This window comes from Trachypithecus francoisi, unplaced genomic scaffold (assembly GCF_009764315.1).
Source record: "Trachypithecus francoisi isolate TF-2019V2 unplaced genomic scaffold, Tfra_2.0 Lachesis_group6, whole genome shotgun sequence".
Taxonomy (NCBI): Eukaryota; Metazoa; Chordata; class Mammalia; order Primates; family Cercopithecidae; genus Trachypithecus; species Trachypithecus francoisi.
In genome coordinates, this window is record NW_022681471.1 from 98,913,631 (window position 1) to 99,057,809 (window position 144,179).

General features: G+C 42.4%; 1 long non-coding RNA gene across 1 annotated transcript; it reads right to left on the bottom strand.

Moving 5' to 3' along the window:
- Window positions 1-32,613: 32,613 nt before the first annotated feature.
- Window positions 32,614-102,142, bottom strand: LOC117077545. The gene is made up of 3 exons (XR_004434797.1): window positions 102,076-102,142; window positions 79,126-79,191; window positions 32,614-32,755 (listed from the first exon to the last, which is right to left on the bottom strand). It is a non-coding gene; the product is annotated as an uncharacterized LOC117077545 (long non-coding RNA).
- Window positions 102,143-144,179: the final 42,037 nt, after the last annotated feature.

Below are 144,179 nucleotides of genomic sequence, written 5' to 3' on the forward strand. Positions count from 1 at the left end.
CTGTCTAGTGCTGTCAGTGGAGTATTGAAGTCCCCCACTACTATTGTGTTGCTGTCTGTCTCATTTTTTAGGTCCATTAGTAATTGTTTTATAAATTTGGGAGCTCCAGTGTTAGGTACATATATGTTTAGGATTGTGATATTTTCCTGTTGGACAAGACCTTTTACCATTATATAATGTTCCTCTTTGTCCCTTTTAACTGCCGTTGCTTTAAAGTTTGTTTTGTCTGATACAAGAATAACTACCCCTGCTTGCTTTTGGTGTCTATTTGCATGAAATCCCTTTTTCCACCCCTTACTTTAAGTTTATGTGAGTTCTTATGTGTTGGGTGAGTCTCCTGAAGGCAGCAGATAGTTGGTTGATGAGTTCTTATCCATTCTGCAGTTCTGTATCCTTTAAGTGGAGCATTTAGGCCATTTACATTCAATGTTAGTATTGAAATGTGAAGTACCATTACATTCATCATGCTCTTCGTTGCCTGTGTACCTTGGTGGGTTTTTTTGTTTGTTTGTCTTTTGTTGTTCTGTTTTGTTTTTGCTTTTTAACTTGTATTTTTGTTTTGTAGATACTGTGTGATTTATGCTTTAAAGAGGTTCTGTTTTGATGTGTTTCAAGGATTTGTTTCAAGATTTAGAGCTCCTTTTAGCAGTTCTTGTAGTGGTAGCTTGGTAATGGTGAATTCTCTCAGTATTTGTTTGTCTGAAAACGACTGTATCTTTCTTTCATTTATGATGCTTAGTTTTGCTGGATACAAAATTCTTGGCTAGTAATTGTTTTGTTTCAGGAGGCTGAAGGAGGGCCCCAATCCCGTCTAGTTTGCTGAGGCTGCTGCTAAGAAGTGTGTTGTTAATCTCATAGGTTTTCCTTTATAGGCTACCTAGTGCTTCTGTCTCATAGCTCTTAAAATTCTTTCCTTCATCTTAACTTTGGATAACCTGATGACAATGTGCCTAGATGAAGATCTTTTTGTAATGAATTTCCCAGATGTTCTTTGTGCTTCTTGTATTTGGATGTCTAGGTCTCTAGCAAGGCTGGGAAAGTTTTCCTCTACTACTCCTCCAAATACGTTTTCCAAGCCTTTAGAATTCTCTTCTTCTTCAGGAATACTGATTATTCTTAGATTTGGTCATTTAATGTAATCGCAGACTTCTTGGAGGCTTCGTTCATATTTTCTTACTCTTTTTCTTTGCCTTCTTTGGGTTGGGTTAATTTGAAGACCTTGTCTTCAAGCTCTGAATTTCTTTCTTCTACTTGTTCAATTCTATTGCTGAGACTTTACAGAGCATTTCACATTTTTAAAAGTGAGTCCGAAGTTTCCTAAATTTTTTATTGTTTTTTCTTTAAACTGTCTATTTCCTTGAATATTTCTCTGATCACTTCTTATATCATTTTTTGGATTTCCTTGCATTAGGCTTTGCCTTTCTCTGGTCCCTGCCTGATTAGCTTAATAACTAACCTCCTGAATTATTTTTCAGGTAATTGGGAATTTCTTCTTGGTTTGGATCCATTGCTGGTGAACTAGTGTGTTTTATTTTTGATGGGGGGCGGAGCTGTTGAAGAGTCTTCTTTTGTCATATTACCAAGGTTGGTTTTCTGGTTCCTTCTCATTTGTGTGGGCTCTGTCAGAGGGAATGTCTAGAGCTGAAGGCTGTTGTTCAGATTCTTTTGTCCCACGGGGTGTTCCTTTGATGTAGTACTCTCCTCCTTTTCCTATGGATGTGACTTCCCATGAGACAAACTGCAGTGGTTGTTGTCTCTCTTCTGGGTCTAGACACTCAGTGAGTCTTCTTGGCTCTGGGCTGGTACTGGGGGTTGTCTGCACAGAGCCCTGTGATGTGAACCGTCTATGGGTCTCTCAGCTGTGGATACCAACACCTGTTCTGTTGGAGGTAGCAGAGGGTGCAATGGATTCCGTGAGGGTCCTTAGCTTTGGTGGCTTAATGCTTTACTTTTGTGCTGGTTGGCCTCCTGCTAGGAGGTGGCACTTTCCAGAAATCATCAGCTATAATAGTGTGGAGAGGTATCACGATGGGTGGGGCCCTGGAACTCCCAAGATTATAAGCCTTTTTTCTTCTGCTACTAGGATGGATAGGGAAGGAGCATCAGGTGGGAGTGGGGCTAGGCATGTCTGAGCTCAGACTCTCCTTGAGAGGGTCTTGTTGAGGCTGCGGTGGGGAATGGGGGTGAGATTCCCAGATCACTGGAGTTGTGTACCTAGAAGGATTATGGCTGCCTCTGCTGAGTTGTGCAGGTTGTCAGGGAAGTGAGGGAATGCCGGCAGTCACAGGCCTCACCCAGCTCCCATGCAAACTGATGGGCCAGTCTCACTCCCACTGTGTCCGCACCAACAGCCCTGAGTCTGTTTCCAGGTGGAGGGTGAGAGGGGCTTGAAAACTTGCCTGAGGCTATCTGCCTCCCAGCCAAAGAGGAGGGCTTTAGTTCTTTCTCACCTGTGAAATCTGCATGCTGTATTAGTGCCCTACCCTGAGTTCTGGCCAGGAGGCTTCTCACCAGGTTCAAATTGTTACCAAGTTCAGCTAGAGAATTCCTTCTCCCTGTGGAATTTTATCCCCTGCTCCTCTTGTCATCCTCCCAATGGATCCCTATGGTGCCAAGCAGGACTGGGCTGCTTGGGGGCCCAGCAAGCTCCCAGGGCCTTTCTGCTGCTTCCACTACCCCTGTATTTTGCTTGGCTCTCTAACTTGACTCAGCTCTAGGTAAAGTTAGAAACTTCTCTTGCAAACAGACTTTCAGCTTCTCCAGTGGGGGTGTGTGTTTGGGAGAGTAGGGTCTCCCTTTCCCACTTCTGCAGTTGGGGCACTCACGGTATTTGGGGGTCTCCTGGGTCCTGCGGGAGCAGTCTGCTTCCTTCAGAAGGTCTTTGGGTCCTCTTGGGATTGGTGGTTTGTTCTTGCAGTCAATCTGGAGCTAAAATTCACAATGCAAGCCTCCCACATACTGCTCTCCGGAGCTGCAATCTAGTCCTGCCTCCTGTCTGCCATGATCCCAGGAGCTACCCGACCTTGATACTTTCTTGAGAATTTGGCTCTAGTCTATTTATTACCCAAGAGCCAGGGGCAAGCAAAAGAAGCTCTGAGGCCAGGAACACTGAGATGTAATCCAAGTTCTGCCTGAATTAGTTGGGGGGTCTTGAACGAATCTCTTAAATATGGCAGGTTTTCACTTTGCCATGGGGTACATAGCTGCATGATTTCTGCAGTCTTCTCTTGCTCTCAAATGCTGATCACTCACTGAAATGCCTACTTTCTACTCTCTTTCTAAATCCCATCTATCTCTCAGAGTGCAGCCCAAATCTTATCATCCCACAGTTGTACCCATTGACTTCAGCCTGCATTGACCTCCCCATTTATGGATGCCCATGGGCGCTAACTTTTTTCATATTCATTTAGATGCTTATTCATGTGCCACGGGACAGAGGACAAAGAGCTTACCTTTGGACTGAGACAAACATTTAAATCTAGACTCTGGAATTTATCTGTGGTGCAACTTTGGGCAAGCCATCAACCTCTCTGAACTTCAGCTTCCTCTTGGTAAAGTGGTGATGGTGCTTACTTTACAGAGTAATTGTGAGAAAATGATATGATAATTTTATGCATGGGAAACTTCAAGGTATTAGATCAATCTTAGTTTAAACTATCAGTATTATGATTAATCAGTAGTTGATTTGCAATTTGATGGAGCATTTCTGGAAGGCTGAGACTTTCTCTTCTGTAGTATCTAGAACATGTGTGTGTAGTTGGCACTAAAGACTGTGACTGGCCTGAATTGAGCCTGATATCCAGGAAAAATATCTGGTGTATTCTCTGTTAAGCAATGCATGAAGATGGTTGAATTTTTGAGAAGCAGGCAGCACCTCTTCCAATCTGACCTCAAAGTGAGGAAATTAACCTTGGATTCTATAGAGTACGGGACCACACATTTCCTCCAACCACTCTGTGGTATATGCCACAATATTCACCTTGTCTTAAGATCACAGAATGCAGGCTAGATGCTTCAACCAGGACAACTCTATGTAACAGGCAGTTGCTATATTGGAAACACAGTATTGGAGCTTGTGGGCCAAAGCTCCAGTACTGTGGGCTAGCATACATGTGGGCCAAAACCACATGTATGCTGGCAGAAGCATAGGTTCAGGAAAGGCAGTCCCCGGAAATGGAAGGTGAGGGATAGGCCATTGCAAGGAGAGGAGAAGGAAAACTTTGTGCTGGAAATAAGGACTACTCAACAATAGCCCAGAAGACCTCTAAGACTGTCCAAAAGAAACAGGGGTAGGTGAAAAAATGTGTGGGTAGGTGAAAGAAATTCAACCATGCATAAGAAAATCAGGTATGCTGGGTGTTTTCTGGTTGTCTCTCATTCCCAAGACTGTCCTTCCTTATTCTGTGCTGTAATGCTGGGGTTGAAACTTGTCAAGGTTTGTGTCCCAGGATCCTTTGCAAGTTGACTCCCATCATACCCTGCTGATAGGAGGCACTGGTAGGAAACCAGAAGGTAGGAGACAGGAAGCAGCATTGTCTGCCCCACTTTCTCTTTCTGTTTCCATCTCACATGGGGGTCTCTGGGAGTAGCTATGCCCAGTCATCCATGGTCTCAGTTCCTGAGGTGATGGTCCCTCCTCTTCATCCACAGAGGTTAGTAACCACCTCCTATTTGTTCTCCTAGCCTTCACAGTGGTAGCTGTTTCCTGCAGTTTCTAATCTTTTGGTTAATTGACTTTCTTTTGCCTTTTTCAGACTTCCAATACTTGGAAACCAATACTCCGTTTTAAATCCTCTCTGTTTAAAACACCTAGTTGGTTTCTGTTTTCCTAACTGGATATTCCATAATGTAAAGTAGAGATCAAGGAGCCATAGTGCTTGATGAGAGCTACTTGGGGAAGTTTCCTTTCCATTAATCTTGGCAATATTTGGTTGAGACAAAAAATAATAGTAATAATAATGTTATCTAGCACATAAAAACAGTCATCATGTACCAGCCATTATTCTAAGTCACATACATATATTAATTCACTTAATCCTCACAACAGCCCTGTGGGACAGGTACTATTATTGTTTGCATCTTACTGATGAGAAAAGTGAGGCACAAGACACAGAGAGGTTAAGTGAAGTTGCCTGAAGACATACAGGTGGTAAGAAGCAAACTGATATTCACACTTAAGAAGCCTGGCTCCAGAGTCCTTAATTTTAACCACTGTCTTATCTTGGCTGTCTCTAAAAGCAGACCTTGAGACAAAGATTTTGGTTCAAGTAATTTCTTTGCTAAATGATTTCAGGAAGCACAGTGAGAAATGAGGCAGAGAAGAAAAGAAGAAAGCTGATAAAAAGAAAACGTGTTAATAAGTGGGTTACTGCTGTGGGCAACTGGGACTTGATCCTGCTGGGGGTGCCCTGAGAGGGTGTGTATGGCCCAGTACTGAGGATCATTCCTCATGTGTTAATTCCCTGGTTGTTTCGGTCATACCCTGCATGTGCCAAGCATGCTCCCATGACCAGAGAACAGCCTCAACAGTGGCACACAGTAGGCTCTAGTCATATATATGACATTTCAGCAGTGATTTCCTGGGTGGGCAGAAAGGATATGGGCAGGGCATTGACAGTGCCTACTGTACCCACTGAATTACAATGCTTCTTGGTCACTCACAATCATGTCCAATTAGTTGTATCACAAGTAAGATGGCAAGTTCAGATCACTGTATGGAACTCAAGAAACTCAGAGCTATTCTTTCTACACTCAAGGAGATGTTTTTAATGTCAATGACCAGGATGATTTCACCCTTCATCTACCTTCATCTTATCTGTCACCATGTCACATAGACTTTACCTCCTTAGTAGCCCTTCTGCTCCTTCTTTTCTGCCTCCTCACTGTGTCTTCATTCCAGCCTTCATTGTCTCTCAACAAGACTGGCCTCCTAACCTCCATTCTCTGACCCTTTCTAATATACCTTATTGCTGGAGTCATCTTACTAAAACAGAAATCTGATCATGCCCCTTCCCTACTAAAATCCCTGAGACTTTCCACAGCTTTCAAGGAAAAGACCAAAATCATTGGTATGGCAAATGAGGCTACCATCTATGAATCTAACACCACCTCTCATACATCCTAAACTCATGGCCTCACTTCCATGCACAGTCTGACACATCCATGCCTTGGTGTATGTGAGTCTTGGGTCCTGACACCTTCTCCTTCTTCTTCATCCAGCTCTGTCTTACAAGATTCATCTCAGACATTGCTTCTCCCAGCAATGTCTTCTTGCCCCCACTCCATGCTCTCAGTGGATGTGCCCATTGCTCTCAAAGGACCCTGCATTCCCTGTACCCAGCATAGCGTTTACCACATGGTGAAGTTGACCAAAGAATTTGTAGTTCAAACTGGGACACTTCTGAGAGTGAAACAGGATGTTCATAATAATATATAAAGACAACTCAGACTGTCCCAGGGTAGTCAACACGTATTGTCACCCTAATACCCATAGTAGATGCCCAATTCGTATTCAATTCAAATATCAACAAACTCACACAATCCCTACAAATTTAGTGAAGTGGTCTCATAAACAGAGCACACATGCCACAGGAGGTGTCCAAGACGAGCCATTGGAGGCCAGAAGTATTTGAATATATATATATATCCACATATATAATTTCTCCTAAATCTCTCTTCTGTATGTTTTACTATTGGATCAGTCAACTGGTGTCACAATTATGCTGAATGACAAAATCACCCTCAAACTTTGTGACTTAAAATAACAAACATTTATCCTCATTTTCATGTTGTGGATTGGCTGACTCAGGCTATTCTGGGCTGCCAAGCTGCAGGTTGAGTGTTGATCTGCTCCATGTGCGTCTCTTCTTCCTTGGACCTGCCTGCTACCTATCAGGTTCTTCTCATGGCAATGGCAGATTTGTTAAAGGGTTAGCCAAAATTTGCAATGATATTTCACATCTCCGACTGCATCACATCTGCTAACACCCCATTGTCCAAAACAAGTCACAGGTCCAAGCTCAATGTCAAGGGGTGAGGAGATATACTCTGGCTACCATGTTGTCATGGCAGGAATGTGAATGTACAATACTACTCCAGAGTAGTGAAGAACTGGAACAAATAATTCAATTTACCTCATTATGTATGCATTATATTAGGGCAGTAGTATACACACACATATACACAAACACACACACACCTGGAGCCACTATATAACTTATAGGTACATATGTGTTTTATAAATATATATATATATATACACACACACACACACGTATATATGGAACTCAAAATGTTTCATGGATCAACAGAGTTTGGAAACAGCATCATATTATCACCATATGGTAGTATGTCTGGTAGTATGTCCAGTAGTATGTCTGTTAGTGCTCAGTGGTCATTGATTGCTTTTCCCAGGAATCATAAATACCCTTTTGTTGACAGCTGAAAATACTTAGCCATGCTGTCTTACATCCAGTGGCACATCAGGGTCCTAAGGAATCTCAAGGTCTTGTGACATAGGTACCTCAGATGCTGAGATTCAGGAGAACCAGGTTCTCATCCAGCTCTGCCACTTACAAACCACATGATTTTGGATCTCCCTCTGAATGTTTTGGGGGCTCAGTTTCCTCTTCTGTAAGAGGGAGCTATATTACCTGCCCCATCTACTTTATGGAGTTGCTATAAAGATGAAATAATGAGAAACATCTTAGAAGGTATATGTTATCTTAAGGCTAGGCCCTCCAAGTGGCAGACTCTGAGGCAAGGACTGAAGTGTGAGTTGTTTACGTAGAAGCTGACCAAGGAAGTACTGTTGGAGGGTGGGAAGTGAGACAGGGAAAGGAAGGCAGCCAATAAAAGGCATGCTGATGAGCACGTTATTGCTGTGGGCAACTGGGGCTCAGTCCCACTGGGTCCTCTGGGAGATACTGTAGAGCACATTTAAAATTGTCCACCCAAGGGATGCACAAGCTGGACTATGTATGCACAAACCTCCTGTCTGGCATTGGTTGACGGCTGCTTCCTCTGCCCATCAGAATAGTCCAAGATTCCATATCTTGGCTACTGTGAATAGTGCTACAATCAACATGGGAGTGCAGATGTCTCTTTGACATACTGATTTTCTTATATTGAAGACATGTCTGCACTCTCATTTTGATAGAAGTACTATTCACATTGGCCAAGATGTGAAATCCACCTAAGTGTCTATCAACAGATGAATGGACAAAAAAAAATGTGATGCATATACACAATGGAATATTATTCAGCCTTTAAAAAGAACAAAATTCCATCATTTGCAGCAGCATGGATGAGTTTGGAGGAAATAAGTGAAATAAGCCAGCCACAGAAAGATAGATGTTGCATGTTCGCACTTACATGTGGGAGCTAAAAATAGTTGATATCATAGAAGTAGCGAGTAGAAGAGTGATTACTAAGAGGCTAGAAAGAGTGGAGTTGGGAGGAAGGATAGGGAGAGGTTGGTTAACAGATACAAAAGTACAAACAGGGAGAAAGAATAAATTCTACTGTTCTATAGCAGTGTAGGGTGACTATAATTAACAACAATTATATATTTTCAAATAGCTAGAAGAGTGGATTTTGAATGTTCCCAACACAAAGAAATGGTAAATGATTCAGGTGATGGATATAGTACTTATCCTGATTTGATCACTGCACATCATGCTCATGTATCAAAACATCACACTGTACCCCATTAATATGTACAATTATTGTATGTCAATTAAAAATAATAATAAAAACCAAAAGAATTGTTCAGGAGTCTATGACATGGAGTCAATAATCTCTCCAGAGCAGAGTACCTGACTGACCTCATTTGTGAAAATACATTTGTGTGGAACTTCAGACCATTTCAAGCACTTGTATTTACACATCACAAAGCAGTATAGTGTGATTGTTCTGAGCACTGGCCCTGAAGCTGGGCTGCCTGGGTTCAAATCCCATCTCTGCCACTTACCAATTGTGTGCCCTTGGGCAAGTTATTCAATCTCTCTGTGCCTACATTTCTTATGTGAAAAATGGAGATAAAAGAATGGTACCTAGCTAGTGGAGTGTCTGTGACTATTGAATAAATTAATAAAAGTAAAGCTTTTGAAACAGTGTCAGGCACTCAGCAGGTAACAGTTTATGATATCTTATAAAACATATGCAAAGCAAGTAAAGAGTATGATTCCTTTTTGAGAGTTGGGAAAACTGAGGCACGGGGAAGCTTGCACACTCATCTGTTGGATTTGGCTGCTTTCTTTAACTCTACCCTCAGCCCTTGCCCAGGCCTTAGTTTCTACCTGGTCTGAGCTGGCAAAGGCTGGCTTCTGTGAGCTCACATGCTTCAGGCTCTGGCACAGCTGGAAACACCAGCATGTGTGTGTGTGTCCTCTGCATCCCAGTGGTTCTGCACGGCAGGCACTCAAGGAGAAAAAGGCAATGCTTCAGCATGAATGCACACAGCCAGCCCAAGCAGCCGCCCTTCCAGGAGCTCTGGGCCCATCAGGTAGCCTCGAAGCAGGAGCTATTGGGTTCTGGACGGCATACTCCACACCTTCCCCTCCCTGTGTAGAATTTGGCAGGTGCCCCGGTTCATGTTTGCTCCCCCACACGCAGATGGTGCCTCTTCCAACACAAAGATGAACACAAACACTGCTCTCTCTTCCCACAGCATCTTCTAAAGACCTGGTGGACACAAGGGCAGATTAGTCCTGATTAAAGTTGGTGATATTTTTCTGTCCTTGGAGAGAAAGAAAGAGAGAGAGAGAGAAGAGAGAAAGGGGGAAGGGGATAAGGAGGGAGAGAGCGAGAGGGAGATAAGGAGAGAGAGAGAGAAAGAGAGAGAGAGACCAACAGAATAAGGAAAAAAGACACAGAAGTGCATGGACCAAAAGAGAGGATCAAACTTCCTTGATTTAAAGCCAGGATTTGGAAACAGAAGAGACAATTATGGTCTAATTTCTGGCAAAGACACTCAGTGACAGTGGGTTCCTGTGCCCCTTAGTAAATCTGATGGAGAGAGCAAGAGTTGGGGACCTGCATGTGTGACTATAATAAGGACACTCATGTTAGTTAGTACAGAGGAAGAAGAAAGCACAAAGTGAAACTCTCAGAGTGTGTTCTATTGATAGATCTAAATTGAACATAGGAAATGGCCCTGGTCACAGGGATATTGTAAATACGAAGGCAGCCGTGGGACTTGCAGTGTGTGCATGAGGGTGTGGCGTAACTCAGGACGGCAGGACTTCACGGTGGGTCTTCCGCCAGAAAGCAGTGGCTGCAATTGTCTCCCTCTCTTTTTCAACCCTGCCTTTAGACCTGGAAAGAGCTTTATTCTCCTTCTTGGTCTTTGAGTTCATTTGTTAACGTAACAGTTACTGGGTTTCCTCTGAGATGCAGGCATTGGGCCAGGCACAAGAAATACACATACAAATATGATGTCAACCCCAGGCTCCAGGAGCTCCCAGTCTGGAGGAGAAAACAGAAACATTGCCAAAGAAACCAGCTCCACAGCAGAGGTGGGTCACAGAATAACATAAATATGCTCATGTGCAGTACAAACTCAGAGACATCAACTCCAAAGAGTAGGAAACTTGGTGATAACACTCAGAATCGCCTAAGATGTGTGCTTCCTGAATGCAAAGCCTGGACACAACAGTGATCTGGGAAAGAGAGGCTGGCCCACAGGCTCTCTGGAGCTAACGATTGTCCACTTGGGCAGGGTCTTCTGATGGGATAATCTGGGGGCTACAGGAGAGCTCCTAACAGCTCCTCCCCACTGCCATCTCCATGTTACAATATCTAAAATTTCAACACGAAAGAAATACTTCCCCTTGGCTTTTTAAAAAGAATTTCTTTCATCTGTAGAATCCCTTCACACCTGGAGCAGTAGTAGCATTTTCACTGGGCTACCACTAACATTAGATCCCTTGATACCTGGGGCCTCTCAGGGCACTGAGTTTGCAGTTAAGGGAATTCCTGGAGGTGTGTGCAGTAAAGAAACATACAAAGGTATTAGCAAGTCCCTGGACCTCCTTTCTGAAGGCTGAAAGGCACTGGAGGGGAATAGAGTAGAGGTGAAGTGGTAGGTCCTAGAAGCACAGAGAGAGGACTGCCCCATGGCCTTGAGTAGCACTGCCTGTGGGTTGATGTGTCTTTAGAGGGGGTTACAAATGCTCATTGGACAAACTGCTATGGGCTTAGGATGTGCTATGTGACAGGGTATCTCTACATTTTTAGACACAAATTATTGATGGTGTCACAGTGTTGAAAAGAAGCAGTTTGTGGCCATTTCTTCCAGGGGGAACACTTTTCATTTTCATGTATTAGTGTGTGAGTGACTATGTGTGCCAGACACTGATAGTTGTTTAGACAAAGGGTGTTCCCCATTTTACCTTGCTAATGGAACTTTGGTTTGTTCATTGGCAACGTGCCCAGGCTCAAAGGATAAATCATGATTAGACCAAGGCAACTGGAGCAATTCTATTTTCTTTTGCAACTGACTAGTACCTTGTGACCCAGTTCTGGACCATGAGATGTAAGAAGATCTGTGCTGGAGAGACACTGGGAAATACTAGCTCCTCGATAAAACAGGGCCACAAGAGAACAAGGCCTTTTACTGCTTCCTTTCTTCCTGCTTTGGACGCTGACATGTGAGGATGATGCCTGGGGCTGCTGCAGCCATCTTGAGACCATGAGGCAGCCAACCTGAGAATAAAGGCATCAGTCTGAGGATTGTGCAATTGGAGGATCTTTGTTGGCCTGGTTAAGCTGCTGAACCAATCCTGCAACTGGCCACCTCCAGGCTACTGGTTAAGTAAGCGATAAGCATACTTGTGGCATAAGCCACTGGTAGGTAGAGTTTTCTGTTGTGCTGAAATATATCCTAACTGCTATTTCATACTGACATTGGAAATTGGAGACGAGAGTAGTCAATGAACTGAAAACATGTACTGTTAATTCTTCCTGGTGGGAAATATAAATTGTTTTCTGTTTAGGTAGAGCGCTGAACCTCACAAGCATCAAACCTATTTGTAAATTGATTGATTGTTCTTTGACTTTCATTGTGAGGGAGACTAGGACAGCAGAAAGGTCATGGGACTGGTGTCTAGATAGCAAAGTTTTGGTCTCAGGTCTGTGATCTCAGGCCTCAGTTCTCTCTTTTCATAGAAGAAACACGAAGGTTTGAAATTGAATCAAAGCCCGACATTCAATCAGGCATCAGTCCAGGACAAATTTTCCAGACTGTATTTTTTTTTCTGTGACTGAAAACCCTTACTTCTTCAAATCTGAATCTTAAAAGATGAATAAAATTCATCTTTAAATAAAATATCTTTAATGTGAGCTAATATTTTATTTTAGTGATAAATGAATAAGAGTTTCAACAGGTTCCTCTTGTTTATAAAAGAATGTAATAAATATATAGTACATCTATATCATTTTAAATTGATCCATTGTGGAGAGTTTAGAGAGTTTACCTTTTCTTAGTAGAGTTTGTGTTGGGAAACACAGAACTAGATGGCTCCGATTCTAAATAGAAAATTGTGTTAGAGTTCTTTGCCAACACAAAGAGCCAAAATGGAGGTCTGGACTGGTGGTGTTCTAGTTTCAGGGGGCCAGGGCAGAAACACTTAAAACAGGAACTGGGATGGCATCCCAGCTTCCTGCCTGTTGTTCAAGCCCACCCTGACTTTCTGGGTCAGGGACCTGTTTGCCAATGCTATGCTTAACTTATGACCCTGAATGAAAATCTGTATACACTGTTCTATGGAAGTAAAGCAAAAAACTCTAATTTAGAAACTGTCGGATACTAGTGTATGGAAATGCATTTCTGATGCCCTTTGAATTCTTGTTTTAATAGGACAAGATCAATGGCTACGAATCAGATAGTCAAATGCTGGAGGACGCTTTACTGAGCTCTGCTACAGGCACAGTGCTATGTGAAGACATGGTCCTTCTTTTCTAGGATGTCTGCATGTATGCATAGTCTAGAGAAGCTGGTATTACAAGAGGCCCAATCCCATTTTTCTGGACAGAAGGAAAGCAGTTGACAGTTACATAAATGGACAAATATAATTATTTTGCTCTGGAGAGGGACTGCTCTATGATTTAATTAAATCAGACATGTTTAGCCTATTTCAATGGCTATTGAGGCTTCTCACTTTCAGAGTAGCTTCAGAGAGCCTCTTGGACTGAATTGTCTTGATGCAGAAACACAGCTGAGTTTTGAAAATGGAACCCAATGTCCCCAGTGTATTTCCACCCCTTGACAGCCTAGGAGTTTTGTTTGTTTGTTGTTTTCCAGAAAGTCGAGAACTCAATGCATCATGATCTTTAAAAAAAAAAAAAAAAAAAAAAAAGAGCTTTCTGTGGCCAACCAATCTGGAGTCCCAGTGAGTTAACTGCATTCTTTATCCCAAGGCAGTTTGATAGAAGAAATTCTATTAGTTCTGCTGAATGCTGGTCTGAGTCCCAATCAGAAGATGAAGCAAGAAGACAAGATTGGCTGAATATACATATGTTTGTTTTGTGGTGAGGGAGAAAGAAAAAAAGAGTTGGATTGGAAATAGAGCTAGACTCAAAGAACACTGCAGGCAGCAGCAGGCCAGCATACTATCTTTCCACGTGGAAAAAAATGCCTGAGAATGAAGCTAATGCCAAGGAAAGCAAAATGAGATGGAGGAAAGGAGACAGAGTTGGAATCTGAACTCTTAGCTACAAGTGAAGCTTTATATTTCTGATATCTGTAAACCAATAGACTCCTCTTTTTACTAAAAATAATAAAAAGCCCAGTGTACCACAGATGTGGTCCAAAAAGTCTAGCTTCTTCAGCAGGAAGGCAGGTAGCAAGGAAAGTCCTCAAATTTTCAGAAATGTAAACCAAAGAAAGAATTTAAAAAATGGGGTCAGAGACTGAAAAAATAAAGGTGATAGTAAAAGTGCTTTGGAGGTACGGAGTGCTTCGTAGTTTCTAAAACAACATCAGTTCTCAAGACATACAATAGATACTTCAACTTGTCTCAGTGCTGCGGAGAACTGTAGGACTATGGGATCTTTGATATGAGTACTGTATGTTTATGAATGCAATCTAGGGTAGCATTAGCTTTTTGGGGCATTTCATGCCAAATAACCTCATTGCTACAAGGTTCCTATGGGATTGATAGGTCAAGTATTGTTGTTTATTATTATTCTTATTTCAATAATAAAGAAATATTCAAGGTCACAAAACTAGGAAGTGGCAATATTGGGAATTAAATGCAAAACATCTGACTCCAAGCTCAGTGCTCTTTCCACCACAGTATCATCCAATTATCTATTCAGTTATCCATCATCCATCCATCCATCCATCCATCCATCCACTCTTCCTTCTTCTGTCTACTTATTCACCCATCTATCTGTTCATCTATTCAACAAACACTAATTAGACTACTTTTATGTGATAATGCTTCAGGTTCTGGATATGAAAAATGTAACTTTAGTATTTAGACCTCCCCAGGCTTTGAGGGCAAATGAGGTGCTAAGGTTTGGCTATTTGACCTTCTAAAACTTATGTTGAAATGTGATCCCCAGTGTTGGAGGTGGGACCTGGTGAGAGGTGTTTGGGTCACAGGGACAGATCCCTCGTGGTAATGAGTGAGTTCCTGTTCTAGTTCCTGTGAGAGCTGATTGTCAAAAAAAAAAGAAAAAAAAAAAGCCTGATTCCTCCTCCTCCTCTCTCTCTCTCTCTCTCTCTTGCCTCCTCTCTCACAATGTGATCTGCACACACCAGCTCCCCTTTTCCCTCTGCCATTAGTGGAAGCTTCCTGAAGCTTCCACAAGAAACACATGCTGGTGCCATGCTTCTTGTACAGCCTGAATAACTGTGAACCAAATGAACTTATTTTCTTTATACATTGCCCAGCCTCGGGTATTCCTTTCATAGCAGTACCATTGGACTAAGACATAAGTCATACTAGAATTTATACCTGTATTAGGGTTCCCTAGATAACCAGAATCAATGGGATGTGTGTGGGTGTGGGTGGGTGTATGTTGGCGGGGGGAGAGAGGGAGACAGAGTTACAGAGACAGAGATAGAGATTTATTTTAAGGCATTAGCTTACACAATTGTGGAAGCTGGAAAGTTCAAAATCTGCAGGATAGATTAGCAGGGGCTGAAAGCCCAGGAAAAAACTAGTGTTCTGACAGAATTCCTTCTTGATCAGAGAAGGTCAGATTTTTGTTCTATTCAAACCATCAGCTCATTGGATAAGGCCCACCCATATGAGGGAGGGTCATCTGCTTTATTCAAAGCCCACCAATTCAAATGTTAATCTCATCCAAAAACACCCTCACAGAAGCAACCAGAATAACGTTTGACCAAATATCTGGGCACTGTGTTCCAGTCAAGTTGACACATACAATTAACCGTCTTATTATTTAAGTTGCAACAGCATGTTATTTCTACCAAAAAGGCTTCAGGATGACAAAGTTTCCTCCAGGTGCTTCTGAGACTGCCCAGAGAAAGCCTTGACCATGTATGAAAAGAAGTCCACTCAGGTTTTGTAACTTTGGCATCTTTGCGGAGAGCCACAACCAGTCAACCATTCAGGAGGTGACCCCTCTTCATGGACCCTGCTCCAAGGCTGCTGAGAAGATGTGGTTTCCCTGGGGGCCATGGTCATACTCACAGTTCCACCACACATCAGTTCTTTCTGGCAGTGCCAACCCTGAACTGCCAGAGTGCCAAAGTTGGATTGAGATCTAAAGTGAAAGGAGATGGGGAAAGAACGACTTCCTCTCCAAACTTGGGTGACTTTTTATCCCTTGGGTCCTGGAAAGTTCCACTTGTCTCTGTCTCACATACTTTTATAATGAAATCAGCCTTTTCCACGTTGACCTTTACCCAAATTGTCTGACTGATTGCACTTTAAGTGTATAACCACAAACCTCGAAATAGCATTCTAACCACATGGCAAGTCTTCTTAGGAAGCTTGTTAAATATGCCCTCTGATAAACCTACTTCACACTTTCTTCTCTTTCTTCAAAAGTACATTTCCTCAACTCCTTACTCAAAAGCTTATGCTTTCACGTCATGCTTTGTTAACAAAATGGAAATAATGACATGAAGCCTCCATATTTTCAACACTAACCCAACACATTTACATGCTCTGATTTCCATGTTACCAAGTTACCAGATCCAATGGACACTCTCCTTACCCCTCATTGTGCTGGTTCTGGCAGAAGCAATTGACACAGTTGGCCCTCCCTGCTTCTTCTTCTCTTTTAAATTAAAATTTTTTTTGAGACAGGATCTTGCTTTGTCACCCAGGCTGGGGTATGGTGGCACAATCAGAGGTCACGGCAACCACCTCAATCTCCTGGGTTTCAGCAATCCTCCCACCTCAGCCTCCCAAGCAGCAGGGACTACTGGTGCACATTACCACACCCGGCTAATTAATTTTTTTTTTTTTTTTTTTTTTTTGTGACAGGGTCTCACCGTTTCCCAGGCTGGTATTGAACTCTTGGCCTCAAGCGCTCAAGTGATCTTCCTGACTCAGCCTCCCAAATAGCTTGGATTACAGGCATGAGCCACCATGCCTGGCCCTCCCTGCTTCTTAAAATACTTCCATATTTCATTTTTCGTGACACAAATTTTGCTCTTTGTCTTCTACTCAACTTCTACAAAGATAACTCCAAGGTTTAGTCTCACAGTCATCTCTTCTTTATCTACACCTACACTCCTAGGTGATCGCATACAGTCTCGTGACTTTGAATACTGAAGCATCTATATTTCGGATTTATATTTCCAGTATAGACTCCTCCAAGCTTATAGATCAACCTGCTTAGTTTTGTTCATTTGGGTCCTCCAAAAAACAGACTGGATTACATGTGCAAAAGATTTATTGGAGGAAAATCCTGTGAAGTACAACAGCAGGTAGGGAGCTAGAGCAGGTGGAGCCTCCAGACAGCAATGCAGGTCTGACACCTGTGGAAGAAGAGAGTGGAGGAAGAGGACTTGGGTAGAAAAAGTATTGGAATGTAGCAGAATTCCAGAAAATATCCAGCCAGGCTGATGGAGAGTCCTCGAGCCAAGGTTGCCTGTCAGAGGAGTCCCCATGTCCTGCAGGAGTGGACCTGCTTTAGTATCCCTGGTGTCTTCAGTCACTGCCTGGGAGCAGCTTGTGGCAAATGTGGCCTCAGTGTGCAATGTAGAAGCTGGGACCATCAACCAACTTTGCTTCATGCAGCAAGAGATCTAAGTGACACATTTTCACCTCCCCAATATCAGTTAACATCTCTTCTTGAATTTCTAACAGACATCTCAAACTTAGCATAGAAAAAATGGAATTCTTAATTCTTAATTCTCCTCATCACATATGTATTCCTTTAAATTTTTGTCTTCTGGTAAATGGCCTCACTTTCTTCCAGATGCTAAAGCCAAAACTCTAGAAATCATTTTTTAATCTTTTGTCCCATTCCCTACATCCAGTCCAGAAGTAAGTCCTTTTGAACTTACCTCCAAAATCTCAAATCCATTTACTTCTTTCCATTTCCACTGCTACAGTCTTATTCCAAACCTTCATCCTCCCTCACTTGCTTTCCTAAATGGCCTCTCCACTGTTACTCTTGCCACCACTATAGTCGATTCTTCACGGCAGCCAAAATAGAACATCTCGCAGGCTGTTGCTTCAGTGGTACACCATTATAATTGTACTGGAATTTGAGCACACTTCCTTGCTCTGCAATGCCCTATGTGATTTATTCCTGCGTACTTCCTTGTGCTCACTGACACTGAGGAACACCTGGCTCCTATCTGTTCTTCAGACACTGGTCCAGTCTCCCCAGTGCCTTTCTGTTCCCTTCCCATATCTTCACACCTCTCCCTTCTCCTCAGTCTTTAAAAATCATGTCGCCATTGCTTTCTCAGATAGCCTTTCTCTGACCACCTTTTTAAAAGCAGACCCTTACCCCCACCCAAGTTACGCATTATCAAAAAACAATGATTATTCCCTTCATAGCCTGTATCACTTTCTGCAATTACCTTGTCTATTCATTTTGTTTACATATTTCTCTGTCTCTCTTTATGCACATTTCAACTCTATGAGAGCAGGGACCTTGCCTGTCTTGTTTAAGGCTATTTCCCCAATGCCTGGCACAGAGCTGAAAATAATAGAAAGGACATATTGACTATTTGTTGACTACTAAGTGAGTGAATCTCTCTTTAACAAGGGCTCAAAACCGTCCTTCAGGTGCTATTGGTGGCTGTTTCAGGTAGAAATAGGTTTTGTTGCATATAACAGTGGCTTAGTCAAATTGTGATTTGTGTCTATTTTTCACAGACCACGAAATTCAGAGGCAGTCAGTCAGTCTAGGACTGTACCATGATTCTACAATGCCACCAAGACAGGGGCTTCTTCATGCTTTCATTTGGCTGTCCTAAATGGGTGGCTTTCAACTTTATGCTTCTTGTTTCATGGTCAAAAGATGACTCTCTGCCCTCTTTATAATGTTTTGTACAAGGTGGGAAAAAGAAGGCCAAAGAACAAAAAATATCAATTGGCTGAATCTCCTTTTTAAGGAGCTGTCATGGGCTGGGCTGCCCAGAATTCAGACTCTTAGATGGACATTAGCATGTGGAGATTTATCACAGAGACCTCTTGGGATCAACAAGAGAGATCTGGGTTGTGCACAAAAGATTCTACCATGCAAGCTTTCTTGAAAGCCCATATACTAACTTCTACTTATATCTCAGTGGCAAGAACTGTAGCATGTAGCTACCTTTAGCTGCAAGGTAGCTGCAAAATATAGACTTCCAGTTGGGCCACCGTGAACAAAATGAGTGTTCCGTTAATAAGAAAGAAGGGGAAATCATTAAGGGTATTTAGGCAGGTAACCAGTGGCCTCTGCCGTGGTGCCCCTTCTCTACTCTCTTGTCTCTCTTCTCTCTATTCTCCTAGTGTTTTAGCATTAAAAATGAACAAACAAGCAAACAAACCAAACACATAAACAAAGCAAACAAACATGAATAAATCTCCTTCTTCCTTCATTAGCTAATAAACAAAAACTTACAAAAAATCTCACAAAAAGTGTGTAAAAATTTATGTGTATAGATCTTGCAAGGAAGATGGTTGTCACCATGCTAAATATATTTTGATTTTCACTGGGGCCGACTGAGCCAAAATGAAGAGATGTAGATTCATCCCCAGGAAATACAATATAATGTGGAAACAAACTAATATAAGACAACCTGATATAAGACAATACCCTAAGTGGGAGGGGAAGAATGTTCTAAAGACAAAGGAAACTGAAAAAAGGAGCACCCTGGTCTGTGTCAAAGAGACAGGGAAGGCTCCAGAAATGCAGAGATACTGAAGATATCATCATAAGGAAAGAGGAGCATATATTTTGCAGAGGGGGCAGGGAGCTGGATGGCAGGCAATATACAACCCAAGCTGGAGGAGCTGAGCACTGAGAAGCCAGAATCTAAGCATGGTGGAGACAGAGTGTGGGACAAGCTCAGGCACCTGCAGCAAAAACAGTGCTGGCCAAGGAGCCATAGTCCTCTCCCTGGCTTTTCACTCTTGCCACCTAGGTCCAGAGGTGCTCCTCTGGGCAGATCTCCAAGCTAGGGCAAGTGTGGCCTCTTGACAATATTGCTGGAGAAGGAGGAAGGAATGAGGTTTGTAGCCCATGGCAGGTGGGTAATGCCTATGAGTGAATTAAATTTACACAAGCAGCCCTTTCACAATCGTCTAGACAGGAAATAGAGAAGGGAGCTCAGTGGAAAACATCAGTTGTGCCCACGCACCCAACTGTTCCAGTAACGTAAAAGCAACAGCAGTTGGAGATACTTAAGGCAGCCATGGTATTGACAGAAAAAGACCCTGGATTTGGATTGCAGCTGTAGCATTTACTAAATGCACGTCACAACCTCTCTGAGTCTCGTTTTCCCCATGTTTCAAATGGGATGCAGTGGAATCCTGTTGCCTACCCAGTAACTTTTTACTTTCTTTATCCTTTTTTATGAAACCTCAATGTCATCCAGGAATCCTCCTTGCTCAGTGAGGCCACATGCTTCAGAAGAAGCAGGCTGTAGTCCTGGCCTCACGAACCAGAGAACTGGAGTCTATGCGCTAATTCTCAAATTTACAAGAAATGATTCATCTAAGTTAAGTATAATGGTCCCAGTCCCTTTGCTAGTGATTGGTTACTTATGAGTATGTAATTTAATTCTGGCCAATGCTCTGGGAGGGGAAGTCTTTGGAAGTCTTCTGGGAAAGATTTGGATGATAAAGAGAGATGTATCTAGATAAAAACTCTACTTTTTCTATTACACCTTATGATATCTGCAAATCAATTCCAGAACTCCAGCAGCCATCTTGCGACCATAAGGCCATTTTGCCAAGGACAAACTGATATACCAAGAATGCAGAGGGAAGATGGAAAGAGCATAAGACCTAGATGACTGAGGTGGATCGCTGAATTAACCAATCCTAGAGCATCCACATTTTAGACCTCCTTATTACACGAGGTAGCAAATCCTTTGTTGTTCGGATCAGTTGCACTGAGATTTTCTGTTATTTGCAGTTAAAGGTTATCCAACTGATACAAAAGTTATCTGCTGCAGTAAGGATTAAACACAATGGCTTGTGAAAGTGTCAGTCCAAAGCCAGTACACTAGGTCCATAATATATATTTATTCATTTATTTGAATACTATTTCATTACAATATCTTTCAAAATCCCAACTACTTATGTAATTTTTTTATTTGAAAATTTTCCTATCTTGGGCTGTCTGCGAGTCACCACCAATCTGGGCCATTGTCCGGCCAATTAACTATTTGACCTGCTTCCCAACCACTTCTAACTATTGACTCAGGAGTGGTCCCCAGAGTATGTCTCCTAGTGAGAACCCACAGCATGGGACTCAGGGCATAAAGACGGGGCCTTTGATTTTTAGCCTAAGGATAATTTCTCCTAGAAAGAATCAGGACATCTTAAAAAGCAGTGTACATTTTTAGAAAATAAGATTTAGAAAAATCAGAATTAACTTTGTTTTGAAATTAGTCTCACAACCAAGTTAGGTAACTGCAAATGGAGCTCTGAATTTACAATTTCAGGATTCTTGTATTGCATGTCCAATTGGGAATTAGTGCATAGACTCCAGATGAAACAATTTGACAGCACAAAGGCAATGTACAGTATAAATATTCTTATTTCCTAACTACTTGTCAGCTATTTCCAGTGAGTAAATATTTACACGTTTTCCTCTCCCCCTGCGGAAAGCAGTACTCACATATATGAACATAAATATTTTGGCGTATGTAAATATTTACTCATACAAGTAATATATTTCTTTTTCTAGTCTCTGTTGTAAGTTTTTTAATAACAGAACAATTCCTGCTTACAAATAAGTTCTCATCTTGCAACTCTACTAAAATATTCTGCAAATGAGAGGCATTTTATGGTAGTGGTTAATTGCTGATTAGTTAGAGCAGCTGGGGTTAAATCCGAACTCGGCACCCTACCAGCTGTGTGACGTTGGGTAAGTTCTTTAGTCTTTCTGAGCCCTGAGTTTCCTCATCTGTAAGATGAGAGTAATACTAGTCTCTACCTGATAGGATTGTTCAGAATATTAAATAATTTAATGCATATAATGTGCTTCGCAACACTTGGCATATTGTAAACCTTTACTAATTAAATATTAAAATAAATATTTTATCATTGCCAGTTACAGAAAATGTCATTTTTTCTATTTAGTATTACGAATATAAATATATTTATAAATAGTATCTTAATTTTATGTCTCTTTTTTATCATTCAAAGAATTTTCAAATGCTAACAATAGATTCCATGTGAGTAAATTACCCTAAACTGGCTTTTGATTATTTCTCACAATCCACTGGGTTAGTGACCATCATTTTTTAAGCACTTACTGTTTGCCAGGCATTGTGTTATGTGCTTTCAAAGGCAATATTTCATTTAATCATCACAGCAACATATGAGGGTTTTCACACTAAAAAATGGGGCCTCAGTGAGGGTAATTAACTCATTTTACATGAAACAACTGGGAAGTAGTAGAGTTGAGACTCAAACCCAGGTCTTCTTGATGTGAAAGTCCTTGCTCCAAACCATTACGCGATCTTGTTTCCATCATTTACATAGAGATGTCCCTTTGCAGGAAGAGTTCAGTGTTTTAAAATTTTCTTAAGTCAGGAAAGTAGAGTAAATTTTAATTTGTGTTCTGGCCTCTGGGAAAATATACTTCATTGACAAATCAACATTGCCTCACTCAGAGCCTTATCAACACTATGTTATAAAATGTGGTTGACTATCTGGTGTTGAGACTCACCCCACAGTACCCCATCTTTTGAGCTTTAGCTTGGATTTTTTTCATTGACTCTTGACAAGATACAGAATATCCCTGCCCCAGATGCTGATCTTGTATTCATGTTGCCCAGCTCCTCCAGATGGTACGTTGAATCAAAATGTTGGATTTCAGCCGTGTGGTCCCTGTTCTCAGGAAGCTCCCAGAGACATCCTCTGATTGGATATCCTTGGCATATCAGGAAATCATGCCTCCCAATTATTGGAACCTTCTCTTGCTCTTGACCACCAGGCCTGTCAGCAATCACTGGACCAAAGCCAATGGTATTTTCCAGTGTCCCATGCCCTTGCAGCAATTTTTCCATACAGCTGTAACCCAGATGTCAGGAAACTTACTCTCACTGCCTCCACAGCCACCTGCATCCATAAAGCTGCTGACCACACAGCAGACTATGGAGTCCGGCTACTACCAGGATTCATGTGGCCAGAGCCTACTTGGCCACCTGAACTGCCTTGGAAAGATGACCTACACCTCCCTTTCACCTTCCAAATCTCTCAGAATTATATCAAATTGGCAGAACTCTAGTTCTAAAGTAATGTTCAAAATATGGTTTATTTTGTTTTACATTTTTAATTGACACGTAATAATTGTACAAATTTATGGGATATTGTGTGATGTTTTGATAAATGTGTGCATCTTGTAATGAGCAAATCAGAACAATTAGCATATCCATTGCCTCAAACATTTATCATTTCTTTGTGGTGAAAACATATAAAATCTGCTCTTCTGCCTATTTTGAGACATACAATACCTTAATGTTGACTATAGTCACTCTAATGTATAATGCAACACTAGTACTTACTCGTCTTTTCTAGTTGCACATTTTTACCCATTGATCATCCTCTTCCTATCCTCTCTTTCCCCATCCTCTTCAATCTCTGGTAACCACTGTTCTATTCACTATTTCTGTGAGATCAAAAAATTTTAAGATTGTTCATATAAGTGAGATCATGTATTGTCTTTCTGTGCCTGGTTTATTTTACTTAACATATGACTTCCAGGTTCTCCATCCATATTGTCGAAAATGACAATTTTATTCTTTTTTTATGACTGAATAGTATTCCATTGTGAATATATATCACATTTCCTTCATCCATTCATCTGTTATTGGACACTTGGGTTGATTCCATACATGGCTATTGTGAATAGCACTGCAGTGAACATGGAAATGCAGACATCTCTTTGATATACTGATTTCATTTCCTTTGGATATATACCCAGCAGTGGGATTGCTGGATCGTATAGCAATTATATTTTTAATTTTTTGAGGAACCTCCATACTGTTTTCCATAATACTGTACTAATTTACATTTCCACCAACAGTGTGTAAGAATTCGCTTTTCTCCCAATATGTAGTTTTCTGCTTTCCAATATACCCAAATAGAAAGTGGTCCAACTGGAGTTTGAGAAAAGTGAATCCACTTATCCAGCGCAATTCTCTCACACGGACCTATTCTGAATTTCCTTTATGAATTTTTGGGTGGAAGGCACACCTTCTTATTCCCTTGGGCTCTCTTTCTCTTAGACATCACTTATATTCAAGTTCATGAACAAATTAAGAAACAATGATTTATTCTTTAAGGATAACTTTTGAGCACCTACTTGTCTGACAAGACACTGTATTAGGCACAAACAACACAGAAAGGAATAAGATTTGGTTCCAGTTTTCAAAAAGTGCACAGCCCTTAAAGGTAGAAGGACAAGAAAGTAAATTATGTGATACTGAGTGAGAAATGATAGAAGAGATATGTGTGTAGGATTTTGTGGAAGTGCATCTAAAAAGACAGATTCTTAACCATGCTAAGAAGGAAGTGTTAGAGAAAGTAGAGAGAGGAATAAGGAAAATGTATCCAAGAAGAGGCAGAGGCTGGTATGAAACTTGAAAGACATTGCACCAGGTATCCAGTAGGTATCCAGTGCTGCCTAAAACCACTCCAGTACTTATCTTCAAACAACATTTTATTTGCTCATGATTCTGCAATCTGGGCTGGGATCAGCTAGGTGACTCTTCTGCTAGCTTTGTTGGTAATCACTCTTATGACTGAATTCAGCAGGCAGTTTGGCTGATGGCTGAATTCAGCTGAGATTTTCTTTCTCTGCAAGTAGTCTTGGGCTTCTCTCCACGTAGGTTTTTTCACGTGTTTTCTCTTACAGAGGCAGCTGGATTTCTTAAACAGTGACCCAGGGTCCCAAGAACACAAAAGCAAAAGCTGCCAAATATTCTTAAATATTAGGCCTGTAGCTATTCAAGTGTCACTTAAGGGTAATCATAGGAGACCAGCCCAAATTCAAGGGGAGATTACAGAAGGGCATTAATACCGGAAGTAAGTGCATTAATATGGTTCCTTGGAGCTATCATATGATTGATCAGCTAGATGAAGTTGAAAGAGGCTCCAGTCAGGAGAAGAAATAAGAGCAAAGACCTGGAAGTCTGTAGTGTTTTAAGGAAAAGTAAGCATTTCTGGGTTGTAAGTGGGTGGGTATATAGGCAACAATGAGTAAGATAAAGCTACAGTGCTGGCTTCCTCAACCATGATCTCTGCTTGGCCCTCATCCCTTGCCTCATCTAACTTCCCCGGACTTGGCTTGCTTCCTGGCAATGACTCCTGGTCTGCTGAACTCCCACCTGATCTAGCTCTTTTTTGTTCAGATAAATATCAAAGCTATGTTGGCAATTGTTATCTGACCACTGAAGCCATTTTCTCTTCTTTCTGGGCACTCACACCATGATTCTCAGCTTCTCTTGCAGTTAGTTTTGGCCACGTTAACTGAGTTCAGGCCGAAGGAACATGGGTGCAAGTGGTGATGTGCAATACTTCCAGACTTGGACTGTTGAAAACCTACTATTCCATCTTCCTTTTTCTTTTTCCTCTCCACTTGGCTGCAAATAGAGAACACCTTCGAAGCAACTTTGAGAGCCTTGTATTGAAGATGGCAACTTTGAGAGCCGTGTGTTGAGATGGCAAAGCCGCAAGATGGAAAGTGCCTGGGTTCTTGGATCATTGTATGGGGGTCTCTGCCCAAGTAGGATCACCCAGGCTGGATTGCCATGTGAGTGATAGCAAAACAATTTTTGTTGTCATAAGCCCTTGAGCTGTGGATGTTCATAAATTATAACAGTCAGCATTGCCTCAACTAATATAACGGGGAACCGAGGAGGCAGAGAAGTTCTTAGCATCTCCCTGAGAAAAAGCAGAATTTGTGGGGAAGGAGATTGCATGAAGGGGAGGATAATAACTCAGGCTGAAGCAGGGCCAGCCAAATCTGGGAAGAATTCTTTGAACGAGGTAATGACAGTATTCCTTTCAATGTGACCAAATGTACATAGAGGAACATCTGGAACCCACTGCAGATTGACTCATTGACACATTCTTATCTGAAACTGAATTTTACCCTCAGTTTCTTAAAGTATCTTTGACAACTTGTATCCTTGGAAACCCTTCATATTTAACCTACTGACAGGTGAGCAATATAGCTTTTTGGGTAAGTTAATTAAAGGAAGAGGATTTTATGTTAATGAAATAATTCATATTTGATTCTCTGATTTAATTTGGTTCCCATAACAATCCCTCAAAGTTAGATGGGCAGAATCTAATATATATATGTATTTCCAGATAGAATAGTCAAGGCTGAGGAGGAGCTTACTTGGCTAAGACCTCACAGTTACATGGAAGAAGCCTGGGATCCATGTCTTCTAGCTCTAGAACATTTGTAAGCAAAATATGTAGACCCTGGTGATAACCCACCCATACTGTCTAGATTCACCTGACTTCATTGCAGTTGAGGTGGACAATTCTAGAGCACACTACGGCTCTCCCTCTGCAAGTACCTGTACCTCTCAGCTTCTCTGCCTTAGGATTTGTTCGAGCACCCTAGGAGCCTTCTTAGCTCAGCACAGGCACGACTTTGGAAATGTAAGGGAGTTAATGTCCCAGAGGTCAATCCCCAATCAACAGGGTACAGGAGGTAGTTGGATAAATGCCCAGCTTCCCATTCCCTTAGATACACTCCACTTGGTTTCTCAGAGGATTCTCAGCAGGACTGATCTCCAGCAAGCATTCACAGCTCATTAGCACACACTAAACTGGCTTTCTTCCCCTGCTCCCTCATCCATGCTTTGTGGGATCATCTCCCAAATAAACTGCTTGCACCCATTCCTTATCTTAGAGTCTGCTTTCAGCAGAACCCATACTTAAGCAGTACACGTGGACTAAAGGAAGTTAGAAGCACGCAGAGGAAAACAGGATTTTTTTTTTCTCTTGCTCTCTCTGAACTGAATTCAGGTAACCTCTCATGGCAGTGAGTGAGAATAAAGTCCACATGAACACCTCATCAGTCAGTTCCTGTCAGACTCTCCTCCTTTTCATTGGCAGTTGGTGGCACCTGCTTGTCTGGACTCTCCTAAGCATGGTGACTTTGCTTTGCTGCCCAGCTGGCACCAGGCACTAGATTAGCAGCCTTGGTCCTAGACAGCAGCAGATGCTGCCAGCTCACCAACTCCTGGCAGCGGATTCAGGCTTGGGACTGGGCAGCAGAGTTTGATCACTTGCCCCGGCTGCCACAGTTTCCACCCTCTTCCCTATATCCTCTAGTCATGAGAGGCCTGTTTGATAGAGATGTCAGCTCAGCAGTGAATGATCTGTTGAGACAAGCTTAGTGTGGCATGGTGCCATGGGGAGCAGCAGAGGGGCCTCAACCAGATGCCAAAGGGCCCACAGGCCCTGGTCTGACATGCTGAACTGTGGCAGGCTGGGTGTGCAAAGATGCCATCTGTGGGTTATCACCAGAACAGCTGTGTTCATTTGTTCATGCATTCATTCATTCATTCATTTGTATAATATTTACTGATGCTCCTTATGTGCCTGGTACTGTGGTATGAACTAGGTATACAAGAGATAATGAGAGAGATGTAATCTCTCCCTTCCTTGAACTTATAACATAGAATGGAGGAAGATATTGATGGAATATCAAACATATAATTATATGAAATCCTGAGATTTTCTTTTCCCTATTTCTCATACACACCCTCCATCTGGAGACCAAGCCCATATCAAGACAGAGTGCTTTAAAGATGGTGAAAAGAAAAAGTCCTTTAGTATGGTAAAAGCTCCAGAGTTATGCCAGGAAGCAAGCAGCTATGCAGTCACTGGTAAGAAAAAGTAATACTCAGAAGTTCTGCCAGCCACTCTAATTATGACCGGTATTTCTTCTCCGCAAGCCAAGGTGAGACAGGTCAGTAGGTGGTAACTCCTGGAAAATGGAGTGGAATCATTATTTGCAGGGAAGTATAAATGGCTAATATAAGAGCAAGTGTGACTCCTCTTCTTCTCCAAGTGCATGCCATCACATACTAGCATCTCAGGGCTAATGTGCATAAGGAAATAAAGTTCTAAACATGGGATTCCAACATTTGGAGTGAAAGAGTTGGGATGTGGGGACAGTTTATCTTTCTAGGGTCTTTCTTGTGTTTCTCACATAGGCTGGCCTACGTCTGGGAGTGCTGACGTTGGGACTTGGGCTTCCTGCCTGTCTAGAAAAGGGCCAAATCCCAGCTCCACTCATTGTTGGTCTCCAGGGCTGCTCAAGCTCTGGTTCTTGCAGATGCTATTTGGAGCAGCTCCCAAGCCATTAAACCCTTCCTCCTGGAGAACTCCACAGCTGTCAGAGAGGAGGAGGAGACAGGGTGGAACAACCAGTTTAGATTCACTTCAAACCAGAAGTGGAACAATCCCTGTTACATTATTAATCCCCGGAGCCATGTAAAGTTTCATCTGTTTTCTCTCAACGATTTGTTACAAGCTACATTTTCCAAAAACTGCAAGACCTACGACCAAACAGCATCTTTCACATGTGTGTAAAAATCCCGGGGTAACTCCTACAGGGCTGAGAGCAGAGGGCATGGGTTCTAATCTTGCCTTTGACACAAGCCAGCTGTGTGACAGTGAGGGAGCCACCTTTCCTCTCTGAGCTTCAGTGTCCGTATTGGTTAGCTATTGCATGTAAAAATACCCACAGTCTTAATAGTATCCAACAATAACAATTAGTACCACAGATCTGGGGGTCAGCTGGGGCTTGGCCAATCTAGTCTGGGCTCAGCTTAGCAGCAATACTTCAGACTGTAGTGGCTTTGCTTCATATCACAGGATTGGAGCTTTGCTGGGCTAACTCTGCTCCACATGCTAGTGGGCTAGACTGCTGTTATGGTTTGAATGGTTTTGTCTCCTCCAAAATTCATGTGGTTGAAATTTAATCTCCAATGCAACAGTGTTGGGAGGTGAGGCCTCTTGGAAGGTGTTTAGATAATGAAGGCTCTGAATGAATGAATGCTGATTATGCTTGTAGGAGTGAGTTCACTCTATTCTGCTCTTCTGCCATGTGAGGACACAGAGTTCATCTGTCTTGCCCTCCCATCTTCTGCCACATGAAGAAGCAGCAAGAAGGCCCTTACCCAGGTGTCAGTGCCTTGATCTTGGACTTCCAGCCTCCAGAACTATGAAAGAAATACATTTCTGAGGTAGTCTGTTATAGCAGTACAAATGGACTGAGACAACAGGCATGTTCTCTGCAACAGCAGAAGTATCAGGAGGAAGTGGAAATATGTGAGACCTCTTAAGGCCCAGGCTTGGAACTATCATGAAGTCCCACTTCATTGGCCAAAGCAAGTCAGTTGGCCCCAAATCAAGAGGTAGGGAAGTATGCTCCACCCATGATATGCCATGACCATGATGCGGCTGCAGGTTGGGGTGAAGAAGCATCAGGACCATTTATTCTATCTGCCATAGTCTCCTTACCTATAACATGACAAGATCAACAGATTACATGGTTCCTTGGGCCCCTCATAACCTAAACATTCTGTAAGTCTAAATAATGATGTAGAAGCAGAACAGTGTAAAAGGATGTAAACCAGTGAAAAAAAGCAATAAATAAATCTGGTATGTCTTAATAAAATTTCTCTGAACATATGAGCAAATTACAACCAGGTACAAAGACATGGTTTTTGAAACCTGCCCGCCTCACTCAAATCGGGCAACTGATTTTCACAAGCTCAGCATATGTGAGCATCTGTATAAAAATGCAGGAGGGCCCTGCTCCAAATTTCCACACCTGTCCTCGCCTCCCTAATACCAATAAGGTGATTTAACCTGAATCAGAGGTCAAGAGCTGGGCACCTCCCAATGTGTATATGTTTTCTGCTTTGGAAGCAAAAGAAGCAGCTTCCTACTAGAGAATATGCAATGAAAAAAATTATATCAGCAGGACTCTCTTTGCTGGAAGTGTGAACTTGATAGAAATCAGAAATGCAAATGGTATTCAAGTGCGGTTAAAACTTCTGCTTTCCAAAAGGGGGAAAAATTAATTGCTTTTATACTTACCGTAGTGATAAGCCGGAGGCACATGCTATACACAAGAAACAGCATCCAGAAACCTTCCAAGAGGTGGAGGGAAGGGAGGCAATAAATCTCCCCTAGAAAGCCTCACGTTCCTCACTGCAGATGTGCACGGCATGTAATTTTTTAGCTGTGTGGTTCAGGGACCTGCTAAGAGTTTCAGATTCAACTGACTTCTGTGAAAGCTTGAGAAGATGTTTGGGAAAATGCTCATAAATGATAAAAGAAGAGCTTAAGCAGTGAGTAGGTGTCCAGAACCTCTTAGTTGCTGGGGAAAAGGTGTTAGTTTATGGCTTTTTTTTTTTTTTTTTTTTATTATACTTTAAGTTCTAGGGTACATGTGCATGACGTTTATATCATGTATAACTCCCCAATGCAATCCCTCCCTCCTCCCCCTCCCCATGATAGGCCCCAGTGTGTGATGTTCCCCTTCCCGAGTCCAAGTGATCTCATTGTTCAGTTCCCACCTATGAGTGAGAACATGCGGTGTTTGGTTTTCTCTTCTTGTGATAGTTTGCTAAGAATGATGGATTCCAGCTGCATCCATGTCCCTACAAAGGACGCAAACTCATCCTTTTTTATGGCTGCATAGTATTCCATGGTGTATATGTGCCACATTTTCTTAATCCAGTCTGTCACAGATGGACATTTGGGTTGATTCCAAGTCTTTGCTATTGTGAATAGTGCCGCAATAAACATACGTGTGCATGTGTCTTTGTAGTAGAGTAATTTATAATCCTTTGGGTATATACCCAGTAGTGGGATGGCTGGGTCATATGGTACATCTAGTTCTAGATCCTTGAGGAATCGCCATACTGTTTTCCATAATGGTTGAACTAGTTTACAATCCCAAGTGGGCAAAGGATATGAACAGACATTTCTCAAAAGAAGACATCCATACAGCCAACAGACACATGAAAAAATGCTCATCATCACTCGCCATCAGAGAAATGCAAATCAAAACCACAATGAGATACCATCTCACACCAGTTTATGGCTTTTTATTGCAAGGACATCTGCACTTCTCAGGTTTATGGAGCACATATGCTTGCAAGAAAGTCCCACAAGCCTCAAATCATGTCCACCTTTTTCAGAGGGTGGGCCTTGGAGGGAATGCCCAGGGTGTATGGATTGATAGGATTTCCATGAATGGGGTGACTATTTTGTCTAGTTTTCCTGGGACAGTGCCAGTTTATTTCTGTTACTTCAGTACCTTATCTAGTTAGCAACCTTATTCACTCTCAAAAGTCTCAGCAGCACAATAACTTTGAAAAACTGTTGGCCTGAAAGACCAGGCTGTGCATTAGACCCATTCATCCAATCAGTTAGCATTCCGCTACGAGGACCTGGGCACACACCTGTTATTTCCCTAGACTTTATGAATTCCTAAAGGCAAGGGCTGTGTTTCACCCTTTTTTTTTTTTTAACTTTAAGTTCTAGGGTACATGTGCACAATGTGCAGGTTTAATACATAGGTATACACGTGCCATGTTGGTTTGCTGCACCCATCAACTCATCATTCACATTAGGTATTTCTCCTAATGCTATCCCTCCGCCAGTCCCTACCCCCGATAGGTCCCGGTGTGTGATGTTCCCTGCCTTGTGTCCAAGTGTTCTCATTGTTCAATTCCCACCTGTGAGTGAGAACATGTGGTGTTTGGTTTTCTGTCTTTGTGATAGTTTGCTGAGAATGATGGTTTCCAGCTTCATCCATGTCCTTGCAAAGGACATGAACTCATTCTTTTTAATGGCTGCATAGTATTCCATAGTGTATATGGTTTCACCCATTTTGAGGCTATGGCCCTTCTCCTCTTCTCTCTTCTTCCAGTTGTTTCTCCCTGCTCCCCCAGGCTCTGTTCTGCCATGCACAGCCTTGACTCTCACATCATTTTCTAGAGGACTTTTGTCTCCCCAGTCCTCACCATAACCTCCTCCAACATCCATTAGTTCTGTGGCTACATCTCCGGATCAGCCTAAAGGTTAATGAACATTGTACCACTCACAATCTCCAAGTCAGACTACGTCAATAGAGGGTCATGCCATTAACTCCCCCAGGGAATTCTAGAACTCATAACTCCCTCAGTCTCTGTATCATTTTTTGTCACACAAAACAAACAAGCAAAACTGAGATGTTTTCTCTAAATTTAAGATTGTATTTCAGAGACAGCAATAATCTTGGATATGTGGAGACTAGCTAGATGTCCCTCAAACACATTTTGCTTTGTTCCTGAGCACTCAACTGGACTATGTTTCCCAGTGGTCCTTGGGGTAAGGTATGGCCATGTGACTGACTTCTGGCCCATTACATGTAGACAGAAGTAATGTATATTACTTACTGGTCTGATCCATAAACACAGATGCTCCTTGACTTATGATGGGGTTATGCTGTGAAAAACTCACTGTAATTGGAAAATATTATAAGTTGAAAATGCATTTAATGCACCTAACCTACAGAACCTCATAGCCTACCTTAAATGTGCTCAGAACACGTTTGCCTATGATTGGGCAAATTTATCTAATACAAAGCACGTTTTATAATAAAACATTAAATATCTCATGTAATTTATTGAACACCACACTGAAAGTGACAAAGAGAATAGTTGCATGGATACTTGAAATATAATTTCTACTGAGTGCGTATCACTTTCACACCATTGTAAAGTCATACAATTGTAAGCTGAATCACAGTAAGTTGAACCACTGTAAGTCAAAAAGTATCTGTATTTCCCATATGGCTCTTTGATGTGTTTCTTCCATTTCCCATATCTGGGGGTTGGATATTGATGCCCACAATGATGTTGGAAGACAGGAGGAGATTCTCAGCCCTGGCTGCTCATGAGAGACACCAGGGGTACTTAAAACAAAATTCTGTGCACACATCCCACCCTGAAGTAATGGAATTAGAATTTCTACTGTCAGAGAGGCAGAGCTCTCCATAGGTTTGAACACCTCAGTGACTGTGTGAAGAAAAGTCCCTGCTTCTTCCACCAAGTGTACTTTACCTGAAAAACAAACAAGCAAACAAACAAAACAAAACATAAAAAACACTTCCATGGTGTTAGGCTCGGTCTGTATTTACTTTAACTAATACAATGAGCAACTGCATTTCTACAAATGGATTCACCAGCCATGTCCTTATCAATTCCTGGATGAAAGGAGGCTGTTGGTAGGAGGTGAGTAAAGAGAATCACATCAAGGAAATGGGCACAGGCCTCCCACTGATCATCTAGGAAATACTTGAGAAATGGTTGTGAAAGGAGAATTGTGGTATGGTGAGGAGTGGATGGATGGAGAAAGGAAGCTGAGGCCTGCAGGCCCTATTTTTATATGGTCTGAGAAAGCAGGTATGAGTGTGTGTGATAAGGGAGTGTGTTTTGTGAGTTGATGACATTAGGCTGAACTTGAAGTCCTCCTAACTTTGGAAATAAATTACTTGGATTACAACACTTTTCTGTTGGATGACAAATCTCCTTGTATTTATGTGGCCATGCTCCTCTATGTGGAGACATGCCTCCCTGGGTAATAGAAATTGGCTTGCTACAAAGGTTTTGCATTCTTGTTGGTTCGACATGGGTCTTTGGCTTAAGGCTAAACATCCGGGAAGCCCATGAACTGGATGCTCTTTGCTTAACTAATGACCTTTCCTGGCTCTTACCAAGAGCTTCATTCTCTTTCTCCTTTTCCTTTTCTTCTCCTCCTCCTTCTCCTCCTCTTTTCTTCCTTTTCCTCTCCCTTCCCCTTCCTCTGTCCTTCCTTTGCCCCCTGCACTTCCCCCGACTTCTCCCCTTCCTTCTCTTTCTTCTCTCCTCCTTTTTCTCTCCCTCTGTCCTTGACCTTCCTTTCCCTTTCCCCTTCTTAACCACCCTTTCCCTATCTTCCTTCTTCTCCCACTGTCCTTCCCCTTCACCTCCTCTCCAGGTTTCTCAACAAAAGGTAGCTTTCCACTCCAGTCACATCCCTTGAAATCCTGACCAGCCACACTATGGAGGTGATTATTAATTGGCTCATTATTCACTTACTCTTTCAATCAACACTGTTGGTTGGGCGGGGCTTTGTTGGGTAAGGATAGATCTTGCCATGGTTGCCACTGTGCTACAAGTGGACATACAGAGACAAAAGAGATTATCTTTGTTGTAGAAATAGTCAGTCTTATGAATGGCAAAAGTGGGCAGTTACATGGTCAGGAACTAAGGAAGCAGTTAAGCAAACCATTGAGAGTTCAAGGCTGCCTCATGTCTAGCAGAAGAGACCTCAAATCCCCAGGGAACAGACGATTCTGTTCATTAGGAGCCCATCACTGATGCTGGATGTTTTTGTTTTGTGGGTATAAGGCAAGTAGAACCCTGTTATTGAGAAGGCTTGTCAAAGACTGTCCCTCCATGAAACTCAGGGAGGAGGAACTTGATATTTTCTAGGGAAAGTTAGGACAAATTTACATAGGAACAAGAGATCTTGTAAGAAAAATGGGATAGTAATCTTGACACCTTCTTTATGGGAGTTTTAGACCATCCCTGAGGGACTGAGGAGCATGATGTTGCCAAGCAAGAAGCCTGGTGTTCACACATGAAGTGGAAAAGAGAGGACGCATTGTTGAGCTGGTGTGTCCTTGGAAAGTTGCCTATGAGGGCATCTAGAACACAGATATTTAGAAACAAGTAAAACCAGGAGCCCAGTTCTACTGTGATCTGGCACTACCACAGGCAAGTGTAAACCTTGGAGTTGCATGCCTAGTTCCACACCATGGAGCAAAGTCGGACTTAGACTGTGTAACATCAGCATTTCCCTGTTTCCTGGGTGATGGCATTATGGACTTTAAACTTTTTTTATTATGAATTAAAACACACATATGCAGAAGTACACAATCCATGAATGTCTAGCTCACTTAATGACCACACAAGCACTACCTGTGTCAAGCACCACCTGGGTCAAGACATAAAGCAAAACCACACCCTAGAAGCCTCCTTCATGCCCTCTTCTCATCATGCCCCTTTCTTCCACTGTATACATCTTAATTTCTAACACCACATCTTCCTTTTGCCTGCTTTTGAAATAGATACGTAAATGAACTCATATGATCTGGACTCTTGTATCAGGCTTCTTTTGCTCAATATTACATTTATGAGATTCATCCATGTTGCTGCTCATTTTCCTTGCTGTGTAGTACTTCACTGTATGAATATATGCTGATCCATCTATCCATGCCCTTTTTGATGCATATTGGGCTGCTTCCAGTCTGGCTGTTCCAAACCAAACTTGTGTTAAGATTCTGGAACATGTTTCCTAGGAACGCAAGGACCATTTGGTGAATGATGATAATGAGACCATGGCTGAAAAAGATTTTCTCAATTTTTCTGACTCCTTGAGCAAGTGTGCTCCGGCAGCACTTGGGCTCATTATGGGATGCACAGAGAGAAGGAAGGGTAGCAGCAGGTGCTAGAGAAGAGACATAGCAAGATGGGGATTTCTAATCAAAGTAAGTTGAACATCAAAAATGACATACCTCAGACTGAGGAAACTGAATAAACTGAGTTTCTCAAATGATCTATTTTTTTCCCCATCATGCTGGAGTGTGAATAAGAAAAGGCCCCAGTAACAGTACCAAGACTAGTCACTGGTTCCGGTTACCTCAGTGAAATTTCTGGAACTCTGGCTTGAAGTTCTCTCCTTGGCCACACCAGGATGGTCCTATGTGAGCTTGCCCTAGCACCCCTCCCCAGTTCTTGTTCAGATGTGACCGTCCTTCGTCCACTCATCTCATGCATAACTCATCTCATGCATAGCTTGCTCCTCTCGGCTCAGTTCCCCATCTCTCCAGAGTCAGAGCCTTGTATCTATCAGGGGCCCCACATTCTTCCTCCTTTGGTCAGTTACTCACTGTTACAGGGTGGCACACTCACTGTGCTGTGCTCCTAGCTACCCTCTGCTCGCATCCAGCATTCATTTGTTCATTGAACAAATGCTTATTGGCCAGGTGCGGTGGCTCACGCCTGTAATCCCAGCACTTTGGGTGAGACAGGAGGATGGCATGGGACCAGGAGTTCGAGACCAGCCTGAGCAACATATTGAGACCCCCCCGTCTTTACCAAAATGAAAAAAAATTGCCTATTGACAGACACTTGGTGCCAGGATGGGCACCTTTCTTTCATGTCAGAGCCACTGCCTAAGAGCCTAATGAAGAACCTCCAACCCTGGGCTGTCATGATCTCTCTCATGGTACAATGGGTTCTTAGGCAAACATTTCTTCTACCAGGCTTCCCATCCATGCCCTCACCCCACTCTGGGCCTTGCTCTGCAACCAGCACTGTACAATGCAGTTCAGAGGCACTCGACCCACCCTATGTATGCTGAAGTGCTCATAGGCCTTCCTCTGGGGGTTGTAGGTAGCCCAGGAGTAGCAGAGCCTCCTGTATTTGCCCTTTATCATCCAGTAGAAGAGAGAATCTCTTCTTGTAGCTCCAGAGAAACAAAGGAACATTCTCACCTTTCCTTCATCACCATGCAGAGGCTCCGGTATTGCTCCAGAGGCTCAAACCCGGTTAAGGAGATGGGGTGTTCTGACTGATCTAAGCCACCAAAGGTTCCCCCCACCCCCAGAACCTGAGATGTGACAAGTGCCCCCAAAAGTCTGGCTGAAGAGGAGGTATGGCTCTCTGGGGGCGCAGGTGTGTGTGTGTGTGTGTGTGGTGTGTGTGTGTGTGTGTGTGTGTGTGTGTTTTGAACGGCCATATATTCATGAGTATATGTATATGGGTGTCTTATCTGCTGCTCTGGCAGAGTTGCAGAATAGTAGAAATAACAGAATATATAGATTACCAAGTCCAACTCCCTTGTTTTTCTGGTGGGTAAACTGAAGTCCAGAGAGGGATTGTGAGTTCCTATTTAGAGTCACTTAAATCCTTAGAGTAGTAATTTTTCGACCTTGGTTATGAGAATTATCTGGAAGAGCTTTCAAGAAAGATAATATAGTCCCTGGGCTCCATACTTAGGGATTCTAGTTCCATTGGTTCAGGGTGGAATGAGCACAGCATTTTGGGTTTTTTTTTTTTTTTTTTTTTTGGAGATGGAGTCTCACTCTGTCGCCCAGGCTGGAGTGCAGTGGCGCGATCTCGGCTCACTGCAAGCTCCGCCTCCCGGATTTAAGCCATTCTCCTGCCTCAGCCTCTCGAGTAGCTGGGACTACAGGCGCCCGCCACCTCGTCCAGCTAGTTTTTTTGTATTTTTTTTTTTTTTTTTTTTTTTTTTTTTTTTTTTTTTGAGACGGAGTCTCGCTCTGTCGCCCAGGCTGGAGTGCAGTGGCCGGATCTCAGCTCACTGCAAGCTCCGCCTCCCGGGTTTACGCCATTCTCTCGCCTCAGCCTCCCGAGTAGCTGGGACTTCAGGCGCCCGCCATCTCGCCCGGCTAATTTTTTGTATATTTTAGTAGAGACGGGGTTTCACCGTGTTAGCCAGGATGGTCTCGATCTCCTGACCTCGTGATCCGCCCGTCTCGGCCTCCCAAAGTGCTGGGATTACAGGCTTGAGCCACCGCGCCGGCCGTTTTTTTGTATTTTTTAGTAGAGACGGGATTTCACCGGGTTAGCCAGGATGGTCTTGATCTCCTGACCTCGTGATCCACCCATCTCGGCCTCCCAAAGTGCTGGGATTACAGGCTTGAGCCACCGCGCCCGGCCTTAGCATTTTTGCTTTAAGCTCCCCTGGTGACTATTGGGAAGCCAGGGTTGATAATCACTGACCAAGAGAATGGTGTTCGTTGTTCCTTACACTGAAGGGTTGTCCTGGCTACTTATGGGCATAGAGAGTGGAGGCATCCGGCACTCTTGAACTGGTTTAAAGGCTTCCAATCACCGCCAACTCCACCCAGAAGAGCCTGGCTCCCAAGAGTCCAGTGGGAATACCAGGCTGCTCCAAGATGCGTGGAGAAAGTTCATTAAAATGCCTCACCTGAAAGATTCTTTTCACCCAGAAGGGGATTGCAAAGCCCAATACCCACCTGTGAATGTGAACATAAGACTCTACTCTAATCAGAAGCGAGATTCCTAGGGCCTATGGAAGGGTGTGATGGCCTGAGGAGTGGAAGGGATTGGGAGCATGGGGTGTGTGAGCAGAGGTGGGAGAGTATTTGGAAAAGACTCATACCATACCTGTGCTCAAGGAGGGGTGCAGGGTGGGGGATGGAGAGAAGTGGGGAGGGGACAACAAGCCTGTTTGCTGAGTCCCTCTCCTGGAGATACTAATACATCTTCTATTTTTCCTTCTTTTGGGACAAGCAGATAGCCCATGGATTGTGCTTTTTCATTTATGATAGACTATTCAGCAGAAGAAAGAACACCAAAGGCAACAGCCCTTCAGTTCTCTTTGGACCACACATGAAATCAAACCTGGAATAGCCATCCCCTGTGTTCTTCTCTCTGCTGCCCTGCCTGTTGGCTTTCTCTGCTCTAATTAATTCTGTTTATTCTCACATCCCCACTCCTGGGCTCCTCTATATAGCTGTGTAAGTCATGCACTGTGTAACCTATCCCATCCCCAATCCCCTCTGTGTTTTGCCTGCCATGCCTCCCCAGTCCCTTTAACCCCATAGGGCCGTTCCTACTTCATTTCCTGCAAGCTCCTCTTCCCTAACTGCCTCAAGAGAGAAGAAGCCTGACCTCTGTAGGGCCTGACCCACATTTATCACCCTTGGCAGGGTAGGGCAGGGCCAAGGCCAGGTGTCTACTGTTCAAGAGAGTCAAGGGGCCTCCTTTCCCAGGGAGCTGCCCCAAACAGTTCACAAAGCCCAGAATCTTTTTCTCATCACAGTTTTGCCTTGCCAGAAGTAAATTGTTCTCTAGGTTCACCAAAAGGCCAAAGAAGCTGTTTCATAAATAAGCTTAGCATCTACTTTTGCGTATTCCCTTTAACTTGGTGGGCTGCTCCTCGCCCAGCACCAAATTGATGGAACTACATAAATACATCCTTACAGCACCCTGCACAATTCACAGCCTCAAGCATGTTAAAAAAAGGTGACCTTGTTTTCTCTCCATAACAGTCCCATGATAGAGATATTGACCAGTTTTACGGAAAATAAAACTGAGGCTTGGATCACATCCCTATGGCGGAGTCAGCTTTGAACTGAAGTCTGCTAGTCCCAAAGAGATCCGAGGTCTGCCTGTGTTCTTAGTCACCCTAGATCTTTGCTCCCTTGAGCTGTCCCACGCCCGCCTCCACCTTCCTGTTCCTCTCAGCGCCTGTGCTCATGACCCATGGCCTTCCCCCTCCCCTCGCACCTATGTGTCCAATTCCAATGCCTGCCTTCCTCCTTGGTCCCATCTCACACTTGTCCTCCTGCGGTGCTTTCAGCCACTCTCTACATAATACTGCTGTCTGAGCCAGCCCAGCCTGGGGACCTAGCACTTAGGAATATGCCCACAGGACGGGCATTCTTGCTGGGTGTGTCCCATCCAAATACACAAGATTTTCCTTTTCCCTCCAGCCCTGACAGTGCCCATCATCCAGTTCTACAGTATAAACTGCCCATAGGCCCACAACGACCCCTCTAGCTTGAGCACTGCCTTAACAAAACAACAATAACAACAACATCAATATCATCATCATCATCAACAACAACACAAGTCTCAATGGCTACCTGCCTCCTCTCCATCCCAAGCCTCATCCCTCCTCCCTCTCATCACCCAGCCCTCAGGGACCACGATGGGAAAATTGTCCCGTAATCGCATTTTACATGCACATGCACAGGATCCAGGCATTTCTCTCATCTGGTTATCTTTGGAAACACTGGAAGGGAAGGGGATATTAAAGAAATCCTCCTCTGCTTCCATCTTGAAAAAAAAAGCAGCACATTTTGATTCACTACCTTATCTTTAAAGAAACCCGACATGGAAAAGGCAAGGAGATAAGATCTATGACTTCATCAGCTTGTTCTCTGAAGTTGTTTCAAGCTTTACTATCCCCCGACAGGCCCCTTCATTTCCTGTTTTCAATATCTAATGGCAAAGAATACACAGCCGCTCAGAGCTAAGTGACCCTGGGGGTCAGCACAGGAAGCTGGCCAGGGAGGAAGCTTTTAAGATCCAAACTGGAATCTGGCCACAAGTCAGGAGCACATCTTCTTAATTCAAATTTTATTTTTACCTTCACTTTGTGGTCAGCAGCTCTCAGAACAGCTGCTGGTTTGAAATACCTTAAATGCAATTTGAAAACTCATAAGGTTTAAAATTAAAAGAAAAAAAATACTTTAGGATCTTATAACAGGAATTCTTGACAACCTCTTTCTTTCAAGATGCTCCAAATGCCTCCCAGACGTGATTGCGTCAGCTCTTGCTGCCTCCCACGGTGGAGGCCAAGGAACCAGTACCATCTGAATCATTTTATGGAGGGGAAAACACAAACACCCACTTGTTCCTGCTTACCCAGCAAGTCGGCACAACATTATGACAGGTGTTTTCCAGGGTCCAACCAGCCTAGAGTAGGGAGTGTGTGTGCATAATACGGGTCAAAATCACAATGTCAAGAGCAAGGAAAACTATCTGGCTCTGGCCACCTGCCATAGAGGTGCACTTCCTGGCAATGGCCGTTTCTGTTCCATCTCTTCTGTCACCAGAGGAGTCCTTGGGTGGGCTCTTGTTGGTTGCCATGGCAATACTGCCAGCTACTCTCTTGACAGTCAGGGAATAGCATTCCTTGCAGGGGGCGTCACACGGAAACATCCCCACCTGCCAGGATTATCCACTATCTGAGAGGCTGAGCACATGGTGCTTCTATGGCAAACAGAACTGCATGGGGCACTAAGCTTTGTGTCTCTTAGATAGGTTTCCTTTTCCTGGTTCCTGTCCCTAATACTTCCCAAAGGCCAGAGGCCTGACCACACAGGTGTAGACCTTGGACCAGGGAGCAGATCTGTCACTTGCAACTGAGGGGTGGCCCACTATGATGTGGGTCTGGAGCATAAGCTCGGGGCCCTCTGCCTGCAAGGCTGATCTGGGGCAGTGTTGCCTATTCTGGAGATTGTAGTAGATGGTGTCAGAATCCAGCCCATATCCTCTTGCCATTAATATTTTAAAGAATACCACCCAACTTCCAGCCACCAATTCCTTTATTCCCTTGCTTCAGGGCTTTCTTAGTACAAGAAGCATACTTTACCTGTTGCTGCTGACAGCCAGAAGTACCAACGATTAACATCCCTCCTAATTCTGCAGAGCAACCCTTAGCCATTGACAGACAGGACTGGGCATATAAATACCCCAGCTTCATCACCTTCAGGTGGGCTAACTCTGAGGCACACATTCCGTGCTGACTTTCAGTGGTTTCTAGCAGGATTAAGTTCCAGTTGCCCACAGTGGCAACTGACTTGGTGACGCCTTCTTTTATTTCTCCACTCTCTTTACTAGTGTTTTTTGGATTAGTTCTAAAATAAACTATTTTCACTTGGGTCCCTATCTCATTCTGCTTCTGGAGAACCCAACTGAGTCATGGGAAAAACTCTTCTGCCATCCCAGCCACTGATGGGGCTGTCACTTCTAAGCCTGAAGCAAAGATTTCTGGAAACTTTCCCATGTCTGGGGGCTAAGTCTGGGAGTTTCTCTGACCTCTTCCTAGGCCTTTTTAAATCTCCTTTTCCATGATTCCGTGATTCTCAAAATCTTGTTCCCAACATTATCCTTAGCTACAAGATATCATCAAGGTCTAGTACACTGTTCTCATTTTTACATTTTCTAGAACACGAAACTGAGGCTCAGAGGGGTAAGAAATTTGCTCAAATTTACTTACTTTGCAAATGTCAGGCAAGGAAGAGACCAAAACCCAAGCATCTAGATTTACGGTCCACAGTACTTGTCAAGTAAAACTATACATGTGTAAAAGTGGCTCATGGGTTTTTGTTCTGAATCCTTCTTCTTTTTCATTATAGCAAAGGTTGGGTCCTGAAAGTAGCATACTCAATGGGGACTGTAAGCATGCATCACTTAATTGGTACATGGGCACTGCACTCCCTCCTGGGCCAGATTGTATGTAGGTCAGCACCTCCAGTGGCTGAATCCCCAGAAGGGCAATCACAAAGGTCTGAGAATCTGTCTCCCTTAAGGCAGCGAGAAGTGGTCACATAGACACAACTTGGTTGCTAGCATGGCAGAAGATCTAGCGGGGGCAGCTGGGACTCCACCAGCCCAGGGACAAGGTCTTTGCATTTACTCTTTTCTTGGCCTAGAATGCTATTCTCAGATGGCCACATGGATTAGCCCCTCACTTGCTTCCAGAATTTGCTCAAATGCCACCCTCAGAGAGACCTTTCCTGACCACTGTCAAAAATAGAGCCTCTTGTCCCACAACGTTTTAAACTGACTTCATGTTCTCTCTTAGCATTTGCCACCCACTACCTGATATTGTGTGCTATCTTTGTTTATTTCTGCCCCGCATCTTGACCCCAGCCATGAGCATGTGCATTCCACAAGGACAGATATTTGTTTTTATTGTTTTTTCTTCTGCTTTATTCTCATCACCTAGAACAATGTCAGTGCATCCTAGAAGCTCAAGAAATACATGTTGAATGAAGTAATTAAACATTAAAAGCAAACTATGGCTCAGATAGGACAGGTTAGTTACCTGGGCCCAGGTAGCACATTCAGCTAAGTGGAGCAGAGGCATGATGGAGCCCCAAGTCAGCTTGACTCCATGGCCTCTGGCCCATTTCTCTACCCTGTGCTGGGCTCATTACGTTTCCAAATAACATGGGACTCATAAAGCAGAAAACAAGAAGAAGAGAGATGGATTCTCAGTGGAGATAGGACATATTCCCCACCCTCTCTCCTTCTCAACCTGCCTCCTCCCTCCTCTGTCTTATCCCAAGGAGTTCCTTAGGAAGAAAGCCATCCCCAGTCTCTCCCAGAAACTGCTCTCTGAACACTCGGATGCACAATCAACCAATGTTAAGTCCTCGACAATACCTCATCAGCAAGCACAGCACTATAATTAAAAGTAAATCCAGCTCAAGCTCTTTAAAATAGGATCTAATTTAATTGGTGCATTTAATCTATCACTGTCACTCCAAGCCAACTGGGGGAGAATCTCATCGCAGCGGTAGGTGATGGGAAGACTTAAGCAGCCCCCCTTCAGGGTCTCCCTGTTGCCCCAGGCCTTGTGAACGACTGGGAAGGTAAGGCAGCAGCAAGCCTGGGAACCACATGGGTGCCAACTGAAACTTGGATGTGGCTGCTGTGGAGCTCTGTCCTGACATCCAGCCACACTCCCATGAAAGGCTTTCAACGGGGGGTCTGGGCAGGGGTCTCTCCCTCCTATCCACATATCCTCAAAAACGAATCTCAGGGCACCATGCAGAGAAACTTCAAGAGAACTAAGTTCATCTTCACAAGGCTGGCATTGGGGTGTAACCTTTCTACAGAGTCACTGTATGTCTCTACTTTGTATCACCATAGTTTGAGACCCAACTCAGAAAAAAAAAAAAAAATTCTGTCTTTTCAGAGTAAGATAACACAAAACACAGATCAGCTGGGAAGTCATAAAGTTTTGTGCTTCAGGGTATTGGCCCAAAAATAATATAGAAATTAGTTATGATCCTAGGTAAGCTACTTACTAAATTATGACTTATGGGATAATTTTAACCCCTCAACCTTCATTTCCTTGTTTGCAGAGTGAGGATAAGAATACCTATTTTAAAGTTTTGTTGTGAGGTTCAAGTGCCACACATGGGGCCACCAGAAGCTGTTGGTGCCCCTCCCACATCCCTGTGGTCCACTCAGGAGGTTAATTGCAGTCAGCTGTCATTCTGCTGGTGACTTCCTGCCTCTTTCTGCCTGAGCTTGTTCTTTGGCCCTGGAGGAACCCTCCACCAACGAGAGATGTGAATTGGTGGATAAAAGTCCCAGCTTCCACTCCAAGGCATGTTCGTGATCCATGCAGTCTCTGAGAGACCTCCCATGGGCCTGAGCCCCAGTTGCCCATGCTGGTACTACACCCATCTGCTCACTCTCCACTGGCTTTCCTTTTTCCCTTTCTCACTGCTTCACCTTCTCATGGTGCCTTCTGGACCACTTCCCAAATAAATGGTTGCACTCAAATCCTCATCTTGGGGTCTGCTCAGGGGAAATCCAAGTCCAGACATTGGCATGACTCAATTGCGTAATAAATATACCACGTCATTATTGTAGTTTCTAGATACCCAAAATTCAACTGTGGGTCTCTCTGTCTACATTTTGTATTTTCTATGTAAAAAATTCCCTAAGGCCCTCCAGGAAGGACTCCTCTCCCTGTGGCTCCATGCCAGCCCTATGCTCTGCAGCCATAGTGAGGATTGCTGGGCCAATGCTCTCAAACCTTGGGGCTGCCATCCCTAAGACTCCTTGGGCTCCATACAAAGATTGACCTTAGGAGGAGTGAGTCACAACAACTCCATGTGAGTATTGGGAGGCTTTATAGGTTGAATTATGACTCTCCAAAGAGATTTGTCTTAAACCGCAATTCCTTAAAATGTGATATTATTTGGAAACAGGTCTTTGCAAATGAAAGTTAAGATGAAGTCATTAGTGTGGTCCCCAATTCATATGACTGGTGTCCTTATTAAAAGTGGAGAGTTGGACACAGAAAGACTCAAACAAGGAGAACACCATGTGAAGATTGGGATCATGTGGCCAAAAGCCAAGTAACTACCAGAAGGTGAGAGAGAAGACCAGGAACAAATCCTTTCCTAGTGCCTTCAGAGGGAGTGTGGCCTAGTCGACCCTTGATTTTGGACTTCTAGCCCCCAAAATTGTGAGACAATAAATACCTGTTGTTTAAGCCACCCAGCTTCTGGCACTTTGTTACGTCAGCCCTACCAGACTAATACAGGGGAATTATCTTTATGTACTGCCTATGTGTGGCTGCAGGAACCCTATGTATGTATAACAATGGGGTTTTCATGAAGCTGGCTTTTTTTTTTCTGTGTAATTCTACAGATTCCTAGATAATATCAGGCTTGACACTGGCATCCCAGGCTAAGCTTTTCTCCAATGTCTTCTAGCACTCTATTTTCTTAGCCCTTTGTCTCCAGAGTTGTGTTGTCTCCCTTCCCCTCCTGTTGGCCTGTGGCTACCAAAGTTCCAACATGACTTCATGGAGACATATGGGGGCCCCCTCTCCACAATGCCCTTTTCTTCTCAAAGATTCAATAAAGCTTTGTTCTTACTTGTCATCAATGCTCCATTTTACACTGAAGTTAAAGGCAGATGGGAAACAAAGTCTTGCCCCTCTCTGAAGTATGTACCATTAGAAAAAGCTCAGCATCCAAGAAATGATCTTCTAGCAGCAGAAATTTCAGCCTGGTGTCTCCAGATCACTCACCACCTCCACTAGAGATTGCCTCAGGCTATTCAAACTCTGTAGTCTCAAAATAACTTCACCTGCTTCCACTTCTGGCCTGGCCAACTTCAGGGACCTCCTAGGCTGGATATTCTGTTTGCCACTCTAGATCCAGCATTTGTGCTTCTCCACTGTATCAGTCCATTCTCACATTGCTATAAAGAAATACCAGAGACTGGGTAATTTATAAAGAACACAGGCTTAATTGGCTCACAGTTCTGCAGGCTGTACAAGAAGCATAGCATTTCTGCTTCTGGGAAGGCCTCAGGAAGCTTCCAATAATGGCAGAAGGCAAAGGGGGGAATGAGGCACCTCACCTGGCAGGAACAAGAGTATGAGAGAGTGACGGGGGAGGTGCCATAGATTTTTAAACAACCAGATCTCATGAGAACTCATTATCATGAGAACAGCACCAAGGCGATGGTGCTAAACCATTAGTAAGAAACCCACTTCCATGATCCAATTGCCTCTCACCAGGCCCTACCTCCAATATTGGGAATTACAATTTGACATTGGATTTGGGCAGGGACTCAGATCGAAACTATAGCATTCCACCCAGCCCCTCCCAAATTTCATGTTCTTCTTCTATTGCAAAATACAATCATGCCTTCCCAATAATTCCCAAAGTCTTGTTCCAGCATGAACTCAAAAGTCCAAAGTCTCATCTGAGGCAAGGCTAGAGTCCCTTACATCTATGAGCCTGTAAAATAAAAAAATAAATTAGTTACTTCCAAGATACAATGGGGGTATAGGCATTGGAAAAATACCCCATTCCAACAGGCAGAAATTGGCCAAAAGAAAAGGGGTATAGGTTCCATGCAAGTTCTAAACCCAGCAGGGCAGTCATTAAATTTTAAATCTCTAAAATAATTTCATTTGACTCAATGTCCCACATCCAGGGTACATTGATGCAACAGGTGGGCTCCCAATGCCTTGGGAAACTCTGCCCCTGTAGCTTTTCGGGTTCAGCCCTCATGGCCTCACTTATGGGCTGGTGGTGAGTGCCTGCAGCTTTTCCAGGCACAGGGTGCTGCAAGTTGCTGGTGGATCTATCATTCTGGGGTGTGGAGGATCATGACCTTTTTCTCACAGCTCCACTAGACAGTGCCCCAGTTGGGATTGTTTGTGTGAAATTCAACCCCACATTTCCCCTTCACATTGCCCTAGTAGAGGTTCTCAGTGAGGGCCCTGCCCCTGCAACAGGCTTCTGCCTGGACGTCCAGGCTTTTCCATACATCCTCTGAAATTGAGGCAGAGGCTCCCAAGCCTCAACTCTTACACCCTGTGCATCTGTAGGTTTAATACAACTTGGAAGTTGCCAAGGCTTATGGTCTGTCCAAAGCAGTGGCCCAAGCTGTACGTTGGCCCTTCTGAGCCATGAGTGGAACTGGAGCAGTCCAGATGCAGGAAGCAATGTCCCAAGACTGTGCAGAGCAGCAGGGCCCACAAAACCATTCAGTTCTCCTAGGCCTCCATGCCTGTAATGGGAGGGGCTGCCAAGAATGTCACCAAAATGCTTGAGGCCTTGTCCCCATTGTTTTGGGTCTTAACACTTGACTTCTTTTTACTTATGCAAATTTCTGCAGCCTGCTTGAATTCCTCCCCTGAAAATGGGCTTTTTCTTTTCTACTACATGGGCAGGCTGCATACTCTCCAAACTTTTATGCTCTGCTTCCCCTTTAAATATAAGTTCCAACTTTAGGTTATTTCTTTGGTTCCACACATGAGCATAGGTTGTTAGAAACAGCCAAACTTTGAATACTTTACTGCTTAGAAATTTCTTCTGTCAGATACCCTAAATCATTTTGGCACTAGGGACCAGTTTCATGGAAAACAATTTTTCCATGGACAGAGTGGAGGGAGTTGGTTTCAGGATGAAACTGTTCCACCTCAGATCATCAGGCATTAGTTAGAGTTTCATAAGGAGCATGCCACCTAGATCCCTTGCATGTGCAGTCCACAATAGGGTTCATGCTCCTGTGAGAATCTAATGCCATCATTGATCTGACAGGAGGTGGAGCTCAGGTGGTAATGCTCACTTGCCGGCTACTTGCCTCTTGCTGTGCAGCCCAGTTCCTAACAGGTCATGGACTGGTACCAGTTGGTAGCCTGGAGGTTGGGACCCCTGCTGTAAATAATCATTCTCAAGTTCAAAGTTCCATAGATCCCTAGAGCAGGGTCACAATGCAGTCAATTTCTTTGCTAAGGCATAACAAAAGAGACCTTTACTCTGGTTCCCAATAAGTTCCTCATTTCCGTCTAAGACCTCCTCAGCCTGGCCTTCACTGTCTATATCACTATCAACATTTTACTCACAACAGTTTAACTGGTTTCTAGGAAGTTCCAAACTTTCCTTCATCTTCCTTTCTTTTTCTGAGCCTTCCAAAGTCTTCCAACCTCTGCCTGTTTTCCAGTTCCAAGTCACTTCCACACTTTTAGGTATCTTTGTACAGGTATCTTTTATACCTAAACATGTGGAAGTGGCACCAATTTTCTGTATTATTCATTCTCGCATTGCTATAAATAAATACCTGAGACTGGGTAATATATATATTATATATTTAAAAAGAGGTGTAATTGGTTTATAGTTCTGCAGGCTATAGAAGAAGCATGGTAGCTTTTGCTTCTAGGGAGGCCTCAGGAAGCTTCCAGTCATGGCAGAAGGCAAAGGGGGTGTGAGATATTTCACATGGCAGGAACAGGAGCAAGAGAGACATGGGGGAAGTGCTACATAATTTTAAATGGCCAGCTCTCATGATAATTCACTCACTGATAGAAGGACAGTACCAAGGGAGATGGTGCTAAACCATGCATGAGAAACCCACCAGCATGATCAAATTACCTCTCACCAGGCCCTACCTCCAATATTGGGAATTACAATTTGACATGAGATTTGGGCAGGGACACAGATCCAAACTATATCATCCACCCTGCTCTGAACCCCAGAAAAGCTGGCTTTTGTGGGGTACATCAACTGGGAAGTCCCACCATCTGGCTTCTGGTTGGATTTTACCAAGGAGAGTTTCTGGCAGGAGCTAAGAGGGTGGGCAAGCAGACAAGTGAGAGTATTTGTTCCCCTGGCTCCTCCACCCTCCCTGCCAGGTTGAGGTTGGTTCTGGCTGCTTTCCTCTACCTAAGGCCCCAGGCTCCTGTTGAGTGGCCCTCTCTTACAGCCATGGGACTCTCTGATGTCTGGGAACTCTTCCACTCCTTTTGAGAGTGCCATCTGTTTCCTGCCCAGAGCCTGACTGGCAAAACTCCTAATCATGATCCTTGGGCTCAAATTTCACCTGTCACCATCCAACCCACCTGCAAAGCTGCTCTCTGAGAGAGCTTGCTAAAGCTCAGAACATGTCACTATTTAAACACTGATGGGCCTTCATTGCCTCATGGGGGCTGATATGTAAACGCCTTCTTCTGGCAGATTCAAGTTCCTGCAGAATCTGGCCCCTGTTTACATTCTGGTCAACCTCCTACTGCTCCCTATAATGCAGCCAGTGCTTTAGCCAGGCCAGGCAGCCTGCACTTCACACTGCACATGCCTTGCACACTGAAGGCTCACTGCCTGTGCACCCTAAAGTTCATTGCTCCTCCTTCTGTGCCCGAAGAATGTGCATCCTTCAAGGATTGGCCCAACTATTGTGTCTTCCTGGAAGATATCACTGATCTTTCACTTATCCCAGCCCAGGGTGAATTACATGCTCCCATGCAGGTTGTATTGACCACCAAGCCAAGACTTATCCCAGCATCTGGTGGTTAGATTGCTTGTTTGTCTTTACCATGAGCTAATGAGTTCTTTGAGGGCAGAGGTAGCATGTCTAATTCATCTCTCCATCTGTAGCAGACCCTGTTGATGTCTAATCCTCAGCCTGTATCACCTTGGCCGACCCGAGTTACCTGCAGCCACAGTGTATGGTCCAAAGTACACTGATAACTTCCAACCTCAAGTGCCTGCCTTTTTCTGCTTTTGTGTCTCAGGGTTTCCCCAGAACCTTGGGAGCATGCTCTGCTGCAGTAGGCATAACCCTGTAATGTAAGGAAATTAATACCTCTGGGGCCAAAGAAGTTAACACCCTAGGGATGGGAGTTTGTGGATTGATGCCCCAGGCTTTCGGTCCTCTTTTTAAGAGTACTTTTTTTTAAGAGTATTCCCAGGATGTTCTACACGGTGCCTCAGAGAGTCCTCAGGGAGATGGCGCCTAAGTTGCCCAGCGGTAACCTGCTTATTAAAGTCACTAGATTTTCTTCCTTCTCTGCCACACTTTTCTCATTCCCTTGCTTGTGCCTCCTAGGTATTCTTTTCAATAAACAATTTGTATCTTAGACCTTGTCTCAGGCTTACTTTTGGGGGAACCCAAACTAAGACAGCATCAGCAACACCACACAGTGCCTGGCACATAGTAGCAGCCTAATAAATGAAACAGGAACAAGTGATTAAGAACACAAAATCTGCTGACCCAATTTGGCTATATGAAGACCTCGCTGGCATTCAGAAACTGTGTTGTTTTGAGCAGTCAGGTGTCCTCTTAGCCAGGAAGATGCCACCCACATTTTAGGGGGCAGCCTGAGCCTTTTCCCAAGCAAGATGCCTCCTGGGGAGACTAGTGCAGACAGGCAGTTCTGATTATGTATGCAAATGCAGGTCTGGCCCCGCAGCTTATTCAAGAGCCACATAGCTCAGCTAAGCCACCCTGGAGAAAGAATCTTACAAAGAATACTAAAGAGCATCCAAGTGTGAAGAATGAAACACACGTGAGTTTTCTTTTTAAAAAAATGGAAATCAAATTGTACTTTCATCTTGGCTTTCTTACAAGTCGGCAGTCCCCAAATAAGCCCTAAAAAGGCAGAAAAAAGACTTTATCCAGCTTTCTGATCTGGATTTAGACCAGCCATCAACCTTATTAGAGTGAACCTCACGAAATATTATGTGTCTATTCCCAGAGATGAGCCCCAAGAGGATGAGGAAGGGACAGGCTGGTGGGGGTCTGATTCTCCTCTCCACCTTAACAGAATGCACATGAAGTCCAGGCATGGTGTAGCCAAGGAGACCCACTAAGACTACCAAAAGCTTGGAAATGAGGATGCAGGGGCAAAGGATGGCATTATGGGCAGTAAGAATAGCATGCACAAAGTCGTGCTATTGTGTAGGGTGTGGGAGCTGGAGGGAAAAGAAATAAGAATGAGAAAGTAAGCATGGGCTTTATTACAAAAGGCCCTGTGCGTCTTCCTGGGAAATTCCATGGGGGATTCCTGTAAGTGGGTCCAGGAAGCCAGTTTTAAGACTACTGCAACAATCCACATGGGTGCTGAAACCAAAGAGGTTGCATATGGATGCAAAAAGCAGAGATGGATTTAAGGGGTTTGAAGGAGGTAGAATGAAAAGAACTGGGTTGGGGCAGTGTTACCCAGATGGAAAATGTGGTCCTTTAGTGAGCCAGAAAGAGCCTATTTTGGTAGTGGTAGTGATAGTGTGGCCTGGTGAGCTCATTTTGGATCTAATAGATTTGAAGCACAGGTGAGAACCTCCAGATAGATGTGTCTTGTGAGCAGCTCAATGGACAGTCTCAGAGGAGACATAATTTTGCAATTATCACCATGTAGATGGTAATCGAAGCCACGCGAGCAGATGAGTTTATCCAGGGAAAGTGAGCAGAGGGAGGAACAAAGAAGGTTGAAGACAAAATCCAGGAAAGATAAACATTAAAGGAGTGGAGCCAGAAAAAGAGATTGAGGAATAGTTGAAGAGTTCAGAGAACAGGAGATGATTTAAGGAAAGTCAAGGGAGTAGGGAGATTCTGTAAATTGGCCAACAGTGTCAAATGCTACATAGACGCCTAGAAAAGTGAAGACTGAAAACTATTCTCTGTATCCTATTACTGTTCTCAGTGAGTTCTTGACTTGGTGCTTGGTGTTCCATATGTACCTGTCAATTGTTGGGGGAGGGGGTTTATTGACCAGTTTATGGGCTACCCAGGCCCTTTGTCTGCTCTCTTTTGAGTCATTTCACAGTTTATCAGCCCTTCAACCAAAGGTTGGACAAGGGAAATAAACTTTCCCCAGTCAATTTTATGACATAATCTATCAGTTCTTTGGAAAGATTTAGCAGAGGAATAATTTGAAATGATTAGTTGTTTCCATTTGTTGTTGTTGTTGAATTGTCTATGAATTTCATTGTTCAAGGAAGGGCTGGTGGTCTTCTTTGGAGTCAGCCATCCTCTTTCAATACATACACAAAATAAATATCACATGGATTAAAGAGAGACATACAATTTTTAAAATGTATAGTAGAAAAACCAGAAGGAAATAGAAGTGTATATTTAGCAAATCTCTGGGGAAGAACTTTCTATGTGTTGAAATGATAGAAGACACCAGAAAGGAAAGAGACTAACCAGTTTAACTTTATAGTTACTCATGGTTAAAAATATTTGTTTATATATATAACATACATGCCACAACATTTATGAAATACTGCAGCAAATTTATTTTTATATGGAAATCAGAAAATGGAGAGAAAACAAAAACATTCAGTTGTTAATATTTCAATGGGCAAAGAACTGAGTAGATGATTTGCCAAAGAGAAAATACAACTAGTTCACAAACATTTAGAAGAATGTCATGCCTCATTAGTAAGAAAATAATTGCAAATTAAAATAATGAGGTGCCATTTTTTCCTATAAAATTGCCTAAAACCTTACCTAGTGCTGCTGAGGGCATGGTGAAATTATTGCTGACAATGATGTCAATTAATAAAACTATGTTGGGAAGGCATTTGGTAAACACAAATTAAGATCCATAAAAATGTTCATATGGCTAGACTCAGCAATTCCACTTCTATCCAAAAGAATCTAGTCTAAAGACAAGATCATAAATCTGAAAAACACTGTATGCATGGGAATGCTATAACAGCAGCATCGCAAATACCAAAATCTAAACTTTCAGCTACAAGGGACTGATAGAATAAATTGTGGTGCATTTAGCAGATGAAACGTTATGAATATATTTAAAACGATGGCTAGGACGACTGGATAGTACCATGGGCGAAGGAGCATTGTGTAATGTTGACTGGGAAGGGGAAAAAAATTTGCTTAAAGCAGTATGTGACAATTACATAGATTCATACTTGCAAACACACACAAATAAAAACATGAAAAGAGGCAAGGTGAAAATACACCCAAACACTATGTCACAATGCTGCTTTTGAGAGAATTTTTTTTCTTTTCCATATTTTCCATATAGTAAAGTGACTACAAATCTGGATTCAGGGGATCAAATACTCTTGTGTTCAAATCCTAGTTTTATCACTTCCTGTGTTATATTGGGTAAATTACTTAATTGAAGCTTTAAGTTTCCTTTTCTGTAAATGGAGAATTATAACATCTACCTCATAGGAGTGTTATGAGGATTAAGTGGGAAAATGTAGGAAAAGTGCTTATCATTGTGACCAGAACATAGTAAGCTATCAATAATAAGTTTTATTATTGTAGTTATTATTACTTAGATAGTGCAAAGAATCCTACAGTTTTAGAAACTTGCTGAACCCCATGGACTAGGAAGTATGCCTTAAATCTAAATAATACTGTATTTTATTTCATGCCCCACCTCTGTCACAATCAACTACCAAGATAGAGTTTCAGAGTTAATTTTAGAGGGGGGAAATGTTTGCTTTGCTTAATGAATGTGAACTTCTTCATTTTTCTGGTTTTTCTTTCAAGTTGTTTTTATATCAACGCCACCCAGGCAGGATGTGCCAGGTGACAAGACTGTGTGAAATTTCACATAAAAATAACTTTCCCATTTCACACACTGAGATGCCAGGCCTCTTGGCACTAACAGGCTGGGTCACTCAACATGTCCAATATTTCTTATTATCTCAAGTCTGGGTGTCTCCTTTATTGTTCTCCACACTCTCAAGCCTTTCTTTCTCTTTTGGTGAGCATTAGCAGCCGCCAGGGATTTTGTGGGATGTCCTAGCAAGAAACCTTAGCAACACAGGGATCAGAGGATCCGAGTAAGACTGTGTGTGAGTATGTGTGTGTGCGTGTGTGTGTTGGGTGGGTGGTGAGCTTCATGAGAAAGGCCAGTGCTATGGTTTGAATGTCCCTTCCAAACTCATGTTGAAATGTAATTGCTATTATAACAGTGCTGAGAGGTGGGCCCTTTAAGAGGTTATTAGGTCATGAGAGCTTTGCTGTCATGAATGGATTAATCCCATTGTTGCAGGAGTGGGCTAGGCATTGTGGAGTTTGGTTCCCTTTTTCTTTCTGACTCATATGCTCATTTGCCCTTTTGCCATGGAATGATGAAGCATGAAGGCTTTTACCAGATGACTGTGCCATGCTCTTAGATTTCCCAGCCTCTAGAAACATGAGCCAAATAAAGTTATATTCTTTATTCTAAAGTTCTAAATTACCCAGCCTGTAGTATTCTGTTATAGCAGCAGAAAAGAAGACAACCAGGTAGGAAGTAGGTGAAGGCAGAATCCTAGTGGGTAGAAAAGGGCTAAAGCAAATAATGTTGTGTGTACACCCCTTTTCTGGCCATGATCTGTGTACATGTGAAAGCTGCGAGCTCAGAAATTTTCTTCCCTAACCACCATTTCCTATCCTTTCACTCTCTCATTTCTTTGATCTAACCCTCCTGTGCCCACCAGGCTCCCAGGCTCTCCTCTTCTCCCATTCCTCAGTAAACACTCTCACCTCTCTTTCCCAGACTGGCTTGGACATCCCCCACTGCCAGTCATTAGCATTATGACCTTATCAGCATCCTCAGTATCCTCCCGCCTTGGTCTTTCCACCAGAGTACCAAACCTTTGTTTTTGCCCTCCAATACCAGTCACCCTACTGGAAAGAATCTTACAACTGTGTCTGAGAAGGAGATTGTAAACTGATCTTTTTCCACTTCAGCAGGACTACTGACAAAGGGTGGTCATCTTTTGCCCAGCCTAGGGAATCCCCACCCAGCCCCACTGTCTCCACTCACCATTTCACATTAAGGTGGCTGCTCCTAACTTTTTCTTCTCTCCCCAAGCTCACAACCCAGCTACTGCTCCCTCAGTCTTGTTAGGTGCCCTAATTTCCTAATTGAAGACAAATCAAAGGCAAGTTGAGGCATAAATTCTCCAGATTCCATCTCCCCTGCCTTCAAACTTTACTTTTTTCTGTTTTTCATTCTTTTCTGAAGAAAAGCATCCCCTTTCCTTAGCAAGAATAACTCCTTTTTCTTGTTCAGAATGACACCTCCCTTGTCCTGATTCTTAGCTATGTGTAGCTAATGTGCCTTGAGCAATTCACTCTGTTCCAGCCACACTTTCAATATTTAACCTTCTACTGAGAACAACTCTAAAAGGTTTGCTCTATTATTTTCTTCATTTTAAAGGTGGGAAAACTGAGGAACAAAGAGGAGAAGCAACTTACTCAAGGCCACCCAGTAGTGATTGGGAGAGTGAGGACTTGAACACAAACCATATGGCTCCAGGGCCCATCGTATTCACAACTGCATGATGCTATCCCTCCTGGTTTTCTCAGGAAATTTGTTCCACCAATTATTTCTTTAATCTCTGCAATCTAGTCATCTCTATACATTCAATTTATCTCTTTTCCTAAAATAAACACTTGCTTCCTATGCTTCCTCTTCAAGGTGCTCTGTGCCCTTGAAATATCAAATTACCTATGAAAATATACAACATGTTCTCTCTACCTCTTTATTGCTATTTTACCCCATGCTCTTCTCAACCTAACTTTTTGTCCCACCACACCCCTGAAAACTGAAAGCGTTATTGCGATTATATTTTCCAAGATGTCCATAAAACACTTTCCCATACCATGTGATCATCTTATAATGTGACATTGCCAGTGCTCTCATCAAGACATGGGGTTTATGTTCCCCCCAACCCTGAATCTGAGCATGTCTATGACTGTGGTGGAAGTGACAGTGTGATTTCTTCAGCTTTCATCTGTTGAGATGTTCACTCTTAGAATCTGGCCACCATGTTGTAAGGAAGCCTGCCCAGCAGCCACACAGAGCGGCAACATGTTGGTGCTCTAGCTGATAGCTCAGCTAAGGTTCCAGCCAGCAGCCCTCATCAACTACCAGACATGTGTGAGAAGATGCTTCCAGATGATTCCAGCTCCCAGACTTTGAGTCTCCTTAGTGAGGCCCTGACATCGTGGGGTAAAGACAAGCTATCTCTGCGGTGCCCTGTTTGAAACTGAGAGATAATAAAATGATTGCTATTGTTTTAAGGGACTACTCTTTGGGCTAATTTATCATGCAGTAATAGAAACTGGAGCAGACCCCAACAATTACCAAGACTAATGGTATCTTTATATACTCATCCCACCAGGCTTATCTTCAGTGTTTGACTTGGGCCATTTCTTTCTCCTCAAATTCCTCTCCTCAATGACTAGAAGACACTGAAAAGACACAACTAAATGTAGAACACGATATCATGGATGGATCCTGGAACATAAAAAAAGTGACACTAGTGGAAAAACTGGTGAACATGCATGAAATCAGTAGTTTAGTTAATAGTATTGTGCTTATGTTAATTTTCTGATTTTGTTAAGTGTACTATAGTTAGGCAAATCATTAAAATTATGGAACACAGAGTGAAGGGTATATGAGAATGCTGCACTATTTTTGCAACTTTTCAGTAAGTCTAAAATTATTTGAAAATATAAAGTTAAATAATAACAAGAGTAGCACACAAAATAATGATAATATTTATGAAAAAATATCTTCTCACTTGGCATCTGGTTTCCCAGTTTCCTTGTTTCCCATTGGTAAGCATTCTTTGTTGCCACCCTAAGGTCTCATGCTGCCCAGCATCCTATTTTGCCCTTCTGGTCTCTCTATGCACCCCTTATGCTCCAGCCACACCTACCACCTGAAGGGTACCTTTTCTGAGTTCTGGACTGAATACCACCTGCCTCTAGTATTCCAGATTCACCTGTTGCTCAGGCAAAATCCAGATTATTGCTTCTCTCATCCTCTGCCTCTGGCTGCACCATCTGGTTCCTCTTGCTCCATCTTAGCAAGTAACCTCACTGTCAACTCTGTGGCCCCTGGTAGAAACCTCAGTTACACTAATGCAAATGACTCAACCACCCAAATTGTTTTCAAATTTTGTCATCTCCACTTCACTCCTACAGCCAGATGCCTGCCCTCTCTTATTTAGAATAATGAAATCATCTTCTAACTGGTTCTTCTGCCTCTTGTTTCTTTCCTCTCTCTCAGCTTAATGATTATCACCAGAGATTATTCTGTAGTACAAATAATGGTCATGGCACTTTGATGATTCTGGCTTTTTGGAATGAAGTTCAACCTCTATAGCATGGGATGCAAAATCTTTCTCAAGACTGGTTCCAGATAACCTATCCAACCTTATCTTCTACCAGTCTTTTTCCCATTTCCACCATCTTAAGTATCAGCTGTTCACAACAGTTCCCAAAACTTCAGAGTGTTTCTTCACACCTGCAAATCCTTGTTTAGGCTGTTTCCTTTGCCAGGAATGACTGGTGAAATCCATAATATCTTCTAGGCCCAGCTCAAATGCCTTCTCATCTAGGCACCATTTTCTGATGCTTCCAGTCAGTTCATCATTAATTCTTCCTGTTCTATTTCCCTGGTAAAGTTTTTATCAAATGATATTATCTTTATATGTTAAATTGTGAATGTCCAGAGGATATAGAGTGGGACTTACTCACCACTATATCTCTCAATAAATGCTGAATGAATAAAGAATGAGATAGATATGCAAACGGATGAATGGATTCTGGGAGGGTGGTGTGTGGGTGGAAGGATGAGTGAATGGAGAGGTGGTGGGTAGGATAGATAAGTAGGTGGGAGATGGGTGGTTTGTGAATGAATAGCTAGGTGGATGGTGGATAGAAGTAGACATGGATAGGTAGTGGCTGATAGTGAGATAGAGGGCATGTGATTGGATGGTTGGTCAGTGGATGCATGGATATAGAATGGGAGGCAAGTGGGTGGGCCAATAGGTGGATGGGTTGTGAATATGTGGATTGGATATGGGAGTGGTTGTAAGACACTGGATGGATGACAGATGAGTGGTGGGTGAGGGGATGCATGAGTGGAGAGTGGAATTTTGGGTTGATATCAAGAAAAATCTTAGCAGAAATAAAAAAGCCTTACCAAAGAGTATGTGTCCTGAAGTCATGTGATTCAGGGTGGGCTCAATGTCAACTCAAGTCCACCCTACCACCCTAACTCAAACTTAGGGCTCTTGGGGCAGAAACCTGTGCTGGTCATCCCTACCTTCCAGAGTCAACCACAGTTTCTGCCTTCCTTAAAACAGAGGCTTAATCAAGACTTATTAAGTGGAACTCATTTCTTCCCAATCACCCTCCTCTAACATCTAGAAACAGAGGGCTTAAAGAACTATCCCTTGTTTGGTTCAGGGGAGAGGTCTGGCCTGCCTTTAGTCCTGCCTAGCATACTGCTGCTTTGTTCTTCCTTCTTCAACAGGGACCATGGGTCCTCTTTTACCTTTTCTGGGCACAAACGTTGTCATCTCTAATATGAGTCTTGGGCTAAGTCAGTTTGGCTAGCTGACATCTCTTGACCCAGGATACAAAGGAGGTAAATAATGGGAAGGCATCCACTGTTGTCAGTATTTCCAAAATCCAGATGGGGAACCACGTGTTTGTTTTTGAGAATCTCACCAGGCAACTCACAAGTCAAATACTTTTGCTTTGGGCTTGCATTACATCTTTCCTGAAAGAAACATGAGCAAACTTCAGATTACGCTAATCAGAAGCCCTGTTTTATAATTTTATTGCTTTTTATTTTATAAACTGGAAATGAGTGAATTATTACATAATAGTTGTAGCTAAGTTGCAAAATCCTTCCAAATGTGATGATCATGGGGGAATGTCTATCTCCTCATGGTCCTGAAATTCAACTGGCCCACCCACATTGCCCAGACCACCAGCCTAGTACTGGTAATTGTTGGCCAGCTCTCCCAAACCCCCAACTCTGTCCCAAATTCCAGACATGCCACTGTGGCTTGCAGATTCATGGCTCCCCTGGGTCTACACCTGCTTTTGGTTCACATGGTTTGTGGAAGCTTCCATATTCTCCTTCCTTTGAAATGCCAGTTACTTTCTCATTAAATGTTATCTACAGCACCTCAAATGAGAGACCCCATCCTTTTTCCTGTGCCGTTGCTCCCCTCTGCCCAAATTCACCTTTCCTCCCTGTCCAAGATTGCACTGAAGGAGAAGAATGTGGACTGGGATCCATAGAAGCCAGGGCCTCTGAGGTCCGTTCTCTCCAGAAATCTCCCTCAGCATTGTGAGAGGGACCCTCATGACCCAAAGCCAGAGCTATTGTAGCCACTGAGGGCTGAACCATAGGTGACATCCCAAATTACAAACATGTGGTTTAGGCCTTTGCTTCTCAAAGTGTGGCACCTAGACCAGCAGCATCAGCAGCAGCTGGGAGCTGGTTAGAAATGCAGAACGTCAGCCTCCACCCACGCCTCCTGAATCAGAATCTGAATTTTAACAAGATACCTGGGGGATTCTTGTGCACCGGTAACTCTGTGAAGCCCCGGGGTAGATGACAAAATCTCAGTGTGATTTAGCCAATAAGTCCAAATTCTCACCAGGTCCACAATGTCTTACCATTCACCCGTCAACAAAAGTCACCCACATCCCCATGAAATTGCCACCCCAAGAAGTATCTTTATTGTAAAAATACGATAAAAACCCTCAGTAGCATACTCAGGCATTTATACCTTAGTATAATTTGGTTTTCAGCCACAAGCAAAGCAGTCACCCAGCATAGCTCTGAAGAAATGGGATGATATACAGGTAAGCTTTGACAGGAAGGACAAAGGGAGGTAGCAGGGTTAGAGGACAGCCAGATGAGCATTTGGTGGTGGGGGAGGGGGAGGAGTAGAGGAGTGGAATGAGATAAGGAACAGCAGCTGGAGGGGGTGAGCAGACCTCAAATGAGGAAATAGGGGAATGACTGTATCCCCCCTACCAAATTCATATGTTGAAGCCTTAATCCCCAGTACTTCAGAATGTGACCATATATGGAGACAGGGCCTTTAATGATATTATTAAGTTAAATGAGGCTATTAGAGTGGGTCCTTATCCAATAGGGCTGATGTACTTATAAGAAGAGGAAATTTGGACACAGAGAAAGACATTCGGGGTGCACACGCAGGACACACGACGCCAGGTGAAGGGCAGCCCTCTGCAAGGCAAGGAGGGAGACCTCAGAAAAAAACTCTGCCAACACCTTGATCTTGGACTTCCAGCTTATTGAATTGTGAGAAAATGCATTTCTGTTGTTTAAACCACCCAGCCTGTAGTATTTTGTTATGGCAGCCCATGCAAAGAAGAATACATCACCTTGGCCTGTTTCATTGTTTTACCCAGAACTAGTAGAGGAAAGAAGCGTGTCATCTCTGTTAGGGGTGTCGCCTCCACACACACAGCCTGCTTCTCCTCACAGTAAGTGTTGGGAATAAATGTAGGCCATCTGAACCCAGAACAAAAGCTTGCTGCTCCTTAACGTTTCCTCTCATACTGTTATGCACACTCCCCATAAAATTGCCCGCACTGTTATAGCCAATTGCATGGGTTCTTTAAATGGCAAGAGGTCTGAGCACCTTATAATAAAAATAGCTAACACTTCCTTCCATAGCACCTACTTTGTTCCAGGCACTGCTCTCATCAGCACTGTATGCATATTAAGCCACCTAAGTTTGTGAAGTATGTTATTGTATTTATGGTCTGCAGTGAAAACTGTATGCCTCCCTCAAATCTCCCAACCTCTTTAGGAGCAAGAGTTTCTTTTTCTCTGCCCCTCTCCCCACCCTCTTGCTGGGATGGCTGTCTGCAGATGGTCCTAAGCTATCAGTCTCTTCAAGAATGACTCAGTTCAAAAGAGTCAGCAAACCTCATGCAACTACTGATCAATACAGGAGTACAAAGGCTCAACCCTGAACCCCCAACCCTGGATCATCCCAATGTCAGATTTCCCCAAAGAGGGAGGTCTGCTGAAGCGTTCATTGATGTGACTCCTTTACATCTGTACTTCTCCGTCGGCCCACACTGCTTCCTTCCCTACCCTTTCACAAGTGTTGGTCTGGAGAGTGTGCCCTAATAACCTTCCTCCATGCCAGTCTCCATCTTAGGATTGGCTTCCTGGACAATTGAATCTTCCACATCCCACTTTTACAATTCAAGAAACTGAGGCCCAGAGAGAGATTACACAATTGTTCCAAGGCCACACCATTATCAAGTGATAAAGCCAGGACTTGAGCCTAGGCAGTCTGGCTCCAGAAGTCAAACTTTGAATCACACAATCCCATCCAGTGGATAACTGATTGCTAACCCTCTCTTTGATGGCAAGTGATCAGGAGAAGGTGGCAATCTGGACTCTCTTATCCTGTCTCCCTGAAAGTCTATTAGGAGTCAAGTGAAATGGATTTCCTCAGGGCTCTGTTCTCCTAAGAGGCAGCCAGCAGACCACCTATGGAGCCTCTCCCAACACCTGCAGCCAGAGTGGCTCTTTCCAGGCCAGGAGTTATGAAGACAGCCTTCCTTTCTGTGACCTGTCCCTCCCTGCTCCTGCCCTGCTTATGTCGGAACACAGCATAATTGCTTGCCTTGTGGAAGCGAACCGAATCAGTGTCCCTCTGCTGACAGCGTTAGTGACAGGTGATTGCATCAGGACACTGGAACAGCAGCCAGGGCCCAGATGCCTGTGTTATTTACTGGCCCATCATGTATAATTTCAGAGTTTAATTTTATCTTCACAAACTTACAGGTGCAAAATGCAGGATAAAGTTCTTTAAGGGACCCCTGTGAGAAACCAGGCTATACTTGTCCTCCCTCCCCACACCCACAAGAGCTCTCAGGGTGGCTCACTCAAATTAAATCATTATTGAGGAGGAATAATCCTGGTAGGTTCAGAAAATCAGTTTTAAATTCAGCCTGCTAGCAAAATTCTGAATGTATTTACTTTCTAGATTTCATTTCTCCATCCATATTAAAGCTCCGTGGCATTATCAATTATGGGTTTATTGCAAAGCACAATAGGATTCAATCTGGAGGATGCCTCAGGGTATGTCTTAGGAGGACGATAAAGCTAATAGTAATGGGTCTACAACTTCTAAGGCTAATTTCCACAGTTACAAATTTCATAAATAAATAGAAGGCATGTCAATTTCCAGTCACCCAGCTTGAGGTCTCTCAGACTGATAAAACAGGACCTTCCAGAGATCAGGGGGCTTCTGTCTGAGTCTGGTGGGCTGGCCTGAAGTTTCTCAGATCCCCAGAGGAAGAGAAATGATGATCATTTCAGTTGGAACCCTTTAGGACCGTTCTGCTGCTCCTTTGACCAGGCCATGAGTTGCTTTTGGTGAAAATGGACACAAAAGCACAGCCAACCCTGAAATCTGGGAGGCTGGTCATACAGTGTCAGCTCTGAATCCAGCCAAACTTTGCAACTTGGTAGGATGGGCTGTTAGGCCCTAGTGCTGCCATGCTTAGCCAGGCTTCAGGACTCCAGACAGGTTGGAGCTGTGTTTGATTCAGTCTGGGGCCCCTGTTGTCCTCCAAAAAAGAACAGGCAGCAAGGGCAAGGAGGTGGTGGTATAAGGGGACAATTACTACCCTCCTCTCTATTCTCAGCTAGATGTCTCTTATACAAAGAGGATGGGCCCTATCTACTGCCTCTCTGATGCTTATACTCACATATCCTCCACCTGGCCTGCGATGTGGTCTCAGACACTCTAGTGTGCAGAGCCGCATCCTCTGGCAAGCCTCAACTAGAGGCAGTCAGTTTCTTGTGAGCTCAGACTCACCTCCAACTGGCAGCATTCCACCTCATGTACAGACCTCTAGTCTTTCCATTTTCTATTCTAGGCTGCAATAGCACTCTTGGCTTGTGCACAAGTAAAACCCAGAAGTGCAAAGTTAACACCTGCAGGGGCAATCTTCAATCAATGCAGGACAGGAACCGGGGATAAATGCTCCTGCCTCCTTCTTTCAGGTGGACAAGCACGGAAGCATCCATATACTTCCAGGATGTCCTAGCAGGGTCAAATCCTGATTCTCCGTGGAAGGAACCCTAAAACACACTTCTATTTTATTGGCTTTTCCCCCTTTTTTGTCTTCTTCATTGTGCTGCCTCTCTCTGGGATCACCTCTCAAATGAATGCCCTGCACGCAAGTCTAGGTCTCACATTCTGCTTCCAGAAGAAACAAGCTAAGACAGATGTACATCATTGGATTCATTCCTTTGAATAAGATAAAGGCAGGTTATCTTCCCGTAGCTCTTGTAAAAATGCACGCATATAACTTGGCAGGGGGAAGAAAAGTCCTCTCCTCTTTCTTATTCATGTGGAAGTTCCACCAAGGGAGTTATTTGTCACCTGGGAAGGCAGAGAGAGAGGAGAATCAAGAGATGTAAGGTTATTAATGGGAGGGTGGAGAGGTGATAGGGAACAGGGCAAAAGAGGCCCTGGGGACCAGGACTCAGCAAGAGTGACAAGAGCAAGGGCAGGCAGCAGGCCGTGTGCTCCAGGTTGTGTGTGTGTGTGTGTGCATGTGCCTATGTAGAGGGGACTTCACAGCTTTCAGACAACATGAGGGTGCATCCTCAGGTGAGAAAGGGCCTGGGTCCTAAGACAGTGTACTAGGATCAAGACCCAGTGACAAAACTTTGCCTGAAATTTAATTTTGACTGGACACAGCTTATGTCCTCAACAGTGACCTCTAGATGCCAGTAGGGTCCATGAGGTTGTACAGTCACAGCTGTCCCAAATGAGGTAGATAAACAGCAATACCAATGCAGAGATCAGTCAAAAGATGTCTCAGGAGTCTTTGGAAAGTCAGCTCAGTCTAAAAACAACACCTATTAGCAGTGGCTGACGTTGATTACAAGATTACAATTGTGCCATGAACTGTTCTAAATTATTTGCCACGTATTAGCTATTTAATCCTCATGACAATCTTATGAGGTAGTACTATTATTATCCATTATCTACAGATGAGGAAATTGAGATGGAGTGGCTAAAGTTACACAACCAGTATTACCAGTATTGCTAGACTAGGATTTGAAGCCAGGCAAATATATGAGCAAGACAAGGTATTTGGTGCTTTAGGACATAGATGTCATGTGGGACACATTTCTGGCATTCAAGGAGTCTAACATTTATTGGGGGAGACAGACATTTACACAAATAACAAAGATATGAAGCAAAAGGAAATAAGCCTCATAATAGCCTCTAGGGTACTATCCTCTGTTAAATAGTCTCTGATTCTATGGCTTATGTCTCATTCTACCTTTTACAAGAACAAGTGCTTGGAAGTTTTGGGGTGGATGTGCTTAGGGTCCCAGGAGTGGATGAGGTTAAGTTGATGTTTTAATTCAAATGAAGTCATGCCTTGTTGATGCTGCTTGGGAACAGGGCTATGATTTTCCTTTAGGGATTCTTGCTGAATCACCCCCATATGCACCTTCATTCATTCAATCATTCATTTATTCTGTAAACCCATATTAACCCCTCTAGCTTCTGTGTGCATACCCCAACTTGTTTCAGACAGCATAAATGTTCTGGAAAATCACACTAGACAGGCTCTCCCTATGCCTGTACCCTGCTGAGTAGGCAGCAGGCCAGAGAACCCAACACACTTCCTGCCCCAGAGTTGACTAGACCAAAAATGGTCACCTGACTTATGGTGGTAGAGCAGGGTCAGTAGGTCTTCCATAAGCTATGTTGAGCCAATTAAACTGTGACTCTACAAAACTTGAAGCAAAAGGAGAAGTCTTGTTCCCATCTGTAGTTGATACTGAAACTTGCAAGGGCTTATAGATTCAGGACTCGTTGGCTGTGATAGAGTAGGCATATTGGGTAAGTGAAGGCTCCCTCCCATCGAGAGGGAGCCTGAAGAAGGCTCATGGAGAGAGTCCTGGATGAAAGATATCATATGGCCCTCAGATAGAGTGAGTCCCTCAGTTCCTGAATTTTCATTCCTAGTTCCAGTTTTAGCAGACTTGCTGGTCTCCATTTCCTGCTCTTGAGATTTTGTGAGATCTGTGCATTGACAAGTGAACCTCCTTCTTTTTGGAGCTAGCTGCGGTGGGTTTTTTTCCCCCTTACAGAGAGAAGTTTTATTATTATTTACTTTTTAGACTAACTGGAATTAACTGTTATATTGTAGTATACTAACAAATAGTAAGAAAACATATAAGAGAAAGCAAGGTAATGTAAATAATAAATGTTTTCTTCTAAAATATAAAAAAAGCTTTCTTTTAAAACATAGAAAGAACAGATACAAACATATGAAGCCAATATCCAGACTCTACAATGCAATGAGTCGAAGTGTAATAATGATAAACTTTCACAAAAAGGAATATTAATTGTAGATTCATACCTAGGAATACATTAAATTTCACAATTACTATTGAATTTATTCATTCAGATATTAAAAATACATTTATTGAATACCCATTATCTGCCAGGAATTTTGTGAAACTTGGGGAATATGGGGTTGAATCTGTCATAGATGATGCCTTCAAAGTGCTTACAGCCTAGACAGGAAGACAACAAATCAGACAGACAATAACAGTAATGCCTAGAAAGTTCAGGGAATTACAGTAATATAATAATACAAAAATAATACAGGCTGGAAATGAAAGAAATGAACTCCTGAAGTGCCAGGCTCAAATTAAAAGTGAAGTTTGAATAATAAACTCGTGAATTGATGCTGCAGCATCCAGACTTCTATCAGAAAGAACATAGATAGGCCTTAGTAGTTAGGGGTTAGAGTTTGAGTGTGGATGTGAAGTCAGAAAATATGGTTTTGGGCCCTCATAATATAAGAGAGCTGAAACAGATATTTGCATAAAACTGATACCTTGTAAGAATGAAAAGGGTAGTGGACAACTTTGCCATCAGTCCAGGATAGTGGCAAGTATCCTCTTCTCTTTTCCCAGAGCTCTGGGTAGTAAATAAAAAGTCCCTTATAAGAATTCAAAGCCATCTGGAGTGTAAATTTACACTATATGTATGATATAGGAATACCTCAAGGCATAACATTACATAAAAGCTGGCCCTAGAAAACAAAGGCAAAACTTCTCTATAGCAATACTGCCACACTCCAGGGTGAAAAAGCCTCCTATGCAACCACCTAAGAAAGACTGCTGAAGATGACTTCACAAAACAAACAAACAAACAAAAACAACATTACAAGTCATATGAGGACATGATTCACATGAGGAAGAGTTAGCAAAATAACACATAAATAAAATAATAAATAAGCACTGTAAGAACATGAAGCAATACAACAACTGAGTAAGACTGTTAACAAATTTAAAATAATTAAATCAATAAAAGAAGTATGTCATAATTAAGAATGTGACAACATATAAAAACGAAGCAGATACATTCAAAAAACAAACAAATAGAATTTCTGAAAATGAAAAATAAAGATTTACCGAAATTAAAAATATGATAGATTTGTTGAACAGAATAAGACACAGAACCAAAGAAAGGATTTGTGAACCTCAACATAGAGCAGAAGAAAGCACCTACGATGTATAGTGAGATGAAGTGACAGGAAAATAAAAGAGAGAACATGGAAGATATAATGAGAAGTTTCAATGAATATCTAATAGGTCTCCAGGAACACAGAATAGAGAATGTAAGGGTGTGGTTAAAAGGTATACAAAATGGCAGAGAACTTTTCAGAATTAATGAAAATATGAATCCTCAGATTCAAAAGCACAATGAGTCCTGAGGTAAATGAAAATTAATCTACAATTAGATGTATCATAGTGAATAGCAAAGACAAAGAGGAAATCTCAAAGACAGATCAAGAGAAAAGGAAAAGCATTTACAAGGAGCAACAATTAAATGACAGCAGTAGATTTTGCAGCAGCATCAGTAGAGGCCAGAAGAAAAAATGCCTGAAGAGCAGAGGGAAAAAGAGTTATTAATTCAGAATTTTATACCCATCTCAACTATCACTCAAGAGTGAGAATGACAGTGATCAAGCTTAGCTTTACTAATAGTGAGTCCGCATGTGCCTCCTGATATGGTGCAATATGAATAGGTAGCGTCACCTATGAAGTATTCTTGTTAAAACGTTTAACCTAAAACGAAAGGAATAAGGGGGCTCTTCTGGATTAAAAGGGATTTAAGAGCCATAACAACTAAATGCCATATGTGATCCTTGGGTTGAGTTTCAATTTGAATGAATTAGCTATAAAAGCCATTTTTGGAACAATTGGAGAGATGTGAATATAGACTGGATGTAAGATGATATTACAGAATTAACCATAATTTTATTTGGTTGTATGATAATAATATTATGTTCATGTTCAAAAACTTTCTGTGTGTGTGTATGTTAACTCTTTTAACTTTATTTTTTTAACTATTATTTTAGGTTAAAGGGTACATGTGCAGGTTTGTTATATAGGTAAACTGTGTGACATGGGGGTTTGGTGTACAGATTATTTTGTCGCTCAGATAAGCATAGTACCCAATAGGTAGTTTTTCAATCCTCACCTTCCTCCCATATTCCACCCTCAAGTGGGCCTTGTGTCTGTTCTTCCCTTCTTTGTGTCAATGTATACTCAATGTTTAACTCCCATTTATAAGTGAAAACATGCAGTATTTGGTTTTCCGTTTCCGTGTTAGTTCATTTAGGATAATGACCTTCAGCTCCATCTATGCTGCTGTAAAGAACATAATCCTATTCTTTTTTAAGGCTGCATTGTATTCCATGGTGCATATGTACCATTTTTTTTTATCCAGTCTACCATTGATGGGCACTTAGATTGATTCCATGTTTTTGCTTTTGTGAATAGTGCTGCATTGAATATACCCATGCATGTGTCTTTATGGCAAAACAATTTACATTCCTTTGGACATACACAGAATCATGGGGTTGCTGGGTCAAATGGTAGTTCTAAGTTCTTTGCGAAATCACCAATTTGCTTTTCACAATGGCTGAAATAATTTACATTCCCAACAGCAGTGTATAAATTTTCCCTTTTCTCTGCAACTTCTCCAACATCTGTTATTTATTTTTTTACTTTTAATAGCTGCTCTGAATGGTGTGAGATAGCCATATCGTTGTGGTTTTGATTTGCATTTCTGTCATGATTAGTGATGTTGAGCATTTATTCATATGCTTGTTGGCCACATGTATGTCTTCTTCTGAAAAGTGCCTATTTGTGTCTTTTGTCCACTTTTTAAATGAAGTTTTTGCTTTTCCCTTGTTATTTGTTTAAGTTTCTTATAGATACTGGATATAAACCTTTGTCAGATGCATAGTTTGCAAGTGTTTTCTCCCATTCTGTAGGTCGTGGTTTACTCTGTTGACGTTTCTTTTGCTGTGCAGAAGCTCTTTAGTTTAATTAAGTCCCATTGGTCAAATTTCATTTTAATTCTAATTGCTTTTGGTGTCTTCATCATGAAATCTTTGCCAGGGTCTATGTACAGAATGGTATTGCCTAGGTTACCTTCCAGGGTTTTTATAGTTTTGGGTTTTACATTTAAGTCTTTAGTCCACCTTGAGTTTATTTTGTATATGATATAAGGAAGGAGTCCAGTTTCAATCTTTTGCATATGGCTAGCCAGTTATCCTAACACTGTTATTGAATAGGGAGCCCTTTCCCCATTGCATGCTTTTGTCCACTTTGTTTAAGGTCTGATGGTTGCAGGTGTACAGCTTTATTTCTGGACTCTATTCCATTACATTGGTCTATGTGTTTGTTTTTGTATCAGTATCATGCTATTTTGGTTACTGTAGCCTTGTAGTATTGTTTGAAGTTGAGTAATGTGATGCCTCCAGCTTTGTTCTTTTTGCTTGGGATTGCTATGCTATTCAGGCCTTTTTTTTTTTTTTTTTTGTTCCACATGAATTTTAAAATAGTTTATTCTAAATCTGTGAAGAATGCCTTTGGTAGTTTGATAGGAATAGCATTGAATCTGTAAATTGCTTTGGGCAGTATGGACATTTTAACAGTATTGGTTCTTCTTATCCATGAGCATGAAATGTTTGGCCATTTGTTGCTGTCATGACTGACTTCTTTCAACAGAGTTTTGTAATTCTCATCGTAGAGATCCTTCACCTTCCTGGTTAGCTGTATCCCTAGGTATTTTATTCTTTTTGTGGCTATTGTGAATAGGATTGCATTCTTCATTTGGCTCTCAGCTTGGATGTTATTGGTGTATAAAAATGCTACTGATTTTTGGTGACTGGCAAGGTGGCTGAATAGGAACAGCTCTGGTCTGCAGCTCCCAGTGAGATCAACACAGAAGGTGGTGGTTTCTGCGTTGTCAACTGAGGCACCTGTTCAGCTCATTGGGACTGGTTAGACAGTGGGTGCAGCCCATGGAGGGCTAGCTGAAGCAGGATGTGGCATCACCTCACCCGGGAAGTGCAAGGGGTTGGGGAAATCCCTCCCCTAGCCAAGGGAAACCGTGAGGGACTGTGCCATGCGGAATGGTGCACTCTGGTCCAGATAATATACTTTTACCACAGTCTTCATAACCCGCAGACCAGGAGATTCCCTCAGGTACCCACACCACCAGGGCCTTGGGTTTCAAGCACAAAATTGGATGGGCATTTGAGCAGACACTGAGCTAGCTGCAGGAGATATTTTTCATACCCCAGTGGCACCTGGAAAGCCAGCAAGACAGAACCATTCACTTCCCTGGAAAGGGGGCTGAAACCAGGGAGCCAAGTGGTCTAGCTCAGCGGATCCCACTCCCACAGAGCCCAGCAAGCTAAGAACCACTGGCTGAAAATTCTTGCTGCCAGCACAGCAGTCTGAAGTCCACCGGGACACTCAAACTTGGTGTGGGGAAGGGCATCTGCCATTACTGAGGCTTGAGTAGGCGGTTTTCCCCTCACAGTGTAAGCAAAGCCACTGGGATGTTCTAACTGGGTGGAGCCCACCACATCTTGGGAAAGCCAATGTAGCCAGATTGCCTCTGTAGATTCCTCCTCTCTGAGCAGGGCATCTCTGAAAGAAAGGCAGTAGCCCCAGTTAGGGGCTTATAGATAAAACTCCCATCTCCCTGGGACAGAGCACCTGGGGAAAAGGGTGGCTATGGGTGTAGCTTCAGCAGAGTTCAACATTCCTGCCTTCCAGTTCTGAAGAGAGCAGCAGATCTCCCAGCACAGCACTTGAGCTCTGCTAAGGGACAGACTGCCTCCTCAAGTGGGTCCTGAACCCCATGTCACCTGACTGGGAGACACCTCCCAGCAGGGGTCAATAGACACCTCATACAGGAGAGCGCCGACTAGCATCTGGTGGGTGCTCCTCTGGGACGAGGCTTCCAGAGGAAGGAGCAGGCAGCAATCTTTGCTGTTCTGCAGCCTCTGCTGGTGATACCCAGGCAAACAGGGTCTAAAGTGGACCTCCAGCAAACTCCAGCAGACCTGCAGCAGAGGGGCCTGACTGTTAGAAGGAAAACTAACAAACAGAAAGGAATAGCATCAACATCAACAAAAAGGACGTCCACACAGAAACTCCATCCGAAGGTCACCAACATCCAAGACCAAAAGTCTTTGTGGATATCCATGAAGATGAGGAAAAACCAGTGCAAAAAGGCTGAAAATTGCCAAAATCAGAATGCCTCTCCTCTTACAAAGGATCACAACTCCCAGCCAGCAAGGGAACAAAACTGGGTGGAGAATGAATTTGACAAATTGACAGAAGTAGGTTTCAGAAGGTAGGTAATAACAAACTCCTCTGAGCTAAAGGAGCATGTTCTAACTCAATGCAAGGAAGCTAAGAACTTTGAAAGAAGGTTAGAGGACTTGCTAACTAGAACAACCAATTTGGAGAAGAACATAAATGACCTGATGGAGCTGAAAAACACAGCCATGAACTTTGTGAAGCATACACAAGTATGAATAGCCAAATTGATCAAACAGAAGAAAGGATATCAGAGATTGAAGATCAACTTAATGAAATAAAGCATGAAGACAAGATTAGAGTAGAAAGAATGAAAAGAAATGAACAAAGCCTCCAAGTAATATGGGACTATATGAAAAGACCAAACCTGTGTTTGATGGGTGTAACTGAAAGTGACGGAGAGAATGGAAGCAAGTTGGAAAACACTCTTCAGGATATTATCCAAGAGAACTTCCCCAACCTAGTAAGACAGGCCAACATTCAAATTCAGGAAATACAGAGAACACCACAAAGATACTCCTTGAGAAGAGCAACCCCAAGACACATAATCGTCAGATTCACCAAGATTAAAACGAAGGAAAAAATGTTAAGGGCAGCCAGAGAGAAAGGTTGGGTTACTCACAAAGGGAAGCCCATCAGACTAACAGCGGATATCTCTGCAGAAACCCTATGAGCCACAAGAGAGTGGAGGCCAATAGTCAACATTCTTAAAGAAAATAATTTTCAACCCAGAATTTCATATCCAACCAAACTAAGCCTCATAAGCAAAGGAAAAATAAAATTCTTTACAGACAAGCAAATGCTGAGAGATTTTGTCACCACCAGGCCTGCCTTACAAGAGCTCCTGAAGAAGCACTAAACATGGAAAGGAAAAACCGGTACCAGCCACTGCAAAAACATACCAAATTGTAAAGACCATTGACACTATGAAGAAACTGCGTCAACTAACAGGCAAAATAACCAGCTAGCATCATAATGGCAGAATCAAATTCACACATAACAATACTAACCTTAAATGGAAACAGGCTAAATGCCCCAGTTAAAAGACACAGACTGGCAAACTGGATAAAGAGTCAAGACCCATCGGTGTGCTGTATTCAGGAGACCCATTTCATGTGCAAAGACACACATAGGCTCAAAATAAAGGGATGGAGGAATATTTACCAAGCAAATGGAAAGCAAAAGAAAAGCAGGGGTTGCAATCCTAGTCTCTGATAAAACAGACTTTAAACCAACAAAGATCAAAAGAGACAAAGAAGGGCATTACATAATGGTAAAGGGATCAATGCAACAAGAAGAGCTAACTATCCTAAATATATATGCACCCAATACAGGAGCACCCAGACTCATAAAGCAAATTCTTAGAGACCTACAAGGAGACTTAGACCCCCACACAATAATAGTGGGAGACTTTAACACTCCATTGTCAATATTAGACAGATCAGTGACACAGAAAATTAACAAGGATATTCAGGACTTGAACTCAGCTCTGCACCAAGTGGACCTAATAGATATCTATAGAACTCTCCACCCCAAATCAACGGAATATACATTCTTCTCAGCACCATATTGCACTAATTCTAAAATTATCACATAATTAGAAGTAAAACACTCCTTGACAAATGCAAAAGAATGGAAATCATAACAAACAGTCTCTCAGACCACAGTGCAATCAAGTTAGAACCCAGAAGTAAGAAACTCACTCAAAACCACACAACTACATGGAAACTGAACAACCTGCTCTGATTGACTACTGGGCAAATAACAAAATTAAAGCAGAAACAAATAAGTTCTTTGAAACCAGTGAGAACAAAGACACATTGTATGAGAATCTCTGGGACACAGCTAAAGCAGTGTTTAGAGGGAAATTTATAGAACTAAATGCCCAGAAGAAGGCAGGAAAGATCTAAATTCAACACCCTAGCATCATAGTCAAAAGAGTAGAGAAGCAAGAGCAAACAAATCAAAAGCTAGCAGACAATAGGAAATAACTAAGATCAGAGCAGAACTGAAGGAGATAGAGACAAAAAAAAAAAAAAAAAAAAACACTTCAAAATATCAATAAATCCAGGAGCTGATTTTTTAAAAAGATTAACAAAATAGGTAGATGGCTAGCCAGACTAATAAAGAATAAAAGAGAGAAGAATAAAATAGACACAATAAAAAATGATAAAGGGGATATTACCACGGATCCTACAGAAATAAAAGCTACCATCAGAGAATACTCTAAACACCTCTATGCAAATAAACTAGAAAATCTAGAAGAAATGCATACATTCCTGGACACATACACCCTCCCAAGACTAAACCAGGAAGAAGTTGAATCCCTGAATAGACCAATAACAAGTTCTTCCAGACGGATTCACAGCCAAATTATACCAGAGGTACAAAAAGGAGCTGGTACCATTCCTTCTGAAACTATTCCAAACAATAGAAAAAGAGGGACTCCTCCCTAACTCATTTTATGAGGCCAGCATCATCCTGATGCCAAAACCTGGCAGAGACACAACAGCAACAACAACCACAACAACAACAAAAAAGTCAGGCCAATATCCCTGATGAACATCAATGCAAAAATCCTTAATAAAATACTGCACACTGAATCCAGCAGCACATCAAAGCTTATCCACCACGATCAAGTCAGTTTCATCCCTGGGATGCAAGACTGGTTCAACATACACAAATCAATAAATGTAATCCATCACATAAGCAGAACCAATGACAAAAGCCACATGATTATCTCAATAGATGCAGAAAAGGCCTTTGATAAATTTAACACCCCTTCATGCAAAAACTCTCAATAAACTAGGTATTGATGGAACATTTCTCAAAATAATAAGAGCTATTTATGACAAACCCACAGCCAATATCATACCGAATGGGCAAAAGATGGAAGCATTCTCCTTTTTTTTTTTTTTTTTTTTTTTCTGAGATGGAGTCTCGCTCTGTCACCCAGGCTGGAGTGCAGTGGCCAGATCTCAGCTCACTGCAAGCTCCGCCTCCGGGTTCACGCCATTCTACTGCCTCAGCCTCCCGAGTAGCTGGGACTACAGGCACCCGCCACCTCGCCAGGCTAATTTTTTGTATTTTTAGTAGAGACGGGGTTTCACCGTGTTAGCCAGGATGGTCTCAATCTCCTGACCTCGTGATCCGCCCTTCTTGGCCTCCCAAAGTGCTGGGATTACAGGCTTGAGCCACCGCAACTGGGCAGCATTCTCTTTGAAAACTGGCACAAGACAAGAATGCCCTCTCTCACCACTCCTATTCAACATAGTATTGGAAGTTCTGACAAGGGCAATCAGGCAAGAGAAATAAATAAAGGGTATTCAAGTAGGAAGAGAGGAAGTCAAATTGTCTCTGCTTGCAGATGACATGATTATATATTTAGAAAGCCCCATTGTCTCAGCCCAAAATCTCCTTAAGCTGATAAGCAACTTTAGCAAAGTCTCAGAATACAAAATCAATGTGCAAAAATCACAAGCATTCCTCTACACCAGTAATAGACAAACAAAGAGCCAAATCATGAGTGAATTCCCATTCACAATAGCTACAAAGAGAATCAAATACCTAGGAATAGAACCCACAAGGGATGTGAAGGACCTCTTCAAGGAGAACTACAAACCACTGCTCAAGGAAATAAGAGAGGATCCAAACAAATGGAAAAACATTCCATGTTCATGGATAGGAAGAATCAATATTGTGAAAATGGCATACACCCAAAGTAATTCATAGATTCAATGCTATCCCCATCAAACTACCATTGACTTTCTTCACAGCATTAGAAAAAACTACTTTAAGTTTCATATGGAACCAAAAAAGAGCCCATGTAGCCAAGACAATCCTAAGCAAAAAGAACAAAACTGGAGGCATCACACTACCTGACTTCAAACTGCACTAAAAGGCTACAGTAACCAAAACAGCTTGGTACTGGTACCAATACAGATATATAGACCATGGAACAGAACAGAGGCCTCAGAAATAATGCGACACATCTACAACCATCTGATCTTTGACAGACCTGACAAAATCAAACAAAGGGGAAAAGATTTCCTATTTAATAAACGGTATTGGGAAAACTGGCTAGCCATATGCAGAAAACTGAAACTGGACCCCTTCCTTACACCTTATAAAAAAATTAACTCAAGATGGATTAAAGACTTAAACGTAAGACCTAAAACCATAGAAACCCTAGAAGAAAACCTAGGCAATACCATGCAGGAAATAGGCATGGGCAAAAGCTTCATGACTAAAACACCAAAAGCCATGGCAACAAAAGCCAAATTGACAAATGGGATCTAATTAAACTAAAGAGCTTCTGCACAGCAAAGAAACTATCATTAGAGCAAACAGGCAATCTACAGAATGGGAGAAAAGTTTTTCAATCTATCCAGCTGACAAAGGGCTAATATCCAGAATCTACAAAGAACTTAAACAAATTTACAAGAAAAAAAAAAAAAAATCAAAAACTGGGTGAAGGATCTGAACAGACACTTCTCATAAGAAGACATTTATGTGGCCAATAAAAATATGAAAAAAGTTCATTAGAGAAATGCAAATCGAAACCACAATGAGATACCATCTCACACCAGTTAGAATGGCAATCATTAAAAAATCAGGAAACAACAGATGCTGGAGAGGATGTGGAGAAATAGGAATACTTTTACACTGTTGGTGGGAGCGAAAATTGGTTCAACCATTGTGGAAGACAGTTTGGTGATTTCTTAAGGATCTAAAACCAGAAATACCATTTGACCCAGCAATACTGTTACCGGGTATATACTCAAAGGATTATAAATCATTCTACTATAAAGACACGTGCACACGTATGTTTATTGCAGCACTGTTCAGAGTAGCAAAGACTTGCAACCAACCCAGATGCCCATCAATGATAGACTGGATAAAGAAAATATGGCACATAGACAACATGGAATACTATGCAGCCATAAAAAAGAATGAGTTCATGTCCTTTGCAGGAACGTGGATGAAGCTGGAAACCGTCATTCTCAGCAAACTAACACAGGAACAGAAAACCAAATGCCACATGTTCTCATTCGTAAGTGAGAGCTGATCAATGAGAACACATGGACACAGGGAGGGGAACATCACACACCAGGGCCTGTCAGGTGGTGGGGGATGAGGGGAGGGATAGCATTAGGAGAAATACCTAATGTTGATGACGGGTTGATAGGTGCAGCAAACCACCATAGCATGTGTATACCTATGTAACAAACCTGCACGTTCTGCACATGTATCCCAGAACTTAAAGTATAATTTAAAAAAAGAAAGAAAAAAGAAGAAATGCTACTGATTTTTGTAACATTGATTTTGTATCCTGCAACTTTGCTGAAATTATTTATCAGATATAGGATCTTTTGGGCAGAGACTGTGGGGTTTTCTAGGTGTAGAATCATATTGTCTTCAAACAGAGATAGTTTGACTTTCTCTTTTCCTATTTGGATGCACTTTATTTCTTCCTTTTGCCTCATTGCCCTGATGAAGACTTCTAATAATACATTGAATAACATTCATTGTTTACCCCAAAATCATTCTGGAGCAGGTGTTTAAATTTCCATGTAATTGTATGGTTTGTATGATCTCCTTAGTATTGATTTCTATTTTATTATGCTGTGGTCCAAGAGAGTGGTTGGTAGGATTTTGTTTTTTTTTTAATTTGCTGATAATTCTTTTATGATTAGCATGTGGTCAACTTTACAGTATGTGCCATACGCAGATGAGAAGAATGAATATTCTCTTATTTCTGGATGCAGAGTTCTGTAGATATCTGTTAGGTCCATTTGGTCAAGTGTCGAGTTCAGTTCCTGAATATCTTTGCTAGTATTCTGCCTCAATGATTTGTCTAACACTGTCAGTGGGGTGTTGAAATCTACCACTATTATTGTGTGCTTATCTAAGTCCCTTTGCAAGTCTCTAAGAATTTGTTTTATGAATCTGCGTGCTCCTGTGGTGAGTGCATATATATTTAGAATAGTTAGGTCTTCTTGTTGAATCGAACCCTTTACCATTATGTAATGCTCTTCTTTGTCTTTTTGATCATTGCTGGTTTAAAGTCTGGTTAGTCTGAAATTAGAATAGCAAACCCTGATTTTTTTTCTGTTATCTCTTTGCTTGGTAGCTTTTTCTTCATCCCTTTACTTTGAGATTATAGGTGACATTGCATGTGAGATGGTTCTCTTGAAGACAAGATACAGTTGGGTCTTCCTTCCTAATCCAATTTGACCATTCTGTGCCTTTTAATTGGGGCATTTTGCCTGTTTACATTGAAAGTTTGTATTGATATGTGTGTGGATTTGATCCTGTCATCATGTTGTTATCTGGTTATTATGCAGACTTAATTGTGTAGTTCTTTTATAGTGTCGATGATTTACACACTTAAGTGTGTTTTCGTGGTAGCCAGTAATGGCCTTTCATTTCCATATTTAGCACTTTCTTAAGGACTTCTTGTAAGGCAGGTCTGGTGGTAATGAATTACCTTGGAATTTTCTGGTCTGAGAAATGTCTTATTTCTCCTTCTCTTATGAAGCTTAGTTTGGCTGGATATGAAATTTTTCATTGTAGTTTCTTTTCTTTAAGAATGCTGAACATAGGACCCCAATCTCTTCTGGCTTACAAGGTTTCTACTGAAAGATCTGCTATTAGCCTGATGGGATTCCCTTTGTAGATGACCTGCCCCCTCTCTCTAGTTGCCTTTAGCACTTTTTCTTTTGAGAATCTGATGACTATGTGTCTTGGAGATGGTCATCTTGTATAATATCTCGCAGCGGTTCTGGTTCTCTGCATTTCCTAAATTTGAATGTTGGCCTCTCTAGCAAGGTTGGAGAAGTTTTCATGGATGATCTCCTTAAATATGTTATCCAAGTTGCTTGTCCTCTCTCATTTTCTTTCAAGGATGCCAATGAGTTGTGAATTTGGTTTCTTTACATAATCCCACATTTTGCGGAGGTTCTGTTCTTTTTTTTATTGTTTTTATTTTTGGCTGATGGAGTTAGTTCAGAGAACTGGTCTTCAAGCTCTGAGATTCTTTCCTCAGCTTGGCCTATTCTGCTTTTAATACCTGCAATTGTATTATAAAATTATTGAAGTGAGTTTTTCAATTGTATGATATTAATTTGGTTCTTTCTTAAAATGGCCATTTCATCTTTCAGCTCCTGTATGATTTCACTGTATTCCTTAGATTCCTTGGATTGGGTTTCGACTTTCTCCTGAATCTTGAGAAAAGTTTTTTTTTTTTTTTAAGAGATGCTTATTTTTTAGGATATCCACACTTAGAAGTGTAGATCAAGTGGAATAATAGAGAAAGATTAAATACAAAGACTATCTATACAGTATAGTCATGAGGTAGGAAACTAACAAAGTATGTTGAAGCACCCCAGAGCTATAGGGGTTCCCAATCACAGGTCTTAAGAGACAGGAGGGAGCAGTTACTGGGACCTAAAAAAGAGCCATGGTTATAGTGCTAGACAATTTACTGACAGAAGCTGTGGACTCTAGTGGGAACACACAACCACTGCTCACTCTTGGCCCACCTTCTGATCTTCTGTCTAGTCCTCCCATTGGCCAAACCCAACTAAGAGCAAGAGGTAAAGGAGTGTGAGGATGCAGTCCAGAGAGGTCAGTTTCCCAAGAAAAAGCAGAATGGAGAAAGTGATAGGGGCAAAATAAAAGTATTCTGCACCAGGGAAAATGTGAGGATGCCTGTAATAGATGGAGTAATATGGCATATGTGACAATTGTTAAATCCATATGGAGAATATGCATGTTTGCTATATTATTTCCTACTTTTCTGTATATTTAAAATTTTTCATAACAAAAAGTGGAAATAAAGTGAGGGCAAAACAAATGTTGACATTTTAAAACAAAGTCTGAAAGAACATACACTTATGATCTAAACTGGAAGAATTACTAAAGTATTACTTCAGAAATGAAACCCAGAAATTCAACCCAGAAGGAAGCTGTAGGAGGTGAAAAGCAATGATGAGTGATGAGCTTGGTAAATAGATGAGTAAATCTAAATGAGCATTAGCTCTTAAAAAGTAGCTGGAAATTACAGATCCATGTGTAAAGTGATATTGTAGATGTAGAACAGAAAAGAGGACATCTAAAGTAGACAGAAAAGGAGAGCTGAGAAGGCTTCTTGAGAAAGGAAGGAATGGCAAATTGACCAGTGTTAAAAAGTCTAATAGGATTTATCAAAGAGGAATTAGAGGGAATGACAAATCCAGGTAAAAGGAACAGCATGAGAGACAGCAGAGATGATTCCAAGGATACTTTGCATTTGAGACACTTGAATGGTAAGAGATGCCTTTGGGGGTCTGTTTAAAGTTAGATCTTTAGGGACCTAAGCTAAAGCCTGGGGAACAACTGAATAATTTTATGCAGAGAAATAACCTGATCAGATTTGTATTTTAGAAATGAAACTCAAGCTCACTTTTGGAGGACTGATTTGAGAGTTTAGAGGGGAGGCAGATAGCAGTTCCAGCAATTAAGGCCATCAAAGCAATCAAGGTAAGGTAGAATGAATGTCTGAACTAAGGAAGTGACAGTGGTGACGGAGAAGAAGCTGATTCAAGAGATAGTCTAGAAGCCAAATGAATAAGACTTGGTGATTTACAGGGTGTGGGGCAGTGCAGAATGGCTCTCAGCTTTGCCTGGGTTACTGATGTATGTAGGTAAAATCACAGGACTATCAACTTTTTGAAGGAGCAGTTTGGGAGGAAAGATGATAGCTCAGTTTTCTTCAAGTCTAAATACTTAGATCTGAAGCTATTAACTAGGAGGTAAAACCATAAACATCAAGTCTAAATTCAGACAAGGTGAAAGTGCAAGGAGAGCCATGAAATCTTGCCTATTTCTTATAGGCCTATTTCTTCCCCTTACGTCTTATTGGCCGAATGAATTGGGTCACATGACATCCCTAGCATCCCAGGAGGCTGGGAAAATGGAGAAGAAAATTGTCATAATTGGCTTAGACAAATCACGGTCTGATGCCGGGAATGACATAATGCTCCCAAACAAAATTGAATTTCTGTTAGCAAGGAAGAAGGGTGTATGGGTACTAGGCAGACACTAAGAGTGTTTGACCCATATAATCACACTAACTGGGGCTGGGGTTTGGGAACTCTTGAAGATGAACTGCAGGGGAGGGGAGATAAGCTACCAACAGACACTCTGTTCTGAAGCCTAGAGGTCAGTGCCAGGAGATTCCTAACTTCTTGGTGAGCTTAAAGAGTGTGGGGGAATTGGCTTCATATTAAGACACATCAGATTGAGGGATAGAAGCCAAGGGTGATTGAAAATTTCTTACCTCAATAGACTGTTCTGGGACCTAGGACTGTGCTGAATGTGTAGATGGCAAGCTTGATGGGCCCATCTGGAGGGATTCAGGGAGGCAAGGAATAAATGAAAAAAAAAATCAAGTCAATATTAGGTTTGCTGTTAGACGCAGCTTAAAAATCATTCCTAATTGACGCAGTGTGCTACAGCTTTAGTCTTGCTCTGAATTCCAATGTCAATAACTCATCCTACTGCTAGGTTCTCACCTTCATACCCACAAGGCCTCTTGGGTCTTCCTTGTTTTTGCTTATCTAGGGCAGGAGTCTAGTCCCCAAGTAGAGCCAGATGCCTGCAGCCCCTCTTTCTGGGAATGAGTTTCATAGATGCTACCTGCCTGCCTTGACTGCCTAGAATTGCTTTCCCAAAGCCCCTCACAGCCCTGCCCGGCTGATCTTCATTATAGGAGAAATTCCTTGAGGAAGAGTAAAAATGGTATCTCTCATCCATCTTTCCAACTTCCATGGTGCTTCATACAAAGTTCCCCTCAAAACGTTTTTTAGTGTTCAATTGCATTAACTTGAGGAGGAATATAATTTAGTGGTTAAGAAAGCAGTCTCCAGAGCCAGACATTCTGGGTTCAAATTCCAGCTCTGCCACTCTCAGCTATATGATCTTGGGCAAGCAGTGGTGTTCCGCAACACCCTTTGAGGGGGGTAATAATAGTACTAACTTCCTTAAAGATTGCTTTGAAGACAAAATGCGCTTGGATCAATGCTGGCACACAGAGAGCACTAGGTGTTTGTTCTTTTCATTAAAGAAGCAATTGATCATGAGCTGAGGGCATCAAGGCTACTCCTGGAGAAAGAAGACCTTTTTTTGGCTTCATTCCCTCCTATCACCCTCTCCTTTATTCATGTCTCCTACTATGGAAACCTTCTTTCTCATTTCCTGTGTCCTTATTGAAGTTTCTCCCACCTGCCCCTGCCTTGCAGGCCAGTAACATCTGTTCCAAAATGACTTTCTTGCCCCTGAATCTTCTAAACCTCTTGCTCTCAGCTACTTGTCACAGAACGAAGAAGTCTGGGCCACTATTTTATTCTGCAGTGTTAGTGTCTTACACCAGATTAATATTTCACCCCTCACCCATGCAAGGTCGTTTTTATATCAGTAGAACAGACTTCAACACAGGGGAGATACTTTTAGAAAGAGAATAATAGGTGTCCTTAAATTACCACCTAGGCCACTGCCCACATCAGTTGTTGCAAGCTGGCTGTCATGTGTTCTATCCATTGTGTGGGAGACAGGGCTGGGGTATGGGTGACAGGGCAGTGCAGGAACTGCTGATGGACCACTTCCCCTCACTGGAACTAAGGATCCCAAGAATTTCTTCTGTCCCTGATCAGCCCTGCATCCCCAGAAATACCTCCATTGGAAGAGCCTCCATTTGCTCCAGTACCAGAGCATGAGGGGATGCCAGTGATTGAATTCAGATCAGGAGACTAGAAAAAGGAGACTCTGAGATCCCTTCCAGACTGTCTTGAAGTGAGCTGGTACCCCTCTCTTTCATCTCACATTCTCTCCTTCCTCCAAGGGAAGAGCTAGTTCAAGGAAGTAAATACAAAGGCACACAGAACTTAGAGTAATGCCATACCACTACTAATAGTAAGATATGGTCTTAGTTAGGGCTGCTATAACAAAGTGCCATAGACTAGGTGGCTTGTAAGCAACAGAAATTTATTTATCACAGTTCTGGAGGCTTGGAAGTTCAAGATCTGGGTGCTGGCATGGTCTTGTTATGGGGAAGCCCTGCATCTAAGCTGAAGACAGCCAGCCGACTTCTCCTTGTATTCTCACTTGATGGAAAAAGAATGAGATACCTTTCTGGTCTCTTTCTTGTAAATAGGGCACTAATCCTATTTATGAGGGCTCCACCTTCATGACCTAATTACCTCCCAGAAGCATTACCTATTAATACCCTTGCACTGAGTCTTACAGACTTGTCAAATTAGGACACAAACCAACAGAGAGATATTTACCTATATACCATGTCTGTCAACTGTCCCTCTGCTCTTAGATCCATCCCTGCTATGCCTTTTATGGCAGATAATTACATATCCCAGACTCCCTTGCCCTTCGGTTTCCAGCTTAGTTTGGCCAATGAGAGGCACTGGTGGAAGATTGGCGAGCAGGAGGAAGAGAAAAGTCAGAACATTTCACTTCCCTCACTCTCAGTTTCCTATGGCATCTCTGGCAGCAAAGACATCCCAGCTCCCACAAGACAACCTCTCTTTCTGTGGCCACGGCTCTCTGGGGAGCTCTCACCACGGTTTAAGCTCACCCTGGATGGCTCCAGCCATAAATGGGCTTTAAATCCCATAAAGCCATCCCTGCATCCCTTGAGACTTTAAGGTGGTAGCAGCTTCCCACTGTTGTTAATCTCTGGATTGCCTCATCATTCTCTGTTTGACTTTTTCTCTCTTCCAATTGTGTGTAACCAATTCCCTGAATTAACTTGAAAGACTTGGAGAAGTTTCTCTTTTCCTGTCTGGATCCTGATTGATGCACATACATTGTACCCATAAAACATACATATATATGTACATACTCTTGGAAAAATACAAACATAACATGACTGCATATCTCTTTGTAGAATCAAAAAGTTAAACATGGAGCTCGTTCATGGCTTTTGCTGTTGGTTTCCCTCTGGGTTTTTTTCAGAAAAGAACCAGCACCTGCAGTGTTGTGGCTTGCCACTAAAAGTGACACTCAGGTCACCCTCTGATCCCACAAGTGAGAACAGTGCCCTGTATAAAAGGCCACAATTAATTTTTATTGCACATACATGTGGAGAGATACCTGCTTGGCCTCCATGTGAGAGCCATAACTCTCTTAAATTGATGTGTCAGTGAACTAAAACTCAGTATTTTTTTTTCACACAGTATATTTTACAGTCAGAGGCCCTTCCTTAATCGGAATAAAGCAATTTGGCTCCCTGTCATTGCTCACTGAAAACATATGAGCTGGTTGGCATTTCTAGCAGCCCAGATTTATCAGGGTCTCTGATCTGGTGCATGGGAGGTTCAGGGCTGTGGCATGGACAAAAGTGGATTTTTTATGATAGCATTGTGCTGCATCTCTGCATGGCTAGATTTATCCCTTCATTTCGGAAATATTTCTACTGTCTTTAGTCCCAAATCTACTTCAGTTTGAAAAGATTCCATACAGTTTGCATGAGGGGTTGGGGTCATTGTACTCAGGGGACCCTTAGTTAATGACTGAAGGGTAAGGGAGAACGAAAACCCTCTCCTTTGCCTGGGCTCACCACAGAATATGAGGTGATTTACATACCAGAGCTTCCCTGTAGGATCAGGCTGAGGATGGGACTTTCCTTGACATGAAACCCTTTTTTGGCTTCCTTCCCTTCTCTATCCTGCTTCTCACACTTCCGTACTGTCCTCCTTGGGAAGCATTTCATCACTAAATCACTCAAACCTGAATCTTCATCACAGGTCTGTTTTCTAGGAACGCAATCTAAGACAGTGTGTTGAGTGTGTTGAAAGTTTATTTCAATCACGTATTGGATGCTACAACATTCCTTCCATGTGGTCATCAAGCATCTGCTTACTTACTTTTAGAGAAGGGCTCTCACCACCACCAAGGATAGAAAACCCATGGTGCAGGCAACTCCATACAGCAGAGAATTCTTGCACATAAAAGCTGGGAGCAGCCTTGGAGGTCATCGAGACCAGTCTCAATTTTGATATGAGAATGTTGTTGATACCCTTTCCTATGTTCCCTCAGCACACTTGATTTCCTAGAAGTCTCAGACAACCTTTGGCATGCAGACAGCTTCCCACTTCAAGAGTTTGCCCTTCACTTCTGACGTCACTCTCCAGAATCATGAGCACAACCCAGAAATGTGGGTAAACTGATGTCCAAGGGGAAATTTTGAATGAGTGGGGAATAAGAGTTGGTGCGCAAATGCCCCAGCCTTCCCATCCTCCAGGGGGCTGATTCAGAGGTGTGATCCACATGTGTTTCACCTGGCTCCACACAGCATTGAATGTTAATTGCCTTCAGCATAACCAGCTCATTAACACACATTTACTACCTTTCCTCCCCTCTATCACTCTCCTTGTTCCCTTACTTGCAATTCTTGAGACCACCTTGCAAATAAATGACCTATACCCAGTCTTCATCTCAGCATCTGTTTTGAGGGAATTCAAACTAAGACAGGAGCCCAGAGAAGCTAAAGGATTTCTGTTCCTTTTCTCTGGGGAGGCTATTCCTCCCACTAAATGAACTTCTTTTCAGAAGATCCACTGAACTGGCAGAGTCCATTCAATGAGACATCATGAGCCTCAGCCCTTGAAGCTCCAGGCCAAGGCTCTCGACCCTCGACATGATTCTATGCCATGTGCATTCATTCTGTTGAATAAACCACAGTTAGTTTTGTTTGGTAATGCTTTACTTGAAACTTTCCTTAATATATTATATTTTATAACTCATTTGCATAAACATATAGTATTGTATTTATGTTTATAGCATACATATTTTCTTAGGACACATTTTCTATACCATAAATTGGATTACTGTGCTTGTTTATGTTACTCGTATCACTAATGAGGGGACGTGTCAGGCCTCCTGATCCTCAAGTCCACACACATTAATCCACTGTGGCCACTGACAGCCCTACTAGGCTCCCCTAAAAGCTCAACAGAGAGACTTCCCAGGCAAGTTCCTCTGCTTAATGACATGTGACTTTGACCTCAATCCCCCATGCACCCCTGTGAGGAACCCCTGGATCTAGTGAGCAAGGACGAGTCATGGCAAGCCACAGGATTCCATTGCTCCTCTGGCCTGAGGCCTAGGCTGAAGTATGTCCATGCATCATTTTTTTCTCTTCCCCATCCAGTTCCTGCCAGGGAAGGGCCACTCTTATGACACCAGCCACAGGGAAGAATTCTCAAAAGGTTGCTTTCCAAGGGAAGGTAAAAAACAAAACAAAACAAAACGAAAACCATTATGCACATGCAAAACCCTTTAACCTCCTAGCTAGGCACAGTCAGTGATCACCTACCCACACCTGGGCCCAATAATATCCTTGACCTTGATCCATTTCTACCAGTCCTCATCCTCCCCAGAGCAGAGAGGGAGGAGAGAGAAGCCTTGAGCTCCCCCTAGAGGTTACATGTTTCCACTTACTGTTTCTTTATCAAGTGTTGAGAGTTTGTGAAGAGTAAAGATACTTATCTATTGAAGAACAGACTTATGTAGGGGCCACATATTGATAATACACATTATATGTACCTCATAATTTCATATCTGAGCCCAGCATGATTAAAAACGAAGTATGAGCTATATAATCTGTGCGCTGCTTAGAATAACAATTGTCAAGAGTCTCTCAGTAAATACTATCACAGTCTCACTCTTGAATAACAAAACTATGTTATTATATGTGTGATTATAAATTGGAAATATGTAGTATGGGTGATTACTTAATAAAGAACTAAAGAACATTATTGTGAATCTTGTCTCCTTCTACTAGGGATAAATGTAAATTGGGTAAGGTCATGATTACTCAGGCACAACTTGAGTTCAAGATGAATGAACACAGACAGATGAGGACTGTAATACTCCCTGTGGCCGCCACAAGGCTAACAAAATACCTCTATGCAAGCAACATAGCTACAGAAACAAACCTTGCACACTTATATTATTTTTTTCTAGGTACCTGGTAAGAATCTTTATGACCACTATGGCCTATAACACTGTCCAATCTGAGTGTAGAAGTCTGAACTTCAAGTTCCAGCTCAACCACTAAATAGCTGATAAACCTCATGAAAGCTGCTTAATGTCTCTGAACCAGAAATTCCTTAATGGTGATGTGAAACTAATGGTAAGATGCCTGTTGAGTATCACATGCAAGAAGATATAGAACTGGCAATCATGACCCATTTGTGCCCATCAATGAATAGGCCATTTCTACAGAGGGGTGATAATAGGTATACAGATGTGATGGCTGGTTTGAGGTGTAAGGGAAGGGGCCTGGCCATAGGACATGTTTTCCTTCCCTTAGCTTGAGATTTTTTTTTTTTTGAGAAAATTATAATATAGGCTTCTGTGGATATATAGATAACAGGCAAATAAGATACATGACTGATAGACAGATGATAAGTAACATTAGAGTGTAAGATCCATATGGACACGAATTTGCTTCTTTTGATCACTGATACAAACATACACTTAACACAGAGCATTAATTAACAAGTATCTATTAAATTAATTGATTTGCCATTTCTTATATACTTGTCTTTCCAGTTCCTGCAGCTGGGAACACAATCCCCAAAAGAGAGCCCTCGTGTTTTTTAAAAGAGAAGTGAAGGCAGCCTGTGTAAAACTTGTGCCAGGTGCTGTCTGAACAAGTGTTTGTTTGTGGGCTCAGGGTGGTGCCCAGGTCTTAGAACTGAGAACAAAGAAGAGACCTCAGAGCAGAGAAACTTCAGCAGGACTCTTTTTTTTTTTTTTGCATTGCTGGAGTGGAGAGTGAGGTTTCAGATACCAGAGCACAGGAATGTCCAGGGTAAGATGGGGACTCAGAATGAGTGAACTTGGTGAAGCTAAGTGGGTCTCCATCAAGTCCATCATCAGTACACACTCTGGGTGCCCTATTATAAGGGTCTTGAGAAAAGAAGTGCCTGGGTCAACCGCCCCACAAACCAAGTAGATGTTAGAGCCTGCGGATTCTCCACTCAGAAAGAGTCTCCTGAAATCAGGATGATCTACTCGGAAGAACACTGGAGAAAGGGAAGCAGCCTGACACTGTGAAATTTTTACTGCAGATCAACAAGGGGCTGGAGAAATGGTTCTCATTTCCTGACACCTGATTGGAGGGGGTTCAATGGTCATGGGAGGAGAGGAAGTAGAGACTGCAGGTGTAGACAAAAGCAGTTTTACTATAAAGATGGGGAGGAGAATGGATGGTCCCTAGAGAGATGTGTGCACCAGGGAGGTTTCTAAAGTATTTTTTAATGGCAAGTATTATAGCATGTTTTTATGCTGATGGAAATGATCCAGTGGAGAGAGAAAAATGGAAGAAGCAGGAGAGAGAAGAGACAATTGCAAGACCAACGCCTTGAATAAGCAATAGAGGATGGGATCCAGTTCACACCTAGTGGGGCTAACATGGCATAAAATAACACAAAGTTCATCCATTTTATTAGGAGGAAAAGCAGAGTTTGTGAGTATAGATTTGGGTAGGTAGGCAGATGGTGTGGTGGAAAGGAAGAAAGTTCTCTGCTTCCATCTTAGGGAAGTAAGGAAGAAAGTCATCAGCTGAGAAGAAGGAAGGGGGAGGAATTGTTGGAGGTTTGAGTAAAGGTGAAAAAGTATGAAATAGTCATCTCAGAGAATGAGGAGAGAGAATTGACTGGGGAAATGTGGTAAGATTGCTTGGCTGCACTGAGGTCCCACTTGAGGTCTGCCACCATAAATTTCAAGTGAGACCGGTCAGCAATGGTTGAGTGTTTTTCACCAGCCACATTTAGCTGCGTAGGAGCTGGGTTTAAAGAGGTGGCAGGCTAGAATTAAGCAAGGCTGTGCTTGCTTATCAAGGGCAAGTAAAATAATGGAGTTGAGAGAATGTACAAGGAATTGACAGTATGTGCAAGAAGTGGTTATGGGAATGGGCTGTGGACTCTAAGGTGAAATAGGAGAAGAGGGAGAGAGTAAATGAGGTAAGATGCAGTGAAAAGTTGGTGCAATGGCAGGACTGGGGACCGAAAGGGGCCCAAGATTGATTGGCTTCAGAACACTAGAGAAAGAGAGCTGGGATGATATGAGGTGGGAATATGGGAAGCTGGAAACTAAGGCTTGGGAAGGGAGCAGTTTTGTTAATGCCACCTTGGCAATGGGTAGCTGAGATGGAGGTGATAAAGACCACAGAAAGTGAGGATGTCAAGGCAATGAGAGGTCACAATGTTGGAAGATCTCTCTAGGTGTTTGTTGAAATGGCAGAGTTAAGAAATTTGTAGTGGTGTGGAGAAAGACAGTGTTCCTGGTGATAAAATCTTCAGTGAAAAGTGGCGGTGGTGTGTGTCTGACAGAAGATGATTGTAACAGAGAGACTGTGGCAGCCACCAGAATGCCCTTCTCAGACTTCTTACTGGCAAGAGTGTAACCGAGCTGTGGCTGCACTCTGAAATCCATTACCACATTGAAGCCACACCCTCCACCAGCTGCTGTCAGCCATGAGTGAGCACGGCAGGGACATTAAGGCAGACGCCTCAATGGGAGATGCAGGATTCCTCTGATCTGCCCCGTTGGCCCAAGGACTCATTAGCTTTGCCAAAACTTTCTTAGACATGCACTGAAGTCAGACTTTCCCAATTACCCTTCCTTCTACAGAATTAGACCTGCATCATGTGTGAAGGCTCTCTCGGCTTCCTCCAGCTCCCTTTCCATTTTCCCCTCACAGGTAGTTTCTCCAGTAAATCTCTTGTCTTGGTGTCAACTTTTCAGATGATCTGAGCTAGCAGAGAGAGGATATGGGGAGAGTATTGGTCCATTTTGTGTTGCCATAAAGGCAGGGTCTTAGAGAAGAGGGGTCTTAGAGAAGCCTGAAGGGATAAGACAGTTGGTAGTGGCCAAGATAAATCAGGATGTGAGGCATGATGGGACAAGCCCACATGGTCTCTTGGGAAGGAGTAGATGATCAGTAGTTGCAATAGTGGGTCCGTTCTTGGGACCCATATGGGTGTGTGATAGAAGGGCAAGGGGTAAGAATTCCAGGAGCCCACAGAACTCTGGGAGCCCCTCTTCAGGTCTACTTTGGGCCTTGTCAAGGCCAATGGAGGGGCAGCCCTGCCAGGAACATGCTGAACACTGCAGGCCTTGCCTATACAGTGTTCAACAAACATTTGTTAAAGATCTACTATGTCACAGACTAAACTAGGTGCTAGAGACATATCAGTGAATAAGACACCATCTCAACCTTCAAGGACATTAAAAAGCAAAGAGAGCAACACACACAAAAAAATACACTATAATAATAAAGTACATTATTGTAATAATCTTCTTGTGGGGCATTAATGAACATATGCACGGGGGCTTTTAATCTTGAAACCTCCGATCTGACCCCTCCCCCACCAGGCCCTGTAGAGACTGAAGTAATACATGCAATGCCAGTCCCCATGGCTATGCCAACATCACTTGCAGCCAGCCATCCCTGTCACCTTTTCTCCCAAATATGAAGACATCACCTGCCATTCACTGCTGTACTTTCTGAGGCCCTTGTCCTGCAGGCCTGGATCCCCTCCTGTTGCCTGCTCCTTGTGCCTATGAATATTGCTGCCAACAATTCCTCCCATCCTATACACAAATGACTGCTGTGATCTGAATGTTTATGTCTTCCAAAAGTCACACATTGACACCTAATCCCTAGGGTGATGGTGTTAAGAGGTAGGGCCTTTAGTAGGTGATTAAGTCATGAGGTTGGAGCCCTTATGAATGGGATTAGTGCTCTTATAAGAGGCCCCAGGGAGTTCATTCTCCCCTTCCATCATGAGGATGCAGCAATAAGGCACCATCTATGAGATATGGGCCCTCGACAGATGCTGAATCTGCCTGAACTTTGAACTTGGACTTCCCAACCTCCAGAACTGTGAGAAATAACGTCTGTTGTTTATAAGTCACTCAGTTTATGATATTTCGTTATAGCATCCTGAACATACTTAGACAATGACATTCTTCTCATTAAGAGAGAGTCTGTGTCCCCTCCCCTTGAATCCAGACTGGCCTGTGACTTGCATTGGCCACCAGAATGCAGTGGAAGTAACACCATGCTACCTCCAAGCCTAGGCCTTAAGAGACCTGGCAGCTTCTGCTGTTACTCTTGTGCTGCATCCCCTGTTTTTGAGACATGGTCTCACTCTGTCACCCAAGATGGAGTGCAGTGGCGCAATCACAGCTCACTCCAGCCTCGACCTGAGCTCAAATGATACTCCCACCTCAGCCTCCTCTCAAGTAGCTGGAATTACATGCATGCACCACCACATCCAGCTAATTGTTATTATTATTTATTGTAGATACAGGGTCTCACTATGTTATCCAGGCTGGTCTTGAACATCTGGGCTCAAGCATTCCTTCCACCTGGGCCTCCCAAAGTACTGGGATTATAGGTACGAGTTGCTACTTTGACTCACTATGTAAAGAAGTCCAGGCCAACCACTTAGAAAGAGAGGCTAAAAAAGGGGACCAAGTGGAGGAGGACTGACATGCCCAGGGATCCAGACACTTGAGTGAGGCCATCTTGAACTTTCCAGCCTACCATCAGGTGATGCACCCACATGAGTGACCTAGCCAATCACATGTGGAGTAGAGATAAGCCATCCCTCCCAATTCTTACTTGCAGGTAAACCCAGTCAGGGTTCCATTCTCCCTCCTGCCTGTTTGTTAGTGTAGTGGCCTCATGCTCATTATTCAGGAGTGATGAAAAGTAGCTATTCATAGGCCTCATTTCCTCTTCTTTCTGGGCACACAATTATATTTCTCAGGCTCTCTTGCAGTCAGGTGAAGCCATGTGACCAAATGCTAGGCAGTGGACGGGTAGGGAAGTGATGCGTGTCACTTTCAGGCCTGGCCCCTAAAGACAGGGACTCTCTCAGCTGTTTCCCCTAATCCTAGCTTGGTGTAGATGAGTGACTTTGGAAGACATGTGCCAAAAATGGTGGAGCCATATAGAGCCTGTGTCTCTGAATTCATTTAGAGGGAAACCTCTCATGAATCAGAGATACCTGTTTTGGGATGTTAAGTGAGCCAGAAATAATCTACCATGTTTGAGTAGTACACATGTTGAGGTTTGTTTCTTACAACAGTTAGCATAATCTCCATCAACAAATCAGATATTTCTGACATAAACAAGGCACTTTTAGGATCCTTACATTTGGAAATGAAAGATCGAAAGAATTATTGGATAATAACTATGCACAATATGGAAAAAATTAAAACTGAAATAATTAAGCAGTAAATTAAGTAAACTCATTTGGTCTGGACAGCGCTGGCCCAGAGTAGCCTTAAATACCATCCTCCTCCTCTTTTTCTAGTTTCCCCTAACTGTCAGATCCACCAGCAGACAAAGGCCAGCCCAGGTCTGCAAAGGTCCTGACAGCTTCAGAAAATATGTCCTTCAATCCAGTGAGTCTTGGCATTCTGTCATCCTGAGGTCCAGCCATCCCCTCCTTGACTTATCTTTAATGCTGATTAGAGCTGGTGCCCAGATTAGCTCGCAAAGCCTCTGGGTCATTGTGTTGACTCCTCTTCCTCCAGGCACTTCAATCAGCCAGCAGAATTGGAATCCTTCCCAGGACCCTACATTTATTTTTGGTTAGTTGTTTTCTTATTTCCTCTCCCCTTACCCACACCAAAACTCTATACTAAACCCAAGGTTGTCTGTTGGGAGTGTAATATCCTGTCTGCCTTTAGCTAGTCCCTGTCCTTTCCCAGGAATGGGATCTGTCTTTGTGTCCCCAGCTCAATGGTTGGGGTCTTCACTAATAACAGATGTTCAGGAAACATCCTCTTCCAACCTCCAAGGATTTAACCAACTTCCGCATTTGAGACCCACATGAAAAATTCTTGAAGTAAGACGAGGCTGCAGCAACTAGTGGACACTACCTGCACATTCTGAATGGCTTTTCAGGGCAGCTGGTTATTTCCTCAAGTATACATTTCACCACTTTCTGTGGACATTGTGCTGCAGAGTGACTCATGACTGCACACTTGAGTCTGCACAAGTCCTGCCACTGTGCTAGTGTCTGAGTCTCCTTCTGCTGTTTCCAGCCTTGCCCCAGGCTTTCCACATTGTCCTTAATCATTCCCATCAATTCATCTGGCAGTCATCCCATGCAGTGTCTTTATTTTGTTACGTCTTGTGACAGTCACTACTGGTGTCTCTATTCACATCCCCTCCCCAAACTCACCAAAAAGGTTCCCTGTGGACCTTCTTGTCAGTTCCCATGTGCATGCACTATGACTCCAACTGCTTCCCACCTCAAGCATCTGTGTCTCTCTTCTTCTCTCTCTCAGTGATTTCACTAACACCAAAGAGCTCAAGCAAAGACAGCTCAGAGGAATGGGGATTTCTTATTTCCTTGGGGTAACTGTTAAGCAATGGGAAATCAGAGTCAGTAGACTACATACTCCAGGAGCTTCCTCAGTAGGCTGATTCTAATGGGTAATGTACTTGATTTAATGACGGCCCCCCAAAAGACATGTCCACCTGGAGCCCATAAATGCAAACTTATTTAGTAAAAGGGTCTTTGCAGTTGTAATTAAGTTATGGATCTTGAGGTTAGATCATCTTGGATTAGGGTGGGCCTTAAATAGCATACCAAGTGTCTTTACAAGAGAAGAGAAGGAGAGAAGACACAGAAAAGAAGGCTATGTGGTGAAGACTGAAGTGATGCAGCTACAAGCCAGGGAATGCCAAGGGATACTGGCAACCACCAGAAGCTTCTGGAGGGAGTCTCAGAATGAAAGAGCCAACTCTGCCAACAACTTGATTTCAGACTTCTGGCCTCAAGAACTGGGAGAGAATAAATCTCTGTTGTTCTCACCTGTCAAGTTTGTGGTTATTTCTTATGGCAGCCCTAGTGAATGAATCCATATATTCTACACCGTTTCTCAGAGGGTTCCTAGAAGTTTGAGCCCCAGTTGCTCACAGGGATCTTTCACCTGGTCTCTTCTTCCTGGCTTACTTTTCCCGCTCCTTCACTTGAGTTACATGGGATCTGCATCCTCATTTTAGGTCTGCTTTTGGGAGAACCAAAATAAGACATGTGTATAGTAGGGAATGCTTCTGTCAGTAACTCAAGACGTGACCATTAATAGGATTTGCTGCCCTCTCTAAAAACCTGTAGCTGTTCTATCACTGGGTTAACTCACTTTGCCCTTCTTCTCCTTTCTCCTCCTCTGCTTCTTCTTTTCCTTCTTCTTTCATGTATGTTTGGTTTCTTTCAATCAGTCATTTTTGTTTCATTCACTCCTGCTATATGGCTGGAGAAAGGATTCATCTATCCTTTAGAAAACCAAAAAGTTGGGACAGAAAAGGTTTGGCTTCCAGAAATGTTCTGAAAAATGCCACTTCCTCAGGAAACAATGAACAAACAATCTTACCTATTTTCTGTGGTACTTGCAGTTCCTTTACCCCAAAGCACCTCAAGCTATAATGGTTCAAAAGCAATTCATGATCTCAGCATTTTAGGCTTTTAAGCTTGAACTGCTTATTCCATCAAGGTCATACTGGGACCTCCCCAAACCATGTTAATCTTCCCTCTGGGTCTATTTGACCTTTGGATTCCAGCCATGTCCACCATTGGCCCAGCCTACTACTGACAGGGTCATGAGTGGGACAAATGTGTTTGTTCCTCTTCATGCATCTGAAACTGTCTTTGAGCACATTCTAAAGCAGTAGAATTTGGGTTTTAGTTGCTGACCTTCATTATTTGAGCTGCCTGCTCTTCTCTGTCAGAACTCATTGTAGATATTTAAAGTGAACTGTTAGTTTCACATAAAAGTGCAGGAAAGTTTACAGTTGGAGAGTAGTCCAAAGTCTATTCATTTATCACCTGCCATCTATTTTCTAGTGCAGTGAGAAAGATATATTTGCCCTGCTTTTATTTTGATTTGTTCCATTCTAATTCAAAAGTTTCAAGTAACCCATCTACTCTGATGTCATTTTGCTTTCCCACATGTAGAATCTTTGATTCTTGGATGGAGTGGAAAAAGACCTGGGTGAAAATCTAAAGGGAGCTTCTACTTGGATGCTTAAAAGTTGAAGTTAGAAGGGATCTCAAAGATACCTAATCCAATCACCTTCTTAAAAAAAAACAGAAAAAAAAAAGATGGGATCTCGCTATTTGACCAGGCTGGTCTCAAACTCCTGGGCTCGGGTGATCCTATTGCCTCAGCTTCCCAAGTAGCTGGGACTACAGGTGTGAGCCACCATGTCCAGCCCACCACCTTCTTCTACAGGAAAATTGAGACTCAGAGAGGTGAAATTGCTTCCCCTAGGTCAAAATGGCTAACCGTAGAGTGAGTTGCAGAACTCAGGGAGACATGCAACCCTATAGGCCACAGTGCTTTCATGACCAACTAAGTTGGGGGCTGAAAACCAATGCTCTCCCAGTATCTCCAACTGACCGGGCTAAGGTTGCTGTCTGTTGCCTACATCAGCCTTATTACTTTCTCTTCCAGCTGTGCTTTAAACATCTCTTCTTGCGGAGTCGCTATTAAATTCAATAGGGGGCTTACTTCCTTTTGTCTGCAAGTTTCCTCTGTAAAACATGAAGCAGTCAATATTTTCTTTTTCAAATCCAGCTTAGATAAACCTACCATTAACTGAACATTTTTCCTTAGAATTGCCCCGGAATGCTTTCACTATTTTTTGCCCAGTGTGGGGACAATGACTCACACTGGATATTCCATCACCAATGCCTCTGTTCACACTGAGGCCAGAGCAGAGGTTTTCTTCCAGCCTAAAATAGGGAGTACCATCCATTTGTTAAAATGAAATAAATGTTCTCTGTAGCTTGGGCTCCTGGGCAGTAGACAAGCCAAATAAATGCGGAATTGCTCTTTTTTTTCTCCAATTCTATGGTTTCAGACAGAATACAATATCTATCCATTGTCTAACACAGCCCATTAGCCACCTGGCTGACAGAAAATAATCTTAAATGGACACTTTGAAGATGGGTCAGCCCACGGCTGTTTTCTCATAGGTTTCAATCTTAATAGAAAACTATACTTAGCACTTACAGAACCTTGTCAGTCAAAAGTCAGGGACTGTGCTGTGTCACAATCTCTTTTTGCTAAGAGGAAAAGTAGCACTTGGATATTGCTATTTGTATTATCATTATTAATATTGTTTTTGAGAACACAATAATATGCCAGTTTAATTCTTTAATATTAACTCATTTTAAAAATTAAAAGCCTATAAAAATTACCAGTGGTACAACCTTTCAGATTCACTTCTCTCATCCATAAAAAGTGGACAATAATAGCCATCTGGCAGAGTTGTGAGGGTTAAACAAGAAAGAATCCATAAAATAATTACCTGATACAAAATCAGTGTTTCTTAATGGTAAAACCTTTTTTTCCTCTTAGCCATATAATCTTTCTGAAGGTCAAGTTTGCCCACTTCCCACAAAGCTCAAGGATGCCCCCTAGATAACCGAACAGGCAACCTAGTGCTTTTCTCATGACAGGATGACAGTAAATTTTGTTGAAAAAAAATGGAAACGAAGCTTGATGTGACATCCTTCCCTATGACTGAGCTATAGAACTCTGTCTCTATTGAAGGTCATTGGCCCATACAGAAAAATCAATCAAAGGCTCTGACCTGCAATGTAAATTAGCATTCTTTTAGAGGAAACCACAGGAAAGGTTGAACTCACATCATTTCAAAAATCAAGAAAAGGTAGTCCTGTTCCCAGCATGGCTGAATAAGCTCTTAAGCTGCTACTCAACTAACTCTGCCACAGATACCAACTACATGGTCTGAACAAAATACAAAAAGAAAATAACTACTTGAAGGCCCTGGAAGGCAGCAAAAATATGCAGATCCTGTTGTGGAGTCAACCTAAGGAAGCAGGGGAAAAAATTGGATGAGCTTCTGATTTTTACAGCTTTTAGTCTGAGATTAGACAATAGTAGTGTTCAGTCTGAGATTAGACAACAGATGATGCTGCAAGGGGCTGCTGAAACTCCCATAGAAAATCCAATCTTCCCAACATGAAGGTTCAGGGCAACCTGAACCCACAGTCATTGGAAAATGAGGCAAAAATCCTAGAAAGTAGTGGGCTAGAGAAGAGCGTCTAAATTCAGTGTATATACTTTGCCCAGATCTCCACCTGATCCCTGAATCACATGTACAGGGAAGACTCAAAGTATCCCAGGTAGGCACAAAAGAATTACACTGAAATTTGAGTTAGCACCTAAAAAACAGACTTTGCAGTTTGAATCCAACCAATTTAATTGTCTTCTTAAAAAGGGAAATAATCTTCAGAGGAATATAACAGAGACTAGAGTCCCCATAACATTCACAATGTCCGGGATACAGTCCAAAATTACTCACTATATGAAGATGCAGAAAAATGTGAATTACTCTCAAAAGAAAAGATAATCAATGAATTATACCCCCAAGATGACCCAGATGTTGAAATTAACAAACAAGAATTTTAAAGTAGTTGCTATTATAAATATGCTAAATGACTTAAAGAAAAATATGCTTGTGATAAATGAAAAGATAGAAAATTATCACATAAACTATAAAAACAAATAAAAATATTACATTAAAATGTGTAATATCTGAAATGAAAGTTAAGAAAAAGAAACAAAGTTTCATTGAACAACTCTTTACAAGTATATTTGCTTTATATATGTTATTTAAGGAGAAGGTAGAGTGAGGAAACAGAGACAGAAGAGGTAGAGAGGGAGGGGATGCTAAAAGGAGAACTGGAGAAAAAGGTAGGAAAAGAGTTATGACCAAGGCAGCTTCCAGAAAAAGGAAGATACAGAAAATGTAGAGAGAAGGAATACATTGCAGCTGAGGGAGCAAAATACAGGAAGAGAGACTGAGAAGAAAAGTGCATAAAATCTTAAGGCTTATAAACTACTCTTGCTTAAGTCACTGTTCATTTGGCATGAACTGGAGAGGTTTATGAAAGACCTGAATATATGGCTTCTAATCACCTTTAAAATGGCCTTTTAAAATGTCAGTTATTGCTTAATAAATTGTTAATCAAACTTAAAGAGATGCCGCTCTCAATTATTTCCTTGGCTTCAGTGGTGGAACCTTACGTCACAGTCACCCGAACAGAGGTTAGATTCTTCATCTTCACACCACACAAACCCCAGACCATTTGGGTCACATCTATCACCTGTGACAACTGTCTGACTGAGGAAATTCCAACAAGATGGGTCCTCAGAAATGACTTCCTCTCACTACCATGAGTAGGGTTGGCAAGGGGTTGCGTATCTAAGGGTTCTTAGGGTAGTTTGAGAGCCTGAGAGGAAAGCACTATCTAATCTAAAATCAACTGAGATCTTGCATATTTTCTGTCCTCCAATTCCCTTGGCACAAAACTGGCTGCCAACTAAGCCTGTCAGGGGCAATTTACAGTTTAATAGAGGATTCTGGTTAATAGACAAACCCTTAAATATTTAATGATATGATTTTGTAATGGTAGAATTTCAGAAAAAAGATAGTTTTGATTGGGAGATAAAGACTTCTCAAACAGCATAGCCCCTGTCTCCTGGGGCTGGAGACCAAGCTAGAAAATGACCAAATGACCCCAAACCACTGACAAACCACTGTCCAGCTGTGGGCTCTTGGTTCACATGCAATGAGAGCCAACTGAGCAATTTCTAACTCTTCTATCCTAGTGTCAGTTTTCAGATTCAGAATCACACATCAGATTGACATTGCTGTATTCCTTCTTTTCCATTTGATTAGCTTTCAATCCTCACCAAATATGACTATTTTCATGCTTATATCCTTATATGGCAATAATGGTCTTTCTTCCTAAATTGGATGTGTTATTTCTTTAAAATGTTTTTGATCACAAGCCATTCCTTGTTTGCTTTGAGAAGTGATAAGAATTAGTTCGTAATATCACTGATGAGGGAAAACGTTAATGGGAATTTTAGCATCAGACAACATCAGCGAAAATAAAAGGAACTTGCTAGTCTACATTTATTCACTAAACTGCATTTTCTTAGAGCCGTGAATTCAGGAAAGGTTGCATGATAAAGAGAGAATACAATAACAGTTGGCCTTGATATAAAAGCTCTTTGTGTACAAAGCAGATGCAGATCTGTAAACAATGCGAGCTTCTTTCAATAGATGTCCTAAATGAATTTAGGCTATGCTTTGCTTTGCTTTGTTTTTCAACAGAAGCAGTTTTAGCATTTTGAGGAAATTCATTACTTTCATCAATAAGAATAGACTGAGTTATGGGGTACATGAAATTCTGCTAAATACTCAAGATACTGAGCTTTTGTGGAAGAAAAGGAATATTAAGAATTTCTCTTATTGGGTCAATCAGTCAAAAACATTTTAATGACAACTTAACTCACTATATTTCAAGCTGTGTGTGTGTGTATATATATATATATACACACACACACACACACTACACATACACACACACACACACAGTATGACCTCTATTGTCAGACAAGCTGTTCCAAAGCTCTACTTTGTTGTCAAAGTGGATACAGAAGCAAGTTCTGATTGTGGAGTTGGCTCCACTCTTTCTTCTAGGACCTGTCGAGCAATTCTCATCCACTTTTTAAAAACACCTTTATTAAGATATATTTACACACTATTATGTGTTTACAATTGTGTAACTACCACCATTATCTAATTTTAGAACATTTTAATCACACCAGAAAGAAGTCCCATACCCAATAGCAGCTGCTCCCCATTCTCCCTTCCTTTCAACCCCTGGAGAACACTACTGTGCTTTCTGTTTCTATAGATTTGTCTATTCCAGCTATTTCACATAAATGGAATTATATAAGATGTAGCTTTCTGTGTTTGGTTCTTTCATTTAGCATAATGTTTTCAAGGTTCACCCATGTAGTAGCAGATATCAGTACTTCATTCCTTTTTATGACTGAATAATATTCCATTGTATGAATGTACCACATTTAATTTATCCATTAATCAGCTGATGGACATTTGAGCTGTTTACACCTTTTGGCTACTATGAATACTGGTGCTATGAACATTTGAGTACAAGTTTTTGCGTGAATATGTGTTTTTATGTCTCTTGGATAGGCACATAGGAGTGGAATTACTGGGTCATATTGTAATTTCATATTGAACATTTTAAGGAACTTCCAAACTGTTTTTCCAAAGTAACACCATCTTAACTTCCCATCAGCACTACATGAGGGTTCCAGTGTCTCCACAACCTCACTAACTTTGTTATTATCTGCCTTTTTGTTTAGTGCCATGCTAGTGGATGTGACATGGTATCTCATTGTGGTCCCCCTCCACTTTTAAGTGTCATTACTATAAATATTCCTGGGCCATCAGTTCCCAAAGGGCTTTTACCTTCACTGTGTCCCTGAGTACACGTCTCCCCTTGTATCTGGTAGCAAATCTGATGAAGAAATAATCATTTGTTCAATTTGTTCATTCATGTGCTAGACACTGGAGATAAAACAAGAGACACACAGTCCCAGTCCTCATAAAGCTCACAGTCAACAGAACAGATGGATATTTATACAAGGGATACATTATGATATGGAGAATATCTGGAGGAAAAAGCCAGAATCCCTATTGTGCACCAATAGAGGATGGCAGGAGTGAGGATAGAGTGATAAAGTGAATGGGAAGATCATAAAAGGCCCTATGAGTCAGGTTAAGAAGTTTAGACTTTAAGAACATGTGTAAAAATAAAACTTCATCTAGAGAGAGAGATTGCTTGATCAGATTTGAGTTTTTAGATAGCTACTCTGATGGAAGCAGAAATCTAGAGGATAGAGAACCACATAATGGCAAGGGTGACCAGCCCTATGGTAACTTAGCTCCTACAGTAGAAGGCATCCTTCCAGTCTCTGGGTGGACCCTTGCAAAACTGATCCTGTGTTCTTGGTCTCATGACTGTACTCCTAATTTTCACACAAATCCTATCAATAACCTGTTCTCCTTTACTCAAGGCAGTGGTTCTTAAAATGTGGTTCCTGGACCAGCGTCATCAGTATCATCTGGAAACTTGTCGGAAGTGCACATTCTTGGGCTTTCCTCCAGATCTACTGCGTCAGAAATTCTGTGGGTGGGCTTAGCAATCCATACTTCAACAAACACTTCAAGGGGATTCTCATATACATTCAAGTTTGAGAACCGTTAAAATAACTTGAGTGGGATTCCATTTTTTTGCAACTATTTTACTATTATAGGACAGAGCAGTTCCATACAAGGAGATGATACACAGTGATACATATTTAGTTATCTAATGGCTTAGATTAGGGATCTGCAAACTATGGCCCATAGGCCAAATCCTATCAGCCCCCTATTTTTGCAAATAAAGTTTTATTGGAACATAACACTGTCCATTTGTTTAAATATTGTCTCTGGCTGCTTTTGCATTGCAATAACAGAGTTTAGTAGTGATAACAGAGACTATATAACCCCCAAAGTGGAAAATATTTACTACCTGGACGTTTACAGAAAAAGTTTGCTAACCCCTTGTCTAGACTAGTTGCATGATACAGGAACATTCTAATGAGGGAGATGTCAGAGAGTCCAAGTAATAAAATACAAACACATGTGATAATAAAATCCAGTATCTCCAAGTATGACACTAGAAGGCACATTGCTTGGTGAACAGAAGCAGTTAGACCATATTAAACTTCACAAAGACCTCAATGAAGTCAAGACCAGGGAATCTCAAACTTAAGGGGACCTACTAAAATGCACATTACAACTCCCTCTCCATTATGATTCAGAGGGTGTGAATCTGAGGCTTAACTTAGGAATGTATATGTTTACCCAGTGCCCCAGAATAATCTGACACAGGTGGTTCCTGACTACTCCTATATGAGCACTGGGCTGGAGGCTGGTCAAAGGGCTGTAAACAGAGTACCGTGAAGCTGCACAGTTTTGCCCACAAAGCATGCATTGCTTTCTGAAGCTCACTCGTCTTTTCCCATCCATGTAGGACCCAAGAAAAAGAAGAAATTCTTCTTTGATTTCTGTTTTATTTGGTTTCTTGCTTTTTTCTGACCTTTAAAACCCACCCCCCAGCATAATACTTTAGACTTCTGGACACTGCCAAGCCTAAGGCAAAGAAGAGGCTAAGCTTTCTCTTACATGCCTGAGGCTCCTTCTTGTGTTCTGGGTTCCTATCTAAGGACTCACCCTTCTGGGAATGACCTTGGGTTTCAGAAAAGATTATCTTTCTTGCCTATGAAGATGTCTTGCTTTGCTGATCTCAAATGATGAGCCTTAACAGAATACAACATAATTACTGAAACATTCACTCTAAGGAAACTGACATACAGCATAAGAGTCATCTGCTTATGAGGTCATGGCATCTGGACACTATTACCAGAGAGTTGATGGGATGTGACACACAGCCAACTTCTACTACAGGACAGCCAGATGACTTAGCATGGCTTCCTTTGTGACTGATATATCCAAGCTCTTCAGATCTAGCATTGTAATTCCCTCTACTTGTCTATGTGCCTCACTAGACTGTAAGTTTCTTGAGGCCAACTGTGTCACCTTTATCCTTGTATCCCCAGCACAGCGTTTATCTTATAGCAGCCTTTCAACAAATATTTAATAAATGAACAAGTAACTGCATGGATGGTTTACTGAGTCATGTTAATCTGTTAAGCCCAAGGGTGAATATGATGGTGTTTTCTTTCTCCTGTTTAAAAATCCCATTGCATTAACTAAAGCATTCCAGCAGTATAAATAAATTTGCCAAGGTGATTGTTACATCAGAGTTTTCATGTAATTTTTTTTCTAGTAAGCAAGTGTTAGAAAAACCAAAAGCAGTATAGACTTTTAAATCCAAATTCAAGCCTGGCCTACCGAAGGCATCTACTTCATGTCCTAAATCTGGTGACCCCAAAGTGTTGTTCTAATACCTTCAGCCAAAGATAAATAAAGGGTGAAATATTTCAGTTGACAACTTACCTACATTCTAGTTGGCCTCATCAACTTAGAATTTGGTTCATTTATCAAGTTTTCTCATTTGAAGTTTGCTGCATAATTTCCCTTTTCTGAATGAGTCTTACTTGGTGAAACACTTCACTGTCAATCTTAGTTTGAATTTAGTGACTTTGAAATCATTGGTCCATAGACCAGCCATGGCTTCTAATAAGAATAAATTCTAATAGGGAAAAAAAAGATGCCTGAACAGGGAGTAGGAAGAGGGAGGGAGGCAGAAAAGAGATCATTTGTCCCCAAGTTGCAAGCACAATAGGTGAGTAAAAAGATGCCTATTCACGAAAACACTCTTTCTACACGACACCATAACAGATGATGCAGCTTAATGTAAAGGTGACCTCAGCAGCGTGTGGAAAATCAGGGGTCTCACCCTACCATCACCACTCCCTGGTTATGTGTATAATCTTAGGTATGCTGCATCAGCTCTCAGGGGTGTACCATTGTAAATGTTTCCCCATATGGTGACCTGAAGGAGTTCAAAGTTTTTTTCAAGTGTGTACTATATACTCCAATTATGCTGGTTGTCCTGCCTCTGGCCCATTCATAGACAAGCCCATTCACAGCCAGGAGTAGGACCCTGACCCAAGGCAGCCAGTACATGATCTGACATGGCCTGGCTTTAAGAGGCAAATTCAGCTGATTATCTTTCCCCCTTTATTAAATATAAACTCAGGAAACGCCAAGCTTCGCCAACAGCTTTGCGAAGGGAGCTAAAGCTGAAAAGCCATTAGGTGGAGAGAAGTCACATACGACAAGATGGGCCCTATGCAAGTCAATGTGATGAGCAGGAAGTATGAGCAAGCAGAAATTGGAAGGTAGGAATTAGTAGGTGACGAGAATGTCTGCAGAGGGAGGGAATGGAACTGACATGGGAGTTTGTCGAGCCCAAAAAATCCTGCTCTTAAGGGTTATGTACTCACTAGCTTTGAACCTTTTGTCAATTTTGCATTTCCCAAGGCCTAGCTATACAGAGGTTCCTAGGCACAAGTATCCTTATCCCACTGAGGTACTCTTGTAAGCTTACTCAATTGTTGCTTCTTGAAACCTAAAAGAGCCTAACCATAACAGGAGCCTGAAGTCTATGATCCTATGAAGTTTCACAAGGCTATATAGCACAAACTGTGTGCTAGGCACAAAAAGAATAAGATATATTAATTTAAATCAAGAGTTTTCAAACATCAAAGCCAATAGCTAGTTAAAACCGAAGCCCAAATAGATGCTGAATCTTCATACCTGTGCTCATGCGGACATGGCCACGATCCCAGTACTCTGGGCTTCTGGAATCAGGTAGGGTGTGGTTGCTTCTCAGACCAAAGGGACAGAACATGCAGGTCTGAATCAGCCACCAGAGGGAGTATAAACAAATTCACAAATAGGCTAGGGGGAGCCTCCCTTGTCACATTTCTCCTGGGTGATAAATTTCCACCAACTGTGTTCTTTCATCTGTAGTTTATCCCAGGCAAACTGCACTTAGTTGAAAGCAAGCATGGGTCCCAAACAGGGGAACACTTCGGACCTGAAAGCATCCAAGGTCAACTACATCGTGTTTTTGCAGTTTCGTACTATGTGTTGCTCAGGTAGGGGAGGGTTTCTCTTTGCAACACAGGCAGTAAAAAATTAAAGAACACTCTGTGTTCTAATGATTGTCTACACATTGTTTAGAACTGAGAACATCTTGACCCACAGAAATAATGATATAAGGAGTCTTTGGATTGGGAAGCCAGTCCTTCAATGCTACTTAATCTTTGATCACAACGTCAACACTTGTGAGAAGTGAAAAATCATTTAAAATATTGCTTCTCATGACCTAATGTACTTCAGCTCAAAAATCAAGCACCACCTCCTCCAAGCAGCATTTCTAGATAATTCTGGCCCTGGATGAAGCCAAGTGTGCTTTCTCCTCTGTGGCCCCCACCATACCCTCTGGTCCTACATGTATTTCTTTCATAGCATCTATGATACTTTATGAAACTCATGTTCACATGTCTCTCCCTACTCTTCCCCAAACCCAAGACCTCTTAATGATCTGGATGATGTATGTCCCTTTTCACCCTGGTGCCAAGCACAGAGCTTACACTTGAGATGCATTAGATGAAAGGGGATGGTGCTGAGATCCCACCATACACACTTCTCATCCTACTTTAAAGTCCCTTCCCACAATCACTCCAAGGCTCTGCCTTCCTTCTATAAAAAAAGCTTAGGTATGGGAGCTCGAACTTAAGGCAGGAGTAAGAAGACATCAAAGATACTTCTTTGTAAGACAAAGAGGACTTTTTCTAGCTTGATGAAAATGGCCAGGGTTGGGAGGAAGAAGAGGGGAAGGGAAGAAGACCCAACAGCTCTGTGGCTGATTCCTGCACTGGATCTTTTTAGAGATGGGAGAGTGGGCAGTGGCCCTGGCTCCCACAGATACACAGCTCTGAATCCCCACCTTGGCTTCATCAGAAAGGCGACTCAACATTCTGAAAAACACAGAAAGAGCCTTTTCCACATTCAGACATAGCTGACTATCTGCACTCATTGAAGAGAATCATAATTTGGAAAATAAAAAATCTTGTGTGTTTGGCCTTGGAATTCATGAAATAACTATTGGAGTCTTGGGTGCTAGGCTTAGATCGGCTGCTCAGCAGTTCTGAGGCCACACAATATCTCACTGGGGAAATGGGTAGTTTGGACTACTGACTTCAATGCAGGATCTTTGCAGTAGACTTATCTTTCCATTTCTCTTGACTACTTTGCTACCTCATGGAATTTTAGAGCAGGAAGAGATCTTAAAAAGCATAAAGCCAAGCTTCTTCATTTTACAGCTGAAAAACCTAGGAGATCCCAGCAGGTAAAAACATGTGTTCAAGGTCACCCAGCTAATCAGGAGTGTGTCAAGAGCAGAATATGGGTGGTCAGACCCTTGTCTCGGCACACTTCCATTTCCTCTCACTGTGTCCTGAGCTGACACCTGCACAGGGGGCCAAGGGTGCACCGCAAGTTATAAGAAAGTAATTTTGAGTTTTAAAATTAGCTATGGATAAGTTACACATGGATAACCAAGAGCTGACTGCAGCCTGGGCTCTAACTGAGCTTTAAGTCAATATTATAAGCTTGAATATTTATGGGTGTTTTGGTTTGTTTCCAAAAATGGATGAAAGTGGCATCCTTCCTCCTGTCACATAAATGGAAAACACCAGAAAGGCAGGATTTACAACGCTTTCCCAGCATTTGTGCATTTTGATGTTGATGTGGTTGGACTAAAATCTGAAGGAAGACAGAAGGAAGAGGGCATCGCTAGTTTCTCGGTTTTAAGAAGTGAGGAGTGACTAAAGAATTTGGAGTTCTCAAAGTAAAAGGTGCTGTTTGGTTGAATGATTAGCTATGAAATTTGAAAAGCATTCTTGGGCATTTTTAAAGAATACCTCTGAGGTCTTTGGAGGAAAGTGACAACGTGAGGTCCCCTCTTATGCTTGGCAGTCGACTCCTGGCCCTGGCTATGGCATTCCATGGTTTTTGGAAATCTGACCTCCTTCTTTTTTTCCCACTTCTATTAGGGTTAGAGGACACTTTTTAAATTTATGAAATTTTAATTAAACTGTATTTTTCCTTTGATAACTTTAAAATGTTCTTGAGATCATTAGAGAAGATAAGAGCAAGGGACTTTAGAGTGGAACTCTGGGGTCATAACCTTGCTCTATAACGTATCAGTTTTGTAACCTTGGGTAGGTCACACCTTGATAAACCTCATCCGTAAAATGGAAGAGTCTTGTGTGGCCCATGGACTTTTTTGGAGGATTAAGCAAAGGATGAGTGTGAAGTGCTTTGTAAACTGTAAATAGCTGTACCCTAGTGCTTAGTCTCCACAGTCGATGTTAACTGCTAGTGGATCCTGGGCTGTTATGCAATCTAGTGCGGGAATTTTGTGGCCCACTTTTTCACATATAGCAGGTCTAAGGAAATGTATCACAGGTAAGGCTGGTCTTGAGCAATCACTTCCTTGAGTCTCTGCTCAAGTTGACATTTACGAGCACTTATGATGTACCAAGCGTTCTACTAACACTATACATGGCTCATATCACTGAATTCTCACAGTAGTGCTAAGTGGTCAGAATTACTATTATTTCAATTTCCTTATGTGGAAAGTGAGACACAGAGTGGTTAAGAAACTTACTCTAGGTTACACAGCTAGTAAGTGTCAGATCCAGGAAATGAAACCAGGTGTGCCTTACTGCAGAATCCTGGCTGTCAGCTACTGTGGCAGACTGTATTTTCCAAAGATGACTGCAACGAAAGCTCCCATCCCATGCCACTCCTCCGTCAGAAGATGAGTCTTCTTCTCTGCTGGAATGTGGGCTGTCTTTAGTGATTCACTTGTAACCAATAGAATGTGGCGAAAATTACACCACGTGACTTCTGAGCTAGCTCAGAAAGGGTCATGCAACTTCTGCCTGGGTCTCTTGGGACACTTGCTCTTAAAACTTTCTGTTTTGTGATATTCCTTTCCAAAATCCAAAACCAGCCTCTGTGGTATGAAAAGCCCAGGCCACATGGAGAGGCTGCGTGTGGGTTGCCTGTTGACAGTCTCAGCTGAGGTAAGCCTTCATATCATCCTAACCCAGGTGCCAACCACACAGTGAAGAAGCTTACAGAGGATCTCAGTCTTCTTCTGCCCAAGTCTTCTCAGGTGAGAAGCCAGGCATCATGGAGTTGAAACAAGACACCTCTACTATACCCCATCTGAATTCTTGACCCATGGTCTCCATGAACATGTAACATGAGTGTTGTTTTACGTCACTAAGTTTGGAGAGATTTGCTATGCAGCAATAGATAACTGGAACAATTACTTTGCTATTCTCTCTCAGTTCCCTCAGAAGATCTCCCTCCATGACTGAGCAAAATTCCCCACTGCAATGTCCTGGATGGTCCTAGCAAAACCTACCCATCTGTTTCCCATTCTCCCAAGATCCTGAATTCTCCACGAGAGAGAAAAACACAGAGAGCATTAACTATACTCATCCCTGCTAAGCTATTTCCTGACTAATGCTCACCACTTCAAGGTATAAGAGGGCCTTCTTCTGCTAATATGCCCATCTTCATAAAAGGTTGTAGGAGCCAGGCCGGTCAAGTGAGGGAGTTCCAGGCCCTGCACTGGACAGGCTGGAGACAAATTTCTGAATGGGGGCCTGTTTAGACAAACAGGAAGGCTGCGTTTGCTCTGCTTGGTGCTGACTGTTACAGAGCAGCCAAGAATGGTTTTTCCTTTGAAAAAGTCAAAGTGGGCTTAAATGGAGCCACACAGACATGGCGCCAAGTGCTAGACCAGTATCATAATGGTCCAGGCACTTCCCATCATGCCTGATCTCATCACATCTCTCAGCTTGGCTCCCAGAGCTTCTCTCAGCTGGGGACCAGCACCCAGCTGAGAAACCTGAGGGTGGGACTCTGTGCAGAGCAGTCTCTAAGTCAGGAAAGTGGCTCACTGGTGGGGAAAGGTAATGACTGGGAGGGAACACAAAGTGGGAGAGGGGCTTCTGGGGGCCTGTCATGTCCTGTGTCTTGATCTGGGTGCTGCTTACACGGTGTGTTCACACTCTGATGACTCATGGAGCTGTGCACTTACAACTTGCGCACTTTTCCTGTGCGTGTGTTACACATCAATAGAAAGAAAATAAACCAGACCCGCAATTCAGCTGTGGGGATGAAACCTAAAATAAATGCCTGAGGAGTGATAGCAGAGGCAGCGTGCTGTACTACAGCGATTGGAGTGGTGCCACTCAGTGAACTCCTTTAGAAAAGAGGCTTTTGTATTTGTGTCACTGGTATCAACATAGAGCCCAACATAGAGAAGGTGTCTAATGAATGTTCACTGACCCACCACCTTTAGCTTCCCTTTCCTTCTTTCTGCTCCTCAACTCCAACTAACAGGAAAAGCTTTTCCAGAAGGTAAAAATACCCCACTGTAACAAAGTCTACACTTTGTTATACCTACTCCCTGCCATTGTTGATACCTTAGATGACACAGGACTGGTAAAGCAAGGATGACTGAAGACCCTAAAATTCCCCAAAGGAAGCTTTAATCGAAATTTGTGCCTGCCTCCCCCAGCAAGCCCTCCACAGAGCTCTGAAGAAACAGCACTATGTAGCGGATTGATGCAGCACTGGGTACTTTGTGTGTCCCAACTCATTTAATCTTCACACTGACCCTGTTGGGTTAGGACTGCTATTAATATCGTTTTGCAGATGGCTAAACTGAGGCACAGAGAGGTTAAGCAACTTGTCTAAAGCCACATAGCTAGTAAGTGGCAGAACATGGGTTAGACTCAGCAATTCGGCTCCAGAGCCCATGTTCTCAAGCCTTAAGGAATTCTGCTTTTAGGTCAGATTAATATGCTTGGGAAATATTTCCAAAATATTTGTTCGATAAATACTGAAAAATGTAATAGAGAGTAGTTTATCCTACAACATAAAATGAACCAGTGCTGGAGCTGATGATATTTATTTTCAGCAATTGGGAGTAAAGGTGGGGAGAGACTGGAGGGTGGTTTGTTGGGTCTCCCGGGCCTAGCAAATAAATGTTCCTTGGATCAGAAAAAACAAAGTCATAGTCATAGAAGAAAGATCCTTTGCTATTCCTCCACCCCCCTCAGGATCCAAACAGATAATCAGAGCGTGCAGACATTCAGCAGTAATCAATTAGTACCTACTTTAGATTAAATTGAGAATATGTAAATCGGGCGCCTCATCAAGGCTGCACAGAGCCAGTGATTTGAGACGCAGGCACCCCAACGACGTGCTGCAAACATCCCACGTCTCTGCGACGCAGAAGGACATGCAAATCTTGTCCCACAGCCAAGAAATTTCTTAAACTGGGAAATCAGCTATTCTTCTTTACACACACTCACACACACACACACACACAAATACACACATGCACATTCCTCTTCCACCTTTCTCCATCTTTCCAGAAGCATATAATTTCTTATATCAACAGAAAGAGCCTTTAATATAAAAATCCAGTGTTAAGGTTACAGGCAGCAGAGCATCTCTGAGCTTGATCCATAACCAAGGTGATGTGGTCCAGAAGTTAAGCCTTGTTTTGTTGTTTGGTGACTATTTGTCTGTTTGGTTGGTTTGTCTTGTTTTTGAGAGCATTTGAAAACAAAATCAGTGGCTAAATATGACCAGGGCTTCCTGGTTTCCTCTTCAAATTCTCTGAAGGGAAATGAGAGAAGAGGATACCTATCAAGTTTTAGAATGTATTTCCAAGAGTAGGCCTGGCATGTATCCCAAGAGATGAACATGCTCCAGTATCAACACACTGGCCAAACCAGGTCTTGGAAAACCAAGTCCAGAAAGGCAAGGAGAGTCCAGGCAACATAAGGTGTGGCTGGGGCGGAGACCTTTGTAAGGCAGGTTCTATGCCAACACCTGTTTGTGGACATCCTTGACAACATAGACCAGGAAGCCCTAACTGCCTGAGTGGAGAGCCAGAAAAAGTTACAGCCAGTAGGAAATGAGTATTTCCCGTCCCACACCACTCCTTGTAGCCCTAAAAGTTGTCATTGTTGAGTCCTAGAAGACTGGCATCTTTCATGGGATTTTCTCAAAGGATATGTCATGACTGAGAAAGATACTGATTTCCAGCCATGCAGTATGGTGTTAAGCCTACGGAATGAGAGCTAAGGGCTTTTAAGTGTAGGCATGTGGCCAGAGGGCTAAAGAAAACTCTTCCAGGAGGCACACAAGGTTTTACTGAGCCCGATGTAAGGAGGACCATTCCAGTTGGAGCTGTGATTCTCACCTTTCAGTCAGAAAGCTGAACTGATTAAATTATCTGAACTTTCCCAACCACCTTCTTATGACTGCTGAAGGCATATATTTATTTTTTAACTTAAATACATTTAAGAGAAAAATGGCTTTTAGGAGAATTCTGAGATATTCTTAGATATTAAATAACCAACAAGTATTATTTGGCACCTCCCAGATGCTGAACACTGCATTAGACATGAAAGTAAATATATATTAAAAGTATAAATATACATTTCATGACTAAAGATAAGAAAAGTATTCCTTGGAACGTTTGTATTTCATTTCAGAAGACAAAATTATGAGTTTAAGAAATGATCAGAAGATGGCAAAAAGTAAGTGAGGACGCAGATAGCTGAAATGGCAGAGAACTGGTTGTTTGGGGTTTCTTAAAGCAGAGTTAAAAAAGAGGCAAGTTAACCTAACATTTGGTGAGAAGAATCTGATTTAAGGGAAAAGAGCAAGGTGGGAGGATATTCCCATGACAGAATGAACAAGAAGAGTATGCTATTGAGTCTAACTCACAGTTCATGCTCAGTGTGGTAAATTATAAAAATGCTTACAAATTGTTCCCTATTCTGTATCCACTTCCTTGTGAGGTGACATTGCAGATCCTCCCATCAAGAGATGGGATCTATTTCCCTACCCCTTGAATCTGGGTTGTCTATGTGATTTGCTTTAGCCAATGGGGCATTAACAATAAGACACAAGCAGAGGTTTGAAAAAGACTTATACATTGGGGCTTGTCTTCTTGCTGTACTTGGAACCATGATGCCACCACCTAAATGAGCCTACACTAATCTATTTGAGAGGTTACATGGAAGAGAACTGAGACACCCTAGCTAACAGCCTGCCAACCACTAAACATATAAGGGAGATCATTCTTGACCATCCAGCTCCTAGTCAATCCACCAGCCAAGTGCAGATGCAGGAACAAGCCAAGCAAAGCCCAGCCAAGTCAACTCAAATTAGCTAACCTACAGAATCGAGGGCTAAATAAAATGGGTACTGCTTTAAACCACTAAATTTCAGGATGGTTTGTTATGCAACTAAAGTTAACTGATACATTGGAGAATAGCTAAGTTTGTATGTAGAATAAATTTATCTGAAAGGGACTTAAATATATTGGGTGGTCAAGATAAGCAGAGGACCTAAATATCAGGAGGAGCAAAAGACCATAAAGAACCTCTGATGCTCTTTGACACAGCAATAGTATGATAAGAGCAATATTTTAAGCATAAATAAATGATAGTTTGGAGGAGTTAAGCTTAGAGCGGAGTAGCCCAGCCTGGCTCAGGTCTTGGATAAGGGAGGATCCAAAATGTCAGGGACATTTCAGAGGAAAAACATAGTAAGACATTAAGACAGATAAGCCATACAGTAGGAGAGAATGGTCTCAAAGATGCCTCAAAGTGTATCTTTCCGGAGCCTGGGCAAACAGTGGTGCCAAAGATATCAAAAGAAAAGTCAGGAAGGGCAGGCAAATCCAATATGATTCAGTCAGAAACTTCATGGATGCAAAAAAAATAAAATTGTAAAACTCACTTAAAGAGTGATTTACTGGAAGAATCAGAGTTCAAGGAAAACTAGCAACCCAAGCCATAGAAAGGGCAAGAAAGAGACTAAGCTTGGAAATCTCAGCAGAAAATTTTATGGATCTTCACCCTGCCATTCCAGTATGCTCTGGTTCTCCAATCAGTTCAACTTCTTGAGAGAGAGGGAATCTGATAGGCTAGCAGGTCCACAGTGGATGAGCACTTGGATTAGGTGTTCATGAACCCTGATCCAATCGGCTGTTGGGGAGGATGAGAATGATAAGCTTACAGGGTGAACTATAATTGTAAAGAACTATAATTGTAAAACCAGAATTGTAAAGAGCAGATGAAAAGTAGGGAGGAAATAACAAACACCTCCATAAAATAGGCAAAGATAATGAACAGGGGGAAGAACGGGCTGAACTGAAAGTGAAAGTAAGACCTCCAAATATAGTTGTCCTACTGGAAGTTTGAAACAAAGGACTAATGGTTAAAGGTTCAGATATGAGTGATATCTACTAGAAGTGAGGGTAGACACCAGCAAATAATGAGTGATTGTTTTCAAAGGGAATAGCAAGAGAAGACCCTAAGGCAGAGACCAGGAGCTGTGAGCAATGCCCGTAAATGTGAAAGAAGAACGGTAATCTACTAAAAGAGAAAGGGCAGAGAGAAAGAGCCTCAGAGAAAAGTTATATGGAAACCAAAGCAGGAGGGCCTGGTCAACTATGTCTAATGAAATGGGGGTCAGGGAGATGGAGGACTATAAAAAACATCCTGCACATGTTTGGGTGATCATCGATGACTTTCAGGAGCAGAAAATAGATGATGGTTTAATATTTTTCCCTTAGGAGAGTCAAGAAGTAAAACCATGGGAGGAGTTTACAAGAAAACTCATACCGGTTGGTTTGGTACTATACAAAAAGCAAAAGGACTAATTTTCTTGGAGGGTGTAAGGCTGGAGAAAGAATTGGAGGTACCTTCACATGTCCACAAAGCAGCCTTAGGAATCTTCTTCTGAGGAAAATAGTCCCCAGATTCAGAGACTGTACAAAGAGACTTCAGCTTTCCATATATCACTCTTGGAGGTAGCATCCTACAGTTCTGGAACCACTGCCAAAAGACTGGCTGAGACATGTGTGATTTGTAGGTTCAAAGTTTCTGCAAAGCATTTACTCAAGCAGTTTGGTAACAGTAGACACAGTGGACAAGCCCTTATTGCTCACAGGGATGCCTCTGGGGCTTCTTTCACTGCAGTTAATTTCCAGGACATGGCGCCACTAAATATTAGCATGTCCCCTCGTGTTAATGGCAAATGGCAAGAGGCTCTCATAATTTAGATATTTTTATGGCTGTTCTGTGGAAGCTAATTTTGTCTAACAAAACCCCATTAAGTTTTAGCTCTATCCTTTTCCCTTCCTCCAACTCCCAGAACTGGGACTTATATGTTAATTGCAGCCAGTCTATGCTAATTAGGTTTCATTTCTGTTTCTTAAAGAGACAGATGCCACCAGGTCCTGCCCCAGTCATCACTCCCTCCCACCCCCATAGTCAGCTTTTCAGAGGTTAAACTTCAGACCAGATGAAGAATTCACTTAGGGCTTGCACTTGAAGTTGGAAGGCAGAAGAGTCAGGTGTTTCCATATTCCTCACAACTTCCTTTGAAGATAAAATGCTTCCTTTCCATGAAATTCTAAGTGTGACACTTCTTATTGAGAAACAAATCAAAATACTCTCAGATTTTTAAAGTACACACAAAACTCAACAAAATACCCCCAAGGCCTACTATAACCATTGTTTTAAACAAAAGGCCCTCAATCTTGGAGCTTTCATCTGTGTTGTGATAAGTTTGGGCTCACCACTATAGGCTAAGTAAGGATTTACATGTTAGAACTGCTGAAGCAAAAGAATAACTTTCTATATTAGTGTTTGGTTTTGTTTATTGAATGAGTGCCTTCCAGGAGCCCAATGGGTATTGGAGAGGATAAATATATAGCTAAGACAAAGACTTTACCCATAAAATGTCTTCAGTCTAGTGGGAAGACAATAATAATAATAATAATAACGATATAAAATAATCTACCTCCTATTTATCAAGCACTACTATGAACTCAGTTAACATGCATTAACACATTTTAATCATCCCAACAACAACATGAGGTATATATTTACATGCCCATGATACAGATGGGAAAATTGCAGCTCAGAGAGGCATAGTGTATCAGCTATATAGTCCCACAAACAATGTTTTGCAACCAACCACCACAAAGCTCAGTGACATACCATAAGTCTCTTGTTTTTTATTTAGCATGCATCTGTGGTTCTAATGGGGCAGTTCTGCTTCAAGATGTGTGTCACCTTGGCTTGGTTGCAGGTTGAGTTCAAATCGGTTTCATGTATATCTCATCTTCCTTCAACCCAGTAGCTAGTGTGGGGCATGTCCTGATCATACTTATAGTAGAAGCACCAAGGGACATATAATGCCATTTAAGGCCTTTTAAGGCCTAGGCTCAGAACTCACACATTGTCACTATCACCCATAGTCTATTAACCGATTCAAGTCACATAACCAAGACCAACATCAATGGGCAGGGAAACATTTTACACCCAATCAAGTAGGAGAAACTGCAAAGTCACATAGAGAAGGCTGTGGGTATAATTTGAGTAGAGAAAGAGAGTGAAAAACTGAAAATAGTGATCTAATCTACCATACACAGATTAAAACTGGTGGAACTAAGGTTCAAAGTGGGGATGATCAGGGTCTAATTTCATCTTTTTAACCATTATGCTAGATGTGATCATCTAAACATAATCAAGTCAGTCAGTGGCTAATGAATAGTAGTAACACATTTCTACTGGGGGATTGGGTCAGGCTTCACAAAGAAGATACCTGGGCAGGAAGACCATGAGAATTTTTGATAGGCATAGAGGGTGGTTAGGACATTGCTGCTGGAGGATGCAGTGTGAGGATGGATGGAAGGACATGATGCAATCATAAGACTAGAGCATAGGATTCCAAGGTATGGTGGGGAATGATGAAAACTGAGGATGGGAAGTTAGGATGAGATCAGGATGTAGTTCTGAGTGTGTATGTGATATGATCAGACCTGGAATCCTTTGGATCAGTGCATCTCAAACATTACTGCACATAGGAATTTCCTGAGGATCTTGTTAAAATTCAGATTCTGATTCAGTAAGTCTTGGATAGGGGGTTGGAGACTGTGTATTTCTAACAAGCTCTCCGGTGATGATGATGCTGCTCTTTCACACTTTGAGTAGCAAGGCTCTGAGCAAACAGCTTGCTAGCCATTCAAGGTCAGGAGTTGTATTTTCTATCTCTTTGTTCCCACACAATATCTAGCATGTTGGCTTATACAAAACAGACCCACCATGAGGGTTGGATGTTGTCGATGCCGCTCATGTTTTCTCTTTCTTTTAATTAGCCTCCTTGCCCTCCTCCAAGACTTTCCCACTCAGCTGTAAAAAGCCAAGGCTTTCTACCAACCTTGTTGCATTGACTACCTGCATATCTATACTCTGGCTCGTTTTCTCTTCAGAAATGGAGAAAAACAAAGTACTGCGAAGAAACAGCCTTCTATTACTGGAAGTCTATGCAGATTCATTAGAGCTTTGGGGAAGCCATCAGAAGTTGATTGTGCTTGAAGGGTTGCTCATCCCCTCCCATTTCCTAATTTGATTTCACGGCTCTGCAATGAAGTCAGAATTACAGCCACATTAAAGATGGGAAGAGGGAGAAAAAAATTCCACCACCAATCAAGTTGTGAAACTTGCAAGGTGTCTTCTCCCAGCCTCCTCAAGGAATCACCAATTTTGCTAGGGTGAGGGTGATCTCAAGGAGTGCCATGTGGCTGAAAAATCATGGCTTTTAGAGTTGACTCACAGAACAGGAAGAAGATAAATTGCAGAGAATTCTCACATTTGTGAATGGGGGCTCTGGAGAAAGGCAGAGAGAAATTCTGAAAACACTACTTTGGTTAGGGCTCACCTTAGTAGTACCAGGTAAACTGTAGTGGAGCTCATGCCTCAAGTTGTCCCAACCCAACTGCCTGCCCCTGAGCTTAGAGGTGTCCTTGAGTTTAATAGTTACAGACTGATTCTTGTAAGTTCAGATGATGTTCGGCTGCCTGCAGCAGATACTATTGCTATCCTTCCTTCCTTCCCTTGGCACTCACTCCCATATCCTTCAGGCACTTACATTGAACACCTGCTAAGCTCTGCCTGAGGGCTTTTATTCTGGCCACAGGAGCATGTTTAGGCTTCAAACAAGATGAGCTGGAAGTGCCAGAGACTTTATATCCTGGGAAGCAGTCTTCGACCAATGGGTTTGACAGATGAGTACCTCAGTTTCTTCGTCCCTTAGGTGGGATACCTCTGGGACATGTTCCATACTGCCACCCAGAAGTCCCCAGCAGGACTGAGATTTCGTCACCCACAGTTGTCACTTGCTTGATAACACACCTTATGTGGGTGTTCTTTCTTTCCCTGTCTCCATCCCTCTGTCAATGCGCCCTGGAATCCACTTTCAAATGAACTACTTACACTCATATCATCTTTGTTAGAAGATCTGCTTCTCGGGGAACTCAAACTAAGACAGTGCCCCAAACTTCCTCCATTAAAATGCCACCACTCCAGGGTGGCAAAGGTCCAGGGGTTCAGGAGGGAGTGGACTCACGACATGAATGCACAAGTTATGAATAAAATGTGGGAGAGGAACTCAGGATAATTCCCTGGGCGAGGGATGGGATGGGAGTATGGGGTATGTTGCGGGGATATGAGAACTAGGTGCAACATAGGTTGCTGATTGCCAGACAGAAAGGCGCCAGATGATCTGTCACTACAATTCTGCTTGGAGCTTATCCTATCCTTGGGTTTGCATTACAAAATGGGAAAGATTAATGGGCTTCCCCTAAGATGTGGGGTTTGAGTCTTGTCTTGCCTCTTCCTGAGTGTATAGCCTGGAGCAAGTCATTTTCTTTTTCTAAGCCTTGATGTCTCTGGATGTAATTGGAGATAATAATAATGCCCATTGAACCAAATGGCACCGAGGTTGGAGTAGAGCAGAGCCCTTAGTCTCTGCAGGCCTGGGATGAAACCTCAGCTTTGCCCTTACTTGCTGGGTGACATATGTCAGTTACTTAACATCTCTGAGACTGTTTCATTATAAAATGGAGAAATAACATTAGCTCGAACAAATGAAATTGCCTATATTTGAGTTTCTGATCTACAGAAACAGCAATTCCATGTAGTTCAACCTAAGACCTTGCAGTGTTTATATGAGGATTTAAAATAACATATGAAAAACACCTAGTGTACTGACTGCCACATAGTAGGTACTCAATGTACCATTATAGCTACTATGACTATTATGGAGATAGCATCTTGTGGTGACCACACCATAAAAACTGTAAAACCCTACTCAAATTTTAAGTAAATAATGATAATAACGTCCCACTGTTCAAGGATCCTGTCTGACTGCAAACTAAGATGAAAACAAAGTAATAATCACTGGACAATCAGATGCTGGGAGAACATACCAGGTTTTGCGTATTTCTGGCTCCCTGCAGAACACAATTTTTTTGTTTGTTTTTCCGAGTGTTATACTGAAACCATTGTTAGTAAAAGAATCAGCGATGATTTCAGCTTCCATCTTTTGTGATGCTCAGGTTTAAAAAAATAAAGGAGGGCCCAGCAAAATTAACTTTATTATTTTAAGAAACAGCCATTGAATCAGCCATTGAAAATATATTCATTATTATACAACGCTGAGTGCTGTGCACCAGTGCACGCAGCATCTGTCTGCTCACTAATTCTCCCGTTATTATTACCCACTGAAAGGGCAGGCGGGAAAGAATTCCAGGCAATCTCCCTAGGCAGAGGTTGCAGGTTTCGTGGAACACTCAAAGCTCCCCAAAACGTGCTCCTTGAGCATTTGGCTTGCTAATCTTGTTGATGTGACAGAAAAAAAAAATCGAAAATAGCTAATGGCCTTAATTTTCTTATACCTGACAGCTAACCAATTCATCCCACCCCAGTTACTCATTTGATTTCCGCTTTCTTCCTTTCTTCCTTCCTTCCTTTCCTTTCTCCCTTCCCTTCTCTTCCCTGTCTCTTTCACTCTCTCTCTTTCACACACACACACACACACACACACACCCTACTCTTTCAAATCTGTCAGTCACAGTTTGTGTATGTGTGTGTGTGTGTGTGTGTGTGTGTGTGAGATGGGGCTTAATTTTATTTCTCTGCCTCTCAGGAAGGTCACAAACTGCAATACGACGAGGCTACTCAGATGGCAAGAAGGGAGGGACAGACAGAATGGCCTCATCAAAATCCTACAGTAACCAGGTACAATCAGGATGCAGGATGACATGTGATGTAGATCACCCAAGGTGACCATTGTGAATAAAATGGAGAAGAAACAGCAGAGTTGGGCCTGGGAGGCTGATCTGGTGAGTGTCTGCCCTTTAAAGTGGGTTGCGGGACCTTGTGGAGCAGCTGCTTTTGCAGACTGTCCCCAGGAGAGCGAGAAGTCTGGGGAAGGCAGGAGGATCTGGGAAGAGCACCAGGTACTGCTGCACCAGGTTCTGCTGCCTCAGGATCCAGGCTCAGAGGCAGCACCTGGGTAGGAATTTGGTGAAAAATCAGCTAGAATTTGTTACTTCTCTTTCCTTCCCCCTCCCCTGCTTCCCATTGCTGGTGTTAACTAGTTAAACCTGGAGCCAGGGCTGTATTTGTGAATATAAGAAGTATAGGAGCAGTGGCTGTAACTGAACCAGATGAAATTGAACTACTCTTTGTGCCAGCATTTGTGTGTATGCATGTACGTGTGTGTGTGTGTGCGTGTGTGTGTGTGTGTGTGTGTGTGGTGGGGTGGGATGATTCTGCATTTTAAAGGGATGGATTAATGGCTAAATGGCTGTTCTATGCTTTAAAGGGCCAGCTGTTCAGCAGTTTGTATTACAAGATTTATCTCTCTGGGTGTTTTTTTTAAAATCACCCCTTTCCCCTAGCTGTAGGCTTGTTGTTACGAAAGAAGAGAAACATTGTCTGGATGGAGGAAAAGCCTGTAGGTGTGCAACTTAGACCCTTACTATCCAGCAGAGGCCTGGATGGTGTCTCCTTCCAAGGGTTTTTTGTTTTTGTTTTGTTTTTTTAAATTTCTTTAATTTCCTAAATTACCCAATAACATAGATTCTACTAAAAAATTTTTTTTAAATTAAAAAAAAAAGAAAGAAAAGAAAAAAAGAAAACCCAAACAAACAAACAAACGAAAAAACCTTCAGAGACTCATTTGAAAGTTCTGGGAAAACAGGGATTCTGTTGTCATTTATATTTGTATGAATCTCCGTCATGATCTTCCCCAGGTTTGGAGCCGTCTTATCTTCAGCTTCAGTGGCTTCTGACCCATCTCCTCCCCATCTCCCTGTCTTCAATTCTGTCCTCTGCTCCTAATTCCTCTTCTTCAGGCCCAGAACCTTCCACGTCTCCTCCCCACAAGCCATTCCTCCAGCTCCAGTGCCTTTTCCCTTCTTCTCAAACTGCCTATGTCTGCCCTTTCAGTAGTCATAGGAAGACCCCTTCCTCCAATAAGCCTTCCCTGTCTCCCTCCACTGAACTCCAAAGGCTCTATGTAGCAGGGCTCCCCTGAGCAGATGTCATGAGTATGTACAGGTCTCTGTTCTCTGCATCTCTGTAGTTTTCTTTATGCCCTCCTTCCTGTCTTCTGAAGACAGGGTCCTCATCCTTGTTTTATTTCTGGCTCTCTCCTGCCCGTAGCCCTGATTCCAGCTTGGGCGTGGGGTGTCCAGGGACCCTCCACAATCAATGACAACAGACTGAGGTGCAGCTGCAAAACAACTGGAACAAATCAAACCAAGGCCAAACGTTAACTGCCTCTGGCAACTTCTCCTCTTTCTTCGCCTCTCTCCCAGGCCCCAGAAAGGCTAAAGGTTCAGGTCATAAAATCCAAACTCCCAGACCCACAAATCATCATTTTCAGCCTGAGGGAGACACCCAACCCTGCCAAGGTCTTCAAGGACACACATTAGTCATCAGATCGGCCCTGCCCATCCCACCTCCATGGCCCTTTCATTTCCACACTCCTCAGATTGTTCCATGAGTGGTAGCCAAATAAATAGTCCAGGAGGTTCTAAGGGAGCCCTGAGTCTTACCTGGAATTGTGTGTTACTAGCAACTAACTCCTGGGGGGACTGACCCAGAGGAGCTAAGGTTGTGTTTTAGCACCCCCCCCCCACCCCGTGCAGAGGCTAGAATACCTCACACTTTTACTGGCCACAAGCCAGAGATCCCTGCTGTGAGCAGATGGAGCCTGAGCCACGACCTGTACACGTGTCCTGAATGAGATTTGTCCTCCCGGGAGGAGCTGCTCTTTCAAAAGGCTTGTCTTTCTCTCTTTAATGAAAACCTATATTCAAACATGGGACTTGATATCACAGACACATTGTGAAGGGCTCCTCAGTTTTGCAAAATATTTGCCAAAGAGCTCTTTGGGATTGGGAGACACCCCACTCCAGACGAGAGAAGGCAGTAGAAGGCAGAAGTTAAGACTATAGACTGGAAGGACTGACAGCCTTAAGATCATTCCTGGAATTACCACCGACCAGCTGTGTGACCTTAAACAAGTTACCTTGCCTCTCTGTGACTCAGTTTCCACATTGGTAAAATAGGGGCACTGATTGCAACTACCTATTAAGATTGATTTGAGGACTAAATGAGATAATTCAGGCAGAGAATTTGGCACAGAGCAAGCTCTCAAAAAGGTTAGCTATTACTTGAAATGTGATTGTTAAAGCCAGCTATCAATCTACACTCAGTTTGGGGAAGGGAACAAGGTCAGACAGGCTGGTAACTTTTCATGTTGAGGAAGAACTGATTTAGCATGAAAAGATGCTGAGCAAATGCTTTATTTCAAGATTTTTTCATGATGAACATCTACTGTCTCCAAACATCCTTTTAATTTTGATTATTATTTTAAAAAGCAAAATAACAGGCAAAGTACCAGTCTCTTAAAAGTTGGCCATTTGTGGGGAAAGAAAAATAAAGGAATCAGATTGCAAATGTGTTATTTTATCTATTGTTTCCATTTCCTGATTTCCCTCTGGTGCTCCCTGCCCCTACTCTCGGTCCTCTGGCTTGGATGGGCTACTGAAATGGTGTGCTGGAGTCCACTTCTAATTGTGACTTTTCTTCCCAACTCCATGTTCAATGGCATCATGCTGGTAGCTTAAAATCAGCCATGGTGGGAGTATTTACACCACCAAACTTGGCAATCACTACAAATGGGCCTCTCCTTTCCCCCATGCCAGAGCTGGTTGTTAAACATTTACCAATAAATTCATGGGCTCACACTTCTCCTATAGACATGTGACCTAACAATGGCCAATCAACATATTCTAACTGCCTGGCCTCAGTGATTGGTTCAGAGAGGGATACATGTTCAGAACCAGACCAATGAGATTTGGGATATCTGCTGGAAAACTTTGGAAAAAAAGTTTCCTGTAGTGGGATTGTAAGAATGAAGCTGCTAGTCTCCAATTTACCTCTATAAGGAGGTGGTCTCACCTGAGAGAAGGAAAGAACAAAAGACCAAGTGCTGATGACTAAAGCCAGACTAACCCTTGTGTTTAAAAGCAAAGTGACCCAGTAAAATATTCCCTCCTTTTTCTTTCTAAAATTATTCTAATTATTTTGATTTTTTATTTATTTAAGTTTTTTGAGACAGCCTTGCTCTCTTGGCCAGGCTGGAATGCAGTGGCATAATAATAGCTCACTGCATCCTCAAACTTCTGGGCTCAAGCCATTTTTCTGCCTTAGCCTCCCAAGCAGCTGGGACTACCAGTGTGCACCACCACATTGGACTATTATTATTATTTGTAAAGTCGAGGTCTCATTATGTTGTCCAGGCTGGTCTCAAACTCCTGGCCTCAAGTGGTCTTCTCCCCTTGGCCTCTCAAATTGTTGGGATTACAGGCATGAGCCACCATGCCTGGCTCCTCGTTTTTCTTGATAACCCAGTTTGAGTTGGAATTCTGTCATGTACAAGCAAGAGTTCTCCATAACAGAGATGTGTTGGGTACTATCTAGTGTCCAGGTTTGATCTATTTGTGGTATATAGTTTAACAACTATAAATTTCTCCTATCACACTATGAACACTTCCTTGCACTGTGATTTTACAGTGAAAGGTGATTTTACACCTTTCAAGAGGTGGAGACTATTCTTCTCCTGCCTTGAAACTGAGCTGACCTTGTGATTTGATTTGGCCGATAGAATGTAGTGGAAGTCATGTTGTACAACATCTGAGGCTAGACCTCAAAAAAATTTGCAGCATCCAGCCCCACTCTCTTGATACCCTGAAAGCACCATACTCTGAGACCACCATTCATATAGGATGAAGGACTGCATGCAAACAGATGATTGACTGCCCCAGCTATCCTCCCTGAATCCAGTCCCAAGACAACCCTCCAAGTGAATTCAGCCACATGAGGGAGTCAAGGCAAGACCAACAGAAGAACCTGAAGCCACCCCACAGAACTGGGAGAAATAATGAATCATTGTTTTAAGCCACTCAGCACTGGAGTGGTTGTTACACAGAAAAAAGTACTTGATGCTTTTTAGCATGCAAACTTTATCTACCCATTAATGAGGGGATCAAAGTCTTATGTATAGAAAGAGACTTGGGGCTTTAGAGCCAGAGAGTTGAGCTTGAGTCCTGGTTCCTCTGCTTAGTAGCTGTGTACCCTTGGGAAGTTTATTTAATTTCTCTGTGCTTCTGTTTTCCCAGTTTCTATGGAGTGAATTTGTTCCCCCGCAAATTCATATGTTGAAGTTCTAGCCTCCAATATAATGAAATTTGGAGATAGGGCCTTTGGATGGTCATTAAGTTTAGATGAGATCATGAGAGTGGGGCCCTTATGATTAGATTACTGCCCTAATAAGAGCAGATACTAGAGATCTTGCTTCTCTCTCTCTACCATGTGAGTACACAGCAAGAAGGCAGCTTTTTATAAGCAAGAAAGCCATCACCAGAACCTGACCATGCTGGCACCCTGATCTCAGACTTCCAGCTTCTAAAACTGTGAGAAAAAAAATGAATTTTCATTGTTTAAGCCATCCAGTCTATGATGTTTTGTTATGGCAGCCTGAGCAGACTAATACATCATCTGTCACATAGGGATAATAATAGCATCTACCTCATAGAGTTGTCATGAGGATTAAATAAGCTAAAAACTTGGGTACGCCCAGTACCTGGCATATAGCAAGCATTCAATAAGTGTTTGCTCTTATAATGATTAGTATTAACACCCATGCTATGCAAAATAAATAGAAATTCTGTTAAACAGTGATTCTGATTGCAGTAATTGTCCCAAGTTGAACCTAATACTATGGTCATGGTAGAAATCAAACTTGTTCAATCATGTTTGTAAGGATTGGGGCGGGAGACAGCCAGTAATCTATTAGCATTTCATATCAGAGGCTTCTGGGAAATAACTCACCCTAACTATGAAGGGTAGTAGTAAACAATAATAACTTGCATCTATTGCACATTTATTATGTTCTAGGCACTATACTAAGTGCTCGATGTGGATTAGTCCATTTGAACTTCACAAAAATAATTCTATGATGTAGTTGCTATTGATATCTTTACTTTGTGGATGAAAAAATGATGGCTCAGAAAAGTTACCTTGCTGACCAAAATCCCACAGCTGGTGGGGGTGGAAATTCTCTACTCTCGTTGGGCACTTCATGCATAAGGAGATCCTGGGAGTGTTGATAGCAGTCGTTTGGTAGCCCACTGAAGGAGGTTCCTCTGCCTGACACCAGCTGTTCAGTGTGGGGTTTCGGCACCCCAATCAGACATTAGTTGTCTGTGGCAGCCAGGGTATCTCTGACAGGGCCAGGTGGCAACCATAGTGCCTTTGGCAGACATTGGAGGTGAAAGGCCCATTTGGGCTTAGGCAGGGATGAAAGACTGCTATAGCAGCTGCAGGGAGGGAGAGGGGGGCTGGTGACGCCACAGGCCACCAAGAGCAGGAGCCTGCTGAACACAGCAGGAAGACTCAGAACCATTTGGGAGGAATCAGAGGGGCTCCTAGTCCCTGCAGAGCGAGTGGGAGTAGAGCCAGAGACACTCTGCTTTTTATGGCTGTGACTGTGAAGCTATTCTTGCTCTCAGGAAATTCAGATTGCAGAACATGTCAAAGGCAGCCACGAATCCAGGTGTTGGCCAAGGCAGAGGCCATGGAAAAATCTCTATGCCCAGAAACATTTTCTCCTCCATCTCCTTGCCTCCTGAAACTCCCAGCATGCAATCCAGTCTTCACTTAAGGGTTAAGACAGCGTCTTCAGAAACCCCCTAGTAGTAGGTAAACATACAGCCTAACCCAATTATTGTCATAATTATTACTATTAATACACATTTATACACTACTTGTGATTTTCCAGGGTCTTTTCAATGTAAAATACTCCCAACGCCCATAACAGGGATATTATTCTATTTCAAAGATAAGGACACAGGCTCAGACCGACCGAAAGAAGTGCTTAAGATCCCACCAACAGTGAGAAAGAGGAATTCCCTTCACCTTTTCCTCCTAATCCCAGACTCCAGCTCCATATACCTGTTTATACCTCAGCAGACACCAATTTCTGGTTCATGAAAAGAAGTGGCATGTGTCAGATTAAAAGGTGAACACACATTCTTTGGTACTTTTCCCATTGAGAGGTGCCGTCTAATTCCCCTCCTTTTAAATCTGGGCTGACCTTAGGGGCTCACAACCAAGAGAATGTAGTGGGAGTAAAACTGCATGACATCTAAGGCTAGGTTAAAAGTTTTGCAGCTATTGTCTTGATCTTGATCTCTCTGTCTCTCTGTCTTTGTCTCTCTCTGTCTCTCTCTGTGAACCCAATTGCCATGCCCTTAGTGATTTAAACCACATGGGGAGGCCACCTGTACTCTATGCCAATCCTACCCAAATGTTGCTGTGCTTATGGATCACCTGGGGTTCTTGTTAATATGTAGGTCTGATTACACAGGAAGGGGAGGACCTGGGAGTCTGCTCCTCTGTACTGAACCACCACAGTGGATCCTGGCCATCTCAGGTCTAACATAAGGAACTCTCGTTTTTCATAAACAGCTCTGAAGGTTCCTAACACTGTATTTCCCTTTTGATGAAGCACATATTTAAATTACACCTACTAGTGAGAGACAGTCAGTTGGCTTCCATTGGAATGTGATATTTGAGAAAGCCCACATTAACATTTCTCTTTTCAGGAAGTTGGGGATTCATTAAAGATGCATCCATCACAAATATCAGGGCTCTATAGCTCTCCAACTGTTTTCATCTCTGCCATTTATCAAGATGTCCAGGAAGCAAAATGATTCGCATTCATTCTTTCATTTATTCAACATATATTTATTGAACAGTTTCTCATTGCCAGGCACATGCTAGGTGGTGGGTAGGGGAAAAAAAAACTTCATCATAATCATCACAGACCCTGAAGTCATGGAGCTTACAGTCTAGGAAATAAAGCACACATGAATGGAATAGTCACATCAGTGAGGCTTTGTGAAGGAGAATGGGAGCTGAGAGAGCAGGTGACAGGGGACCCGCATCAGCCTTGAGTCAGATGTGGCTTTGCTAGGAAAAGAGAGCTCCAATTGAGATCTGAAGCATAGAGAGGGGTGGGTTGCAATGTCTGGGTCACAGCCAGAGAAAGTGCACTGCCAGAGGCATATTTATTGCTCTTGCTGGCCACACATTCCATCTTCCTGTGACTAGGAATGTCATATCACCCACACTGTTGGTCTAGCCAATCTACTTTACAGTCTTCACAAGATAGGGGCCTTGGCTCTATCTGCAGCCAGCCACGTGTCTACCCAGAGGGAGCCATGCTAGACTGCTCCCCTAGTCTGTGTTCTTCCACTATCCAGTTGTTCTATGAGGACAATCATAGATCAGTGGGATACCTAGATTTCTATTAGAATGGTTGCTATGAATTGAATTGTGTTCCTTGCACTTCCCCACAAAAAGATAGGCTGAAGTCCAAACTCCCAGTGCCTGTAAATGTGATCTTATTTAGAAATACGGTCTTTGCAAATGATCAAGTTAAAGTAATCATTATGGTGGGCCTTAATGCAATCTGTCTGGTGTCCTTACAAAAAAGGAAATTGGGACAAAGACACATAGGGAGAGTGCTATGTATCTTTGTACTCTCAGATAGAGACATAGACTCAGAGGAAAGATGGCCATGTGAATATGGAGACAGAGATTGGAACTATGCTGTCTCAAGCCAAGGAATGTCTGGGGTTATCAGAAGCCAGAAGAGGTAAGGAAGCATCCTCCCCTGGAGACTTCAGAGGGAACATGACTCTGCTAACACCTTGATCTCAGACTTCTAGCCTCCAGAACTGTGAGTCAATATATTTCTGTTGTTTTTGGCCACTCAGTTTATAGTATTTTGTTATGGTAGCCCTAGCAAACCAGTACATTGATGGGGTGGCCCACTGGGCTGTCCTAAGGCAGCTGGACTGAGCAGGCTGGGAGGATGGTTACAGGACACCACCCTGCCCTAGGTCAAGAATGTGATCACCCAGCTTAGGCTGTTGTGGACAAAATGGGGTATAGAGGACAAGAATGGAAGCTGGGGACAGTCAGGAGGTCTCAGGAGCAGTCATGGATTCATGAGACATTTAGGAGGTAAAATGGATGGATTTTAACGATATACATGGTAGAAGATACAGGTGTCAAAGATGACCCCCAGTTTCTGACTTGAGGACCTGGTGACAGCAAAAGTAAAGAGGGTTATGGGGTTTTTTTCTGCCTAATCTCACCAAATAAGTTATTGTGTTCTCACAATTTTGGGGGCTTTCCTCTCTCATTTTGTGGCCAATTTTCAAAATGAAAAAATGTTTTCTCACTACAGAAGTCATTACTCATAGAGAATAATGAGTAGAGAAAACAAACTAAGGTCAGCTTCTTCCTCTCTCTGCAGTCTCCACCCCAACCCCATCTTGTATTTCTTAAAGGAGGCCAGTCGAGGTGGTTGTGAAGTGGAATTCCAAGATGACCCCAATGACCCACTTCTTTGTATAATCCCCTCCCCTTGAGTGTCTTAATCAGGTGAGTCCTTTAAAGAGAATCTAGACTTCAAAGACAGAAGAAGAAGTCAGAGAGATATTTCTACTGGCTGGCCTTGAAGAAGCAAACCCCCATGAGCCCTTCAACTGCAAGAAACCGAATTTGACCAATAACCTTGGAAGAAGATCTTGAGCCTCAGATGAGACTCTCAGCCCCAGCAAATGCTTCCATTGCAGTCTTGTGAGACCCTGAGCAGAGGACCCAACAAGGTGTACCAGACTCCTGACCCATGGAAACCATGAACTAATAAATAGTTTAAAGCCTTTGTGTTTGTGGGAATTTGTTATGCAACAATAGATGACTAACATAGTGGTGATCTTGACTTCCCTCCACCAAATTACAAAATTGATTCAGCCCTTGCTGTCTTCTCCCTGTCCCATTATTCCCACCCATGAAATTTTCTCGATTTGGTTGAGGTGTTCCAGTAATAATAACAGCAGATGCTGGAATGTTTGAATGAAAGCATGATTAGCAGGCAGTGAAAGCCTAATAAGGCCCCAGTGGAATTCCTTTCCTCTAGAACGAAGGTGGATTTTTCCATTCATCCAGCTTCTGCTTGCCAGCGTGGGCTTGGGTGTAGGGAAGGGGTATTGGGAGACAAATATCACAAATGAGAGAAGAGACTGGCCATTATGGGTCCCAGAATATGAAGAAAGAAATATGGCTTACTTTTCCAAAAAGAATAACTGTTAGCTGTGGACTTTGTGGAATCTAAGAAGAAACAAGGAACCTTTTATTAAGCAACAGTCGGTCTGAGAGTCTGAGTATCACTGTGTGGGTGATGTGGTGCTCAACATCTGATGCCTGAATTTGGGTATCTGCAAAACTGTGCTGGTGTCTTGGTCTGTTTTTCCAGAAAGCAGAGTCCAAGACAAGGACCTAAGTAGAGGTAGTTTATTTTAGAGATGAATTTAGGAAGCAGGAGGGAAGGAGCAGAGAGTGTGAGACAGGGAAGGAGATAAAGCCAGTAAAATGGTACATTATCAAGGTGCTATTCAGCCAGGAGTCTGATTTTGCAGGCACTTTCGTGAAGCCAACAGAATGCTCCATGGAATGCCCCCACTGGAGAGTTTAGTGATCGGGGCATTTGTCCTCTGACTTCTGCCTTCATGGTGCAAGAGTTACTCCCAGGAGTGAGTGCAGGTTATCTCCTGCACTTCTGGGCTATTCCTACATAAAGGCTAGACAGGTTTACAGCTTCAGAGAAAATTCTGAGGTAGAAAAGTGGAAAGACACATAGAATGGGAGAGAGATTGCATTCTCCTTCTGCAGAAATTGGTCTCTAATAGCTTCACTGAAATCAGAGATAGGCCAAGGGGACAAGACACAGGGTACAGAAAACGTCTGCTACACCTGGTCAGCTACCTCTGCAGCAGTGAAGGAAATCCAGGCAGCTGAGTAGAGCTCCCTTGAAAATGTACATATGCACAAAATTGCACACAAAATTCAAAATTTCGGGTGTTTCATGGAACTGTCATTCCTAAGCTCTCATTCAGGGACCACCAAGGTTCAAAATCTCTACTCTGGAAAAACAGTGGGATTTACTTCCAAGTTTCACTGCTAGAGGGGCTATCTTAATGCCTTCAAATTCTGATAGACTTCTTTGTGGACGCTGGCAGGCATCTTGCCTCTGGGAAAGTCAGACTCCACTGAAAAGGTGCTCTGACAGCAGTGCATGGCCCTTCAGCTCAGAGAGAGCTCCGATTGGTGCCAGAGAAACCATTTTGCCATGTTTCTCAGAGGTGGCTAGCCAGATACAATGCTAGCAAGAAACAGAATCCAGATCAAATGGTTCTGGAGACTTTAACCAAAGGCAAACTCACAGAGCTGTGGGAAGGGTTATAGGAACCAATGGAATGTTGAGGCACCCAGAGACTAGAAACCTTGGGAAGCAGGAGACATGAACAAGGGAAGAATCAGAGTGATTTGAACTCAGTAGGAGCTGGAGCCACGAAGGAAGGGCCACAGAAAAGGGATGACCCAGTAGGAGTTTGTATTTGTTTTCTATTGCTGCTGTAATGAACTGCCATAAATTAGTGGCTTAAAACAACACAAAATCTATATCTTACAGTTCTGGAGTTCAAAATGAGTCTTGCAAGGCTAGAATCAAGGTGACAACAGGGTCACATGCCCTCTGGTTAGAATCAAGGCTAGAATCAAGGTGACAGCAGGGTCATATTCCCTCTGGTGGTTCCAGAGGAGAATCCATTTCCTTGTCTTTTCCGCTTCTAGAGATTGCCTGCATTCCCCAGTTCATGGCCTCTTTCTTGCAACACTTCACCCTCTACTTCCATCCTCACACTTACTACTGACTCTGGTCCTCCTGATTGCTTATTTTTTTTTTTTTTTTATCTTTTTTGAGACAGACTGTCCCTCTCTTGCCCAGGCTGGAGTGCAGTAACACTATCTTGGCTCACTGTAACCTCCGCCTCCTGGGTTCAAGAGATTCTCCTGGCCGAGTGTGGTGGCTCACGCCTGTAATCCCAGTACTTTGGGAGGCTGAGGTGGGCGGATCATGAGGTCAGGAGATCGAGACCATCCTGGCTAACATGGTGAAAACCCATCTCTACTAAAAATACAAAAAATTAGCCAAGTATGGTGGCAGGTGCCTGTAGTCCCAGCAAATGGGGAGGCTGAGGCAGGAGAATGGCATGAACTCGGGAGGCGGAGCTTGCAGTGAGCCGAAATCGCGCCACTGCACTCACTCTAGCCTAGGCAGCAGAGCAAGACTCTGTCTCAAAAAAAAAAAAGAGATTCTCCTGCCTCAGCCTCCTGAGTAGCTGAGATTACAGGCTCCTGCCACAATATCCAGCTAATTTTTGTATTTTTAGTAGAGATGGGATTTCACCATGTTGACCAGGCTGGTTTCAAACTCTTGACCTCAAGTGATTTGCCCACCTCGGCCTCTCAAAATGCTGGGATTACAGGCGTGAACCACCATTCTCAGCTCTGATTCCCTCTTATAAGCACGCTTAAGATTACATTGGGCCCACCCAGATAATTCAGAATAATCTCCCATTTTAAGATCCTTAACTTAATGATATCTGCAAAGTCTCTTTTGCCGTGTAAGATAACATATTCACAGATTCCATGGATTAGCACCTAAACAATTGGGAGGGGGCACTATTCTGCCCACCACAGAGCTGTCATTGAATGGCACAGTCCCTGCCAAAAACGTGGAATCAGGGAGAGACTCTTCAGATCTCCTGCCAATGCTTCCTATGATCAGAATCTAATCAGCAATCAGCTACCAAGGGAGCTAGGAGATACTGTCCCCAGGGGTGAGAAGAGTATAAAATGGAAGAGTGGGTGTTGGATTGGTGGGAAAGAGAGAGATAATAACTAGCACAGTGACTATGACTTAGAAGGGATGAGGTTCACTCTGGAAATGCCTTTTACCTAGGTGATTCACCTAGGTAAATAAATGCCTTGGGGCATTTATCCTATCTCAGTTCCTGTTAAGGTTTCCTTGACGAAGGCCAGTCAGAGTAATAATCCTGACTTCCTCCAGCCAAAGTCAGCAGTGGATTAAAATCCTGCAACTATTTTCCATTTATACCAAACCTTCCTGTGTTTCAGAATCCAGCTTGAGTCTCACCTTCTCTGGGAATCCACTTTTGATGGCTTCAGACCACAGTAATTTGTTCTTGCATTTGTTAATCCATTAATTTATTCAACCAACATTTATTGATCATTTGCTCTTGTACCAAGCACTGTGCTAGGCACTCTGAGTACAGAGTTGAATGACACACAGTCCCTGCTCCCAAGAAAACCATAATCTGATAGGAAAGAAAAGAAACATAAATAGTCCCCAGGAAAGGATAAGTGGGGGAAACAGCCCTTGGAGCAGACCCTGAAGAATCTGTCAAATTTGAACCAAAAAAATGGAAGTGAAGAACTCCTCAGGTGAGGAAATGTCATATGCAAAGGTAGGTGGTTGTGAAAAGTCTTGGGGTGTTCAGAGAAAACTGAGAAGTTTAAATAAATTGGAAAACACGGAGCACTGGGTAACTTCACAAGAGATAGGTCTGAAAATGCAGGCGGAGGCCAGGTTAAGAAGGACTTTGCATGCCAGCTAGGGATTTACAATATATAACAGGAAGCACTACAAGATTTTAAGCAGGAACCTGGAGTGATTACATGCTCATTTTAGCAAGCTGAGGTAGGGAAACCAGGTATGTAGAAGACTGGGTCTATTGGTTTCAAGGTGCGTCCTTAGAGTCCAGGATTCCACACGACAGTAGGTTTAGGGTGGGAGGGTGTACTAGGGCACCTTTACCTTTATCCACAGCAACAATTTTCATCAGTTTTACACCTTAGACTTTTGTGTAAAATTTAATTTGATGGAAGCATTTTGCTCCAAAATTGGTTAGATCTCACTGTGATGGGAGAGCCTGGATGAGGGTCTTGGCTAAAGTTGCTAAGTGAGGTTGATAAGTAAGCAGAGAACAGATATGAATCCCTCTTCTAAGGCTGCAGTGGCAAATTGGACACTGGGGAATAAAAAGGAGAAGTCAAGCATCATAGGGGTTTCTGGCCCTGGTTAGTTAAGTCTGGCTTTGTGGAAAGCTATTTGTTTAAATCTAGCATTGGGACTCCTGTTTCCATAGGCATAGATATTGTGAAATAAAGCCAGTGTGCATTTGGCTCACTTAAGGTTAAAGGGACTTGTTGCCTCTGGGAAATGCCTTAGTGTTATGGAAATCAGATAATCATTCATTCATTCATTTACTCATTCATTCATTCAACAAACATACTTTGAACACTGCTAGGAGCTGGGGACTTATTAGGTTGGTGCAATTTCTTTTGCACCAACCTAATAAAAATAGGTCAGAGAAAGTCCCTACCCTAACAGGATTCACATCCTGGGTTGTGGTCCATAGCAAGGGAACAAGCAGGGGAGGATGGCTGTGAGTGCCCCTGAAAAGAGCTGCAGCCACAGAGAACCTGATTGCCAGCGGGGAGACCACCCACTCCCCATTGCATGGCTTTCGTAGTCCTCCCCATTCCTCCCTCTCCAACAGTGGCTGGTCTCAGCCTACCATCACAATAAAAAGGGCTGGGAAGACGCCAAGCCCTGTCTTTGCCCCAGTCAGGGAATTGCTCACTCAGCTGGGACTCAAACCTGAGACAATTACGGGCTTGTGGGGGAGCTTGGTGAGAAGACTCCAAAGGGTTTCTCTTTTTTTTCCTTTTAGCCTTTGAGAGCCACTCTAAAAATGTTGTGTTTCTACTTAATTGGAGTTCTCAAACTAGTCTGTATTTGACAAAGTAGAAAAGTGGAAGAATAAAATGCATGGATTTTTGTTATGGTCCCAGATGACCAATGAGAATGGCCTCAAATTTTAAAGTAATACAATCCAAATTGGGGGTGCTTAATCAGATGGAAGATCCTGGGCCAAGTAAGCAGGGCTATTTAGCAAACCAGGCAAAGGTTTCTTGTAAGCTGCAGACCAAGAGTTTTACAAAGAACCCACAAAAATTGCACGATTAAGCTGCTCCCACTCCCCTTTTCAGCATACATCTCTTCACACCATGAATGATTTGAAGCCTGCATGCTTTTGGATTGCCCTGGTGAAGATTTAGTTTCCAGCTCAAGAAAATCCATGTCAGAAAATCGTCCTTCAGCATTCTCAGAGGATAAATAAAAAAGATTGCTACTGAAAGAACCCAATTTTGTTTTTCAAAATATATGTGCAAATAGACATTGAAAAAAATATGGGCATGATATAACCAAAATAGTACAAATTGTCACGTATGGATAGAGGATAAAAATGATTTCTATTTTGGGGGAGGACTTTTTAATTTTCTTGTCAGCGAACTTCTTTTGTAATAATAAAAAATGAGTTTTTAAAGAATCCCTATGAAAATCAGTTTCCTTATCTGTAAAAAGGGGATAATCATGTTTCACGTAAGATACACGAGAATTTGATGACATAATATATACACTGATCTTGCCATAGACCCGAAAACATAGGAGATATCCAATAGATGGTAAATAAGCTGAGGTCGCATCAATCTATGCTATGTGTTTTAAAATTACCTTGTTTTTTAAATGAAAGCACAGAATGGAAGTTTTACACAAATGTGGCAGAATAACTTATTAAGATATTAATTTTCAGTTCGATCTTGCTGCTGTAGGTATTTTTCCTTCTCCTCATCCTCTTACAGGAAGACAAACCGGGCGCTCCTTTGCCTCAGGGGCTTTGTGTGCAACTGTGGAAAACTACAATCCCTGCCATTAAGACACGGGATAGGAAATGCAATTTCAGCCTGTGGCTTTACAGAAACCTAAAGCCACTGAAAGGAATTATTCAAAGGATGCATCTATGTGAAGAGGGGGTTGCCTGCGGGGTAGGGAGGCGGGGCGGCAGGTTTGGCCGTAAGGAAATGGAGAATACTTGGAGTTCAAGGATTTTAAGAGAAAGAGAAATGGAAGAGAGGTAAAGACTGCTTGAGACTCTTTAAGGAAAGGGACCAGGTTCCTACAGATGCTGCTGGTATGTTGGGGAAACCTGAGCCTTATTTCTTCGCACAGTGACTGAGTAGGATCAAGTCCTATGACAAAAGGGCTCTGGGATGGCAAGTAAGATGATGTCTGTAATTCACTTTAAATGATTTCAGCATAGACCATGTGATTTTATGTATGTGATAGCTTAAGCTTCAGCTTTAGGGGCCATCAGTCGCCTATTAGAGACTTCCCACTCCAGGAGTGCTCGGCTGACATTAGACCAGAAAGGCTAACTTACAGAGGTGGTTTCTGCAAGCATGCCTTCAATGGTGTTCCAATCAACACCTGAGGCTTTCCTAATTCATATATAGTAAATATCAGAATGAATTTTCATTGGCGAAATTAGCGACTTGTTATATAGCAGAAGGAATGCCAGCAGTGGGCTATCTGTAGCAGATGCTCTTGGCAGGCCACCCACGTTCCCTCATCCTTAGACTTTGGCAAAACTGGCCCACTGCCAAATGCCAGCAGCTACCAAGCCTATGGGCTTTCTCTTGTCACCAGAGCCCACTTTCCTGCCTGCGTGACTCACCAAAATTGCCGGGAAATTGATTCCTTTTGAGTAGTTATCAAATGAACTTCTTCAATGACCCAGGGTTGGTACCCCCAGCTCCCTTACCCCTCTGTATTAGTCTGTTCTCATGCTGCTAATAAAGACATACCCAAGACTGGATAGTTTATAAAGGAAAGAGGTTTAATTGACTCACAGTTCCACATGCCCGGGGAGGCCTCAGGAAACTTACAATTATGGCAGAAGGGGAAGCAAACACATCCTTCTTCACATGGCTGCAGTAAGTGGCGCTGAGCACAAGAAGGAAAAGCCCCTTATAAAACCACCAGATCTTGTGAGAACTCACACACTACCATGAGGACAGCAGCATCGGTGTAACTGCCCCCATGATTCAATTACCTACCACCAGGTCCCTCCCATGACATATGGGAATTATGGGAACTCAGGTGGAATTACTTGGAGGCAGATATGGTTTGGATCTGTGTGCCCACCCAAATCTCATGTCAAATTGTAATCCCCACTGTTGGAGGTTGGGCCTGGTGGGAGATGACTGGATCATAGGGGTACTTTCTCATGAATGGTTTAGCATCATCCCTTTGGTGCTGTTCTTGTGATAGTGAGTTCTCACAAGATCTGGTTGTTCCTAAGTGTGTGGTACCTTCCTTTTCACTCTCTCTCCTGCTCCTGTCATGTAAGATGCCTCACTCTCCCTTTGCCTTCTGCCATGATTGGAAGCTTCCTGGGGCCTCCCCAGAAACAGAAGCTGCTATGCTTCCTGTACTGCCTGCAGAACCATGAGCCAATTAAACTTCTTTTCTTTATAAATTACTCAGTCTCAAGTATTTCTTTACAGCAATGCAAGAACAGACTAACACAGAGGCATGTGCTCTACCCCAGGCCTCAGCATTTTTCCTACAGATTTAATCTCTAGTTACCTGTAATGGCAACTAGCTTGACAACATTCCTTTTGGCCTTTCTTCCAAGGGCTTAATTATACACTCTCTTACTGGTGGTTTCTTCTCCTAAATGAACTACTTGCATTTAAACTCTAGCTTATGGGAGAGCTCAAATTGAGACAGGAACAGGCTATAAGAAGCTAGTAAGTCCTGTAGCCCATATTCACTGGCAGCTCTAGACTATAGCTCTAAATGATTTTATATATGGCCTTAAATAGGAGAGATGCAATTGCATGATTCATGAATCCTGCCTCTAGAGTTTTGAGATTGCCCTCAATTGAACCTTTCAAGCAAGATGGTGATGGCTGAAGCACCTGAAAGAACAGATGCACATGGCTTCCTAGGTTGTATGAACTGTTACTTTCCTCTAAACAATTAATAAATGTCCAGATAAATGATGAAATTTGTTCTAAGAGTTGTATTCTCTTGGCAGGTTATAGCAAGAGTAGCTAATGCTTCCCCATCGCAATATTTCTGAAGGCTACATTTACCTACCCAAAAGAACCCCAGAACTGTTCATTTTGTCATAGATTACTTTGCAACTGTATGGAAATGGGTTACTAAACACTGAGAGCCATGGTGTTCAGAGCCTGGGCAAAAGACTGGTCCAGCTTGTCCCTAAAATCCATAACAGCCTTCAAGAGCCCATGTGGGCCTCAGCAAGGAGTATGTATATATCATTGAGCATTTAACACACCCACACACCCCCAGATTCCTTCTTCAAGCATATGGATTGTATAAACTGCTCAAACCTTTCACACAGTCTTGCGAAAGGGTCATGAAGAATTATCAGTAGTCACTGAGATTGAATTTTCCACTGACTCAGAGCAGATTAAGTTAAATATAGTAAAATTAAGGTACAAATCACTTCCTGCACCCAGATTTGTAAATTAAAACCCATACTTACACACATTCGCAATTTACTCTGTCCATGTTTTTCTACGGTTAATCAAACCTATACTGTGTCACGAGTTGCTGGATTTTCTAAAATGTTCATTGATTTAACCTGGTCTCAAATCCTCTCCCACCTCCATAGCTTATTCCCTAGACCAACTGTCTGTCATCTCTGGCTGGGACCTTGCCACACCTTCTAACTTGTTCCCCCCACCACTAGTTCTTGCAACCCTCCACTGCATAATCTATTTTCCTCACTTAAACCAGAATGATCTTTCCAAACCCCAGCTCTGAGCATATAATATCATCCAAATGTTTTCTCATTGCTATGAAGGAATGAAGTAAATCCTACTAAGCATTTCAGGATGTGGCCCTCACTGGCCTCTCCTGAGCATCCCTATTTACTCTGCCCCCAACCTTCCAAAAACACACCGGGCCCCAGACACACTGTCTGTCTTCCATACCCAGAATGTAGCATAGACTTCCAATTTCTGGGTTTTTGCATGAAGTCATCCTCCTGTCTGAAACAATCTCATCTGCCTCACCCAAACCTTTCATCTAGCTATTCTCACCCTTCAGTTATCAACCCATAGTCTCTTCCTCAGGAAAGTCATTGCTGGCACATCGTAGTCCCCAGGTTGGATCAGGACTCTTGGTCACAATGGGAGGGTGAAAGATGGCTCTTCGAAAGATATACTATTCCCTGGAGCATGTACCTGTTACTTTATAAGGTGAAGACTTTGCAGACAGGATTAAATTAAGGATCTTGAGATGGGGAAGTTATCCCGGATTATCCAGGTGGACTCTACATGTAATAACAAGTGTCCTTATAAGAGAGAGTGAGAGGTAACTGTGATACAGACACAAAGAGAGCCATGTGAAAGTGGAGCAGAGAGATTTGAAGATGCTGTCCTTGAAGACTGGCATGATACAGCCACAAGCCAAGGAATGCCAGCAACCCCCAGAAGCAGGAAGAGGTAAAGAATTTCTCCTAGAACCTCCAGAGGGAGCATAGCCATTGATATTCATTTTGGATTTGTTGACTGTAGAAATAAAAAGAATAAACTACTGTTGTTTCAAACCACTGAGTTCGTAGTAATCTGTTACAGCAGTCTTAGGAAACTAATACATTCACATAGCAGGCATCACAGTTTATTATTTGGTTGAAGTCTGTTCATACCCTGAGATCAAGGGTTGTTAATCTGAGATCTATAGACCACAGAATTCAGATGATCCATTAATTTGGATATAAAAAATTGCATATTACATATTTATTTCTACTAAATCTTACTAAAATGTATCTTTTCTTTCTATTATGTATATAGACAGCAAACCACAATAGCATTGACTATGCTTGTGACTTTGTTACCAACAGATATCACAGCTATTTTCATAATACAGTTTTTGCAAGGATCTCAACATATTATTTCTACTCATCTCTACCATGAAATTACTTAGGCTCACCACTAGATCTTGTTATTTAATGCATTCATAAAGAAACACATATATTATTATATAACAAATGTGTTTTTTAAATATTTTGGTAACTACTGCAATATAAGTAGTTTCCTTCATGAGCTTAGGCATTTTATAGATTTAAAAACATGATTCTGAGAAAGGGTCCATAGACCTCACCAGATGTCAAAAGAGTTTGTGGCATGAATAATAGTAAGACTTCTGCACTGGACTCCATGTCCAGAAAGACGGAGACCCTGAGTGTTGTGCTCACCATCACATCCTGAACATCTAGAAGTACACCCACTGCATAGTAGTGCTTTGACAAATATTCATTTGATAAATAAATGAATTAGTAAACAAACCATGAAAAATCTGTAAAGATGGGACAGAGAAAAGAAATTGAACACCAAGAACTCATCTTTCCTTTAGGAAGTCAATACACAGGGACAAAAGAACTAGAGCTCTCATTCAGAAGGCTTAATACTTCAGCCAGAGGTACAGAACAGTCTTCTTGTTTTGAAGAAATGTATCCTTTCTGACTAGGCCAATAATTTATCATATACCCAAGAAAGGAAAAGAAACTTTAGCTTAGTCAGCCAGTGTTCTAATTATCTATTGCTGCATAATAAGCATTCCAAACTTAGTGGCAAAAACAACAACCATTTTCTTATGTTCATGAATTCTGTGGGTTAGAATTTTAGACAGTGAACAGCAGGGATGACTTGCCTTTGCTCTACAATGTTTCTGTTCCACAGTGTGCCTCAGGCAGAGGGACTTAAGGGACTGGGTGAATCCATGGCTTGGGACTGGAATCATCTGGAGGCTTCTTCACTTACATGCTTGATGCCTGGGATGAGATGATTCAAGGCTGGGTTCTGCTGGAATTGGTCACCAGAATACCTACATATGACCTTTTCTGGTGACTTGGGCTTCTCTTAGTGTGACAGCAGGGTTCCGAAGGGGAGTGTCCTGAGGGGGTGTCCAGGGAACAAGCATTTCAAAAGACAGAGGAATCTGCATGGCATTTTATGACTTAGCTTCAGAAGTCACATACATAGTCACTTCCACTATACTCTTGGTCAAAGCAATCACAAGTCTGTTCAGATTCAAGAAGACATGAACCAGAAGCCCCCACCTCGAAATAAAAATTTAAAGCTTTTCAAACACTTTAAAGCTACGTTTTAAAACACTAGCACAGCCATGTTGGGGTAAGAGGAGTCAAAGGCAAATTACCCACGTATTTGAAATCCTATAGGAACTTCCCTTGAATGAGCTGGACCTTCAGCGAATGCAGATGAAGCTCTGGATGTTTGATATTGACTCAGTTCAGGAATGATTCATGTGATTGTTGCTGCCACATCCAGAGGATGAAATGAAAGGGAGGACAGCTGAAATATTAATCTATGGAGGCCTGTCTTTTCATGGGGTCTTATAAATTATACAAGGCGAGTCACTGGTTCTAAGTGGATTAGCTGCCCATCATGTAGGCAAGGTCATGGCCCTGTGCTCTAGTTAAGGAAGATTGTTTCCCTCTAGTTTAAATGATAATGTATCTAGAGAAACTTTGAACTCAAACACAAGTAGGCAAGCTAAGCTGAAATTTCTTATCATGAGACCAAATAAATTTCCCCTTTAAAGGCAGTGTGGTAATTTCTTAAATTCCAAAGGAATGAAGTCTGAAGTGAAAAATATACCAAAACTTTAGTTAGTTGACACTCATAGAATTTAAGTTAACCAGCTTTCCAAATCTCTCTAAAGGTAGAAGCCTGGCTATAGTGACATCACAGTGGTCCATTCAGGTCTTTGAAAATTATTAGATAATTACCATAATACTATTAACATAATTATAATTTTTACAATTGTGTAATTATATATTGCATTTGAAGAGTTCCTTTAAATTTTTATGGAATCTTAACATATATTATCTCATTTGTCTTCAAAATCACACCTTAATATGGGAAAGAAAGTAAGACTATCTTATAGATAAAGAAAATGAGGCACTAAGAGGTTTAACACATTGTCTTAGGTTAGTCAACAAATTATTGGCAGACCAGACCCTAGAATCAACACTCCCAGCTTAATTTCCAGTTGACCATCTAATATGAATTGCTTCCATGGTGCCTGAGTGGACACCAGCTCCATTACTAGTGATGCTCATAATTTTTTCCTAGACATAGTCTCCTAAAGATCACAGACCAGTTCTTTCCTAATCAACTTGTCTCTCAGTGTTCTCTAGGCATACCCTAAATCTTTTAGGGCTTGTGGCTCCTCAGAGCTGCTTTACACTATAATAAATGGCATCCTAGAAATCTTCCTTCCAGCTACTGAGCTTATAAGACTAATGGTGACCTCAGATACCTCCTTGCACACTGCTGTTTGCAACTGATATTAACTCGGAGCCAATCCCCTCTTAAGTTCATAATTTAGTTAGTGGCAGCAGACAGTCATCTTACGGGTCATTTCAGTCCCTCTCTCCCTTCATGTCTAATCCATATGAGTTAGTCATTTTCATAAACATGTCTCTCAGCCAAAAAATAAAACTACCTTCTGATTTGCAGTGTTTGCCAATTTCTGTGGTGTAAATACTTTCAACACAGCTAATTTTTAGCTAACAATATGACATCATCAACATGAAGTTGAGAAAGAGATGTATGTAATCAATTTTTGCAAGCTGGTGCAGCCAGCACCGTCACAGCTACTGACTCATCCCTCCTCTCCTCCAACCTTGCTGTGATTGATTTTGGTTCATCCTGAATCACTTTCCAGTAGTATTTATGCAGTATCCTTCCAGCTAATCTGTTTCTGTCCATTCTTGGAATCCTACCACACCTATCCTCCATTCCCCACCTACTTACTGCTCAGCAGCCAAAGGAACTTTCAAAAAACATAAATTTGACCATGTCTCCCTGATCCTTAATGCCCAAACCTGGCCCAGTACGAATCCGTAGACTTACTGGACAGTACACAAGTTCCCTCAAGGTCTAGAACAGTGGTTCTCTGTACATTAGAACCACCCGAGTATTTTAACTTTATTTTAAAATTTTGTTTATCATGAAGTTTTTGCATTAATTTTGATTTTTTAAATATTGCTTTGAAATGTTACTTATCTTGACTACTGAGTTGTTTCTTTTGGTGTCCCCTTAAATTTTGTACCTGAGGCAAGTACCTCACCCATTTCACGCCACTTCTTCCATTGCCACCTGGAGAGTTTTTCAAAATCCCTGTGTCAACGCAGCACTTCACGCTTATTACAATAAAATCTCTTGGGGTCAGGCATCCTTATATATAAAGCTCCCTGATACATTCTAATGAATAGCCAAATTTGAGACCACTGGTCTTGCTTTCATGACTTCTTGGCTTAATTTCTTGCCATGTACCCCAACATTTTGAAGTCTAGCAACACCAAACTGTTTGTAAATTTTGGAATATACTATACATTTTCATATTCCTGAGTAATTGTTATTCTCTCTGCTCAGATATTCTTTTTTCTTCTGCTACCTATAGAAACATTATTTTTTGTTGCTCGTTTTCTCTAAAATGCTTTCCTGGGCTTTCCTTATCCCACTTAATCACTCACTGTATTAGTCACCTATAGCTGTGCAACAAATTACCACAAACTTAGCAGCTTCAGGCAACACACATTTACCACCACACGGTGTCTAGGGGTAGGGGAGCAGGAATCTGGGTGTGACTTAGCTCGATCCTTTGCTTCAGTCCTTCATGAGGCTGCCATCAAGGTATCAGTCAGGCCTGGGGTCTCATCTGAATGCTCATCCTTCCCCCTTCCCCTCCGTTCTTCTGCCATAAGGTGGGGACTTGAGGCTGGGGTATATTGCCAGTCATTTGCCTCTTCTCTCAGTTCAACTCTTGCCCTTCATGCCCTGCCCTGTTTCGCTCAGGATTGGAACCCTACAAAAACAGTTGTACAGGTTTATTTGCCAGTTGGCTTCCAGGCAGTTTATTCTAATGGGAAGAAGTGATGGGTACTGGGAAGGTGAGAGGGAGATAGAAGACATTTTTCTTTTTTCTATGTCTGGTGGCATATTTGTCAGCAGTGGGTGGCTCCAGGCTCCAGTGACTTTGGTAAGTCAGAGGGGCCTCTGGAGTTTTAGCAATGGTTCTGTTCTAGCCATGTCAAATGTTCCAGCCACGTCAGTGGTGAGCAGACCCCGAACTCTGTTGTTCCAGTGTAGAGGTGTCTGTGACTTCCTGTAGTTAGTTACTAATCTCTGGGTTACCTCATGTCACAGGTTGGGTTCTCTGGAAGCTGGCACCAAGATAAAGTCTGGCATGCAGGATATTTATTAAGAATTATCAATTGTGGGAAGGAGTTGGAGAAAGCAGAATTGGGCAGATGGAGAGTCAAACTGTGATGCAGTTCTGGTGAAACTTTGGAGACTTCCACAGGGATATCTGGAGTGTATAGGGCCCATCAGTAATCCAGTAGTGGGCCAAAATGGCACCCTGGGAGGGTGTGGCCTTGGGCAAGGTGCCGTCTGCAGCTGAGGCAAGCCCTGAAGAGGCTGACAGACAGAGGCTGCTTGCCCATAGCACTCCCAGCAGCTGAGACAGCAGATTCTTCCCTGAAGGTGGTTCTGAATGGAGTGTCATGATTGCCACTACACATCCCTTCCTCCTGCCCATCCAACACAGTTGTAACCTGTTCTTTGTATTCAGTTTCCTCTGTTTTGAAACACCTAGAGTACTTTAGGCTGTCTTGGCTGAACATTAACTTATACGAAAGGCATAGTTCTCTATGAAATGAGAAGGTCATGATTCAATGGCAGTTACTCCCAGACAGCAGGAGCAAACAAAAGCTCTTTCGATGATAGAAGGAGGAGCCTCAGAAAGAGAGAGAAGGGTGAGGGGTCAGATGTCAACATGCTCACTTCCCTCACACACCCACAAGGGTCAAATATGGGGTGGGCTCAATGGAGAGAATCACAAACACTAAGAGAGCTTTGGAGGACCAGCTATGGTCCTGCAAAGATGGTAATTTTAAATTGGAAGAAAGAACAAAAGAGGAGGGAAAAAGACCCATGCCAACCGGTCAGCCCCTCTTTAAGAGCTTTCCCAGATGCTCCACTCAGTGACCAATAGAGGCTTCAAAATGTGGTTTTGGTTTGGCCGTGTTACTTCCCCAAATAAAATAGCATTCTGTTTGTCAAGAACAAGGAGAGAATGGGTACTTGGTAGGCAATTTGCAGCCTTTGACACAGATGGTGATAGTGAATTGGCAAATTTTGAGTATATTCTTTCTGGCCAAACCTAAAAGTTGACATACTTATGGCCATCCCCCGATTTTAAAAAATTGTATTGGTCTGTGAAACCCAAAATCCAAACTCACTGCTCTTATTCATTTTGCTGTATAGGCTTGGGCTAGGATACATAATACATTGATTAAAATTAGTAAATGTGATCAACTCATCTAGGCTGATCTGCTAATCTGCTAATGAGAAAAGACTCCAGGACATTCACCCACCACCCAGGCAGCCTTCCCTCCTGCTTCTCTCAAGTGACCATGTTTTATCTGTGGCCTTTGGAGCCTCTTCTGCAGTCCCAGAAAGAGGCCCTTAATATTGGATGTGGCAGCCGTGTTAGAGAGGAAAGTAGCACAGCATCCTAGGGCTCTCTAGACTTTGGGCCCATCTCCTGCCCCTGCTTGCTCTACCCTGTGTCCCAGTCATCTAATTCCTGGCATTAATCCAGCAAGCCTTATCCCTGTGCCCTTCTTTGAGTTGGACCTACTGACAGTTATATTTCTTATCAATCACCTATGACTATGTAGGAAAATTCCTTCTATCTCTTCAGGCCCCACTCATATTACCTCCTCTGTAAAAGTTTCTAAGATCTCTGTAGCTGGACATAACCCTTCCACTTTGAGCACCCAGAAACCTCACTGGTACTTTATTAGGACAAGTATTATGTTTAATTCGTCATGTGGTTATTTGGGTATGAGCTTGATTTCTTTAAGTCAGAATCCTTATTTTATTTATCATTGTAAGACTGGAACCTAGAATAGTACCTAGTACATAGGAAATACTTAATACATGTTTTTTGAAAGAATAGACATGTAATCAATGCAGAATAAATAAATATTATCATTAATGAATGCAGGTTAATGGATAAATGTATACTAAAGAAATGGAGAAGAAAGAATTAAAAAATGAAAGGAAGGAAGGAAGAAGGAAGAGAAAGGAGAGAGAAAGAGGAAGAAAAAAGAGTGAATAAATTGATCCTGCAGTTCATTCTGGGTAAGCCTCCACTGGCATGGGCATTGACAGCCTCCAGGGTGGATAACTCACAGACTCAGCAGTACTTCTACCTTCTTTTTGTCAGATTTTCCCTGACAGGAACCCTCTCTTGTCATTGCCCATTATCTTTTCTATCTCTGAGTTGCCTTGTGTCCTCTTCACCACAGATAAAGAAGGGAATTTAACTTAGCAGGCTCAGCATGATCATTGGATAAGAGCAAGCCTCAGCTGCCTGCAACTAGAGGGCAGCTAGAATGACCACCTGAGTGCAGGTACCTCCAAGGCAGACAAAGACAGGATCAGAATCCAAGAAGGTCCGGGCAGGCTGGACCTGTCATTTAATGTGAGGAAGTCTCGAATCTTTCTGCAACTGGGACAAAAGATCAGGCCATATTTCAAGGCAAAAAGAAAGATCTACCTTGGCAAAACACAAAGACTCATATTTGTTGGATTTTACACTAAAATGACAAAACGCTGCCAACCAAGCAACCCACTAACCAAATAAGCAAACAGATAAAGCAAAGCCAAGTAAAACAATCCCTGACACCTTAACTTGGAAAAGCAGCTTTTTGTTGTTGTTGTTGTTAGGGTAAACCTTATCTTTTCCAAGACTACATTTGTTTTCAGCAGGTTTCACAGAAATGTAAGGTAAGCTACAGCTCTCTGATCCTGATAATAATTGGAATTCTCTCTCCTTCTCTCTTACTCTGCTCCTTACCCAATCCCCTATCTCCCTCCTCTCAAGATTTTTGCTCCGTCTCCCTCTTTCGCTTTGTGCACCCCAATCCCTTCCCATCTCTCGCAACTGGGTAAGGCACTAGTGCCATTTTCCCTCTCCAGGTGTTGTCCTTTGATCGGGAAAGAAGTAGCAATCACAGATCCCACAAAAAAGGCCACTTTGACAGCTGTGGTGTCAGTCAGGAACTACATTTCCCTCCTGTGATATCAGACCTAGGGCTATAATCAGATTGAGTATTTGGGTACAGAAGACATTTCATTTCAAAGCATTTAACAGGCATTAACTAATCCATCCTCACTGGTGAGGGAGGTGGCTTCCCGCTACCACAAAGATGTAGTCAGATCCTCAGCTCCTTAGCACACACACTTCTGTTTGTGAAAGGGGGAAAAACGAGAGGAAAGCAAAGTAAGAACGTGTCTGCCACATTGAATTGGTATTCCTTGTGTAAGTCTTGTTTCCTAGAAAGGCACCTCCTTATCAGATTCCAGACCTGAGTCACACTTTCTTCTGTTCAGCATGAACTGAGCAGAGGTAATTATTTCCACCCATTTCTCCTTCCAGTTATTAGAAATGCCAAGGGGAGGAAGTGTTTCTACATTGAAATTAATAAAACAAAAATCCAGATCTCCACCAACACTGGAATGAGGTGGCGACATGCAAATGACACAAGGCAAGAAGCAGGCTGATTGGTGCTTCTCTCCGGATATGGTGATTTCAGTAGCAGGCTGAACTCTGAGTGACTGAGAGAAAGCCTGAAGATAGATTATTGAGATCAAGACTCTCAGGATATGGTGTGTGTGTGTGTGTATGTGTGTAAGAGGAAGTGGGAGGGTGGGTGCATGAGACCAATATCACATGTGGGTACGCCCCAGCCCATTATTCGAAACACAGCTGTAGTCATCCAAACAACCTTCTGCAAGAAGACAGCAGAGCCTTGGAGATAAAATTGGTTTTCCTATTTTTAAAATGTTCTGCCTTGTAAATTCTCCAGGTAGCCTTCAACCATATAAGGCTCAAGGCCACTGAGAGCTTCTAAAGTTCAGTGTATCTGCATCTTTGCCCACAAATACTGCCTTTTTTCTAAAAACTGGGGCATCATGGTTTAATTGTTCTAAAGATCGAAACTACTGATCTTAGTGTTGGCCAGGGATCTCACATCCCTGAGCATCTCCAGCACATGATGGAGACCTTGACTATCTGGTCACACAACGACAGGTACCACATTTCCATGAGGACATCTGGAGATGCCACCTCTGCTTTCTCATTCCCTTAGAGTTACAGAATTTTGAAGGTAGGAGAGCCAGTAGAGATCACTTGAGGTCCAACTGCTTATTTCATAGGTGAGGAACCTGAAGCCTACTAAAACTTAGGGGTTTTCAGAAGACACCCAGCTAGGCCTCAGTGCATGGCTCTTTCTAGTCTACTCCCAGTCCTCCAGCTAAGAATGTGCCAGTATAATGCACTAAAGTCCAGATTCCTTTCTTCTCAGCGAAGTCAAATAAATAGCAAGCTTC